This window comes from Plecotus auritus (assembly GCF_963455305.1).
Source record: "Plecotus auritus genome assembly, chromosome: 1".
In the NCBI taxonomy this organism is placed as follows: domain Eukaryota; kingdom Metazoa; phylum Chordata; class Mammalia; order Chiroptera; family Vespertilionidae; genus Plecotus; species Plecotus auritus.
Window position 1 is genome coordinate 113,900,944 of NC_137770.1, and position 126,413 is coordinate 114,027,356.

At 47.3% G+C, this 126,413-nt stretch overlaps 1 protein-coding gene and 1 pseudogene across 2 annotated transcripts; one reads left to right on the forward strand and one right to left on the reverse strand.

Annotated features, from left to right (window-relative positions):
- Positions 1–9,766: 9,766 nt before the first annotated feature.
- Positions 9,767–10,246, reverse strand: LOC308247203 (small ribosomal subunit protein uS8-like; annotated as a pseudogene). The gene has a single exon. The product of its transcript is annotated as a small ribosomal subunit protein uS8-like (transcript).
- Positions 10,247–58,730: 48,484 nt separating this feature from the next.
- PSTPIP1 (proline-serine-threonine phosphatase interacting protein 1) lies at positions 58,731–112,953 on the forward strand. Its single transcript, XM_080665989.1, has 15 exons — positions 58,731–58,981; positions 80,032–80,132; positions 81,068–81,142; positions 97,106–97,140; positions 97,369–97,475; positions 99,905–99,967; positions 100,600–100,698; positions 101,642–101,687; positions 102,796–102,875; positions 103,453–103,551; positions 104,658–104,754; positions 105,860–105,950; positions 111,167–111,222; positions 111,426–111,559; positions 112,647–112,953. The coding sequence occupies exons 1-15, from the start codon at positions 58,946–58,948 to the stop codon at positions 112,776–112,778; spliced, it is 1,251 nt and encodes a 416-aa protein (XP_080522115.1). The 5' UTR covers positions 58,731–58,945; the 3' UTR covers positions 112,779–112,953.
- Positions 112,954–126,413: the final 13,460 nt, after the last annotated feature.

Consider the following 126,413-nt stretch of genomic DNA (forward strand, 5'->3'; position numbering starts at 1 on the left):
CATAACTACCCACCATAACTGCTTTTAGTTAAAGTTTAATTTCAGACCATCCTTTGTGATACTTTAGGTCTCTGAGTTTGCAAGACCACCATGCAGGCCTGCCCTGAGCTTGTCAGGTAAGCATGTGACCCCTTTCATCCACACTAGTCATAACCCTAAACTTAACTTTTGCCCTAACCTTAACCCTAATCCTAGCCCTAAGACTAAACTTAACCATAATCTTAGCCCTAATCCTATCCCTAACCAAAAACCTAACCCTAGCCCTAGCCCTAGCCCTAACCATAACTCTAGTCCTAACCCAAACCCTATCCCTAGGAATAACTCTAAGAATAATTCTGATCATAGCCCTAACTCTAACCTTAACCCAAGCCCTAAGCCTAAGCCTAAGCCTAACCCTAATCCTAACACCAGCCCTAAACTTAACAATAACCCAAGCGCTAACCCTAACCCTATCTCTAGTCTAACACTATCCCTAACACTAGACCTAACCCAAATCCTAACCCTAGCCATAATACTAACACTAACCCTAATGCTACCTAAACACTAGCCATAACCCTAAACCTAACCTTAGCCCTAACATTACCCCTAATCCTAGCCCTAACACTAACCCTAACTCTAACTTTAACCCTAATCCTAGCCCTAACCATAACCCTAAACCAAACCCTAGGCCTAACCCTAACTGTAAATCTAACCCTATACCTAACCCTAAACATAGCCCTAAGCCTAACACAAGCCCTAACCTTAACCCTAATCCTAACCCTAGCCTTAACACTAACCCTAATTCTAGCTCTAAACCTAAACCTAATCCTAAGTATAGACCTAAAGCTAAGCTATCCCTAAACTTTACCCTAAACCAAACCATAGCACTAGACCTAACCTCAAACCTAACCCAAGTCCTAACCCTAACCCTATACCAAGCCTAACCCTAACTCTAGCCCTAAACCTAAGCCTAACCTAGTCCTAATCCTAGCCCTAACCCTAATCCTAACCATAGCCCTAGCCATAACCCTAACCTTAACACTCACCCTAAACCTAGTCCTAACCCTAAACCAAGGCCTACCCCTAAACCTAAACCTAAACTCCAGCTCTAACCTTAACACTAACCATAGCCCTAACACTAACCCTGGCCTTAATCCTAACACTAATCCTAGCCCTACCCCTAACCCTAGGCTTAACCCTAGCACTAAATCTAACCCTAGCTCTAACTCTAACCATAACCATTGTCCTTGTCCTAACACTAACCAGAATGCTAAACCTAATCATAGCCCTAAACAAAACCTTAACACTAGCCCTAACCTCAGTCCTAAACCAAACCCTATCCCTAGCCAGAACCCTAACAATAACCCTAAACCATAACCCTAAATCTAACATACAACTAGCACTAAGATTAACCATCCTCTAACCCTAAACCTAAGCATAACCATAGCCCTAACCCTAACCATAAGCATAACACTGCCCTAAACCCTAACCCTAATTCTAGCCCTAACCCTAGACCTAACCCTAACCCTACCTTAACACTAGTGTTAATGTAAAAAAACATTCAAACCTATAAAGAATTTTGTGAATTTATTTGAGCCAAACTGTCAACAATTGCTGGGAAGCAATATTAAACCTAAACCTAAACCTTGCCTTAGCTCTAAGCCTAAACCTAGACCTATCCCTAACAATAACCTTAACCATAGCATTAAATATAACCCTACAACTAGCCCTAAGCCTAAGCCTAACCCAAACCCTAGGCTTAACCCTAACCCTAGCCCTAACCGTAACTCTAACCCTAACCCTAAACCAAAATATAGCCCTAGCCTTAACCCTAGACATAATCCTAATGATAACCATAACCATAACCCTACACTTAGCTCTAAGCCTATCCCTATGCTTAATTCTAATCCTACGCCTGGCTTTAAGGCTAATCTTAGCCCTAACCCTAATCCTAACCCTACCTCTAACAATAGCCTTACCCCTAACCCTAATCCTAAACCTAACCCTAGCCCTAACCCTAACCATACTTTAACACTAGCCATAACCCTAAACTTAAACCTTGCCCTAACCTTAACCCGAATCCTAGCCCTAATCCTAACCCAAACCCTATCCCTAGCCACAACCCTAACAATAACCTTAATCATAAACCCAACTCTAACCCTACCCCAAGCCCTAAGCGTAAACCTAAGCCTAAGCCTAAGCCTAACCCTAACACTAGCCTTAAGCTTAACCCTAGCCCTAACACCAGCTCTAACCCTAGCTCTAACTCTAACACTAAATCTAGTCTAACTCTAGACCTAACCTATCCCTAACCCTAAATCAAACCATACAACTAATCCTAACCCTAACCCTAACCTTAACTCTAAAATTAGCCCTAACCCTAGCCCAAACTGTAGCCATAGCCCTAACTCTAACCATAGCCCTAACCTTAACCTTAGTCCTAGCCCTAACACTAACTATAACCATAACCATAAACCTAGCCCTACCCATAACCCAAACCCCAACCATAACCATATCCCTAGCCCTAATCATAAAAGGTAACCCTAACCATAGTCCTAGCCTTAGCCCTAAACATAACCCTAATGATAACCTTAACCCTCACCATGGACTTAAACCTAACCCTAGTCCTAAACCTAACAATGACACTAACACTACTCATAATCCTAAACTTAAACCTAACCCTAAGACTCCAGGTGATTACAATGTGCATGGAAGGAAACAGACACTATCCCTAAAGCTAACCCTAACCCTAGTGCTAAACCTATCCTTAGCCCTAACCCTAAGCCTAGCCCTAACCTTGATCCTAACCCTGGTCCTAACACTAGTTCTAACTCAAATCCTAGCCCTAACCCTACCTTAACCCTAACCCTAAACCTAGCTCTAACTCTAACCATAATCATAACACTATCCCCAGACCTATCCCTAACCCTAATCCTAACCCTAAGCCTAGCCCTTATCCTAACGCTAACTCTAACCTTAACCCTAAACTTACCTCTAACCATAACATTAACCCTAACCCTACTCCTAACTCTAACCCTAACAAACACATCCCTAACCCTAATCATAACACTAGCCACAGCCCTAGCTCTAACCATAACCCTAACATTACCCTTAACCCTAAACCTAACCCTAATTTTTATCATATTCTGAACCCTAACCCAACCACAACATCTAACACTAATACTAGAGCTAGTTATAGCCCTAACCCTAACGTTAATCTATACCATACTCTAATCCTAGCCTTAGCCTTAACCCTAATCCAAACATTAACCCTATCTGTCCAGATGATTACAATGTCCAGCCAAGGACACAGCGCTCACATGAACCCTAAAACTAACTCTAAGTCTAATCCTAACCCTAACTCTCTAGGTGATTATAATGTGCATGGAAGGACCCAGACACTTTCCCTATGCTAAACCTAGCCCTAATCCTAGCCCTAACTCCAATTCTAGCCATATCCCTAGATCTTGCCCTAACCCTAACACTAACATAACCCTAACCATAATCCTAGCCAGAGCCCTAAATTAACCCTAAACCTAACCGATACCCTAACATGTCAGGTAATTCTAATGTGCAGCGAAATACACAGACACTAGCTCTAATCCAAGTCCTTAACCTACCCCTAAATCTATCCCCAACCCTAACTCAGGTCTTAGCCCTAACCTTAGCCAGAATGCTGACGCTAACCCAATGCTAAAACCTAACCCTAACTCTAGCCCTAGCCCTTGCCTTAATAGTAATCCTAACCTATCCTTAACCCCAAAACCTAACCCTATCCCTAAATCTTTCCCTAACCTTCACCTGAGCCCTCCACCAAACCCTAATCCTAAACCTAACATTAATCATAACCCTAGCTATAACCCTAATTTTAACACTAGCCCTATCACTAAATGTAGCCCACACCTTAACCCAGGGGTGGGCAAACTTTTTGACTCGAGGGCCACAATGGGTTCTTAAACTGGACCAGAGGGCCGGAACAAAAGCATGGATGGAGTGTTTGTGTGAACTAATATAAATTCAAAGTAAAGGAGCGGAGAGGAGAGCAAGAGAACCCTCTGCTCTTTCGGCTCGGCGGGCCAGATAGAACAGCCGAACGGGCCAGATCCGGCCCACGGGCCGTAGTTTGCCCACGGCTGCCTTAACCCTTACCATAGCCCTAAAACTATACCTAACTTTAACCCGAGCCCTAGCTCTAACCCTAACCCTAATCCTAAATATAACCCTAATCATAACCCCAAACCTATACCTATCTTTAATACTAACCCTATCCCTAAACGTAGCCCAAGCCCTAATCCTAACTCTAGCCCTAAACCTAACCCTAGCCCTAGACCTAACCATAACATTAACTCTACCCTGACCCTAACCTTAACCCTAACCCTAAACCTACCTGTACCCTAACTTCTAAACCTAGACCTAGACATAACCACAACCCAAACCCTTAACCTAACACTAGCCCTTGCCCTAATCTTATAACTAACATTTTTCGTAACAGTAGCCCTAGTCATAACTGTAAGCCTAGCCATAACCCTAACTCTAATCCTAGCCCTAAACCCATCCCTAACCCTTACCCAGGCCTGAGCCCTAATGCTAACCCTAATCCTAAAGGTAACCCTAATCATAACCGTAGTTCTAACACTAACTTTAACACTAACCATATTCCTAACAGTAGCCAAGGCCTAACCCTAACCATAGTTCAAACCTACCCCTAAATCTATCCCTAACCCTAACTCAGGTCCTAGCCCTAACCTTAGCCAGAATGCTAACCCTAACCCTAACTGTAACCCAATGCTAACAGCTAACCCTAAACCTAGGCCTAACCCTAGCCCAAACCCTTATACTAACCTAACCCTAACACTAACCCAAGTCCTAATCACAAACCTAATCCTAATTCTAACACTAGCGTTGGCCCTAACTCTAATCCTAATGCTAATACTAAACCTAGACCTAGCCCTAATCATAACACTAGCCCTAACCCTAACCCTAGCCCTAGTCTTATCCATAACACTAACCCAACCTTAAATCATAACCCTAAACCTGGCCCTAGCCCTAGCCCAAACCATAATGTAGGCCTAACCCTAACCCTAGCCCTAGTCTTATCTCTAAACCTAACCCTAAACCAAGCCCTAACACAACCTTGAAACCTAGCCCTACCCTAGCCCTAGACCTAGCCCTAACCCTAACACTAACATAATCCTAACCCTAATCCTACTTGTAACCCTAACCTTAACCCTAAAACTAACCTTTACCTGAACATGCCAGGTGATTCCAATGTGAAGCGAAGGAGGCAGACACTAACTCTAACCCTAGCCTTAAGCCTACCACTAACCCTAACCCTAGCTCTAGCCCTAACCCTAAACATAGCACTATTCCTAACCCTAGACCTACACCTAATCTTAAAATTAACTCTAATCCTAACCTTAACCCTTTCCCTAAACCCAAGCTTAGACCTAACCCTAAACCTAACCGGAACCCTAGCCCTAACATTAACTGTAACCCTAACCTTTACCCAAACCTAAAACCTAACATTTATTTTAGCCCTATCCCTGTCCCTAACCAAAACCTTAACATAACCCTAGCCCTAGCCCTAGTACTAGCCCTATCCTTAAACCTAACCTTAACCCAACCCTAAAACCTAACCCTAACCATAGCCCTAGCTCTAGCCTTAAATGTAACCCTAACCTACGCTTAACCCTAACCCTCGCCCTCGCCCTAATCTTAACACTAACCCTAACCTTAATGGTAGCCCTAGTCATAACCTTAACCCTAGCCCTAACCCTACCTCTAACTCTAGCCATAACCATAACCATAACCCTAACTCCCCAGGTGATCCCAATGTGCATCCAAGAACCCAGATGCTAACCCAAACTCTAACACTAACCTTAACACTTATCTGAGCACTAGTAATAATCCTAACCCTAACACTAATCCTAGCCTTAGCTCTAACCTTAACCCTAAACTTAAACCTAACCCTAGCCTTAGCCCTAAACTTACACTAACCCTAACCCTATTAGTAGCCCTTGCTCTAACCCTTTTGTAGCCATTACCCTAATGCTAGATCTAGCTCTAACCCAAACCCAAACCATAACAATAACCATAATTCTCCTGGTGATTCCAATATGCAGCCAAGGAACCAGATGCTAACCCTATCCCTAATCCTCATGCTAACACTAACAATAACCTGAGCCCTAGCCATCACCCTAACAGTTATCTTAAACCCAACTCTAGCCCTAAATATAAACCTAACTCTAAATATAACCCTGGCCCTAATCTTAACACTAACCCTAACTCTAACCATAGCCATAGCCCTAACCTAAACCCTAGCCCTAAACCCAAACCTAACCTAGCCCAAGCCCTAAACATAACACTAACTCTAACCATAACCCTAACCCAACCCTAAAATCTAACCCTAAAACCTCGGCCTATCCTTAGCCATAAAGCTAAACATAACCTAATTGTAACACTGACCCAAGCCGTAATGATAATGCTAACCATAACACTAACCCTAGCCTTAGCCCTAACCCTACCCTAACAGTAATCCTCATCCTAACCCTAGCCCTAATCTTAACACTAACCCTAACCCTAGCCCTAGCCCTAAATCTAACACTAACCCAACCCTAAATCCTAACCCTAAACCTAGCCCTAACCCTAATGTAAGCTGAACCCTAACCCCAGCTCTAGTCCTAACCCTAACCTTAACCCTAGCCCTAATTCAACCCTGAAAACTAACCCTAACCCTTGCACAAGACCTAGCCCTAACCATAGCTCTAACACAACACTAACCCTAATCCTATCTGTAGCCCTAACCTTAACCCTAAACCTGTTACCCTCACAGGCCAGGTGATTCCAATGTGCAGCGAAGGACACCAATACCAACCCTATCCCTAACCATAACCCTAGCCCTAAAGCTACCCCTAAACTTAGCCCTAGACCAAGCTCTATCCTAACCCTAACCCAAAACCTAACCCTAATCCTAGCCCTAGCCCTAGCCGTAACCATAACTCTAACTCTAATTCTCCAGGTGATTCCAATGTGCATCCAAGGACCCATATGCTAAACCTAACCCTAACACTAGCCATAACCCTAAAACTTACCCAAGCTTTAGCAATAACCCTAACCCTAGGACTAACCATAACCTTAGCCATAAACCTAACACTAACTCTAACCCTAATTCTAACCTTAGCCCTAACCCTAACTTTTTTTTTTTTACTTTAAATTCTTTATTGTTTAAACTAGTGGCCCAGTGCACAAAATTTGTGCACTGGGGGGGGGGGGCAGTTTCTCAGCCCAGCCTGCACACTCTCTAATCGGGGACCTCTCAGGGGAGGTCTGACTGCCGGTTAAACCGGCAGTCAGACATCCCTCTCGCAATCCGGGACTGCTGGCTCCTAACTGCTCACCTGCCTGCCTGTCTGATTGCCCCTAACCACTCTGCCTGCCTGCCTGCTCACCCCAACTGCCCCCCCTGCCAGCCTGCTCACCCCCAACTTCCCCCGCTGCTGGCCTGCTCACCCCCACCTGCCCTCCTCGCCAGCCTGATTTCCCCCAACTGACCCCCACTGATAACCTGCTTGCCCCCATCTGCCCCCCCTGCTGGTCTGCTCACCCCACCTGCCCTCCCCGCCAGCCTGATGGCCCCCAACTGACCCCCAGTGTCAGCCTGCTTGCCCCCAACTGGCTCCCTGCCGGCCTGCTCACCCCCAACTGCCCCTCCACTGGCCTGATTGCCCCAACTGCCCCCCCTGCTGGCCTGCTTGCCCCCACCTGCCCCGTCTGCTGGCCTGCTCACCCCCAACTGCCCCCCCCCTGCCGGACTGATCACCCCCAATGGCCCCCCCCACCAGCCTGATCACCCACAACTACCATCCCATCCTGGCCTGATCACCCACAACTGCCCACCCCTCTTGGCCCCTAACCGCCTCTACCTTGGTCCCGCCACCATGGCTTTGTCCAGAAGAACGTCCGGAAGATCTCCTGGAAGGTCTCCCAGTCTAATTAGCATATTACCCTTTTATTAGTATAGATAGAGGCCTGGTGCACAGGTGAGAGCCGGCTGAAGGGTGTCCCGGATCAAGGTGGCAGTTCCCTTGGGGGCAGGGCGGCCTGGGCAAGAGGCCTGTGGTGGTTTGCAGGCTGGCCACACCTCCATTGGGGTGGGGGTCCCCACTGGGGATGGTGCTGGCCTGAGCAAGGGGCTGGGGCAGTTTGCAGGCCAGCCATGCCCCCATAGGGTGAGGGTCCCTGCTGGGGGTGTGTGGCCAGCCTGGGTGAGGGGCTGAGGGCCATTTTCAGGCTGGCCACATGCTCTTCAGGGTGGGGGTCCCCACTGGGGTGCCTGGCCAGCCTGGGTGAGGGGCTGAGGGCTGTTTGCAGGCTAGCCATGCCCCCAAGCAGGGACCCTCACCCCATGGGGGAGTGGCCAGCCTGGATAAGGGGCTGAGGGCCATTTTCATATTGGCCACGACCCCCAGCGGGGACCCTCATCCCGATGATGGCATGGCCAGCCTGGGTGAGGGGCTGAGGGTCATTTGCAGGCCCCTCCCTTGGCGGCCAGCCCAGACAACCCAAGCCTCCCGCACACTCAGGCTGGCTCTGTGGTCGCCGCCCACAGGTCCTCCTTCAGCAGCCAGTCCAAGCCTCCCGTCCACTCCAGCTAGCTCTGTGGCTGCCGCCATCTTTATCCTGCTAATTTGCATACTCCCTCCTGATTGGCTGTGGGTATCACGAAGTGATGGTCAATTACCATACTATTCTTTTATTAGATAGGATGAGTATTGGCCCTTTTCTACAAATGAGGAAAATGATTCTCAAAGAGCAGTTAACTTGCCAAGAACACACAGCGGGTGAAAGACAGCTGAATTCACACCTAGGTTTATCCCTCTTTCTACTATTCCAGACTAGGGGATGGTGTGGTTCAGCAGGCAGAGCCAACAAGGTGGAGGATGGGGGAGACACAAGCCTACATGGAGCCAGGTGGTTCCTGACTTTGGAACCACAAGAAGCTTGACCACAGCAGCTTAGAATTCAGAGCCCTAAACAGCTCCAGTGTACTGGGGGCAGTGCAGTCCATTATCTAGAGGAAGTAGCATTTATGGGGTCAAGAGGGTGCAGCAGGGTCTAGGGTTAGCACCACAGGCTGTATGCCACTGTGTGCCAGGTACCAAGCTAGGCACTTCTCTGTTACTGTTTTCTTTCCTTTTTTATTACATATTAAAATTTTAACATTCTGAACACAAAATGTTATAAAATGGGAGTGGAGCCCTCATCTATTTCACAGAAGCCAGCCTGCCCTCTTTATAAGCATTTCCCAGGTAAAGTGGTCCAGCAAACTCATTCACTCAACTCCAGGAATACAGTTGTGACAGGTTTACAGTAAAACTAGTTAAAATACCATTTTACGAACACATTGTGCAAATGCTACTGACATGCCATCCAAATTTACTTTGAGATGGGTCTTATTCAGCGAGCTGTGGGCTCTAGATGTCTTCCTGCCTGCTTCCATATTAACCACTTACATAGTTAACCAACCATGTATTTTCAGGGCAGTTAACAACAGTGCCTGAAATGAGCACTACTGTCAAACTAAAAACAGGAAAGGCACCACTCCTTCCAGGGTTGACATAAGACTCCAGAAAGGGACAGCTTCACTGCCTGGACCCCAACCAGATGCAACCATCCAGGGCCAGACACCATCCTCTGCTGAGCATGAGCGTGACGAGTGAGTTATCACAAGACTTTCTTGGTCACTTCAGGGAAACAGCATTCACCAAATAACACAAAGGCTTGCACACCGCCGCAGGAGCTCCTGCCACTCTGCTGTCACGTTCAAAACGACTGAGTGAAGCACCAGAGTCCTTTGAGGCATTTTATTTCCTCATATGTATTACATCCCTTGAAAAAGAATCCCAGGATTTTCCCTCCTGTGTGTTTTCGTCTTGCTTCTTCATGGTTCCTGATGCCTGCTGAGGTTGTCAGTACAATGAAACCAAACTGACGGGACAGAAGCAAGTTGTTCTGCCATTTTTCTAGATCTTTGAGTTGCACATCAAATCTGGGGCTGATTACTCTACACTTGTTCAACCTGCCTGTGAGGTTCACAACAATTTTCCCAGCTCTGTGGTCATCAATAATTTCAAATTCACTTCATCATCACAGTCAGAAACTGGACGAAGACTTTGGAGCACGGCCTAATGAGAACCTGGCATTTGCCTCTCTTTTCAGCATTGTTGATACTCTTCAGAGCATCAGCCAGGACATTCATGCGCACCATTGTGGTGGCACAGACCAATGATGGAAAGAGTCTGTTATTGTTTTTCATCCATTCAGGAAAGTGACCACCAGCCAGAGCTCATGAGAGTTGCTGATAAAAGCCTCCTTATCCTTTTTTGGGTCAGAACTTACCCCCAGGATGGGGTGAGGCTGAAGCTGGCCAGCAGCAAGCCCCAGCTGTTAAGAGAAGAGGAAGGCAGTGTCAAGAGCCAGGCCCAGGAACCCCCACTTGCATTTCAGCCTGGGCCTGGCCCTGGCCCAGATTCCTCATACCTCTGAAGCATCCATCTTCTATAAAAACTGCTGTTTGAAATTTTAACCCTGCTATTTTGGCTTCTGTAAACGCTTTCTTGCTTAAATAATAAGGAAAATAAGACTACTCCCATTCCAGATAAGCCATAAACTATGCCCCAGACAGAGCTGTCAGTGCTGGCATCAGGCCAGGCCTTAAGATATGGTCTCATGGCCCCTTCCCAGCATGCAGGCCTTCTTTCTCAGAAGGCCCGGAAGTTTCATTCCAAATTTGGGAGACAAAGAGCTAGAAAAAGTATAAATAGAAAAAGTTTCCTCCATGTTGGGGAGGGGGGGCAGAATTTGAAAGACACACTTTTCTCTGGGCCTGCACATAATAACTCCCTTTCTCTAAGCGTTGCTTGGTTTTACTCTGGTCTTCTGTAACACCTCAACAGAATCCTCACCTGCCTCTGTGCCTCCAGCTCTACACTTCACACCTATCCACCACAGCTGCCATTGTTTTTCTGATTATTCCCTGTTTTGCTGCCAAATTCAGAAAATGTGTTTTATAATGGCAATTTTGATCTACAAGGGATCTTTTAAACTTCTTGACCTGACATTTAAAGTAGTTCAAAAATGTGGCCCTACTACTAGTAAACTTTTTCAGCTTTATTTCTCCTTTCTTTCAGATGTGTATCCCACAGATGTCAAATTGTGTTTGCTCATTCCTGATGCCACACCTTGGCTCAGACTGTTTCTCTGCTATTCCTGCCTCCCCTCTCCATCTGGTTAATAAAACAACTCAGTCAGTCAACCTTTCATTCATCAGGTATTTCAGGCATCTCACCCTATGCTGGCCATTCCTAGACAGCTTCGCTGACCTGCAGTTCTGACACCTCATCCCTTATACTATTACTAGAGGCCTGGTGCACAAAATTCGTGCACGGTGGGGGGGTGGGGGGGCGGCCTCAGCCCAGCCTGCACCCTCTCCAATCTGGAACCACTTGGATCCTGTGGATCGGGCCTAAACTGGAAGTTGAACATCCCTTTCACAATATGGACCACTGGCTCCTAACCGCTCACCTGCCTCCCTGCCTGATCATCCCTAACTGCCCCCCCATGCTGGCCTGGTCACCCCTAACTGCCCCCCCCCCGCCAGCCTGGTTGCCCCTTACTGCCCCCCTGCTGGCCTGGTCACCCCTAACTGCCCCCTGCTGGCCTAGTCACCCCTTACTGCCCCCCATGTTGGCCTGGTCACCCCCAACTGCCCCCTCTTGTCAGCCTGGTCACCCTTCACTGCCCCCCTTTGCCAACCTAGTCGCCCCTCACTAACCCCCCTGCTGGCCTGGTCGCCCCACACAGCCTGCTGCTTGGTCGTTTGGTCGACCCTCACTAACCCTCCTGCTGGCCTGGTCACCCCATGCAGTCTGTTCGGTAGTTCATTTGGTTGTGATTGTCACTTAGGCTTTTATATATATAGATATCTTCATCCCTCACGTATTAACCTCCTACATGAGACCTTACCCTTCTTCTGCTCCACCCAACTATAAATCCTTTAAGAGCAGAGTCTGTCTTACCATTTCACAACTTCACAGTGCACTTTTTGTGGCAGGAGTTAATATGTGTGAGTCACTTAAATGGGATAAACACAGGCTCTGGTTTAGCTAAGGTGGATGGGAGATTCTGTGCAGGTGTACACTATTATTACCATTGTTTCCCTTGCAGGAAGGGTGTGTGTTGGGGACAGAAGGAGATGATTGTGTATTTTGAAGCCCCTTGGCCATAAGAGCTAAGCTGAGGAAGGGCAGCATGAGCCCCATGCCCCCCCCCACCCCCCCGCAACCTCCTATAACACTCAGATGCCAGCCCAGGGATGTGGGTAAGATGCTCCTATGCTCCTCTCTTTCCGCCAATGTCTAAGGAGAGACTAGTTAAAAGTAGCAGGTTATAAAATCATACATGCTCTGCAATTAAATCTTTAGCCCAAGGCTGCCTGTGAGGAGTCAGCAGACATGACTTCACTTGGCCATTTTACAGCCTGACAGTCCCCAAGACTCCAGGCTGTCTCCAGTGACTGGGGGAGGAGAGTTTTAGGGGGCATTTTATCATCAAGGGTTATCTATGATGGTGGGAAGAAGCAACAGCCTCATTGTCCAGAAAGGAAGTCAGGTTTCACCCAGGAGAAGGGACTTACCTAAGGTCATTTTTACAGTCCTGTAGATTTTGGAGACAGAGGATGTTGAATCCTAGCTCTACCACTTACTAGCTATAAGAGCTGGAGCAAATCACAACCCAAGACTTATTTTTTGTAAATGTTATTGAAGGATTACAATTCTAACATTTTAGAGCTGTGAGAACTAGAGGGAATAATGTATACTTATTCCTGAGTGGCAGCTCAGGCATGTAGTCCATTCCCCCCACCCTGAGTGATGTAGACACTTAATCCTCAGCATCCTGTACTGCTCACAAGAAAGAGTTCCTGTTTCTCAGATGATAAAACTGCCAAAGGCTTTAGGAGAGCATCAGGTCATCTTTGGGCATGGGCAAGAGGTGACAAACCTAAGATCCTGCCTATCAGGAGACTGATCCAAAGAGATGAGTGGCTTGGGGCCTGAGACAACCTTCCCAACCCTTCCTTTCCTTCATTTGTTCATTCATTCCACAGGTCTGGATAGAGAGTCTACTCGGGAACAATAAGACAGGACTAAGATGAGTTGCTCCCCACCTGAAATGCTCATAATCTAGTGGGTAAAGAGACAAAGTAAGGAGACACCATCAGAGTAGAAATTGCTACTGGAGTCATGTGCACAAAGCAGGGTAACACTGTGGAAATGGAGTGCTAAATGCTTTAACTTCCTCATTTTCTTATTTTAATTGCAGAGCATGTATAATTTTATAACCTGCTACTTTTACTTGGAATCCTATCTAATAAAAATGTAATATGCAAATTGACCATCACTCCAACACACAAGATGGCTGCCCCCATGTGGTCAAAGATGCCTGCCCCCCATGTGGACACAAGATGGCCACTACAAGATGGCCAGCAGGGGAAGGAAGTTGGGAGGGACCAGGTCTACAAGGGAGGGCAGTTGTGGGCGATCAGGCCAGCAGGAGAGGGCAGTTGGGAGGGACTAGGCCTGCAAGGGAGGGCAGTTGGGGGTGATCAAGCCTGCAGGGGAGTGCAGTTAGGGGTGACCAGGCCAGCAGAGGAGGGAAGTTGGGGGCGACCGGGCCTGCAGGGAAGGGCAGTTGGGGGGGACCCAGGCCTGCAGGGGAGAGCAGTTGTGGGGACCAGGACTATAGGGGAGGGCAGTTGGGGGGGACCAGGCCTGCAGGGTAGGGCAGTTAGGGGTGACCAGGCCTGCAGGGGAGGGCAGTTAGGGGTGACCAGGCCTGCAGAGGAGGGCAGTTAGGGGCAAACAGGCTGCAGGGGAGCAGTTAGGCATCAATCAGACTGGCAGGGGAGTGGTTAGGGGGTGATCATGCTGGCAGGCAGAAGCAGTTAGGGGCAATCAGGCAGGCAGGCAGGTGAGCGGGAGGGAGCCAGCAGTCCTGGATTGTGAGAGGGATGTCCGACTGCCCATTTAGGCCCAATCCTATCGGATTATTTCAATGGCTGATGCATATTTTCAGTAAAGCAATGCTATAATTTAATTGAGTTTAGACATTAGATTGCTTTCAGGCATGTTTTTTCCTATTCTATATAATAAAAGCCTAATGTGCAAATTGTACAATAAGGAGTTCAACCAGGAGTTTGACCACTCGCTATGATGTGCGCTGACTACCAGGGGGTGGTGTGAAACATGGCAGGTTTCCACAATGCAGTGCTGGCAGTAGGTGGCAGTGTAGATGCTGCTGGCCCCAATCACGGCAGAATGGTGGAGCAGGTGAGCGGGCGGTGCCAGGCCAAGGCAGGTACGAGCAGGAGCCCAATCGCCCCACCAATCGCAGATGGCAACCAGCGTCAGCAGGGGCCAGGGCCACCACCCAGCTCCCAGGCACTGAGGAAGTTGGGTGGGGGGCACAGCCCCAACTGATTGCCCCACAGGTGGGATGATGGAGCAGGTGAAGGGGTGACACCAGGCCCCAGGGGGTGCCAGGTGGGGCTGTGGGGCTGTGAGGCTGGAGCGCGAGCTGGGGCCCAATACCCACAGGCCACCCTGAAGGACTCCACCCATGCACGAATTTGTGCACCAGACCTCTAGTTATAAATAATACTCTTATGAGCATCTTTGTACATAAATTGTTCCTCATAGCTCTTGTTGTTTGCTTGGGATAGATTTCTACTTATGGAATTCCTGGGTACAGTATAGCACCTCACACTAGCTAGGTGGCTCAGTTGGTTAGAGTGTTGTCCCAATACACCAAGGTTGCCAGTTTGATATCTGGTCAAGGCACATACAAGAATCCATAAATGAATGTGTAAATAAGTGAAACAGCAAACTGATGTATGTTTCTTTCTCTCTTTCTCTCTCTCTCTCACTTTCTCATTTCCTCTCTCCCTAAAATCATTAATTTAAAAAAATTCCTCAATTACACATGATACATACTGCCAAATGACTTTCTGAAATTATTTTCTTGCTGTATCCTATAGTAGTGTGGCACTGTTAGTCCAAGTCTGTATAGAGGTATGGGGTTATAGTCAAAAAATGGGGTGGAGATGAGGAATTTGGATCATACAGACTTAGCATTTCAGTCTCATCTCCTTCATTTTTTTTAATCCTCACCCAAGGATATTTTTCCATTGATTTTTAGAGAGAGTGAAAGAGAGAGGGAAAGACAGAAATATCTATGTGAGAGAAACACATAGATTGGTTGCCTTCTGCATGGGCTCTGATCAGGGCCCAGGCCAGGATGGAGCCTGCACCTGAGGTACATGCCCTTGACTGGAATCGAACATGGGACCCTTTGGTCTGCAGTCCAACACTCTAACCACTGAGCCAAGCTGACTAGAGCTCAGCTTCTTCATTTACTAATCACATAGTCCTGGCCACATCCATTCTCACACCTGAGCATAATATGACAAGGGTGACAATACTGTCTTTGAGCAGTTTTATGAGGATTAGAGATGGTGAATATAAACTCAGCTTAGTGCTTGGCTCACAATAGGAGCACAGTAACTGGTTACTGCTACAGTATGATCACTCCCAAGTCAAGACTGGAAGCTACTGCTGCAAGGTTAGGCCTTTACTAATCCAACCACATGTGCCCTAGGAGCTCAACAGACAGCAGGGCAGAGGCAGAGGCTAAGGCCAGAAGTCAGAGAAAGTAAACAAAGGACTTTAGGAGAAGAGCAGATGGAGGAGGTGATTTATAGGCAGCCTGAGAAAAGGAGCTGGGAAGGAGAGGGATGAGATGAGTCCACAGGAAAAGATAAGACCAATGGGGCTAAGATCCAAAAACAAAGATTGGTTTAATGTCAGGATATAAGGTGAATCCAGGTACCAGGTATCCAGAGGCTGGCCCAAGGGCAAGAGTGGGCAGCAAGGGCTCTTACATGCTTCCCCGGACCTGGTTCTACAACTAATTCACTGTATAATCCTGGACAAGAACCTCACTTTTGTCTGGTTTTCTTCTGTCTTGGACATCCTCTTGCCTGGCATTTCCCTAAAGAGATGAATAACTTTTCATTTAGTCCTGAGTACATTTAAATAACTACCAAATAGTTTCTCTGCTGCAGACAGGAGAAAAGAATTGTCTTGGGTCTCTTGGAACAATGGAAGACTTTTCTGGAAGAGTATTGGAAAGGAGCAGGGCAGAAGTCAGAGGGAATGGTCTAGCTAAGGGAGAGAGACCACAGCCAGAGCAGAATGGACAGGGGAGCCCCAAGGCAGACACAAAGATAATCAGAAAATAGTGTCTGCTTTCATACCACTTGGCTGGAGGAGCAATCTCTGTTTTTCAGCCCTCATGCATCCCATTGGCTGAATATCCTTGTGTTGTAGGTGGGTTCTGCAAGAACAACACTGGTAAGAACAAACACTGAGCCAGAGTTTAGAGCGCATGATGTTTAGTAGAGATCCAAGGGGAAGAAAGCAGGATTGGGCAGAAGGAAGTCAACTTGTTCTTCAGGCTCTAACAAGTCTCAGCTAACCCAGCACCAGAGCAAGTAGTGCTCATTAGAGTTGTCCAGCATCAAATCTAAATGGAGGGGACTTTATACTCCTGCTTCCATCATCACCAGATTCAAACTGCCCCAAGAAGCATGTGACCTCAGGTAAGGCAGCTCAGCAGCAGAGGTAGGTCTGAAGGAACTGACAGATGGAGACTGTCTGCTGATCACTCTCCCTGCAACTGGGCAACAGGTTCTTTCTTAAAGCACATCTTCATATCTACCACACTTTGGGCAGTGAACCATCTGCTCCACTGTACATGACAGCCCTGTGGGAGAGAAATTTTATAGGTTACAAACCTGTGTCTTGTCCAGATGCTGTGATAAATGTAGATAAGGAAAATAAAATCAAGTAACAGATAGTTGTGTTTGTACCAAGGGAGTCTCTGTCAGGAGAGTCAGAGCCTATGAGCATGCTAGTTCCTGATTTCCTGGTATGGCAGTTTTGAAATGTCCAGGATGTCATATCTCACCACTTCCGTCCCCTCCCCTGTGCCAACTGCTGAGCTTGGTAATATGCTTTCTGCTGGAAGAGGATGTCAGTTTTGTGTAAGGCAAAGAACAATGTCTATTGTTTTCTCATTTCTGTGTGATTAGGCTATGAGGACTTGACCCTGGGGAATGAGGAGGCAGCCCTAGAAAGAGACATGGCCTGAGCCTTCAAGGGAAGGGGGAATGAGATCCTCTGACTCCAAGGTCTTCAGTGGCTTCCTAGTGCCCTGAGCTTGAAGTCCAAACCCTCAACCTGGCATGTGATACCTGCATAAGCTGATCCTCCTCTTCCCAGACTGGCACATAGTAGGGACTCAGTGTAACTGAATGAATAGAAATGGTTATTATTATAAATAGTGATAATAATAATAATAAAAGAACCATGTCTCTCTAGGCCCCACCAAACCATGGTACCTCTTAGGGGATCATTATTAGCAATGACCTAAAACTTCTTGGCTTACCTTGACTCTCTCCTCAAAGTCTACTTCAACCATTTCTGGGAGACAAGAGGTAAAAAGCAATGAGTTAAGAGCAAAAGCCTTGCACTCACCCCTGAAGGAACCAGGGATCCTTGAAGAAAGGTTTATTCTAGTGGTGGGGGCATGTAACATACAAGATCAGCTTGAAACATCTTGTTCCAGAAAGTCAGGAAGTACTCAAACTATAATGGGGAATATATAAAAAGAAGCAGAGACCACTCTAAAGGGACTCACACTGGCCAAATCTGGGACAATTTGAGCATCAAATTATATAATAGTAACAGATTATAATCCATTGAATGAAATAGCAATTCCTATGTTCTCCTTAATATACTAAATGAATAAATAAATAGGGAGAAGGGAATAATCTTCCTTTCAATAGGATGCCAGCTAATATATGTAGATGGAATGATAGAGATTTTAAAAAATCATCAGTGGATGCCAAAACTAGTGGGTGAAGGTGAGATGAGGAGCAGGATACCCAGTCTCAAAGAATTTTCCTATAAAATGCTTAACAATCATATAGGGGGAAACAGTAATTTTATGGTGAAGAAAATTGGTGGACACCACTTCAATCGAGTGATCAAAATTAACATCACCAATAATGGGGACACGTTGACATCACATGCCTCCTGATATGATGCACTGAGAAGGACACAAAATCACTTATGTGGTATTTCTTTCTTTTTGCTTTATTTTTTTTTTATTAAATAAATCTTTATTCAGATTATTACAATTATTTCTCCTTTTTTCCCCCATAGCTCCCCTCCACCCGTTTCCCACCCCACCTTCTGCCCTTACCTACCCCCCACTGTCCTCATCCATAGGTGTATGATTTTTGTCCAGTCTCTTTATGAACCCCCCCATACCCCTTTCCCCCTGAGAATTATCAGTCCACTCCCTTTCTATGCCCCTGATTCTATTATATTCACCAGATTATTCTGTTCCTCAGGTTTTTAATTCACTTGATTTTTAGGTTCACTTGTTGATAGATATGTATTTGTTGTTCATAATTTTTCTCTTTACTTTTTTCTTCTTCCTCTTCTTTAAGAATACCTTTCAGCATTTCATATAATACTGGTTTGGTGGTGATGAACTCCTTTAGCTTTTTCTTGTCTGTGAAACTCTTTATCTGCCCTTCAATTCTGAATGATAGCTTTGCTGGGTAGAGTAATCTTGGTTGTAGGTTCTTGCTATTCATCACATTGAAAATTTCTTGCCACTCCCGTCTGGCCTGCATAGTTTCTGTTGAAAAGTCAGCTGACAGTCGTATGGGTGCTCCCTTGTAGGTAACTAACTGTTTTTCTCTTGCTGCTTTTAATATTCTCTCTTTGTCTTTTGCTCTTGGCATTTTAATTATGATGTGTCTTGGTGTAGTCCTCTTTGGATTCCTTTTGTTTGGGGTTCTGTGGGCTTCCTGGACTTGTAAGTCTATTTCTTTCACCAGGTGGGGGAAGTTTTCGGTCATTATTTCTTCAAATACGTTTGCAGTATCTTGCTCTCTCTCTTCTTCTGGCACCCCCATAATTCTGATGTTGGTAAGCTTGAAGTTGTCCCAGAGTCTTCTTACATTATCTTCAACTTTTTGGATTTTTTTTTTTGCTTTTTGCTTTTTCGGTTGAGTGTTTTTTGCTTCTTTGTATTTCAATTCTTTGACTTGATTTTTGTGTTCCTCTTGTCTCTGTATAATATTTTTGGGTCTCTGTATAATATTTTTTATTTCAGTCAGTGTATGTTTAATTTCTAGTTGGTCTTTTTTCATCTCTTCGAGGGTCTCGTTATATTTATCGGCCTTTTCTAGGATATTCTTAAAAAGCCTTATAACCGTGGTTTTGAATTCTATATCCAGTCGTTTTTTTTCCTCCATTTCTTTCATTTGTGATCTGATTCTTAGACGCCGCATTTTCACTGCTTCCCTGAGTTGGTAGATTTGTGTGCTAGGTTTCCAATTTGGCCCAGTGGGTCTGCCTCCCCAGTTAACCTGAGGTGGACACTCTTGGTGCACACCTTTGTGGACTGTGTGTACAGCCTTGTTGTAATTAAGTCTTTATTGTTGTTGGTATCACTGGGAAGAATTGACCTCCAGGCCAGTTGGCTGTAAGGATCAGCTGTGTCTATGCTGGGAGAAGTCCGGTGCTGGAGACAGCCTTATAGGATTAGACTTGCCAAATTGCAATAGCCTCTGTGCTCAGCTTGGATGGGGTGGAGTCTCAGTCTTGGCTTCCCGTCAGCCTTGCCCTTGCGCGCACGTGTGTGCCTTCAGTCCTCTGCCTTCCCGGCTCCCGATTCTCCGCCCGAGAGTCCAGACTCCCCCCACAAGAGCGTGGGTCCCCAGGGGCTCGCCTGGAACTGGGGTTCACTGCAGTCAGAACTGGGGCTCACTTCAGTCAGAACTGAGGTTCAGTGCCGTCAGGAGCCTCTCACTCCCTTCCGCTAGGGAAAGCCTGTGGCAGCCTCCGCAGCCTTTGTGCGCACTGGCGCGAGCGGACTTTCAGTCCTCCCCTTCCCCGGCTCCCGAGCCTCCGCCTGAGAGTCCAGACTCCCCCCACAAGAGCGTGGGTCCCCAGGGGCTCGCCCGGAACAGGGGTTCAGTGCAGTCAGAACTGGGGTTCAGTGCGGTCGGGGGCTCCCTTCCCCCTTCCGCCAGAGAAAGTCAGCCAGGCTCTCAGCCGCCCTTCCTCTCTGCGCGCACAAAGACCCTTTGCCGTACCTCCAATTCTCTGGGAGCTTTTCTCTATCCTTCTAGTTGTAGAATTTTCACTCAGTCAGCTTTCCTGCGGTTCTGGATGGTGTCCGTTCTGTCTTTTAGTTGTAGTTTTGAAATTGTTGTGCGAGGCAGCAGTTTAGGTGTTTACCTATGCCGCCATCTTGGTTTCCTCCCACTTATGTGGTATTTCTGACAAAAATGCATGATTGAAATCAAATTATGAGAAAAAGAACAGACACAAACCCAAATGGAGAGACATTCTACAATGACTGGCCTACAATTTTCCAAGGTGTCAGGGTCATGAAAATCAAGGGAAGTCAGAGGAACTGTCACAGATTGAAGGGAACCAGGAGAAAAAAATAGACTTAAAGGACATTACAATAAATGGAATTTAATTTGAATGCGGAGTGCTAATTAGACAAGAACATTGTATCAATTATATTCTTAGTTTTGAAAATTGTGCTGTGGTTATGTTAGAGAATGTTCTTGTTAGGAAAATATACTGCATAATTTAGGGGTGAAGAGATATCATGTCTTCAATTTACTCAAATAATGTAAGAAATTAATATACATATGTGAAAATAGAAACAACAATAAGGCAATTGGGATAAAATTTAAACATCTAATAACCTGGGTAAAGAGGACAAGAAGTGTTTTGTAGCCTTCTTTCTAAATTTAAAATTATATAAAAATAAAAATTTATCAAAAAAATGAGAAAACATGACTCTTACATATGATTCCAAGAGGGCTGGGTTTTGGAGTAAACTGGGAAGATGAACACCTGTACCTCGAGAATGTGGACTCTCATGGTCTGATGAGAGTCTATTGTCAGGCTCCCTGCACTGCTCGGGCTGCCAGTTGCTCCATTGGCTTGGTTCTGCTGTTTGAAGTCCTAAGAGCAAGGGGGCTGTCAGCAGAAACAATGCCAGGTCTAAGGGTGCATCATCACCATGGGTTAAAAGCTTGCTGTGTGTGGGATCTAGGCTAGGTGCCTTTTCATGTTCTCAAACACTAAGCTAGGCATGTTAGAAACATCTTTAAACTTTAGAGCAACCCTGTTAAGTACTTAGGCTCATCATCCCTCTTTCCCTGATGAGGAACCCAAGTCCTGTGTAGGTAAAACTGGAACTGGGTTCTAATCCTGCTTTTAGAACTCCAAGTCTAATCCTCACAACCCCTACCCTCACCCAGATTTGCCCAGGACTTTCCTGCTTCCATGCCTTGGCACACATCGTTCCTTTGTCTGCATCTCTGGTCCCCTCCTCATATCTTAACTTAGTGATTTTCTGGCCCAGCAAAGACTGGATGACGTCAGGGGCTCCTGCCTCTGAATCCCAGGTGCATTGTGATAATTAAACACTAACTGGGCTGAAATCAAGCTTTGCCTAACCATGAACAAATCATTTTCTGACTAAATTAAAACCAATCCCACTGGGATAGTATGCTGAAAATTGTTTTGAAACTCCTTTAAAAAACAGCTGTGTAAACCATGAGGGGGAATAAAAAAAGACACCTAAGAAGGGCTCCCAGTGGCAAACTGGTTTTAAATTTAAAAAGCAGAGCATAGCAGCCATTTCTGCAGAGGGGCCTCTCACCAACTTGCACTTCACAGAGAAGCCTTTGTACTAAATTGCCTGTACTGCACTTCTATCATCTGAGCCAGCCCTTATGTTACCAGCAAGACGACGAGACTCTGGTTCTTGTTTTTTGAAGTAATGATTTCAAACAAGAGACCAAGTGTAGTAAAGTAAGTAAGAACTTATTGGCTGCAGCAAAAATATATTTAGGATAGAGAAATAAGGAAGGACATAGAAGAAGTAACAGGAGAGCTGAGGCTGGACTTTTCTGGTTCACTAAGTCAGAGAAAAGGAGGCCTTGGAGACAGGTTCAGGGAGTTAGCCTGGGATAGGCTGGAACTGCCCATTGTTCCCCTGGTTGCAAGTCTCACAGGGTCCCTTAGAGGGGAGAAGAAGGAAAGAGAATGGCACAGGCATGCTCCCCTGGGAGAGAGTGCTTGCTGGGTTCTTCGCCCTGAGATTATTTATCTCTCTCTTGCAGGTGAAAATCTTAGGAGAGTTCTAAGGGAGGGTCTCAATAGAACATTGGTCAGCTTTCCAGGTGTGTTCTTTCAGGGCCATGGTCTCCATTGATTGGTGGGCACCAGGGCAGAGCGTTATTAGTCAATGTAGCTGGTCCTGAGGCAGCCACAGTGTCACTTATCTGGGTTTGCTGATTTTCTGAGCCTGGAGCTGAAATACAGCTGAGGCCTTTATCTTTAGGGAGGAAAAGTTCGGGGTCTAAACCACATGACCAGCGATATGAAAGATCAGGGGTCCAAACTGAATGACCAGTGATATGCCAGGGGAGGATAGGTTACCCTGGGGTTGAAGTTCTTGTTTTCCCAGTTTTGCCCCTTGCTAGGCATCTGGGGCTTTCTGCCCTGGTGAGTTTCAGTACCTGGCCCATGATCCTTGCTCTGCTCATGTCTGATAACTGACTATAACACTTATAAAGGAGTTCCTGGATTTCTATTTCAACCCAAAATACTGAGATTTTCCCCCATCCAATCAGAGCTGTATAGCTCTGACCAATCAGAGAGCCTCTATTCTGACCAATCAGAACAGTGCCTTTTGGACTAATCAAACTATGAGGATTTGGAATCCTCATTTTCATGAGGGCAGTTTAATCAGGGACCAGGGGCAGGGACTTTTATTCATATAAACCAGCTCCCCTCTAGATGGGGGAATGCACTTTCCATCAAAGACTGCATTTACCAAACTGCATTTCCGGGTTTAGAGCTGAAACACTGAAGACGCCCTGCTGGAACAGAGCAGAGTGCAGCTGCCTATCTAAAGGCATGCTTTTTCAGCCATGCTGTATCACAATTGAGCTGTTCATGCTGTTTGTACTGCATAAAGTTTCCTTCTTCACTGAACCCCACATTGGAGATTCCTGTAGGCATTTTAGTTAGCACCAATGACCATTGGTTGTAATTCCGTGGTGCCCAATATGGAGCTCTGAAGCAATGGTCTGAAACCAACTCTGACAGCTGAAAATCCCCCTGTGCTCAATCTGTCTTCCTGAGCTCAACTGAGGATCTCAGGTAAGTCCTCTTATATCCAAGACCTCCCATGCTTATGGTGGAGACTTTACTCTGTTTAGATAGGGGACCTTCATCTGGTGATCTTGGTTCAAATGTTTGGATTGAGAGGGTCCTTCTATAGATTCAGGTTTGGTGCCTAGGAGGGGAATATCTCAGTTGTGCTTGGCACCTGGGAGGGTATCCTCCAGGGAGGGCTTTCCTCTGTCAGGTTTGCACCTGGGAGGAGGGGAGGATATGCTCCAGGTTGGGACTAGGCCTTGTCCACAAGGTTTGTGAGGAAGTTCACACTAATGGTCAAATAGGGGGAAGGATGCTACCCATAAGGAGAAGTGAAAAATGGGTAACCCATGCTTTAAATTTTTACATGCTAATCAGACACTGTTTGGAACCTTGACTAATTGCATGTACCAGAATGATGGTCTAGAGAATTGCAATTGGCTGGACCTCTGGACAAAAGTCACATAAGATGGTCCTGGCCAGGTGGCTCAGTTGGTTGGAGCATCGTCCCATACATCAAAGAAAAAAAGGTTGCAGTTTCAATTCCCAGTCAGGGCACATATATAGGTTTTGGGTTTGATCCCTGGTCAGGAAGTGTACAGGAGGCAACTGATTGATGTTTCTCTCTCTCTCTCTCTCTGAAAATCAATGGAAACATCCTGGGTGGGATTTTTTTTAAATTACACAAGATAATTTTAAGCTCTTTTGGTCATGATAAGGTTCCTTTGCAACCCCAAAGTTTATTTATTTGCATGCTGAATTATAACAACAACCAAAAAAAAACTGTACCTCCTAGAAACAATGGGAAGCTTTTAAAAAAAAAAAACAAACAACTGGTACCTTAAAGAACTGTAAGTTTAGGGTTGCCGAAGGAGGAATGCATGAGACCAAAGTGGTAGGTGATTATAAATTTATTAGGTCATGTGGAAACCAGATGGGCTGAGCCCCTAGAGATGGGGAGTGAGAGGTTTTAAAGGACTCTAGGCAGGCTTTTTCTGGGTGGAGAATTCTCTGGGCAGGTCTAGATCTTGGGAAGGTCCCAAGGTGAAAGATAATGATCTAAGAAAATGGAATGTGGTCTTAGCAAGTGGAATGTGGTCTAAGTGAAAGGGAATGTCCATTGTGAAGTGACCTAGAGGTCCGTTTCCAGGGGAAGGATATCCATTCAAGTATTTGATCAAACCTAACAATCCAGCCTTTTTGTTTTATGGAATCATATCTTCTGTAGTTACTTCCTACTGAGTGGGAATGTCAAGATCACAGGGGGATGGACTTTGATTGTAGTCAGCTGAAACACTGTATAGATTACTCCTGGTTGGAGCGAGGGGTTGCAGCAGCATGATTTCCCCAAGAGACTGGTTGGTGAAGGCTTGAAAGTAATCCTGTTGAGTGACTTGGGAGGTAGATGCTATCTTTAGGAAGGAAAAGATCAGGGGCCCAAGTTGCCTGACTAATGATATGAAAGAGGAGGATAGGTTACCCTGGGGTGAGGTTCTTGTTTTCCCAGTTTTGCCCTTTCCTTGGTACTCAGAGCTTTCTTGTAGGTCCTGAAACAGGATTTTAAAGTATGATAGAGCAGTGATTAAGCCTCCTATGCCAATTCCAACCCCTCTGTGATGCTGAGGGTTATGAGGAAAGGGATTATCAGGACTGCCCTTTTCTGCCAGATATGATGGGTTATGGGGACTGGTAAAGACTGATTATTGGGTGCTAGATATACATTGAGTGAGAGATAGATGAGAGTACAGGTTCCTGTCCAGTTGGTGGGGAGGCAAATGTATGTGTTTTCCCCACAGAGGAAGAAGAATCCCTTATCATGCAGATGAGCTGAAAGATGTAGGAAGAAGAAGTAGACTAAAGGGTATGAGGTTTCTTTTTCCCGGTTCCACAATCCAAACCAAGAGGGTAGTCACCATGGTGCTACCAAGAAGGGGTGACAGATGAGTGGTTGAAATTCTATTGCAGTGAAAGTAGGCAGCAACGCTAGAATGGGCCGTTATCCAAAGGAAAAGAGAAAGGGAAGGAAAGGAGCAATTGAAGCCTTGGGTCTGGATGGTTGGTTAAGAAATAACCATTGGCTTTCATGGGACCAATGGCCATTCAGTAGTTCTAGGTTAATTGTGATATTGCAAGCTTATGATGGGAGATGACCTATTGATATATTGCCCTGTGACCTTGTAAAGCATAAAGGGGCTTGGGCAATTAGTGGAGTGTGTAGAGTAAGCATGTCAAACTCAAAGGTTAACATGCACCAAATAAACAAGGTTTAAGTTTATGTGGGCTGCAAAAAAACAAAACCTTCAATTTTAATAGAAACATAGGTTTATTTCGATAGAGACATGCTGAATACAAAGGGCTGAAATAAATGAGTCATCATTAACATAAAATAATAGAACATTTTAATAAAAATTAATATTTTTTCTTGAACATTAACTTACCAGACACTGAATAACTGCACAAATTAATAAGCGTAATGCAAATAAACCTATTTTTCTTGTTCTCCGAAAGCGAAATATTTCCTGTTGCGCACACCAAACAAGTCAGTATAAGGCTAATGATGTAGTAATCAGCTGCTGAAATATTCACTGCTAGTATTAGTGGAGAGAAATGGTGCACCTATGCATAAGGCACATAAGGGAAATGAATGCAACACGATTATACTAATCAGTCATTAGTGAATGTTGTAGTTCGTTATTAATAATTATGTACGACAGGATGTTGTAAAAATTAAGTTATGAAATTTTTATTAAAACACTTCTTACATACAGTTATATTGGCTGGGCTGCAAAAATATTCATTGTGGGCCGCATGCAGCCCATGGGCCACGAGTTTGACATGCTTGGTGTAGACTGCAGTGGTCAGCAAACTCATTAGTCAACAGAGCTAAGTATCAACAGTACAATGATTGAAATTTCTTTTGAGAGCCAAAAACCGACTTCTGCACATGGGCCATGAAGTTTCAATCGCACTGTACGTGCGCGACCGCACGTGGTATTTTGTGGAAGAGCCACACTCAAGAGGCCAAAGAGCCGCATGTGGCTCGCGAGCCGCGGTTTGCTGACCACTGGTGTAGAGTGATAGGACCTGTGACCGGGATGGAGAAAGGAGTTACCTTAGCAAGAGATTGAATATAAGTACAGAAAAGAAGGGAGGCTTGATTTGCCTGGGCTGTAGGATAATTACCTAGAGGGTGTCTGCCTTTTTGAGAAATATAGTTCCCTTTTCCTTTTTATAAGTGAGAGTGATTTTTGGCTGATCCCATTTCTTGATTTGTATAGGGATGGTGGTATACACTGAAGAGGAGAGGGAAAGGCAGAGCCAGCAATCCCTGGCTAAGGCTGGATAGGTCTGGTTTAGGAGAGAATGGGTAAGGTTAAGTGTTCGTTCTAGATGAGTGGAGGTGAGAAAGTTCTTTATGGGTGTAGGAGAGGAAGGCTGGGATAGGATGAGAAGGAGAGCTAATCCCCACTTCCAGGGTCAGGATTGTTTTAAGGTGGGGAAATGGTATGTTTGGGATCTAGAAAGAAGGAAACCTCATCCCATGGGTAATTGAAGGCCCCTTGTAGAAGGGAGTCCCATAGATAGGTGAGAGTCCTGATGCAAAGGGAGAGGGGCAGTATGTAGGACCTGGAGGGTTTGCACCGGGAGAGGAGGTGGGCTTTCAGGGAAGTCAGGGTTATTAGGGTCAGTGCATAGGGGGCACATGCAGGGTTGCTCACTCATTTGTCCTCTTCTTCTGGGATGTAGGTAAGGTGGAGTCTGGTGGACCTGATCTGGTGGCTGTGAGACTTAGGGGACTCCAGCTAATGTGATGGTGGTATTCCTGGGATGGGTTTTAATCTGGAAAGGTGGAACCATGGGGTATGCCCGATAGTTTAGCTGCAGTTGGGGTAGTTAGGAGTATGTGATTAGGGCCTTGCCATGTAAATTATTTGACAAATGGATTTCCTTTAGGAGGACCCCAGTCCCTGGCTATAGAGGAGTAAGGGAGGATGTCTCCAGTAAAAGGTTGAGGGAGGACCTGATCAGCATGTTCTCTCAGTAACTGTCGGATGAGATTTAAAATGGGGACATAGTCTCCTAGAGGGATCTCTGTGGAAGGGAAGTTTTCTAATAAGAAGGGTCTTCCATAGATGAGTTCAAAGGGACTAAGAAAGGAGGATGCATGGAGCATTGCCCTGATGCACATAAGGGCTAGAGGTAGGAGAGTAGTTTAAGGTTCTTTAGTTTCAAGAGTTCATTTAGTTAGGTGAGACTTAATTAAGGGTTTCACTTTTTCTATCTTGCCTGAAGGTTGTGGCTGGTAGGGTTACATAAGATCCACTGGATGTTCAGAGTGGAGGAGATATAACCTGTTGAGTTATTTGAGATATGAAAGCAGGTCCATTATCTGATTGTAATGAGGTGAGGCTGAATCTGGGAATGATATGCTGAATGAGAGTTTGAGTATAGTAAGGACTTTTCAGATATAGTGGGGGAAGTTTCTACCCAGCCCGAGAAGGTATCTACTAGGGTTAAGAGATTTTTGGTTCTTATAATAGGGGGCATGTGAGTGAAGTCAATTTGTCAGTCTTGTACAGGGATTTGGCCCCTTGCCTGATGAGTAGTAAGAAAGTGGTCTAACCTAATCTTGGGGAGATAGAACAGGTTTTTGTAATACCTTGCAGTAGAGGGGCTAGGACTGGTGATGAGGGGTTTAGGAACTGTAAAAGTGGTCTGTATTCTATATGTATGGAATTGTGCATGGCCTGTAAGATATTACAGGCCTGTCCCTGGGGAAGGATTGTTTTCCCTGAAATTTTAACTGTGCATCTTCCTGAGTGACTCCAAGAGCTAATAACAACTGAAGTTCATCTGGGTGTTTTTTGAGGTATAGCTAAGAATTCCCTAGATGGAGGCTTCCTCTGAGCTGCTGCCTTGGCCTCCTGGTCTGTTTTGTTATTTCCCTATATTATGGGATCATTCCTGACCTGGTGTCCTTTGCAGTGTATGACTTTTAAGAAGGCTAGAAAAGGGGAGAGAAGTTCCTAAATACTAAGCAGGAAGACCTGTTAAGGCTTTCAATTATAGTGTCAATGACTATGAATGAGCAGTAAAACTAAAGAATGTCTAGGTTCCAATTTAAGGACATAAGTAACAGGAGAGAGCCTGAGCAGGGTTGCTTTAGCTTTCTAGGAGAGAAGGGGTCCCTTTGGAAGGCAGGGCCATCAGGTCATGACGCACTGGAGAAACTTTTCTGCAACTTTGACAAACCTTCTATCCATTCACAAATAGCCAAATAATAAAAAACCAGTATTTACATTTATGAACACACATTAAACACATTCTTATTTTCAGGAAAATATACCTTCAACAAAGTTTTCAAACTTGTCTAGCAATGAATGTTACAGTATTTTATGTTATTTTAAAATATTTAGATGTTTATCATTCAATTCAGCAATGCTCCAAAGCCTTAAATTACCAAGACTTTGGAAAAGTCTGACCTGGAGGGGCCAGACTACAGTCTGATTTCCAGTGGTCTTCCCTTCCACAATTGGGCAGGGCCCAGGTGGGGGTCTCAGGTTTGGGTAAGACTTGGCCTAGTGTCCTTCCTTGTTGCATTTGAAGCATGGGCCTGGAGGAGGCTTAGCCCCTGACTTACCCTTGGTTGGAAGACAGGTACTTTGTTTGGGGTTCATGAGAGCGGTGGCTAGGAGCTGGAAGGCCTCCTTCTGGGCCTCAGTCTTGGCCTGATCTTGCCTTTGTTTTTTGGATTTGGGTCTCCTCATCTCTATTATTAAAGACCTTAAAGGCCAGGTCAAAAAGGTCTTTTTGAGGGGTTTGTGGACCTGTATCTATTTTTCAAAGTTTGTGGTGTATGTCGGGGGCTGATTGGGATATATAAAGGGTGTTCAGAAGGCATTCCCTCTGGGGAAGTGGGGGGTCTAAGGTGGTAAATTTCTGTAAGGCCTCCCTGAGGAGAGAGCTGGGTTTTCATCAGAACCCTAAGTGATTTATTAAGTTTGTCATAGCTGACCACTTTATGGGTAGCCTTTTTGAGTCTGGCAATGAGACAGGTGATTTTATGGCTATGGAGCCAGCCCTCTGGAGAACTGATGTGATAGTCCCATCTCCAGTCAGTTCAGGGAACCGAATCAGTGCCATTCAGGTTTGCCACCACGTCCTGTCTATGGAGGGCATCAGCATGGTCCTGAGCTGCTTGCTAGTCAGATGCACTCCTTCTCTTCTGGGGTTAGAGGGGAGGACAGAATAACATAGATGTCGTGCCAGGTCAGGTCACAGGACTGGGTCAGTTCTCAAATTCCTTGATAAAGGTGGTCAGGTCAGTGGGAAAAGACCTGAGACCTGAGACACCTCTCAATCTGTGTGAAGTTGGACATGGAAAATGGAATGTGTACCCAGACAATACCCTCAGTTCCTGCTATCTCCCTCAGGGGTAGAACCAGTGTGGGAATAGAGTGACTGTTGAGAAAGGCAGTCTTTGGGTGGCCCCACAGCGAGTGTTAGGTGGGGAAAAGTCTGTATTGGAGTTCTCTTGGGATTTGGGCTCTCAAGGGCCAGGTGATGGGGGAGGGGAGGATGGTTGCTGGTTAGGAGGGCCTGGGTTTTGGGAATCTACTGCAGGGGAGGGAGAGGGCCCTTAAGGATGTGGAGGTCAGTGGTCTTCTGGGTCAAAAGTAGATTCAGAATCAGAACTGTTAGGGGTATGCTATTTGTGTGAAGGAGAAGGATCTGATGGTTAGAGCAAGACTGACAGAGAGAGGTTTGAGACTGGAGGGTGAAAAGGCCCAGACATAGGAAATCTCTAAACATTTTCCATTGCAGTGACAGCAATTATCTAAATCATGCAATGTGTTAAAATTGAAAGTGCCATTTTCAGGCCATTGAGACTTATTATCCTATCTAATAAAGAGGGAATATGCAAATTGACCATCACGCCATAACAAAATGGCTGCACCCACAGTGGAGGCAGGAATTCTGTAACACAAGATGGCTGCGTCCACAGCAGAGGCCAAGTTCCCATAATGAGCCTTAAAAAGGAATCAGCAGGTACCTGAGGTTGGTGCTGGGCTGGGGCAGGGGACCTGAGGCTGTGCCCCCTGCATGGTGGGGTTTGACAGGGGACCTCAGGCTGCGCCCCTGCCCCAGCACTCAGCCAGGGGACCTGAGGCTGCATCCCCCGCCATGCAGGGCTTGCCAGGGAACCAGAGGCCGCACCCCCTACCTGGCAGGGGACCTCAAAGCATGCCCCCTGCCCTAGCCTGGGCCAGGCTGTGCACCCTACCCCAGCACCAGGCCGAGGGACCTGAGGCTGTGCCCCCCCACCTGGTGGGGCTTGATGAGGGTCCTCAGGCCGTGCCCCCTGGCCCGGGCCAGGGTATCTCAAGGTGCGCCCCTGGCCTGGGCTGAGGGATTTCAGGCCGCACCCCCCCCATCCCAGCACTGGGCCAGGTGACCTGAGGCCGTGCCCCCCCACCTTTGGAGGGCTTGTTGGGGGTGGGGCCTGTGGGGTCTGGATCTAGCCCAATGGGGGTGGGGCTGACCAGGTCTGGGTCTTGCGCAATTTCAAGGCACACATGGGTAGGCAGGGACTTGACTCTGGTTCCCGTGGCATGCCCCAGACTCTGAGAGGAGGAAGATTTTAATATACATTTTACTAATTTTCTTTCATCTCTGACACTTCTATTATAGAGAAAGGGCAAATAGCAATATTAAAATATTTCCTCTAATTAATTCCCTTTTAATGTGCACGAATTTCGTGCACTGGTCACTAGTTTAGTTTATATTGTGGCCAAACAGTGTTACAAAAGTAAATGAGGTGCTTGGGCATGATCTCCTCCATGAGTGTACAGAGGGAGCGTAGCGTGGTTCATGAGAGAGGAAGGGTGAGTGACAGACCACAAATCCAAAGCTAACTATTTAGAGCAGGCGTCCCCACTGTTAAACAAATCACCTGGGTGTCCCTAATCCAGAAGGACCCAAAGTTGAATGGCTGAAGTCTTCTGGCCTCTCACTAGAACTTTTGAGATGAGGGACTTTTTAGAGTGAGAGTAAGTGGGCAGAAGACTTGAGGCAAAGGAATTTGTGGAACTTCACTCACCTAGAGAATACTGGCCGTTGTGGGATGGAGGGTCAGCAATGGAGAAGGCATCCTCCTTGGCTGGTTCAGAAGGGCCCATAAGAGAGGGAGGACTAATTGAAGCCTAAGTAGTCCAGTCACTCGAGTAGGATTTGGAGGTAAGCCCAGGTTGAGCTGATGCTGCTTACTGCTCTCCAAGTAGCAAACTCAAAGTGACCAAAGCCAGGGTGATGGCTCCCCATCCCCATGGAACCCCTTTGGGTTTTGGTACCAAATGTTAGGGTCACCAAAGGAGGAACGCACGAGGCCAAAGTGGTAGGTATTATGAATTTAATGGTAGGTGACGTGAAAACCAGGTGGATCCGGCCTGTTCAGCTGTTCTATTTGGCCCGCGGAGCCGGAAGAGCGGAGGGTTCTCTTGCTCTCCCCTCCGTTCCTTCACCAGCAGCAGTGTTAACATGGCAACGTCGGGACGCAGCTCCTTCTTCTGAGTGGGCGGATTTATATCCGCCCATTCAGTAGAAGGAACAACCTTTCAATCTTCCAGAGGCTCCTTGTAATGCCTGCGGACGTGTCTCCCGACGTCACCCTGGGAATGCGTAGACACGTTATCGTGGTGATGTAGGGAGACACGCCCCTGGAGAGCACAGTATCAGAGCCTTTCTGAGGTAAGATTAAGAGCTCTACTCAAACACAATTTTTTCCTGTTCCCACATTCTGTATATAACAATGACTTGTTAATAAAACAACAAAGACTTTCAGCTTTTAGGGCTTGTATCCACTGCAGTTTTTTTTTTCCCACTGCGGACGCACGCAGCAGGGAAAAAGACACACAGAGGACATGTCACACTAGCCATGCTGCGGCTGCATTTTTTTGCTGATACGGATGCGGTATCAGTAACGCTACCGTGGCCACAAACCGCATGTGTTAGCAGCAAAACAAATGCATTTTGCGCTGCGTTTGCTTCTCCCCCTTGCGCCTGTAAAAATGCGTGCTACAGGGCATTTGTGTTAACATGCACCACTGCACATTAGCATCAACGTTGGTGTTAAAATGTTTGAAATGAATAAAACTATTGAAATAAAAAAAAAAGACCGTACCCTTTTATGTAATGATGTTTACTTTGAATTTATATTAGTTCACACAAACACTCCATCCATGCTTTTGTTCTGGCCCTCCGGTCCAGTTTAAGAACCCATTGTGGCCCTCGAGTCAAAAAGTTTGCCCACCCCTGTACTAACCTGACTAGCTCAGGAAAGGCCTGTGTGGTGGCCTTGTGGGGGGAGGGTAGGGAGGGAGAAGATTTATGTAATACTTTAAACAATAAAGAATTTAAATTAAATAAATAAATAAAAATAAAGTAACCACAAAGGATGGTCTGAAATGGAAACTTTTTAATTAATTAGCAGTCTATGGTGGGTAGTCATGTCGTAGGCCAGTATTCTTCCTTACAAAGACCAACTTTGATATTAACTGATTCTATTGTCTTATGCATTTAGATAGCATACCTTGGAATGTCAGGGTAACTTGTAACTTACCTTTTTCCAGACCTCTTGTAAGAAAAGGTTAGACGTCTTGCCTCTGATTCATCTTCATAGAAAAGAAACAGCATGTGGCCAGGTGGTTAATGAATTTCCCCAGAGCAAAAAGGATGTGAGGGGTGGGAAGAGGGTATGAGAGCTGTGCTCCTGGCTGATAGCACATTTTCCAGGAAGATTCCCCTAAACAAAGGGAGGTGGAGACAGCTAGAAAGATCTCATCCAATGTTTTAAATGGCCCAGTGGGAGACAGCAAGACCTAGGAGATGTGTTAGGAAACAGGTGACCAAATAGTACTCAGCCAATGAGGAACTGAAGGAGGGACTAAATAAATAGGCTATGTTTCCTGTCCCATGTGTGTTTCTGTACAATGGGTGCCTGCTCTCAAGAGTGTTATAAAAGTCTCAATTTCGCAATCCTTCTGTTTCCCACTTCATCATTTGAAATTCAGACAGGTGAGCCATTTCTCACAATTTGGGGGCAAGTCTGGTATTTCTGTGCCCCGTCTAGGGAGGGACCCCATTGAAGAGTAGGCGTGTCCCACCCAATTTTGGCCTGGGCCTCATCTCTTTGTGGGGGCCATAGATAATCCTGAGAGTGTGTGTGTGTGTGTGTGTGTGTGTGTGTGTGTGTATGTTTCATAAGATGGTGAAAATGATACAAGGGAATACAACCAGGGAAACCTCATACATGGGCCAAGGTGGAAATGCCATCTTAGTGGTTGGGTATCCTCAGAGGTCAGGTATATGTGACCTGGAAAGGTCTGGAACATAAAGCAAGTGCGGAGTTCTTATCTGTGGGTTCCGTTCTGCTGCAAGGGAAATGGCTGGAGAGGGGCAAAGCAGATCTTGGGGAGTGTGAGACATCCCCAGTATGGGAGCTTGAGCACAAACAGTCACAAAGAAATTTGTGAGAATGGGCAACAAAAATTCTAGGCCTAGAGAACACATTTCCCCAAATCGTCTATTGGGGAAAATACTGAGGTTCTGGGGAGGAGCAGTCCCCAAACCAGGGACAGGAGGCATTGCTCTGCTTCAGAGGTTTTTTATGCAGAGAATTCTGTGTAAACTTTTAGTATAAACTTTTAGTGCATGTGCATGCCTGTATAAGAATGTTTTTGTTGATGTTTTGTGTCTCTTTGTTGTTTGGTTTAATTTGTTTAAAGATGGGGCATGCCCCGCTTTGGGGAAGCAGTTTCTCTGTTAAAAAGATAAAAGTTTTTTTTCTCTTCTCTATACTATCGGTATGCCCTTTAATAGGAAATTAAAAGTGAAATTGTTACAGGATAGTGAAAAGCTAGGAAAATTCCAGGGCAGGAGAAATAGGGAAACTAAGACAAGAAAATTAAACAAGGCCAAACAGTTTGAGCAGTTTACAGATGGCTTGTAAATTGCAAGTCCTTTATTTTCCCCAACCAAGGACATCTGCAAACAAAGGGTTAAAACATCTCCTCACTAACTAAAGAATGCTAAAAAGAAGGGGAAGGGACATGAGAGAGGAGTTTTAATACCTCTTCTTCCCAACCTGAGAATATATAAATCACCCTGGAACTGCTGAGGGGAAGGGAAAAGGGAAAAAGTGCAGTTTTCATCCCAGTGTTTAAATAGTGAAGCCAGCAGTCTTAGGGCTTATCAAGATAAAATCACTAGGTACTCCTCATAAATTCTAGGAAAGCCATAACAAAGTAAAAGGGGAGACCATAAGAGTTAATGTGTACCAAGATATTTGGCAGAGGAATTTTAAAACCTATAGTCAGAAGGATATACCACACTCACTTCTCAGGCTACCTGAGACGTTTATCTGTGCTTTCATAAGCTGGATGTATTAGAGAGATTTGCTTGCTCTGCTTTTTTTATTTAATAAATTAACTTGTTTTACTTTTTTAATAAATTTGCTTTACCACAATGCAATCATCCAGGGTCACTCATTTGAATTCCTTCCTAAGAGACTGACAAGAATTGAGGAGGGGACAGTCCTTTCCCTTTAACTCTGGGAGCTGTCTGATACACATTTTCTGGTGTTTCTTGGGTGCCTATAACAAAAATAAAGATGTACTCTGCATCATCAGGTCTTTGATTGTTTAGGTAAACCCAACCTTAATATTTAAAGAGCTAAATTTTATTTCTAACCATTTAACTTTCTACAAATGCTTTTTTTTTTTAAGTGAATGATTAAATGCATTACTAAAATGAGATTTCTCTTTACTAAAGGGAGAAATGAGACTGATGAGGCCTATCTAATATTTGGAAGGTGGGTTTCAATCCAGGTGCCCTCCCTCAAGGATAAAAATGTACTAATGGTGAACCATATGCACTTTCATTTGGTAGAAGCATCCCCATATGAAAGGAGTACAGCCATGGCAGTACTTCTAAATTACTTCTAGAAAGTATTTTTCCTGCTTGGAAAATCCCCACAGAGTCCCACAGAAAAAAAGGGAACACATTTTATTAGACCAATTATATACCAATTATGCAAACAGTTGCTGACCATACCGGGTATTGTTAACTAATCCCTGAGTTGCAAAGTTTAAAGGATATTGGTTATGCTTTTCATTTTAAAAGGCTCCCAAATTTGCACCTCATTCACCTGACTAGACACCCCCAGACTATGGGGGACATCAGTTTAAAGCTATCCAGAGCAGAGAACCACTCAGACAAAAAGCATATGGCAATAAAAGCAAATGGCTTTCTCCAAGATCCAGGACTAGACCAGTAAAGTCAACTCTTTCCATGTTTAACTATCCCTTGACTATACAGTAGTTTCTGATTTTTGCTGTTTTAACCCAAGCTTGGGAATAGACATATTATTATACAATAGAGGCCCGGTGCACAAAATTCGTGCAGGAGGGGGGGTTCCCTCAGCCCAGCCTGCACCCATTCCAATCGGGGATCCCTTGGGGGATGTCCAACCGCCTGTGGGATTGGGCTTAAACCAGTGGTAGGACACCCGTCTCACAATCTGGAACTGTTAGCTCCTAACCACTCACCTGCCTGCTTGCCTGATTGCCCCCAACCCTTCTGCCTGCCTGCCTGCCTGCCTGATCCCCCCTAATGGCCTCTGCCTGTCTGCCTGATCGCCCCTAACTGCCCTCCCCGCTGGCCTGATCAAGCCTCCAACTGCTCTCCCCTGCTGGCCTAATCTCACCCCCAACTGCCTCTGCCTGCCTGATCACCCCTAACTGCCTTCCCTTACTGACCTGATATCGCCCCCAACTGCCCTCCCTTGCCGTCCTGATCTTGCCCCCAACTGCCCTCCCCTGCCAACATGGTTGTCCCCAGCTGCCCTTCCCTGCTGGCCTGATCTCGCCCCCAATGGCCTTCCCCTGCCGGCCTGATCTTGCCCCTAACTACTCTCCCCTGCCAGCCTGATCGCCCCTAACTTCCCTCCACTGCTGGCCAATTTGGTTCTGATTGGTCATTTTCTATGCCAGTCAGCATCAAAAGCTCCACCTCGTAGGCAGCCATTGGCTCCTCACAGTTGACCCAGATTTGGTTCTGTTTGGTCAGTTTCTATGCCAGTCAGTGTCAAAAGCTCCACCTCCTAGGCAGCCATTGGCTCCTCATAGTTGACCCAGATTTGGTTCTGATTGGTCAGTTTCTATGCCAGTCAGTGTCTCTGGGCCTATCAATGGGACCTGATCAGAAAGGAGGGGCTGATCAGCAGCCCCGGTGGAGGCCTGGAGAGAAATGGAGGCATGGCTGTTGGCCAGGCTGGGAGAGAAAGAAAGGCAAGTTCTGATCAATGGCTGCCACAGAGACTATGAATCAGACCCTGCCTCTCTCTCGGCAGGCCTCTCTCCGGGCCTGATATGCAACCCCCTAGGCAGTCAGTGCTGGGTCAGGGTGCTAGCAGCAGCCCCAGTCAGTGCTGGGTCGCCACAGCAACCCAGCACTGACTTCTCGTCTGGTCGCCTTCGGTTGTAATGGTCGTTAAGACCCTGGCTCTTTATTATATAGACTAGAGACTCAGTGCATGAAATTTGTGCATGGGAGGAGTCCTTCAGCCTGGCCTGCACCCTCTCCAATTCAGGACCCCTCTTGCAATCTGGGACTGCTGGCTCCTAACCACTCATGTGCCTGCCTGCCTGATAGCCCCTAACCACTCTGCCTGCCTGCCTGATGCCCCTAACTGCTTCCCTGCCTGCCTGATTGCCCCAAAACCACCTCTGCCTGCCTACCTGATTGCCCCTAACCTCTCTGCCTGCCTGCCTGATTGCCCCTAACCACCTCTACCTGCCTGCCTGATCACCCCTAAGCACCTCTGTCTGCCAGCCTGATCGCCCCTAATTGCCCTCCCCTGCCAGCCTAGTTGCCCCTAACTGGCCTCCCCTGCCACCCTGGTTGCCCCTAAATGCACCCCCCCCCCCGCTGGCCTGATCACCCTTAACAGCCTCTGCCTCAGCCCCTGCCACCGTGGCTTTGTCCGGAAGGACGTCCGGATGGATGTCCGAAAGGTGTCTGGTCTAATTAGCATAATACCCTTTTATTAGTATAGATAACATATATGCCCCTAAAAAGTTATATTATTTTACACGCTTTAAATTATACAGTACACATTCTACCTCTTTTACCCTGTTTTTTTTTCTAAATATATCTTATTGATTTTTTTCACAGAGAGGGAGAGGGATAGAGAGTTAGAAACATCAATGAGAGAGAAACATCAATCAGCTGCCTCCTGCACACCCCCAACTGTGGATGTGCCCACAACCAAGGTACATGCCCTTGACTGGAATCGAACCTGGGACCTTCAGTCCACAGGCCAATGCTCTATCCACTGAGCCAAACTGTTAGGGCCCCCACTTTTTTTTTTTTTTTTAGATTATCCACATTTGTAGATATGGCATTAGTTCATTTTTCCATTGATTTTTTTAGAGAGAGTGGAAGGGAGAGGGATAGAGAGAAACATCAATGTAAGAAATATGCCTTCAGTTGCCTTCCTTAGGAGCCCCGACCAGGGATCCAACTTGAAACCCAGGTATGTGCCCTGACCTGGAATTGAACCTTCAACCTTTCCATGCACAGGACCACACTCATGCTCAACCAATCTATCCATTTCAGCCTGGCCATTATACAATTTCTGGAATTTTATTTCAATTAATTTTCTCAAAGTCTGTGGGTTAGGTAATATTCACATTTTGCTGATGAGAAAAACAAAACCAACCTCTTCATTTTGAGACATTATTCTTCACTCATTGCTGCATTTTCCTGCCGGCCCTAGAAAGGCTCTTGATGGTGGTTTCACTGGGTATCCAGAGTCAAAAGCATTCTCCTCACCACCACCCTCTCCAAAGCCTCCTCTGCACTGGCACTGAGGCTGCCCTGGAGGGCGCCAAGGCTAGGTAATGCGAGATAATGACAGGATTTGGACCACTGGAGCTACCTCCTCTCTCAGCCTTTCTCCACCATGCTGGAGAAGGCAGGGCCAGCGATTTCCAGCAGCACAGAGCTTCTGGATAGGCCAAGGTTTGCTGCGCTAGCAATTCGGACACTGAAAGTGCTGCAGTCTCTCCCTCTCCAGAGCCGCTGTCACCACCAAGGTTATAGGGCTGCCCCAAAAGTCCTTTGAGCGCCTCCTGTCCACGGCAAACATGGCAGTGGACTCGACGATGGAACTGCTATTTTTAGATATTTTTAAACACCCCAGTGCTGAGGTAAGACTTTGCTTCTTGATTCTGACTCTGTTTCTCGACTGTGGGACATGTACAAAAAATCCTTAGGCATGTTTCAACTTTCCCTCCTGCTGGTAGCCTTAAATTCTGCACATACACACCCCCTCCTCCCAGCTGGGCACCACATCTGCGGGAGAGCATGGGTGGCCAGGGCATTTCTCTGTGTTATCTTAGGCTCCTGCGTCTTTGGTTGAGTTGGCTGTCCCACTTGCTTTGCTCCCCTCCCTCCTTACCCCCATCAACTTTGGGCCTTGAAAATATCTTGGTTCCCAGGTTTAATATCTTGGTTCATCAGGTGGTGTTTGGGAGGGTCTCAGACTGCCTGTGTTTGACAGCAGTTCTGGAGACTGAGCAGGTCACGATGGCTTCATAATTCCTAAATCTCTCCTCCTGTGTCCTTTTTCTAATGGGAGTTAGGTTGCCCAGGTGTGACACTCATGCGATTTAGGATTCACCCATTAGGACATGACATATTTGCATGGAACGGCTTTTGCATGGAGGATACCTGCGAGGAGGGGAATCAGCAGTGAAAGGAACCAACGGCGGATTTGGAACCCCCAAACAGGGAACCTCGCTCATTCCCTGCATGTATCCCCACTGCACTCCCCACATGTCTCCCTCGGCAGCCGGCCTGGGTGTGCAGGAGGCTTGGTTTCCTTTGTTGCCTGGGGCCTCCCACCTGCTCCACTGGCTTCAGCCAGCACCGCCATCTTTGTGGCTCTGGGCACCACCATCTTTGTGGCTGTGGGCACTTCCATCTTTGTTGTGGAGTGACAGTTAATTTGCATATTACCCTGTTATTAGTGTAGATGCTTTCAAACCTTAGCCTATTGCCAGCCAATGCCCATTTCTCTCAACTCTCCATATATAACCCAAACTTTCCCTTCTGAAACTTATTAGGTTAAATTACAAAAGGAAATTTCACATTTTTCCTGTCTACTTAAACATACACTATGCACTGGCCACACTTTCCCCAGGTGGGACCCAACTAATATCCCACAGTTGAGTTAGTCTCTAGCTACCCCTTATCACATTGCTACCCGTATCTTCAATGCCTTTAAATATGGTTGCACCTATTTCAACCCTGACTGCTGTGAACTCACCTTTATAAAGCCATTGTGAGTGGAAACAGCCCACACTGCCAAGAACCTAAATTTCACACCAAGATGCTTAACATACTGGGAAGAACTTCCAGAGGAATGTTCAAACTAGACTGAGTCCTGGTTGGAAAATCTTCTTACCTGCCTTATTTATTACAGCCATGAATAAGTAGATTCTAGCAGGCACTCTTTGTGCCCCCACAGGTCATATTTTTGTCTGTACATATGTAAATAAACCTTGACCAATTGATTGTCTAGGTAACTAGAGGCTGAGTGGTCAATGCCTTTTGAGTCACTTAGCATCCTCTTTTACTATCCTCAAAATGATAATGGCCATCCCTCCAAGTTCTCAATCAGAAGAAAAGAGGGCTTTATCAAAAGTAGATTACTAGTACTACCCTGATGAGGATCCCTCTTTTTATGAAGATAACTCTTGTAGCCTTTCTGTGGGATGTGATCTGCTAACAGGTTTATCAGGAGATCAGAGTAATCACTTTCTCAGAATTATATTTTCAGGAGGTGGCCTTGGTACTGATCCGTTAGATATAATGATGTGAAACCTAACTAGAACCAACAATTGAATTTCTGACTCAACTGCCAGAGCCATTCAGGCCCAGAAAACATCTTAAGGTGCCTTAGCATGAGTAGCCCTCCACAAAGTTGCCTATTATTATGTGCTCCCAGCTCAAGGAGTAACTTATGCCATAACCAATACCTTCTACTATACCTGGGTAATACTTCTTCCCAGGTAGAATTAGAAACAACCAAAATCCTTAACCTTGCCAGATCTCTTAAGGGACATTCCAGGTTTGCTTCTAGTGTTAATAGCTGGTTAGGTTTTAAATATTCTGACATTTTCAGTTGACTTCCAACTGAACTTAGAGCTGAATTTTAAGGTCTTGGCTGCAAATTGTTTTGCTTATTATTATAATTTGTTCAACATATTTCATTGTCAACCTATTTATGTTCTGTATAACCAAATGTTTAAAACTTCCTACAGGACCTGAGTGCAGAGTGAAGAGCAGTTATGAAGAAGGCATAGTGAGGCTAGTCACGGCAGTGCACAGTGGATCCTGGTGTCCCAGGCCCTGTGGCCGCAGGGCTAGATGGTGGCTGCTGGCTACTGGTGTAGTGGAACCTGGAAAAGTCTATTAAATGTTAAGGAAGAGTTGGGAGCTCCCTCTTGTGTTAAAAAATATAATGACTGCCCACCAGCGTGGCTCAGTGGTTGAGTGTTGACCTATAAACCAGAAGGTGATGGTTGGATTCCTGGTCAGAGCACATGCCTGGGTCATGGGCTTGATCCCCAGTGTGGGGCATACAAGAGGCAATTTATCAATGATTCTTTCTCATCATTGATGTTTCTATCTCTCTATCCTCCCTTCTTCTCTGAAATCAATAAAAATATATTAAATAAAAGCCTATATAATAAAAGCCCAATATGCAAATTGTCCCCTTGACTGGGAGTTCCACTGGGAGTTCGACTGCTCACTTTGATATGCGCTGACCACCAGGGGGCAGTGTAGAACATGGCGGGTATCAGCAACTCTGTGCTGGCAGTGGGTGGCAATGGAGGTGCTGCCGCTCCAATGGGCCCTGATGAGAGATGGGCCAAGGCAGGTGTGAGCAGGGCCCAAATGCCCTGCCGATCATCCCTTAGATGGCAACCAGCGGTGCAGCAGGGGGTGGGGCCACCACCTGGCTCCCAGGTGCTGAGGAAGCCTGGCAGGGGCCTGATGACTCAGGCACAGAGGGGTGCATGAGGGTCTGGGGGCCCAGGTGCTTCCCAGGGCCCAGAGGACAGCTGGGACCTGCCCTTCCATGCCAGATGCTCGCACTTTGATCGCCGGCCAGGCCTAGGGACCACACCCGTGCAAGAATTTTGTGCACTGGGCCTCCAGTATATCCTATATAATAAAGAGGTAATATACAAATTGACCATCATGCCCTCACACAAGATGGCCACCCCCATGTGGTCACAAGATGGCTACCACAAGATGGCCAGCAGGGGAGGGCAGTTGTGAGTGATCAAGCCAGCAGGGGAGGGCAGTTAGGGGAGACCAGGCCAGCAGGGGAGGGCAGTTAGAGGCAACCAGGCCTGCAGGGGAGGGCAGTTGGGAGTGACCGGGCCGGCAGGGGAAGGCAGTTGGGAGCAATTGGGGCAGCAAGGGAGGGCAGTTGGGGGCAATCAGGCTGGCAGGGGAGTGGTTAGTGGGTGATCAGGCTGGCAGGCAGAAGCGATTAGAGGCAATCAGGCAGGAAGGCAGGTGAGCAGTTAGGAGCCAGCAGTCCCAGATTGTGAGAGGGATGTCTGACTGCCGGTTTAGGCACGATCCCGGGCCTAAACCAGCAATTGGACATCCCCCAAGGGATCCCAGATTGGAGAGGGTGTAGGCTGGACTGAGGGAACCCCCCCCCCGCAGTGTACGAATTTTGTGCACTGGGCCTCTAGTTTATACTAATAAAAGGGTAATATGCTAATTAGGCTGGGAGACCGGACATCTTCCTACCGTCCAACTTCCTTTTGGACAAAGCCATGGTGGTGGGGGCTGAGGCAGAGGCAGTTAGGGGCGATCACACCAGCAGGAGAGGGCAGTTGGGGTCCATGAGGCTGGTAGGGGAGCAGTTAGGTGTCGATCAGGCTGGCAGGGGAGTGGTTAGGGGGTGATCAGGCTGGCAGGCAGAAGCGATTAGGGGCAATCAGGCAGGAAGGCAGGTGAGCAGTTAGGAGCCAGCAGTCCCAGATTGTGAGAGGGATGTCTTATTGCCGGTTTAGGTGCAATCACGGGCCTAAACCAGCAGTTGGACATCCCCCGAGGAGTCCCAGATTGGAGAGGGTGTAGGCTGGGCTGAGGGAAACCCCTCCCCAGTGCATGAATTTCGTGCACCGGGCCTCTAGTCTATACTAATAAAAGGGTAATATGCTAATTAGACTGGGAGACTGGACATCTTCCTACCATCCAACTTCCTTTCAGACAAAGCCATGGTGGTGGGGGCTGAGGCAGCAGTGGTTAGGGGCGATCACACCAGCAGGAGAGGGCAGGTGGGGGCCATGAGACCAGTAGGGGAGGGCAGTTGGGGGCCATGAGGATGGCAGGGGAGGGCAGTTGGGGCCCATGATGCTGGCAGGGGAGGGCAGTGGGGGTCCTGACACCAGCAGGGGAGGAAAGTTGGGGGCCATGACGCCAGAAGGGGAGGGCAGTTGGGGGCCATCAGGCTGGCAGGGGAGCAGTTAGGCAGCAATCAAGCCAGTAGGCAGGCAAGTGATTAGGAGCCAGTAGTCCCAGATTGCAAGAGGCATGTCCAACTGCCCACAGGGATGGGGCCCAAACCAGCAGTCAGACATCCCCCGAGTGGTACCGGATTGGAGAAGGTGCAGGCCAGGCTAAGGGATGCCCCCCTGCCCCGTGCACGAAGTTTGTGCACCGGGCCTCTAGTATATATATAATGACTGAGTCTTCCTGTCAAGGTGTTGGCATAGGTAGATGCAGTACTTGCATCCTCCCACAACTATATCAAAACTACAACTAATATTCAGGACAACTGACATTTAGAACTGCCTGAAATCTAGCTAAATGGAAGTCCTACAACTAGGGAATTAAAGAAGAAGCCACATCAAGACTGGTAGGAGGAGCAGAGGCATGGAATGGGCTGGTCCCACACCCATGTGTGGCATTTTTTTAATTGGGAGGGATATCTTTGCTGCATAGGTCTCCAGTGAGAAGTGAGGGGTCCTAGCCCCACACCAAACCCCCAGCCCAGGGTTACAGTGCCAGAAAGAGAAGTCCCCATAACTTTAGGCTATACTAGTAAAAACCAGTGGGGATTGTAGCTAAGTGACATAGAGGCTGCTGGAGTCTCCGGCAGTTTCTCTTAAAAGGCCCACACACAGACTTACTTGGATTAACTCCTCTGAGCTCCAGTGCAAGGGCAGCAGCTTGAAAGGAACTGGGGACATATAGGGAGGAATCAATTTATCCAGCATCAGCACAAGAGTTGTGGGGTGGGGGCAGCTTTCTCCCAGACAGAAGTGCTGGCAGAAGCCATTGTTCCTTGCTGAGCCCTCCCCACCACAGCAGCAACAGGAAGGCTCCATATCTGGGCTTCTATCAACCTGTCCCATACTGTTCCCCACTTCTGGTGATTCCCTTAGACCCTGTCTCACCCAACTTTCAGGCTCACCCAAGCCATTTCTGGTGGCTTTTCCATACAATAGGCCTGTCTTGCCTCATGTTTCAGACCTTCCTAAAATCTCTCAAACAAGCAGTAGCTGGCCTCAGCATTCTCTATACTTCTTACTAAGTGGTTCCAGGACCAGAACTAGCAGCAGGCCACCTTGGGTCACATCTTAGCCTTTCTTGGGCACCTCCTAACCCATCACAGGTATCAGCCATCTGCATATTACTCAGTAGCTCATGCTCATTGGCTCAGGGAGGGCACCAGCAGTGGCTGACTTTGCACCTCCAGGGAGGCCCCAGAACTAGTGCACCCAGTGGACAGCTTCAGATAATGCCAAATTGTTACCCTACCACCTCCACAAAAGACACACTCAAGGGGTGGACTTGGTGAACACTAAAGTCCCACTGAAGCAAGTCCTGCTCTGTAGGGTCAACACCTGTATAGCTGCTCTTTTGATGTAGTCATAGCTGATCCTCAGAGCCAGTTGGTCTGGGGATCAATTCTTCCCAGTGATGCCAATAGCAATCAAGGCTCAACTACAATAAGACAATGCACACAGCTCACACAGGGGCCCACATGGAGTGCCCAGCTCAGGTGACTGGGCCCTATAAGACATCTACTACACCAGGTCACTCTACCAAATCCAGGAGACATAGAAGATCTACCTAATAAGCCACTGTAATCAAGACAGCCTGGTACTGGCACAAAAATAGAAATATAGATCAATGGAACAGAACAGAGAACCCAAATCATCCCAAGCTATTACGCTCAATTAATATTTGACAAAGGAAGAAAGAGCATATAGTGGAGTAAAGACAGTCTCTTCAACAAGTGGTGTTGGGAAAATTGGACAGGTACATACAAAAAAAAATGAAACTAGACCACCAACTTACACCATATACAAGAATAAACTCAAAATGGATAAAATACTTGAATGTAAAAAAAAAAAATACACCTACTAAGAAGGTCTCCTTATGACTAAGTAGACTCAAATTTTTAAAGACAGAGCCCAGAAGCCATTTCTGCACAGGAGCCTCTCACACAAACAGCATTTTACAGAGAAGCCTGCACTAGTCTGCCTGCACTGTGTTTCTGCTATCTGAGCCAACGCTTATAAAGGAGTTCCTAGAATTCTATTTCAACCAATATGACTGAGACTTTCCCCATCCAATCAGAGTGGCTCTATTTTGATCAATCAGAACAGTGCTTTTGGAGCAATCAAACTGTGAGAATTTGGAGTTCTCATTTACATTAGGGTGGACCAATCAGGGACAAGGGGTGAGGACTGCTGCCATCTAAGCCAGCTTCCCTCTGGCTTAGGGAGTGCACTTTCCCTTTCCACTGAAGACTGAGTTTCCCTAGCTGAGCTGAAACTCCAAATATGTCTCACCAGAGCAGAGCAGAGCTGCCTCGCTGAAGAGAGGCCTGGCTCTGGGGCAGTCTCACAGCTGTGCTGTTTTCATAGCCACACTGCCTCAAATTGAGCTGTTCCATGGTCATGCTGTTTTCAAAGCTGTGCTACAGAACTATTAAGCTATTCCACAGTAGTGCTGTTTTTACAGCTATGATGTACTACTGATGAGCTATTTGTACTGAATACTTTCTATCTTCACAAAGACCTGCCAGGCTGTGATAACTGATATTGTGACAACTGATCTTGCATTTTATATTCAATCCTTGGACCTACTGCTTCTCGAATTCTTCAAATACCCTGCAAAACAGTATGGGGCTCTGCATGTGTATGGGGGTGCTCCCCTTTAAATGAGGAGCCATAGACTGGCCTGAGGCACATTGTGTTTTGAAGCAGCTAGGACAGTCATTAAAAAGCTGTAATTTGGGGGACTGTATTCTCAACCCGCGGGAGATGACATAGGGAGGCCTAAGAACAGTTCCCTTTTCTGAGGGGTGCTCTTCTACCTCTTTGATGTCCCACCAATCCACCCCCCTACCCCCAACACACACACCCAGGCTGCCCCATCCAGGCCTCATCTATCTCTTAGGGACATTACAACCTCTTCTGATCTCATCCCCTTTGAACCACTTCCCATCTGGAGAGATCTTTCTAGAACCTTTCTGTGAGCCCCTTAAGGCAGATATCAGGTTTGCCTCCTCTCTGGTTCTCAGCCCCAGCAGGGTCTGGCAGGAGTTGGTGCCCACAGTGTTTGTGGTACTGTTGTGGTCATAGTGGTTGGCTCCCAACATCCAGAAACCCCAATCAATGATGGTGATGTATGAGCATGTGACTCATTTCTGGCCAATGAGACACTAGGGGAGGTCTCCTGGGAGGCTGGGTTGGGGAAGGAGAAGAGGGACTTTCGGGAAAATGGGACACAAGGAGAGGTACCCTAAATGGTGGCTGACATTATTGTTTTTGTTGTTTATTTGGCTTAAAAGGATGGATGAAGTGCTAGCCACCATTAAGGATGGTGTACTAATAGTTTCAGGACCTGCACAAATTTTATATACTTGCTCTCCACCATGACTGGGATCAATGCAAAATGAAAATGTGGGGCCTCAATTAGTGACACCAGCTACGTCCTTTGCAGCTCTCTAATGAAAGCCTGAAGGGGGACCGAAGATGGCGACCAGCAAGAAGTCAGGGAGGGAGAGTGTGTGGGAGAGTGAGGGAGTGATAGAGGAGTGTGTGGACATGTGTGGTGTGTGTGAGTGAGAGCTAGGGACAGTTAGATCCTTCAGGTCTTCCAAGGGGCTGCCAAACTGGGCAGTCTTAGATGGCAAAAACCCGCTGCCACAAACACTCCAGGGGCGACCAGCGTGGGCACAGAGACCATGCCATCTTGAAGAACAGAACTACTTGAGACTAGGATCCTCACCACTACCCAACCTGGTCTCAGACACAATCCAGGACGCTACAGCCACTTGGGTAAAAAACCTGTGACCACAGCTGTAGAACCATGGACACCAAGAAGCCAGGCACCCCAGCCACAGATTTCTGTGAGTCACAGAGCCAATCCACCTCTCTGCTGGCCCCGTGGCAGTGGCATAAGAACTGCCAGACCATCTCTGCTAAAACAGGCCTCCTGCCCACACACAGCAGCAGCAGCTCTACTCAATTTGAGCCTGGGTGTGTGAACACGGGAAGTTTGTTTCCCATGGCCAGACCCCAGGCCCATGCAGGGAGGCTGTGCTGAATCTGAGCCTGCATGTGCGGACATAGGAAGTTTGTTTACCGCAACCAGACCCCATGCCCATGCAGGGAGACTGTGCTGAATTTGAGCCTGAGAGCACGAACTTAGGGAGTTAGATTTCCATGATCAGACCCCGCGCCCACCCAGGGAAGCTGCACTGAATTTAAGCCTGGGTGTGTGGACACGGGGAGTTTGTTTCCCACAGTGCATACCTGCGGGACTAGACCCCATGCCGACACAGGACGGCAGAGCCACCTCACCTTGATTCAGGGCAAGCACACATGGAAGACTGTTTTCTGCAGGGCAGGAGTGGACCTCCTGCCAACACAATGTGACTATGCAACCCAGTCCCCCAAGCAGACCAGGGACCCTGATTCCCTGAGTGAGAGTCAGCACTGTGCACCAGTGACTTGACTGAGTTTCTCATCTTGTGCACCTGGGATCCCTGATTCCCAGTGCATTCACACTAAGAGCCAATGAATCCAATTCTTAGCACATGGGCACACAGGGACCCGGATTCTCGGTGTGAGGCTGCCCCAAGCAACAGAGACTCTGATACTCAATTCTTGACATGGGCATAGGGGGTCTCTGACTCCTGACATGCACTAGGAGACTCTGATTTTCAGCACACACCAGCAGGGTCTCTGTTTCAGTGTGGTACAGGAAGGGTCCCTGATTCTAGGTGTGCATATGAGGCCACACTAAGCACCTGTGACTGTGATCCTGGGCGAGCGTGGCTCCCACCAACCCACGGCAGCTACACATGTTGGGCTCAGAGCTCTTCAGTGACAATCAGGGCTTGCAAAGCTCCCACTGCACACAGCCCAGGCCGCAGCAACTTGACATTTGAACCTTCTTCTGATAGTTAGAATGGGGTGACAACGAAACAATCCTCAGAAGAAAGAATATGAGGAATCTCCAAGAAATGAAATAAATGAAACAGAAGCATGCAACATGATAGAAAATGAATTCAGAGTAATGGTCATACAGTTCATACACTGGATGGACGAGAAAATCAACAACCTATGCAAAAATCAGGAAGAAATAAAAAGTGATATAGCTACAATCAAAAACACCATGGAATGTTTCAACAGTAGACTAGAAGAAGCAGAGGACCGAATTAGTGAGTTAGAAGATCAGGTACAGAAACAAGCCCAATGTGAACAGCAACTGGAGAAAAAAATTAAAAAGCAGGAGGAGAGCCTAAGGAAACTTTGGGATAATGCAAAATGAAGTAACATATGTATAATAGGGCTGCCATAAGGACAAGAAGAGCAGCAAGGATTCGAAAATCTATTTGAAGAAACAATGACAGAAAACTTCCCTGATATAGAGAAGAAAAAAGTTACACAAGTACAGAGAGTCCCAAGCAAGATGAATCCCAAAAGACCCACACCAAGACATGTCATAAGTACAATGGCAAATGTTAATGACAAAGAAAGAATCTTAAGGCTGCCAGAGAGAGACAGAAAGTTACCTACAAAGGATCCCCCATCAGATTATCAAGTGATTTCTCAACAGAAACACATCAAGCTAGAAGGGAATGGAAGGAGGTACTCAAAGTGATGCAAAGTAAAGGAATGAATCCAAGAATACTCTATCCAGTAAGACTATCAATCAAAATTTAAGGAGAAATCAGGAGCTTCACAGACAAAAAAAGGCTAAGGGAGTTTATCACTACCAAGCCAGCAATGCAAAAAATGCTAAATGGAATGTGGTAAAAAGAAGAAATAGAAAGGGAAGAAGGAACACAGGCATAAAATACAGAAATGGCTACAAACAAGTACCTATCAATAATAACATTAAATGTTAATGGATTAAATGCTCCAATCAAAAGACATTGAGTGAATGAATGGATAAGAAAACATGACCCATATATATGCTGTGTACAGGAGACCCACCTCAGAACAAGGGACTCACACAGACTGAAAGTGAAGGGATGGAAAAATATCTATCAGGCAAATGGAAATTTAAAAAAAAAGCTGGGGTAGCAATAATTATAATCTGACAAAAAAGACCTCAAAGTGAAGACCATAACAAGAGACAAGCATATGTAACACCTTAATCAATAAAAAAATTTTTGAAAAAAAGAAAAGAAAAGAAGAAATAGAAATGGTAAATAAATAAAGAACTGCAAACTCCAAAAAAAAAAAAAAAGGCCACTTCATAATTCTAAATGGATCAATATAAAAAGAGGATATAACTCTGGTAAACATTTATGTACCCAATGCAGGAGCACCAAAATACATTAAAAAAAAAAAAAACTTCTGGAAGAAATCAGGGGTGAGATTGACAGCAAAACAATCGTAGTAGGAGACATTAATACCCCATTAACATCACTGGATAAATCCCCTAGACAAAAATTAGCAAAGAAACTACAATACTAAACAAATCATTAGATCAGATGGACTTAATCGAAATCTTTAGAACATTCCACCCCAAAACTACAGAATATACATTCTTCTCAAGCGCACATGGGACATTTTCAAAGATAGACCACATATTGGGACACAGGCAAAGTCTCTATAAATTCAAGTGGATTGAAATGATATCAAGCATCTTCTCAGATCACAATGGCATAAAATTAGAAATCAACTACAGTAAAAACAATCACAAAAATTCAAACACTTGGAGGCTGAATAGCAGACTATTAAACAATGAGTGGGTTACCAAAGAGATCAAAGAAGAAATAAAACACTCCCTGGAAACAAACGACAATAAAAACACAACAATCCAGGAGAAACCAAGATGGCGGCAAAGGTAAACACCTAAACTGCTGCCTCGCACAACAATATCAAAACTACAACTAAAAGACAAAATGGAAACCATCCAGAACCACAGGAAAGCTGGCTGAGTGGAAATTCTACAACTAGAAGAAAAGAGGAAAGCACATTGAGACTCAGAGGAGCTACAAAAGGCTGAGGTATGGAGGCTCGCATGCGTAGGGGAGGAGTGGCTGTGTGCATGGGCGGCTGGCTGGCTTTCTAAAGCAGGAGGGAAAAGGAAACTCCCAAATGCACTGAACTCCAGTCCCGGGCGAGATGCTGGGAAACCAGTCTCATTCAGGGGGAATCTGGACTGTTAGGAAAAAGAAAGCACACTGAGACTTGGGAGCTGCAGAAGGCAGAGGTCTGGAGAGGCGCGCATGCGCGCAGAGAGGACTGACTGCTGAATGCATGGGAGGCTGAGTGCGCAGCTGGCTTTCTAAAGCAGGAGGGAGACAGAAGCTTCCAACTGTGTTGAACTCCAGTTCCAGGCAAGTTTCTGGGAACCCTGACTCATTCGGGGAGAAACTGAACTGTCTGGCAGCAGGTGAAACTCAAGGGCGGCTTTCTCTCAGAGGTGCTTGCAGCAATTACCAAGGGACACTGAGACCCAGGGGCCTCATAGGGCAGGGCTGATGGGAAAGCAAGGCTGTCTACTCCACCCTGAAACTCCGCCCCACCCAAGCTGAGCACAGATGCTTTTGCAATTTTGCAAGTCTTGTCTCATAAGAGTATCTCCAGCACAGAAGTTCTCCCAGCATAGACACAGCTGATCCTCACAGCTAATTGGCCTGGAGGTCAATTCCTCCCAGTGATACCAACAACAATCAAGGCTTAACTACAACAAGACTGTGCACACAGCCCACAAAGGGGTGCACCAAGAGTGTCCACCTCAGGTAACTGGGGAGGCTGAGCCACTGTGCCCTAGAGGACACCTACCACAAAAAGCTGCTCTACCAACTCAAGGAAGCAGCAAAAATGTGTAGACGAAGAAACAGATGACAAATGAAAGAAATGAAGGAAAACAAATGACTGGATATAGAGTTCAAAACCACAGTTATAAGTTTTTTCAAGAATTTCCTAGAAAAGGCTGATAAATTTAACGAGACCCTAAAGGATATGAAAAAGGACCAACTAGAAATTAAACAGAGACCTAACAGCAGATTAGAGGACCGCAAGAATCAAGTCAAAGAGTTGAAATACAAAGAAGCAAAAAACACTCAGCTGGAAAAGCAAAATGAAAAAAGAATCCAAAAATTTGAAGATAGTGTAAGGAGCCTCTGGGACAACCTCAAGCATACCAACATCAGAATTATGGGGGTGCCAGAAGAAGAGAGAGAGCAAGATACTGAAAACCGATTTGAAGAAATAATGACAGAAAACTTCCCCCACATGCTGAAAGAAATAGACTTACAAGTCCAGGAAGTGCACAGAACCCCAAACAAAAGGAATCCAAAGAGGACCACACCAAGAAACATCATAATTAAAATGCCAAGAGCAAAAGACAAAGAGAGAATATTAAAAGCAGCAATAGAAAAACAGTTAATTACCTACAAGGGAGCACCCATACGACTGTCAGCCGATTTCTCAACAGAAACTATGCAGGCCAGATGGGAGTGGCAAGAAATATTCAAAGTGATGAATAGCAAAAACCTACAACCCAGATTACTCTACCCAGCAAAGCTATCAGTCAGAATTGAAGGTCAGATAAAGAGCTTCACAGATAAGAACAAACTAACTCTCTATCCCTCTCCCTTCCTCTCTGTATAAAATCGATAAAATATCTTTAAAATGCCAAGAGCAAAAGACAAAGAGAGAATATTAAGGAGCAAGAGAAAAACAGTTAGATACTTACAAGGGAGTACCCATACAACTGTCAGCTGATTTCTCAACAGAAACTATGGAGGCCATACAAAGTGGTGAATAGCAAGCACCTACAACCAAGATTACTCTACCCAGCAAAGCTATCATTTAGAGTTGAAGGTCATATAAAGAGCTTCACAAACAAGAAAAAGCTAAAGGAGTTCATCACCACCAAACCAGTATTATATGAAATGCTGAAGGGTATTCTCTAAGAAGAAGAAAAAGGTAAAGATAAAAATTATGAACAACAAAGTGACAACAAATACAGATCTATCAACAAGTGAATCTAAAAATCAAGTGAATAAAAAATCTGATGAACAGAATAAACTGGTGAATATAATAGAATCAGGGGCATAGAAAGGGAATGGACTGACAATTCTCGGGGGGAAGAGGGTATGGGGGTGCGGGAAGAGACTGGACAAAAATCTTACACCTATGGATGAGGACAGTGGTGGGGGGAGGTAGGGCATGTGGTGGGGTGGGAACCGGGTGGAGGGGAGCTATGGGGGGAAAAAGAGGAACAACTATAATAATCTGAACAATAAAGATTTATTTTTTTTAAAAAAGCAATCCCATTTACCACTGCAACAACAACAACAACAAAAAATAAGATACCTAGAAATAAACTTAACCATGGAGATAAAGGACCTGTACTCAGAAAATTTCGGAACACTGAAAAAAAGAGATAGAGGAAGACATAAACAAATGGAAGAATATACCATGTTCATGGATTGGTTGAATCAACATCATTAAAATGTCCATACTACCCAAAGCAACCTATAAATTTAATGCAATCCCCATTAAAATACCAACAGCATACTTCAAAGACCTAGAAAAAATTCTCCAAAAATTCATGTGAAATAAAAAAAGACCCTGAATAGCTGCAGCAATCTTGAGAAAGAAGAACAATGTTGGAGGTATTACAACTGTAATGATCTGAACAGATACAAAGGCAGAGAAGCCATACTACAAAACCATTATTCTCAAAACTTCCTGGTACTGGCACAAGAACAGACATACAGACCAGTGGAACAGAACAGAGAACTCAGAAATCAACACAAGCCATTATGCACAATTAATATTTGACAAAGGAGGCAAGACCATACAATGGAGTCAAGACAATCTCTTCTATAAATGGTGTTGGGAAAATTGGACAGATACTTGCAAAAAAATGAAACTAAACCACCAACTTACACCATACACAAAAATAAACTCAAAATGGTTAAAGGACTTAAACATAAGATGGGAAACCATAAAAATCTTGGAAGAAGCCATAGGCAGCAAAATAGCAGACCTTTGTCATAGCAGTATATTTAACGATACAGCTCCTAGGGCAATGGAAACTAATGAGAAAATAAACAAATGGGACTACATCAAAATAAAAAGCTTCTGCACAGCAAAAGAAACCATCAACAAAACAATAAGAAAGCCCACTGCATGGGAGGACATACTTGCCAATGTTATCTCCAATAAGGGTTTAATCTCCAACATTTACAGGGAACTCATACAACTTAACAAAAGGAAGATAAACAACCCAATCAAAAAAGGGGCAAATGACCTAAATAGATACTTTTTGAAAGAGGATATTCAGAAAGCCAAGAGACATATGAAAACATGCTCAAAGTCACTAATCATCTAAGAGATGCAAATGAAAACAACAATGAGGTACCACCTCACACCTGTCAGAATGGCTATCACCAACAAATCAACAAACGACAAGTGCTGGTGAGGATGCGGAGAAAAAGGAACCCTTCTTCACTGCTGGTGGGAATGCAGACTGGTGCAGCCACTGTGGAAAACAGTATGGCTTTTCCTCAAAAAATTAAAAATGTAACTGCCGTTTTACCCAGTAATACCACTTCTAGGAATATATCCCAAGAAATCAGAAACACCAATCAGAAAGGATATATGCACCCCTATGTTCATAGCAGCACAATTTACAATAGCTAAGATTTGGAAACAGCCTAAATGCCCATCAGCAGATGAGTGGATTAGAAAACTGTGGTACATCTACACAATGGAATACTACTCTGCTATAAAAAAGAAGGAATTCTTACCAGGATGGAACTAGAGAGCATTATGCTAAGTGAAATAAGCCAGGCAGTGAAAGTAAAATACCACATGATCTCACTCATTTATGGATAATAAAGAACATTATAACCTGATGAACAAAAAGATAGATATAGAGGCAGAGAAGCATCGAACAGACTGTCAAATGACAGTGGGAAGGCTGGGGAGGGTTGGGGGGTGGGGGGGCGGTAAGAGATCAACCGAAGGACTTGTATGCATGTATATAAGCATAACCAATGGACACAAGACACTGGGAGGGGGGTGAGGACATGTGCAGGGGGGTAGGGGAGGCTGGGGGAAGGTCAATTGGGGAAAAAAAGTAGTCATGTGTACTACTAGTTGTAATACTTTAAACAATAAAAAAAGAAAAAAGAAATATAAAGAAAGAAAAAAGAAAAAAAGAAAATGTGGGGCCTCTTATTTTTAAAAAAATGTCCTATTTAAAGTACTGAAATATAAATATTTTCCTTTCCCATGTTCTCTCAACCTGGCATGGTGCTTTATTTGCTGTTAAAGTTACACTCCCTCGGGCATGGGAATACTTGTGGGACAAAGGCCCCTCAGTTGTTTCTGCATCAAACCTACTAGCTGCTGAATTTCCCTTCCTACCAGCCACCAAACTGTGGGCAGGGAAGTGAAGCCAAGCATCTCTCTTTCCCATGGTGTATTGCAATCCCCATGGATATTGCATCCCTGCTGGGGGCCGAGAGTAGCAGTGGTTGTTAGGCAGGAACTTGGAGGGGAAAGCTGAGAACCCATCCAGGGGTGATAGGTAGGAGGCAGGACCATACTTGAGCCAAGACTCCAAGTTTTTGATGCATACTTCATTGTCCCATTAGTCTTCACTTTTAAAACAAATTTAAAGATAGTATTAAGAATTTCAAGACTACAATTGCCAAAGCATTAAGTCCTACATGCAAGGCCCTTCTGAGCAATAGGACCCTGTGTAGTTGCACTCGTTGTTCATCCCTGAAGCCAAGCCTGTTCACTGCAGTCTGTTTTCCACACAGCAGATGACATTTTCAAACCCAGATTTGATAATGTACCTTCCCATTGTCACCTTGCTATGATTTCCCATTATTTTCAGGACAATGGTCCTGTCCTTACTCTGCCTCACTGGCAGTATAAACTCTGAATGATCTGGCCCAAGCCTATCCTTTAACCTCATTTTGTGTTAGAAGAATCTGAAGCAGTATCTTGGAGCCTTCTAGAGAGGGCACAAGGCTGCAGAAAAGGAGTGTCTCAAAGCTCCTTGGTGACATCAGGAAACCAGGAGGCCCTTATCATGAATCTCATTTAGAAACAGCATTGCTACCGGTTCAAGGGGCATTTGTTTTGTCCCTTTCATTGCTAACATGTTGTCTTAATATCTGCCATTCGCTAGGCAGACCATTCGACACCTGTATCTCCTTCCTGAAGAAGCAGAGTACACTGCCATGATGCTGGCCATAGCTCTCAGGTACCCACCCACCACATAACTGAAGTGGAATGTTCCTGTACCTGACCATTGTGGGTCACTGTTCCTGAGTGGCCAGAAGCATATGTTTACTGGGCTGGGGCTCCCACTCTCACCCCCACCTTCCCTTGCCCCAGAAGAGAACAAGCCCCACTGTAATGTAGCCATCATTACATTTACTGAGCCTTCCTGTCTAGGGACATAGACATGAACAAGGAAAACTTTCTGCCAATCTGCGGCGGGGGGGTGTTACCCAGGAGGAGAAATGTGCTGAGTAGCAGGAGAGCAGTGTGTGCAAGGAGAGAGGCTCTGCTGAGGAACCTAGGCTGGGAAGACCTCCCATAGGAGGGGAACTGGGGCCTTATTAATAAGAAGAAACTCACTGGCGAGACCAGGTAGGAAAGAAGTTCCAGCATAATAATAGGCTGCTGAGTTTTACTGCAACAGGCCATATGCTAAGCATTTCACATGTCTTGAGTCTCACCTAATTTAGCAGATAAGGAAACTGAGACTCAGAGAGAGCAATTAATTGTCAGAGTCCTATCCTAAGTGGGGTCTTCATTTCTAGAGTGTGGAGCTGAAGGTGAAGGGCCAGGCCAGGGTCTGGGACAGAAACTTGAAGAATAGGGAGTGTAAAGAAGGGAAGTCCCCAGCTGAGAAGTGCAGAGACCAGGGGCCATGTGGGGTGGGGGTGGGCCTACCACATGGTAAATCTGACACCAGGAGACATCCTAGCCTCAGGCCTTGGTTGATATCCAGGGCGTGGCACTCAGTGCTCAGGATGTGATATAGATTGTTTTTCAGTTTGCCCTGGAAAAAGGGTTGAAAAAAATAAAGAACACAACTCTTCTGAGTTGACAGGGAGCTTTCAGATTTACTAACTTTCAACCACAAGAGTGTGATTCTGAGTTTCCAAGCACAGTCAGTCTTTAGAAGCTAGGGTAGACACCAAAGAGGTGTAACATGGTGAATAGGCAGTCAGCAGAGTAACTGAAACATAGGCCCAGTAGATGTGGGGGAAGGGTTCCTTCAGCGAGGACCAAGAATTACCTTACCACCAGCTCACCGGTCAAAGGGAGGTGGCTTGCACTGATGAAAGGGTCTTCAGAGACCATCTACATGAGCCTATCAGAAACTGTAGAAAAACATAAGGTCAGGCCCCAACTTAGACCTACAAACTGGATGGGAGTCAGGCAAGCTGCATAGTTTTTAGGTTTCATAAGTGAATCAGACACACACTGCTGCAGTTGCCTTACTGCTTCACTTTTTAGATGGGGAAACTGAGGCCCAGTGGGACACAATGACTGACCTGACTCTAATAGGGAAGGTAGCGTGTAACTACCTCCCAACCACAACACCCTTTCTCCCCCACTGCCATCCTTTCAAGCTGTTGTTTTCTTTTTTCTATTATGGCAGCTGTTAACCAATGGCCTCACCAATTCAAACACCAACAGAATTCCCCAATTTGGGGTGTGGTGAAGAAAGAAACTTTATTCAGTACAAACAGCTCAACAGTGATACAGCACAGCTGTGAAAACAGCACTGCATTGGAACAGCTCAATTTGAGGCAGTGTGGCTATGAAAACAGCACAGCTGAGAGACTGCCCCAGAGCCAGGCCTCTCTTCAGCGAGGCAGCTCTGCTCTGCTCTGGTGAGACATATTTGGAGTTTCAGCTCAGCTAGGGAAACTCCGTCTTCAGTGGAAAAGGAAAGTGCACTCCCTGAGCCAGAGGGGAAGCTGGCTTATATGGCAGGAGTCCCCACCCCTAGTTCCTGATTGGTTCATTTTCATGTAAATGAGGACTCCAAATCCTCACAGTTTGATTGCTCCAAAAGCACTGTCCTGATTGGTCAGAATAGAGCCACTCTGTTTGGTCAGAGTTGCACAGCTCTGATTGGATGGAGAAAGCCTCAGTCATATTGTTTGAAATAGGATTCCAGGAACTCCTTTATATAGCTGGCTTAAATGGTAGAAACACAGTGTAGGCAGGCAGACTAGTGCAAGCTTCTTTGTGAAGTGCAGTTTGTGTGAGAGGCCCCTGTGCAGAAATGGCTGCTGGGCTCTGTTTTCTAAAATTTGAGTCCAGTTATTCATAAGGGGCCCTTCTTAGTAGGTGTCTAACCCCCCTGGGTTCACAGCTGTCTTCAGTTGCAAGCAACTGGGGTACCTTCAATGGTAAAGGTGTTTATTAGCTCAAACTGGAGGATTCTGGAGGTGGGGGCTATCAGGGTCAAACTTACTGCTCTGCAATTCTCCCTGATGTACTCTCTCTTGGTGGCTATTTCAGAAGCTTGGGTGTCCCCCATCTCTAACCTAGCCCATGAGGGTGTTGATTTGTGAAGAAGCTGACTCATCCCTTCTTGCCAGCTGGCTCTGGGCTTAGGCCCCACACCAGCATCTTCTGCTTAGTGGGCAAGCCATAGCTCCACAGGCTGTGTCTGGGGTTCCAGCCCAGGGCTCTTCTCAAGGTGGTACCTGACAGTGCCCCAGCACATGCCCAGCTAAATCAGAAACTCCAGTAATGGTCTCAACACTTTCTTTCTTTCAAAGATTGAGGGTGGCAGATGGGGGAAACTGCGGCTTATTGTGTTAGAGGGTCAATTAAGTTTCCTCAGCTATTGAAGGGTAAAGCCCAGACAAAACAGAAAGTGAGCCTCAACCTGGGTTTTTGAACTCCAACATCTATACCTTTATAATGCTGTCTCTCTAGGTTCAATTACATTCTTCTGGCCTGAAGACACCTTTAGAGGGGCTTCCTGCCCCAGAAAGTGTCTAATATGGAGACTTGGAGGGCAGAAGGTTGGTGTCCATAAAGCCTCAAGCTGTTCTCCACTCATTCCCCCTCAGTGTTCCTACAGCCAGCTCCGTAGAATGCAGTTGCATTTGCCCCCAGACTCCTTGAGGGTAAGATATGGATTGGGACACCATGTAGCCAGGATTTGATGAATGATAGTGAGTGCTATTCCTAGGGAAACCCCCCACCCCCAAATGGTTTGCTGGTGAGGGATGGAGAGTCTAGCATTTATGTACCTGGTCTGGAGTGAGGCTGGGGTGGTGGGCAACAGCACCCCTGATTCCTGACCCCTCCTCTCCCTCACCTTCTGTGACTTCAGTCTCCCTAAGTTTATGGCCTCTGAGAATGGCTCAACTAGGACATCAGAAGGAGGCAAGTGGAGAAGAGGAGGAAGGCAGGCTGCAGGCGGAGCTGCACACAGGAGCACAGCAGCTCTACTTCCTGTGGGTGAGGGGCCTGATGCCTGCACCCAGGGGGAGACTGCACAAACCTTTCGGCACAGGCTGCCTGCCTACCTAGCCTCTGTACCTACCTGCCTCTCTCTCTGGCCACTGCCTCCCATCTGGGGCTGGCATTCCTGCTAAGTCCTACAGCCTGGACTGTGTCCTACATCACCATGGGACTGGCAAGGGGTTGGGCCGGAAACTAGAACCCGCCCTCCCATCACTGGGCACTGCTCCTTCCTCATTTTGCTGCTGATTCTAGCCCCAAACAAAACAGATTGAGCTCTTTTGCTCCTTCTGGCAGCTCATCTCTAGCTTGTGGGTGTCTTCTGAGGTACTGCAGACAGCATCAGCCAAGTCGTGGACGACTGGGCCAACACTGTCAGTACTGGGACAGTGTGCCTGGTTCCTGGACCTCGTTCAGTCCTGTCTGTGGGAGGAGAGAAAGCTTTGTCGTGGCAGCCTGAGGATGATGCCCCAGCTTCAATTCAGAGATGCCTTTTGGGTGAGTGAAGACTGTCAAGGAGTTAAACAAGTAGAATGGGAAGACTGGCTGAAATTTCCCCAGGGTAGTTGATTGGGATGTGGTCAAAGGAAGAGAAAGATTTACTCATAAAAATAGTGGTTGTATTTTGTATTTGTGGAGGTAACCTGGGCCACCGTCCCTTCTAAGTTGGAAGATAAAGGGGGTCCTCAGCCTGGGGTATGATTGCTCTGCAAGCTTCAAGACAGTGGGTGAGAGATATCCCCTGTACCCCAGGACTGGTTTCTCCTCCAGGTGACCCTCTCCCCATAGCAGAATTTTTTGAGAGGAGAGTCCAATATGTGGGTGGGAATTTGAGGAGGCCAAATGAAGAAAAGAAGGGAATGGGTCACAGGTTTGGGGAGCAAACAAACCAATTGGGATATTGACTCTGCTATTTAAGGGCTAGATAAGTTATTTTACTTCTCTGAGCCTCATTTTCCCTACTTACGTAGTGGAGGTAAATATTAATAAATATACCAGTCTATTAGGAGGATTAAACATGGTGATCAAATGTAACAAAGTCCCTAGTACCTTGTTGGCATTCAAATAGTAATTCTCTTCCCTCACCCAAACCCCCTTCCTTGCAGTCCTTAGAGACCCTTTGAAGAGGCAGGAGGGCTGGTTAATTCCTTGCTCATTTTCTTAAATTCAATGCAGAGGTAAATCAAATCCTTTCTTCCATGAGAGAATGGCACCCAATTGGTGGCTTGGGCCCAGCCTGCAAGCCCAGTTTGGGCCTCAAATCCCCTCTGATTTTTCCGACGGTTTTTCAGCCTTCTTCTCTGCTCCTGGACTTCTAGCTGTCCCCGGTGCTCAAGAGGGAAAGCTGAGACCTCTCTGATTAGAGCTGAGGAATGTGATTGTCCCAAGAGCCCCCCTATCAACCCCATGGCCCTTTGCCTCAGTCAACAGTTTCCCCTCCCTGGATCCTTTTCTGGGACCTGTGACCAGCATGTGAGTGACCTGTTTTGTGCCTACTCTGGCCACACAGTGGAGAGAGGGCTGCCTGGGTAGGGCACTCTGTGCCTCTCTGGACCTCTGTTTCCCCATATCTACAAAGAGGGAGTGGGACCAGCCCAGAGGAGTCAATGGAGACAGACCTGGCTCAGCCAATCCCACCACCAGGTTGGCAGCTGGGGATTACAAAAGGGGGTGGATAGGTGGCTACAGTGGGGGAGGCAGGGAGTGGTGAGTCACCACATCATTGCTCTGACTTAGAGTATAAGGTTGGGGGAAGGGGGAAGGCCTGAAAATCCAGGTTGCTCTGTAGCCCAGGAGACCCTGATTGTTTTCCCTCCAGGACATCTATCCCACACCAGAGTGCCTGGGCCCACCTTCCCTAGGGCAGAGCTGGGGGCAAGGAGATCTGGGCAGTAGGAGATAGTGTATGAGGAAGCAGGGTGTGGCAGTAGCAGCAGCAACAGAAGCAGCAGCAAGAAAGCAGCTTCCTGAGCCATATCCTGCCACACTCTGCACTTGCCCCACCTCTGAGCCACTGTGGGATTCATGGCCTCCAGGTGCCTCCTGTCCTCTACTGCTGGCTCCCTGGGCCTGATGTGGGGGTACAGCTTCCCTGGGGAAGGTCAGATCTGGGAGGGGGAGAGAAGTGATCAGTGGGAGCCTGACATACTGACCTGGCAAATGCCTCAAAAGTTCACTGTCATCCTCATTGTTCCCAGGGCTTTGAATTCTAGCCCCACTCCCTGACCCTCAGCCCATGAGGACATCTAACACTCACAGAAACATGTGTCAATTCACTCTTTTAAACCAATGAAGTAGTTTTTTGTTTTCCACATTACTTGGGGGAAAATTAAGAGAGCTTAAGTAACTTGCCCAAGATCACAAAGCTTGGATTGAACCCAACAGGCTGGCTCCAGGGCCTGGGTTCTCACCCAAGGTGCTTCATTCTTTTCTATCAACATGGCAGATTACTAAATTTTGGAGCCACATTGGTGAAATGGACAAAAAAAAAATCTGTCCTTCCTACCTCTCAGAGAAGTAGGGAGATCAGGCAAGGTTTATAGAAGTACTTTGAAGCTCAATTTACACATAAATTTGTAAAACACAAAAGGCATACTGATCTAACTGCCAGGAATGTTAGGGATAGAGCACAGCCTTCCCCCTCTACTATTTCTCCCCTCTCCCAGTCCAAGGCAATACCATTAAACCCTGCAGCTTGGCAGTACACTAAAAATGACTAGTCTTTAATAGTGATAGGAAACCCTACAAAAATGATGTCCAATACCACAGCACTTTAATTATCTGGCAATCTCAACTTTCTAGACACAGGTGTCACCAGCCCTGTTTCTGGCACTAGCTAATGGTAAGGAGAGAAACGAAAATCATTTTTAAGGAGCTAAGAGCTTACACTAAAGCCCATATACTTTACTTATACTAGACTAGAGGCCTGGTGCATGAAATTCATGCATGGGGGGGTCCCCTCAGCCAAGCCTGCACACTCTCCAATACAGGACCCCTCAGGGGATGTCCAACTGCTGGTCTACACTGACAGTTGGACATCCCTCTCACAATCCTGGACCGCTGGCTCCTAATTGCTCACCTGCCTGCCTGCCTGGTTGCCCCTAACTGCCCCCCCTCTCTGCTGGCCTGATAGTCCCTCACTGCCTCTGTGTGCCGGCCTGATTGGCCCTAACTGCCACCCCCCCCGCCCCCGCTGGCCTAATCATCCCTCACTGCCCCCCCACCAGCCTAATTGTCCCCAACTGCCCCCCCTGCCAGCCTGGTTGCCCCCAACTGCACCATACCCCCACTGGCCTGGTCACCCCAAACTTCCCCCCCTGCCAGTCTGGTTGCCTCTTACTGCCCCCCCACCCCCTGCCAGACTGGTTCCCCCTCATGACCCCACTGCCAGCCTGGTCATCCCACGCAGCTTGCTGTTCAGTCATTTGGTCATCCCTCACTAACCCCCCTACTGGCCTGGTCACCCCATGCAGCCTGCTTTTCAGTCATTTGGTCCTCCTTCACTAACCCCCCTGCCAGCCTGGTTGCCCCATGCAGCCTGCTTGTTCAGTCATTTGGTAGTCCCTAGGGCTGGCTCTGGCGGCTGGGCAGCTGACATCTGAGGTTTGCCTGCACCTTGAGCCGGCCCTGGGTGGCTGGGGGGCTGAGGGGACTGGGGGACTCCGGAGGCAAATGCGCGGAGCGGTCGGACCTGCCTGGGGGCGGGCCCAGCTGTACCACATGCCTGCTGCCCCAGCAGGGTTGAGGAGACTGGGCACCACCATCTTGTGGCTGTGGGTGCCACCAACTTTGAGGACGTGGCAGTCAATTAGCATATTCCCTCCTTATTGGCTGTGGGTGCTGCCATCTTTGTGAGGGCATGATGATCAATTAGCATATTCCATCTTTATTAGATAGGATGGCCCATAGCTTTTAGGTAGGGCCTATGAACTCTGGTTTTACCCACAATTTTTACAAAATCAGTCATGTAGCAACTAGTAGGGTTCTGCATGGAACCTGATATATATTGGTGATTGATAAATATTGGTGGGCCTGAACTTTTAGAGATAATTTCACAGATATCTGGTAGCCTGATAGCAAGAGAGGAACAAAAAAAAAATTATGAAAAGCAAACAGAATGGCTCATAAGTGGTGGAAACATTCAGCATAGGAGTAGAAAAGTTCTGTCCCTAAGTGGGCCTGTATTTGCAAAGTTATCAGTATTGCCACAGAGTATTTATAGCCTGCTTTTATCTGTGGCAGAGCATTCAGATGCAGGCTGCTGTGGGAATGAGGTGAAGAGTAAGGCTAGCCACATAGGGAGGGAAGGGATAATTTGATTTATATTAAACACACACCAGGATAAAGAGCATCATGGCTTTGCACGAAGTTTGTGGCTGAGCCTCAGAGCAGGGCCTGTCAGTGAAATAAAGCTGAGGCTGAGAATACAGAGAAGGCCTTAGATCTCCAATAACCTGACTCAGCACCAAGTCAGAGGCGCAAAGAAGCCTAGAGAAGGCAGGATGCTTCCCCTCACCCCTCCCATACACACAGCTCTCCTCTCCAGTGGCTGTGCTCCCAGTAGACAACCAAACTGCATTGCAAGAAACATCTGTCTGCATCCTCAGCACAGGGCTGGCAAGTGGAGTATATACTCAGTCAATGTTTGTAGAATAAGTGAATGAACAGTGAATATCTACATGGTCCCACCTGCCTTCCTGAACCTATTTTCTCCTCCATTTCACTTTAGTTATATTTATAAATATTTGTTAAGCAGCGTTCTTGACTAGGTGGTTTAAACACTACTGCTCAGCCTCACCCCTACATCCAATCAGATGAATGAGACCATCTTGCCCTCAAGGAAGTCACCATCCAGTGCTGGAAACTCAGGTTCCCTGATAACTGGGCTAGGCCTTCTGTACCAAGTGGAGCAGGGCTCTGAGGCGTGCTTATCCCTCCCACTGTCTCACTCTCTCCCAGACCTATATATCTAATGGCCTTTGCAAAAAAGTCACTGGGTATTGTTTTAAGAGGAAAGCTCTAGTCCTGGACCAGGTTTTATTGATATCTACATCCTACCCCTTTTGGGGTTATTAAAAGGAAAAGTAAGAGCCTGAGGAGGCTAGGCCAGAGTTACTACAGTGGCCTCTCACCACCACTGTGACCCACCTTTAGGCAGAAGCCACCAAGGGGGACTGAGAATAGGCCTGAAATTTTCCTTCTTCTTTGTGGTCACATCTCCCTTTTAAGCTGGTGTCCAGCTTCATCTGGAAAGCTCTATGCCAAGCATGGAGAGTCTGATGACCCCAAGAGACAGAGGACAGAGGAAAGTACTACTCCCTGGGTGGGAGCATGAATTACCAGGGAGGCACATGGGACTGAGGCTGGGCCCACCCCTCCCCCATGTGTCCACTCAGCTGCTGTAGCTTCTTCCCCTTCCCAGTTTTGAGATTCTGAGGTTCCTCATTTAGGAGACTACAGAGAAGGGCCCCGCTTTTAACCTGTCCTAAAGCTGCCTGTCCACTATCTCAGGACCTGCCAACAGTGGCCCCAGGACTTCATGGAAAATCAGGAGAGGTTGATGTTCACTGGGTACCTGTTTTGTTCTGGACACTTAAAGCTATGAAAATACCTTAAAAGCAAAAAATATAAGATCCTAAAAGGAAAGTGGAAAAATAGAAGAAAAAAAACAGGAATAAAACAGCCTTAGTTGTCTCATCACACAGAGATTGCTGGTAATATTTTGCCATGTTTCTCTAAGATTCTTAACATAGGTACAAGCTAATTTTCTTGCATTTTAAAATTTATTTTTAATCATGGAAAAATACATCTAACATAAAATTTACCATCTTGACCATGTTAAATGTACAGTCCAGATCCGTAATTACATTCACATTGTTATTAAGACCTGCCCCCCACCCTTTCAACATAATTCCATTTTGAACATGTGGTTGTGGATGTGGTTTCCTTGTCTTCAAAACAACATTGTTAATGCTGTACAGTCCTCCAGCTTATGGACTTGGTGGACATGCTATGATTTATTTATTCAGTCCTCTATTGTTGCACATTTAGGTTATTGCCAATTATTTTCTATTCTAGACAGTGATGCAATGGGTAGATCTTTGTGTATCAAAGTTTGCATTTGAAGATTACTTCCTTGGGTAGATTCCCAGAAGAGGAGATATTCCTGAGTAAGAAAGTGAGGGTTCTCTAGCATTTGGCACTAGCAGACCCTTTGGAAACCTTCTACCCCCCTGGCTGGATAGGAGCTGGAGGACCAAACTGAGAGGGGCTCTGCTGAGAACCAAAGTCTGCTCAGACACTGCATGAGGACTTGCAGTAGGACAGGCCCTATGGCCTTGAAGGCTGAGGAGGCCAGTGGCTAAGGAGCAGGTCCTCCTGGAGCAATAGGGACTTAGAGGCGAGAGAGGGAGGCCTGGCTGTTCCACCTTTCCAACTGCCTTGTCAGTGTCTCCACGGTCATGGCTGTCAGAAAGAATGACAGAAGTTCTCTCTGTACTACTTAGGAGAGTTCTTCAAGACATAGTGTTTTGTGTAAAAAGCACAGAGCCAAGCTGTGTGTGTCTGGTATTCAACCTGCTGTGAAAACTGGGGGAAATAAGCATTTATATTAGCTTAGGCTTGTTTTAACAACGAGAATCTCTGGAATGATACCCAGAGAACTGATTAAAGTGATGACCTTTTGGGGAAGTGAAAGAAAAGAAATTGGTGGGGGACAGGGCTGGTGGCAGTGAGTGCTTTCACTTTTTTATACTGTTTAATTTTTAGACTATGTAAATGCATTACTTATTGAAATTTTTAAATTAAAATAAAAATGAAAAAGGAGACATTTATTTCAAGTTCCATGAATATATTTTTATCCAAGTCCCAGCTACTTAAATCAACCCAGAGGAGTGGTAACAGTGCCTGTTTGCTGAGTACCTAATAAAAGCCAGGTACTGTGACAGTCACTCCTGCATGGGAGGCTTGTCAATGCCATCCCATTTCCTACACAGAGCCATGGGCAGGTCAAAGGCTATTCTATGATCACATGTCTAGGGCAAAGCAAGGGCTCTCATGAAGGTCTGTCGGATGCCATCATGCTCTGCAACAGAATTCAAGGCAATTGGCTAGTTTGTTCTTGGTTCAATTATAACTCCTGTAGGATAACTGGATGGCATTGGTTTCTATAGTCTTGGAAGCAGGGTGTTTTTTTTTTTTTTCTCCACTTCTCTAATTTAATGCAAGTGATCACAGATTACATGTGTTATTAAAAGAAAAATATCTGAAAACAAAACTAAGAAATTCCTGTTTGCAAGGCCAAGATGGTAATTTTAGGCAAAAATTGTGGTTCAATAGTATTCCTCTTTCACATACTCTGTGCACACTCTGTAGTATATGAACCCCTCCCCACCCCTCATTCTCCCCCTACCCTCCCCAGAAGACTGAGAACTTGGCTCATCTGTTCTCATTCCACAGGACGTGGCCAACTGTCTGATGGTAATAGTAGATTGCAGAGGTGTGTGGTCGTGCTTGCTCCGCTTTTGCAATGCCTGCAGACAGTCACCTATAGGATTTACTGGCTGTAGTGTCCTGGGTCAAGAGTGTAACCCATGCCTTTTTTTTTTTTTTTTATCTTTGGTGGAAAACAAGATCTGCTTCTCAATGACCCTCTTTGCACTGCAATTCCCAGGAACCTGGGGGCTTTTTCTTGCTGCTCCTAATACCTGTCCACAACTGAGGTAGCCCCTGAGAAGGAAAGGAAGGGTCTTGCTTGGGCTTTCAAAGAGTGGGTGAGGATTTGGGAAATGTCAGGAAGACAAGTGACACTCCAGGTGGAAGGATGACATGGGCAAAGGTGTGGAGGGGGAGTGGGCACAGTGGGTTTGGGAGACAGTTTTCTGGCCTAGAGGATTGTTCAGGGTAGGAAGGGAAGATCCCAGCTGGATTGTGAAAAGTCCTGACAAGACTTAGATGGTGACAGAGATACTGTTTTCTGCCTTTTTGCAACCTCTCCAGTGGTGGATGTTTCCTCTCATGCAAAGGGGGCTGAAGGCTACAAGTTGTGAGCAAGATGCCCTTCCTCCTCACCCAAAGCCTAACTAACACTATGAACTGCACAATAAAAGGAACTTGGTGTAGAAACTAAAACTGCTTTTGGCTTCCAGCAAGAGACAATGGTGCCCTGTGCCTTGAAGGCTGCTCACACCAGGGGTCCCCACTGGATAGCTCCAGAAGTTCCCTTCCTTACAAGCTCAGTAATTCCCCTTCTTGAGGCTCAGAAGGGTACAGGTTTCTTTGAAGCCTCACCTGGCCCTCACCCTCACTTGCTGGGGGCCTTGGAGAATCATTTCCCCTGTCTGAACTTCAGTTTTCATATCTTTAGGATGTCAGAGAGATGTTCACCTAAGATGAAGGCTTTGAAGATGGGGAGGCTCAGGGCAGTGCTAAAGGGACTACCTTCTGCTGCCCTTCATAGAACAGGTCCCAAGGGACCCAGACTTATAATTGGATATTCACTGTAGGGTGCGTCTCATATGTGGATTCTCCTATTCCCAGAATGCCTTTCCAACTCTGTTCACCATTGCATATTAAATTTCACCATTAGAGACCCTTCCCATGTATTCAAGTGACAAGATGCATTTAATTCCAACAATAGCCCTTTGAGTTTGGTATTCTTATTCCCATTTTACAGAGAGAAAACCAAGGGGATGTGTACCTGGGGGTGCCACCCAGATGGATTTGGGGGCTACTGGGCCAGGCCTGGCTGCTATCTTCTCAGGCTTGGGTCAGAGAGCCCTTTGGGGTTAATGGGAGGGTGTGGTGGTTTGCTGAGACCTAGAACCCTGAGCAATTGGTGACCATACAGGCAGGTAAGTGGCAGCCACTTTTGCTGGTGCTGACAGGCCACCTACTATTGGGTAACAGGAAGTGCCAGCTGGAGCTCAAGTAGCAGTCAGGGTGGAGATGGAGTGGCCAGATGATACTCAGGGCTTCCCAGCTATGAAATGGAAAAACAGAAGCTGAGCCATAGTGGAGATGAGAAGAGGAGGTGATGAACTGAGGCAGGAGAGTGCTTTAAGGAACAACAAAGAGACCTGTGTGACTGGGGCAGAGAGATGAGGTGAAGAGTAGTTGGAGATCAGATCAGAAATGTAACAGGGAGCCAGATCTTGTAGGACTATGGTTCTTAAAAACATCCCAATGTCCAGGCCATACCACAAGTCAATTACCTCTGAATTTGGAGGTGGGGACTGGGCATCAATATTTTTCAAAGTTCTCCAGTGTTTCCAAAGTGAGACCGAGTTGAGAATCATTGGTGTAAATAACAGTGGTGATCCTGGATGCACTGCCATTGCTAAGGAGCAGACATCTGACTTTCACCATTTACATGTTTTTTTAACCTTATAATCTTATACAATTACTTTTTTATTTTAGTAAACTAGAGGCCCGGTGCACGACATTCATGCACTCCAGGGGGGAGGATCCCTCAGCCCAGCCTGCACCCTCTCGCAATCCTGGATCCCTCTCACAATCCGGGACCACTGGCTCCTAACCGCTTGCCTGCTGCCTGATCACCCCTAACCACTCTGCCTGCCTAATTGCCCCTAACCACTCTGCCTGCCTGCCTGATTCCCCAACCACTCTGCCTGCCTGCCTGATGCCCCTAACTGCTCACCTGCCTGACTGCCTGAATGCCCCTAACTGCTCGCCTGGCTGCCTCATCGCCCCTAACTACTCTGCCTGCCTGCCTCATCACCCCTAACCACTCTACCTGCCTTCCTGATCACCCCTAACCACTCGCCTGCCTGTCTGATTTCCACTAACCACCTCTGCCTGCCTGCCTGATGCCCCTAACTGCTCGCCTGCCTGCCTGATCTCCCCTAACTGCTCTCCTGCCTGCCTGATCACCCCTAACCACTCTGCCTCCTGCCTGATTGCCCCTAACCACTCACTTGCCTGCCTGATCACCCCTAACCATCTCTGCCTCAGTCCCTGCTGCTGTGGCTTCGTCCGGAAGGACATCCAGAATGATGTCCAGAAGGTTGTTTGGCTATCTGGTCTAATTAGCATATTATGCTTTTATTATTATAGATATACATAACATAAAATTTACTATTTTAACCATTGTAAGTGTGCAATTCAGTAGCATGAAGTACATTCACAAAGTTATACAAGCATCACCACTATTTCTGGACCATTTCATCATCCCAAACAGAAACTCTGTACCCATCCTATCTAATAAAAGAGTAATATGCAAATTTACCATCACTCCAACACACAAGATGGCTGCCCCCATGTGCTCAAAGATGGCTGCCCCCATGTGGACACAAGATGGCCACCACAAGATGGCCAGCAGGGGAGGGCAGTTGGGAGGGACCAGGTCTACAAGGGAGGGCAGTTGTGGGCGATCAGGCCAGCAGGAGAGGGCAGTTGGGGGGGGGACCGGGCCTGCAGGGGAGAGCAGTTGGGGGGGACCAGGACTGCAAGGGAGGGCAGTTAGGGGTGACCAGGCCTGCAGGGTGGGGCAGTTAGGGGTGACCAGGCCTTCAGGGGAGGGTAGTTAGGGGCAAACAGGCTGGCAGGGGAGCAGTTAGGCATCAATCAGGCTGGCAGGGGAGTGGTTAGGGGGTGATCAGGCTGTCAGGCAGAAGTAGTTAGGGGCAATTGGGAAGGCAGGCAGGTGAGCAGTTGGGAGCCAGCAGTCCTGGATTGTGAGAGGGATGTCTGACTGCCTGTTTAGGCCCAATGCTATCGGGATTGGGCCTAACTGGGCAGTTGGACATCCCTCTAGGGGTCCCAGATTGGAGAGGGTGCAGGCTGGGCTGAGGGACACACACCCCCATGCACGAATTTCATGCACCGGGCCTCTAGTCTATACATATAAAAGGCTAATGACCAAAGTGTCCCCATGGGAGTTCGACCGAGACACCAGAGGTTCAATCACTCTCTATGATGTGCACTGACCAGCAGGAGGCGGCAAAGAATGAAAGGAAGCCCTGGCCGGCAGGTGGACAGCCTCGATCGGCCCTGATCACTAGCCAGGCCTAGGGACCCTACCCATGCATGAATTTTGTGCACTTGGCCTCTAGTTAAACAATAATTCTCCATCTCCATTCCCTTTTCTTCTACTTCTTTCTACTTTCTGTCTCTATAAATTTGCCTAAGTAGGAACCTCATATAATAATTGTCCTTTTGTATCTGGTTTACTTCACTTAGCATAATGTCTTTCAGGTTCATTCATGTTTTAGCATGTGTCAGAATTCCTTTTTATGGCTGAACACTATTCACTCACTTTGCTGAACCTCAGTTGCTCATCTGTAACATGGAACAATAACAGCACAGTGGACATTACAGGGTTCTCTGAGAATTAGAGGTGATAAGATATCAAGAACACTGCCCTCTCTGTACACATTCTACCCAGTTCCCTTCTCTGAACTTGGAACCTGGCCCTGGCTCCTATTAAGCTCTTAAGAACGTCCCACACCTTTCTCTGCCTGACTCAGGACTCTTGTTCAGCTATCCTCAAGCCACATCTTCAGACACCTGTCCAGCCCCCTCAGATCTCTCATTGCTGCCTTTCACTGAGGCTTACAGCTCTGAGCATCATCACACTTCCAGGCTCTTAAACATGAGGGGCTCATTTTCTCTGCCTGGACTTGTGCTCACCCCCAACCCCAACCCCTCCTTGTTCTAAGTTTTCAATACATTTTGGTTTCATAAAGCAAAAGGAAGAAGTAGGATATTTAGCTGGGCCTTTAAGATTTGAGATGGTGGAGGGGAAGTGGGCAGTCATCACAGACTTGGGAGAGGGGACTGTGATAGTGGAGACTTTTCCTTCCTGATAATGAAGGAGGCCTATTCAAAAGAACAAAGCTTTAAAGCCAGGCAGACTTTGGTCTAAAGTCTGGCACACCCATAAAATTGCTGTTTGGTCCTGGAAAAATTATAAAACTTCTCTCATCCTCAGTGTCCTCAAATAATAACACCCTTCAGTCACTATTACCGAGATAAGAGGCACCAGATGCACACAGAAGGTCCTCTTCTGGTGCTTGTGTTGCCCACTCCAACCTCACCTTGGTATGTGGGGTTCCTGAGAGGCCCTGAAAGTTCACAGAGTCTGACAGGGCCTCCATAAGGTTCCAAGGTGACTGTCAGACACAGACCTGCAGGCTTCCCAGCATGTTGGGACCAAGCAAGGACCCAAGCCAAGGGGGCCCAGATGTGTTAGGGAACCATCCAGCTGGGCTGCTACTCTGGTGAGGAGCCCTGGGAGGCCCTGCAGGGCCATCCATCAGACAGGGAAGGGAGGGCGGTCAATAAAAATACATTTCTAATCTCAAGCTCCTGTCAGCCCTGCTAAAACAAGAATAGCTCATCTAACCACATCACATTTGGTTCTTAAAAATAAATGTCTGTCTATGCCTTCTCAGCTCTCTCCCTGTGACAACTATCCTGAACTATCTTAGAAAAGCTGCAAATCATCTCACAATTATCTGCTTATTCATGGTTCCTTCCAATCCTTGGGTCAGGGCACATCTAGACCCAAAACACCTAGTACAAGGACAGGTCTCTGTGGAACCTCCAACCTGCTCATAGACCACTAGTGAAGAGGTGCTTGCCACCTATTGAGGCAGCTTGCCCTGCATTCCATAACTGGGGTCACTTAAGCTCTTGGAAAACCCTTCATTGTATTGAACTGGAGTTGGCTTCCCTGTCTTACTGCCTGAGTCTTGCCTAGGGCTCTGAGGACATCATCCACAGATGTCTCCCTAGAAAAGCTCTAACACATGCTGAGCAGTGTGGAAGAGAGATATAATAATGGCTTTGGAAGGTAGAAGAAAGGAAAATTGTTTCCTGCTTTCACCCTGTCATTCTTGTACAAAACCTTTCTAATGTCTGACATGCTCTTGGGTTGATAAGCTCTTTGTTTAAAAAAAATTTTTTTTTAAAGAACAAACACCACCTCTGTTTCTAATGGCCCCACAAAGACCTACAGATGACATTATTCCTCAAGCGTTCCTCAAGGGCTTTGGCTTGGGATCCTCTCTTCATCCAACCCTTCTCCTGGGATACTCTGGGTAAGGAACCAGCTTACCTACTCTACTGAAGTCTTAAGTCATCATCCATCCATCCATCCATCCAGGGCAGTGTTTGGTCCTTCGGCTTCCTCAGTTTGCTGAATAAAAACAGCGAAGGCGAGACCAACTGTGGAGTAATGGGTGAGGGGCAGGGGAAAGAGCCTGGTTACTACTCACTGACTTGCTCTCTTAGAGCCTCAGTTTCCATATTTCTACAACGGTTATAAGAAGTAGAGGGAATGAGTCTGTCTGGTTTATTTAAAGGTGCTGGGTAATGAGTTTTTGAATCTGCAAGCAAATGGTCTGGTTTCCTCCATGGGCACCTCAGAAGCCAACAGTCATGAAGCCACATTGTCTCAAGAGTCTCACTGAGGCATGTGTTAGAGATTTTCTAGTTCTTTTCAGATATAACTTATTCCAGTTCAACAAACTAAGATCAGAATTTCACTCTAATTCAGTTTAAAGTTTCCCAGGCTTCCATCTGTATGTTTGAAGCCTATGATGGGAAACGAGAACAGGGTCCATTTCTTCACTTGCTATATTCTACACATCCCCACTGGAGGCTAATTCCAGCACCCACTGCCAGCTGCTCCTGGCATCTCCATGGACAGGGATGGCATGGGTCAGGACTCTAAAAGAGTGAAAGATGTATTTCCCTGGTGCTGTTGTAGCTGGTGAAACTATAGTAGGTGGTAGGTGTCCACAGATCAGCTCTTCCTCTTCTGGATACCTTGGCTGGTTCTTTGCCAACCCGCCCCCCTGGAGTAGTACCCTCTGCAGTATCCTCCCATTTTCTGCTGCTGTCTGCCTCTGACCCCTCATAATTATATCCAACAGTTCACTCCACACAGTTTCTTTTGGTGCCTCCTCTCTTCCTGCCAGGCTGTTCTCAAGGGTAGAGTTACAAGGATGCTCTTCCGAGTTACCTTCTGTGGCCCCAACTTAGTTCCAAAGTAAAATATCAGTGCCAATCCCTGGACAGGCCAGCTACTCCCACCCCAGCCTCACTCTTCCCTCAGCCCTCGGCAGCTCCAGTCCATCTCCTGACTTCAGATTTCTCTAGGTAAGACACCGCCACTGGTTACCATGGCTTCCAAAAGCCAGCATACACATATCAAACTCCCTACTAGAAGGTCAATTGAAGGACACTTCTTCCCCTTATAGCCATTTCATAGTCAGAAAGGCCCAGAGAGGGCAAGGGACTTTACCAAGGCTATGCAGCTTAGTCCTGGCAGATGGGAACCAAATTCCAGGCTTCTCCCTCCAAGGTTAGAGGTTTAGCTGTTCTCTGATGTGCTTTATGTTCTGAAATTCCATGTAAAGGAGCACTTGAAAAAGAGTATGCAGCCTTTTAAATGGATCTTCTGGTAGGGGAGAGTGTGTGGGCTGTGGTAGGTAGATGGTGTTGGCCACACTGGGGGAAGGCTCTGTCTGGTGGGGGTGGTGGAACAGGCAGAGATGGGGCAGGGCATGGGGACCTACCATTTGCAGAACAGTCACTGAGCTTGAGGCTTTGAATAGAGGTGAAGGAATGGGAGGTTAAGAGCCAAGATTTTGGTCTAGGAGAGCTGGGTTCAAATCTCAGCTGTGCCCTGCAGGTTAGGTAACCTCTCTGGGTTCCCTTGTCCTCAGCTATTACATGGGGGTAATCATCCTTAGCCAAGTATCTGCCTCAGAGCAAGTTCTGATCACTATTCTCACCTGATTTCATTGTCTTCTCAGATTAACCCTAGGTGGTAGGAACTATTAGGACCATTTTTCCGGGATTGGAGATGGGAGGAGAGAGTAGAAGTTGAGAACAACCAGGGTCACCAGATGGGATGTGAATCCATATCTAGTCTGCTGAACTCTGTCCAGTCTCTCAGACAAGGCCTGGGCACCCTCCCTGACTTGGCAGCCAGTCTGTCCTGATGGGTTTGTGCTATACAGGGGTGACTGTCAGGGTCAGGAGAGAGATTGGCCTCCACCCCCACTTCCTCAATGTGGAAACCAGGTTCCAAGAAGGGAAGTGACTTGCTCAGGGCCCGAGTCTCTGTAGCTACCAAGAGTGATATGGACAGGAAAAGAAGGAAGTGATGGTGGGTACAGAAAATGTTTCTCTACCCAATAGGGGCATGGCAGGGTCATGGCCATCCTACAGGCCTAGACAATGGTTCATTCCCAGATCCACCTAGAGTGGGAAGCAGGTGGGCTGTCCCTGAGCAGAACAGGGTAATATAGGCCTTCCCTATACTGTCTTAAGGCTGAGGCAGGAATATGCTTTCTCCTACCCAGAGCTTTCCTGAGTACCTCCTCCTGAAGCCTTGAGAGATAGCCTGTAGCCCTGATCTGATCCCTTCATGGGGAATGTGAGGCCCAGAGTGGTCACCTACAGAGCATAGATAGCTAGGCCTGTGATCCGCATCTGGCTTGAGCAAGCCTCTCAAAGGAGGGAACTGCATCTGTTGGCCATTTGGCACCCTATTGCAGGGTGGGTTACCCTAGATGCCACATTGTGGAGCTTCTGGCTGCTTGCTGGTTGTCAGTGCTTTGTCTACAGAGCCAGCACAGCCCTTCTCCAAGGCAGCATTCCTCAACTGAATAATAACCTGAAGTACAGCTTTGATTTGAAGTGGAATTTGAATGATCATTTTCAAAAATAATTTTAAATCATTTTTTCTGATGTTTCAAATTTTTAAAAAACAGTTCATGGGATTGAATGACTGGTGTAGGTATGCAGCTTTGGGAATAGGCCAACCTGAGTTTGTATCCCAGATTCTGACCTTTACCAGGTGAGTGACCTTGGCAGTCACCTCCCCTCTTTGGGCCTCCTCGTCACCATCCTTACCTCCTTGAGTGTGTGATTTCAATTAGATAATGGCTGTGTTGTCCTTGGTGCAGTGTGTGGCAGGTGGACTCCACAAATAGCACTTTCACAAAGGGCAAAGCATGGGCAGATTTCAGGTGACAGAGGCAGTGGGTGGAAAGAAAGAAGTGAGAGACCTTCCTTCTGGTAGCATTGGCATTGTGGAAATGTCAGCCTGAGCCCATAAGTGAGGGGGACCAGTAGGGAGCTCTTGGTATTTAGAGGGTGAAGTTGGGTGGGTACAGGAAGAGAAAGTCAGGGTAGACTCTGGAGGGAGTGATCTGGTGCTGGGTCTTATACTGTGGACCTGGAGAACCAACTGATTAACTGATTGAATGATTGGTACATTTCTTTCCTCAATAGCATACTTCCCAGCTCTGAACAATGAATCAGAACTCACCCCCTTGAGGAGGTGGCTGAGGGTGCAGTCTCGGGGAGGTTGCAGCTCCTGGGGAGTCAGGCACTCCCTTAGAACGGGCTAGTCATTTGTGATGGTAGTACCACCTGCTAGTACCACATGCTAGTGCCTCGCCTCTGGCTCCGAGCAGACGATGAACAAGATTCTGGAGCCTGTGGCACTTTGGGGACATGAGCTCCTGGGTACTCAGCCTGCAAGACCCCTCACTGCCTTCTGCTTCCACCAGAACAGTCAATGTAGGTTTGGTTTTGCTTCTCTTTCTACTCTGAGAATAAGGACAGGGATTCCTATGGAGAGTCAAGTTGAGCATGGACTGGCAAGAAAGGGGAGAGTGTCTTATTGCAGGGCTGAAATCCTGTCAGAGTTCACTGTTCAACTCCTTGCCATCTCTCCCAGACACATCGTGGAGTAATAATAGGTCCCTTGTCCTACTTCTGTCTGTGTGATCTCAGCTAGGCCCTTCACTTCTTTGGACCTCAGTTTCCCCAAGAATTGGGGAGAGTGCACTGGACAAGATGCCTCCCTCATGGTGATCTGTGGAGTTCAGACCTGAATGCTGATGTCAGCTTAGAGTGACCTCCTCATGGAGAAAGGGCAGGAGTCCTCCAGATTCATTTTCCTTCTGCCCTGTGGGTCCAGAGGGAGGACAGAGACTGGGGGGCAAGAAGCCACAGTCTTCTGGCTGGTTAGTGGGCAAATGGCTGTCCATGAAAGCCACAGAAATGGAAGTCTGGCCCAGCTTAGCCCAGAAACATCAGCCTGGACACTTAAGCTGTCCCTGACCCCAGAATAGGACTGCAGAGGGCTTGGGAGTACAACTTCTTTCTGCTGGTGCCCTGAATGGCCAATCAAGGTCCAGACACCCTGCTTGTCAACCTGTGGGTAGTGGAGCCTAGGCCTAAGGAATTTCTGGGAATGTGGAAGAAAGAATAAGCTTGGGGTCCTAATTACTACAGGCCTAAAGATACCACTATTTTGAGTTTGTTGAGTGTGAGCTGGGTTTGACACAGGGCCAGTTAGCATAACTAGGGCCACCTCTCCCATTTCCTACTACATCTGACCTTCCCCAGCTTTGACTTTAAAACAGTAAACTTCCACCTCCAAGTGTGTGTGGAAGCTTCCTTGATTCTCTGAGCTCTGAGAGATGGGAATATGGTCTGTGAGATCAGAGAAATGGAGCTCTTTTTCCCAGTTTCTGAGGCTATCTTGGGGTCTTTGAAGAAAGAAAAAAAGACACTAGGTGCTAAATCTTGACCTGATTTGCAATTACCTGGCTGAGTGCCCTCAAGGGTTTGGGACCTTTCCTCAAGAATTGATGTGTAGACAAGAAACCAAGGTAAATGCTGGTATTTACTGCCTCCCCAAACCACATCAAAACTATAAATAAAATATAGAACAACTTTCATTCATAACCACCTCAAATCTGGCTGAATGGAAGCCCTACAGCTGAAGAACTAAAGACGAAACCACACCGAGTCTGGTAGGATGGGGTGGAGGTGTGGAACAGGCTGGTCCAACACCCACATGTGGCATGTTTTTAATTGGGAGGGATATTTTAGCCACAGAGGCCCCCCATGAGGAGCAAGGGGTCCCAGCCCCACGCCAGATCCCCAGCCCAGGGTTCCAGTGTTGGGAAGAGAAATCCCCATAACTTCAGGCTGTAAAAACCAGTGGAGATTGTGGCTGAGTGACATGGAGACTGCTGGACTCCCAGGCAATTCCTCTTAAAGGGCTAGTGCACAGACGTACTCAAACTCTAAGGTCCAGCACTAGGGTAGCAGCTTGAAAGGATCCAGGGACATACAGGGAGGAACTAACTTGTGTGGCATGAGGGCAAGAACTTGGGGGCAGCTTTCTCCCAGACAAAAGTGTTGGTACCTCCCCCCAACAGAGCTGACTGGCAGACCATATCTGAGTCTCTATCAATCTGATCCATACTGTTCAACCCACCTTGATGATTCCCTGAGATCCCACCCCACCCAATTTGCAGCCCCACCCAAACTGTTTATAGTGGCTTTTCCATACAAATGGCCTATTCTTGCTCAGGCTTCAGACTTTCCTAAAATCTCTCAAACAAGCATCAGCTGGACTCAGTGTGTCTCATACCTCTCAATAAGTGGCCCCAGGCCCAGTACTAGCAACAGCTTGCTAAGGTGCACAGCTTGGTCTCTGGGCACCTGCAAACCCAAGACAAATAGCAGCCATCTGCAGGTTGGCTCCAGGCAGGGCATAGGCAGTGACTGACTTTGCACCTCCTGGAAAGCCCCAGAGCCAAGGCACCCAGTGGACAGCTTCAGACCACACCAGATTACAACTCTACCACATTTATGAGTGACATACTCAAAGGATGGACTTAGTAAGTGCCAAAGCCCCACTGAAGCCAGTCCTGCTCCATAGGGGTATCTCTTGCACTGCTGCTCTCCCACTGTAGACATGCTGGTCCTCATAGCCAATTGGCCTGGGGGTCAATTCCTCCCCATGATGCCAACAGCAATCAAGGCTCAACTACAACAGGACAATGCATACCTAGAGTGCCCAGCTCAGGTGGGACTGGGAAGGCTGAGCCACCGGGCCCTATAGGACACCTACCACAAAGTCCATAGTACCAGTTCCAGGACACATACCAGTTCTACTTAATACATAGAAGCAAACACAGGGAAGCAGCCAAAATGCAGAGACAAAGAAATATGTCACAAATGAAAGAACAAAAGAAATCTCTGGAAAAAAAGACCTAAATGAAGTGGAGGCAAGCAAATTACTAGATACAGAGCTCAAAACAATGATTATAAGGTTGCTCAAGGAAAGTAATGGGAGCTTCAAGGGACTTAGTGAGAATGTCAAGGAACTTAGTGAGAATTTCAAGGAAATAGTGAGAACATCAAAGACATGAAAAAGGACCAGTCAGAAATGAAGGATACACTAACTGAGATGAAGAATAATTTACAGGATATCAAAAGTAGAGTAGAGGATGCCAAGAATCAAATCAGTGATTTGGAATATGAGGAAGCAAAAAACACCCAATCAGAAGAGCAAAAAGAAAAAGAATCCAAGAACATAAAAATAGTGTAAGGAGCCTCTGGGACAACTTCAAGCATACCAACATTCACATCATGGGGGTACCAGAAGGAGAAGAGTGGAAGGAAGAAATTGAAAACCTATTTAAAGAAATAATGATAAAAAACTTCCCCTACCTGGTGAAAGAAAGACATACAAGTCCAAGAAGCACAGATAGTCCCAAACAAGATGAACCCAACGAAGCCCACATTAAGACACATCATAATTAAAATGCCAAAGACAAAGAGAGAATCTTAAAAGCAGCAAGAGAAAAGCAGTCAGTTACCTACAAGGGAGCACCCATACAACTGTCAGCTGATTTCTCAACAAAAACTATGCAGGCCAGAAGGGACTGGGAAGAAATATTCAAAGTGATGCAAAGTAAGGACCTACAACCAAGATTACTCTACCCAGCAAACCTATCATTTAGAATTGAAAGTCAAATAAAGAACTTCACAGACAACAAAAAGCTAAATGCGTTCATCACCACTAAACCAGTATTACATGAAATGTTGAAGGGTCTTCAAGAAGGAGGAGGAGGAGGAAGAGGAAACTAAAAATATGAACAATAAAATGGCAATAAATACATATCTATCAACAATTGAATCTAAAATCAAAATAAATGAACAAAGAATCTAATGGATAAAATAAACTGGTGAATAAAATAGAATCAGAGGCATGGAAACAAGGAATAGAGTAATGAATCTCTGAGGGAAAGGGGCAGGGTAGTGTGAAGAGATTAACCAAAGACTTATATGCAAATATGTATTATCCAAGGACACAGACAATAAGGTAGTCAAGGCCTGGGGTAGCATGGGATCTGGGTGGAGGAGGGCAACAGGGAGGGGAATAAAGGGTAGGACATCTGTAATACTCTCAACAATAAAACATATATATAATATGAATGGATGTTGGGGCCAGAGACATAAAAGCCTCTGTTTTCAGTATGACATTTCACCACCTCCTCCTGAATGGAGCTCCTTCCCTTGGCAGTCAGGTGCCCAGTGAGCTTTGAGGGGGCAGCCTGACCCCAGACCCACTCCCTAGACCTAAAGATGTCTTAGGAGAACTTCTGTCCCTTCCTAGTCCTTGAGTACGACCTCCCTCCCCAACTTCCTACACCAGAAGTTCAGAGTCCACTCCAGGGATGAGAACAAAGAATTAGATGACTCAGAAACAGACAGCAAGTGCTGGGTGGGAGGTAAAATAGGAGCTGTGTCTTGAATTCTCCAAGACGTGCTTCCCCAACTGCCCTGGTTAAGAGGTGGACCTGGGGTGAACCAGGTGTCCTAGTTTTGTGCCAAATATGCTAGGCGTGCTAGATGTGCCCTAAGTCTCCTTGTCCTACCTGTGTTCTAAATGTGTGTCGATGTGCCCAGCCCTGACTTAAGTCACCTTCAGAGCCTACCTTACTTGTTGGGCATGAGAGGATTACCTGAGCCCACACAGACAGCCCATATAGTGCAGAGGCCATATGCAGGGGTCCTCAAACTACAGCCCGCGGGCCACATGCGGCCCGCTGAGGACATTTATCCGGCCTGCCAGGTGCCGCTGCCTGTCCTGCTTAGCAGCTAACTCGTCCCGGGCCCGCAGTGCGCATAGGAATTTGTTCATAGTTTTTTTTTAAAACTATAGTCCGGCCCTCCAATGGTCTGAGGGACAGTGAACTGGCCCCCTGTTAAAAAGTTTGAGGACCCCTGTGAGGTTAAGAGCATGGACTTGACCCAGATGACTTTCAAGCTGTGTCACCCTGGGCATACTTCACCCAACTGTGACTCAGTTTTCATACTTACACAGCTGAGATAATAGGGTTAATGAAACTGACAGGAGCAAGCAGTTCAGGGGACCCTGTAAAGGCTGTCATCATGGGGCCTTGGTAGTGGCTCTTCCCATGGCTGTCCTATATTAGGGAGGTGTTGTCTCCTGGACTATAAGCTCTGATTCCAGGTAGGTCTCATTTACGTACCTGGTATCTTTACATGTGGAGCAGTGGGGAGAGGGGGGTGCCTCCTGTGTACCTGTGTGAAGCCAGGTCCTGAATCTTAAGAGCTTTTGATTGAGGGAGATAGAGGCAGAAGGGGAGGTGGTCAGAGAGGAACTTGCCAGGCTGTGCTCCCCACTCAGCACTATCTAATATGGCCCTCTCACACACCTATGTTCTGTGTGACAGTGCAGGGACTTCACAGCCCACACAGGCTACGAGATGCTGCTGCAGCGGCTGCTGGATGGCAGGAAGATGTGCAAGGACATGGAAGAGCTGCTGAGGCAGAGGTGAGCACCGACAGGGTTGGCGAGGGTAGGTGTAGGAGGGAGGCTACCCAATACCTAGTTCTGGAAAATGACTGGGGCTGCCCATCCCAGCCAAGCTGCTGTCAGGAAGAGAATGGTGGGGATAAAGAAGGTGAAGAGATTAGCCAAAGAACATATAAGTATAGCTCATGGACACAGACAACAGTGTGGTGAAGGCCAAGGTGGGTGAAGGTGGACAAAGGATGGGGAAAATGGGGGACATCTGTAATAGTGTCAACAATAAAAATAAAAAAGTAAAAAAATAACAACCATTTTTTTTCTGATATTGAAAATATGAGTACATAAAAAATATTCAGAAACGTGGACCATTTTTCTTAAAACGTATTGCCTTTTCCTATATTACGTTATAGCACATTTCATACATTAAAGTTATTTTCCTTTTTTTTAAAAAAAAAAAGTCATGACTGTGGCTTTCCTGTGTTTCCCCCAATGTGGGCCTTCCCCAAGTGAGCAAATAATATGAAGACTCTTCAGATGTACCTGTATTTGGCCGACATTTATTTAGAATGGGTGTGGGGAACCTTTTTTCTGCCAAGGGCCATTTGGATATTTATAACATTATTCGTGGGCCATACAAAATCATCAACTTAAAAATTATATTGCTATGAAAAAAACTCCTAGATTTATTGAATTCTGAGTCCTTTCTGCGGTTGCCTTGGCAGGGCCAGACCAAATTGATAGGGCCTACAGGCTGGACGTTCCCCACCCCTGATTTGGAGAAAGTGCTGGGGGCTTAAATTTCTGAAGGAGGAGTCTGGAAAACCAACCTGCTCCCAGATGCTAAGAGGGTGGCTTCCCTGGTCCTGTCACAGACTTTTGAGGGATCTGCAGACATTTAAGGGAGCCATGGCCAGCAGAACTGGAGGAGATGCAGTGACCATGTTTTGTTCTTGCAGGGCCCAAGCAGAGGAGCGGTACGGGAAGGAGCTGGTACAGATTGCCCGGAAAGCAGGTGGCCAGACAGAGATCAAGTAAGAGGTCCCAGGCCCTGGGCTTCCTTCTCCATTGCCAGGCACTTTCTAGGCATTTAGATAGGGATTAGGGTGGACTGGGGATGGCCAGGGAGGGTCTGGGTGGCTCGCAGGGCAGGGGTGCCTGGAGGACAACTCTCTTGGGTATTGAGAGGTCAGATTCTGTGTATGGGAGAAAATCCAGTGGTCTGGGTGGTGGGAAGGTCCTGGGCAGGAGGGCAGGGGCCAACTGTCCTCAGGCACTTGCAGCATAGCCATACAACCTCCCCCAAAGTCCTGAGAGCCCTGAGGGGCAGGTGACAGGACTTCCATGCGCTGCTGAGCCCCCAACAGTGTTGGCTCAGCCTAGGCTGCAAGGTGAGGACACACATGCATTCTACTACCAGCTCCTCACCCACCAGTTGTGTAATCGTGGTCTAGTCACTGACATTCTCTGTGCCTGTTTTCTTGTCAGTGAGTCAGGATAATAATGCAACCTTCCTCAAAAGATTAAAGGAGTCCAGGGGCTCAGCTTAGGCCTGGCTAGGAAGAGAGGCAATAAAGGCAGCTGCTGTGGTGAAGTAGCCAGACTTTTTGAGCCTTGGAAACTGGGTCTCAGTGTGCAAACTGCTGGGCAAAGGAACAAATGGGGAGAGAGTGATAATTTGAGAGTGGCTGAAGGAGAACTTTCTAATAGTGGAGGGGCTACCTTGGGAAAATGTGAACTCTTCTTCAGGGTGAGAACTGAGACAGCCTGAAAGACCAAACACTGGACTCTAAGTTCTAAAAGGGCTCTGATGAGTCCTTCTCCTACCCAGGAGCCCCAAGACCTGACCTTAGCCTGCAGCTGCCATAGCAACCCCTGCTCCCTGGAAATCAAGCCTGTGAGTGTCTGACTCTGATCAAGAAAAGTGACCCCAGAGGAGAAACCAAGATGGTGGCATAGGTAAGCACCTAAACTGCTGCCTCGCACAACAATTTCCAAACTACAACTAAAAGACAGAATGGACACCATCCAGAACCACAGGAAAGCTGGCTGAGTGGAAATTCTATAACTAGAAGGAAAGAGAAAGGCTCACAGAGAATTGGAGGTATGGCAAAGGGTCTTTGTGTGCGCAGAGAGGAAGGGCAGCTGAGACCCTGGCTGACTTTCTCTGGCGGGAGGGGGAAGGAAGCCCCCGACGGCACTGAACCCCAGTTCCGACTGCACTGAACCCCAGTTCTGGGCGAAACCCCGTGGACCCAGGCTCATACAGGGGGAGTCTGGACTGTCAGTTAGAGAGAAAGGCACCCGGAGACTCAGAGACCCAGTGGAGACCCAGGGGAACCCCGGCGGGCAGGGGTCTGGAGGTGCACGCGCCAGTGCGCACAAAGGTTGCGGAAGTTGCCACAGGCTTTCCCTAGCAGAAGGGAGTTGGAAGGTCCTGACTGCACTGAACCCCAGTTCTGACTGCACTGAACCCCAGTTCCAGGAAAGCCCCTGGGGACCCATGCTCTTACAGGGGGGAATCTGGACTCTCGGGCGGAGGCTCGGGAACCGGGAAGGCAGAGGTCTGGAGGCATGCACACCAGTGCGCACAAAGATTGCGGAGCTTGCCACAGGCTTTCCCTAGTGGAAGGGAGTCAGAAGCTCCTGACTGCACTGAGCCCCAGTTCTGACTGCACTGAGCCCCAGTTCCAGGCGAGCCCCTGGGGACCCACGCTCTTGCGGGGGGGAATCTGGACTCTCAGTGGAGACTCGGGAGCCGGGGAAGGCAGAGGTCTGGAGACTCGTGTGCAAGGGCAAGGCTGACGGGAAGCCAAGACTGTCTGCTCCGCCCTGAGACTCCACCCCATCTAAGCTGAGCACAGAGGCTTTTGCAATTTGGCAAGTCTAATCCTATAAGGTTGTCTCCAGCACCGAACTTCTCCCAGCGTAGCCACAGCTGATCCTCACAGCCAACTGGCCAGGAGGTCAATTCCTCCCAGTGATACCAACAACAATCAAGACTTAACTACAACAAGGCTGTACACACAGTCCACAAAGGGGTGTACCAAGAGTATCCACCTCAGGTTAACTGGGGAGGCTGACCCACTGGGCCATATAGGACACCTAGCACACAAATCTACCCTACCAACTCAGGGAAGCAGTGAAAATGTGGCAACAAAGAAACAGATCACAAACAAAAGAAATGGAGGAAAACAAACGACTGGATATAGAATGCAAAACCACAGTTATAAGGCTTTTCAAGAATATCCTAGAAAAGGCCGACAAATATAACGAGACCCTTGAAGATATGAAAAAGGACCAGCTGGAAATTAAACATATACTGACTGAAATAAAAAATATTATACAGAGACCCAACAACAGACTAGAGGAACACAAGAATCAAGTCAAAGAATTGAAATACAAAGAAGCAAAATCACTCAACTGAAAAAGCAAAAAGGAAAAAAAAATCCAAAAAGTTGAAGCCTCTGGGACAACTTCAAGCGTACCAACATCAGAATTATGGGGGTGCCAGAAGAAGAGAGAGAGCAAGATACTGAAAACCTATTTGAAGAAATAGTGACTGAAAACTTCCCCCACATGGTGAAAAACAGTTAATTACCTACAAGGGAGCACCCATACAATTGTCAGCTGATTTCTCAACAGAAACTATGCAGGCCAGACGGGAGTGGCAAGAAATTTTCAAAGTGATGAATAGCAAGAACCTACAACCAAGATTACTCTACCCAGCAAAGCTATCATTCAGAATTGAAGGGCAGATAAAGAGTTTCACAGACAAGAAAAAGCTAAAGGAGTTCATCACCACCAAACCAGTATTATATGAAATGCTGAAAGGTATTCTTAAAGAAGAGGAAGAAGAAAAAGTAAAGATAAAAATTATGAACAACAAATACATATCTATCAACAAGTGAACCTAAAAATCAAGTGAATTAAAAACCTGAGGAACAGAATAATCTGGTGAATATAATAGAATCAGGGGCATAGAAAGGGAGTGGACTGATAATTCTCAGGGGGAAAGGGGTATGGGAGGATTTAGGAAGAGACTGGACAAAAATCGTACACCTATCGATGAGGACAGTGTGGGGGAAGTAAGGGCAAAGGGTGGGGTGGAAACCTGGTGGAGGGGAGCTATGGGGGGAAAAAGGAGAAACAATTGTAATAATCTGAATAAAGATTTATTAAAAAAATTAAAAATAAAACATATCTAATGTGCCCATTAAAGTTTCAATGTAAAATAACTAAAAAAAAAGAAAAGAAAAGTGACCCCCAAACCTGTCAGCACCAAAGCCATTTCAGTGCCCTGAACACTCTCTAGTCTAGGTCTTCTAAAGATCGAAGGGACCTGGCTGGTTCCTGTTTCCCACCTGGATCCAGAAAAATCATGGGAAAACCTAAAGAAAGATTTTAAAATGTTATGAACCAGAGGAGATAAATGCTCAGTTTGTGCATTGGACCAAAAAACATGAATGCAAAGTAAGAATTCATGAGCTCTAGTCCTCACTCAGCTTTTGTGAATTGTGTGACTATGCACAAGTTGCTTAACCTCTCTGAGTTTGGTTCTCATCTGCCCTATCCAGTGGACTATTGTGAAGATCAACAGGAACATGGGCTGAGGATCTTCCAGGGGCAGGGCCGAGGTTGGATACAGGCTGGGCACAGAGGAGGGCCCAGGACATGGTGAGGAATGAATGGAATCTCTTGGGGCCCTTTTTGGTCTGTCCCAGTTAGGGGAGCATGACCAGGAAGGAGTCCCTGCCTGCCTCCTAGCTTCCTAGGCCAGCTGTAAAAGTAAAACTTTCCCAGAAAAAGAGAGTACCTCCTGTTGGAAGGGTGCTCTAGGCAGGGTCATGATGTGAGCCCAGGCTAAGGAGCTGTGAATCACAGGGGATTTAAAACAGGAAGAAGAAGCCACTAAGGAAGAGCATAAAAGGAAAGTGGAGCCAGCGGGGGCAGTGGGAAGGATGGGGAGTTACACAATATCTTGTAAGGGGTTTAGAACTATGAAGTGGCCAGGGCCATGTTCTGGGCAGCCCTGATCTCCTGAGTGGTCATAGGAGGCTGAGTAGGGCAAGGTCTGTCCTGCCCTATTTAATGTGTGACCCTGGGATGGTCACTCCTCCTCTGAGTCCTGGGTTCTAGACTATGAAAGGGGTCAGTCACTTTCAAGATTTGCTCTGGGCAGTCACAATGTTGAGCAGAGAGCAGCAACCCACGGGAATGTCTAATAAATATGGGGTCCTTACAATTTCACAGGCTGTTCAGTAAGTCAGGTAACTGGGGTCACCGTGCTTAGTTTGGGGCTGAGAGGCCTGACTGGGCAGCCTTGACCATTTCTTTGGGGCCCAGCTTTCTCTGGCCCAGAATGCTGGAAACTGTGAGCCCCTGGAGGGGGAGCCTTCATCCAACATGGGAGCCCCAGGCTGGAACAGGGAATAGAGTCTGGGTTTGCCTTGTTGCCCACCAGGAGGAGCTGGAGCCTGGGCTGGGTATGCCTAACCTGCAGCAGGAGAGAAAGAAACAAAACCTGCAGGGGCCTCTACAGCCCAGCCATGGAGGGTCCAGAGCAGGCCGGGAGTGGTGTGTGCAAACCAGCACTACCTCCAACTCCCTATCAACCTGGGGCGACCAGAGGAGCAGGGCATAGCAGGGTGACTAGGTAGGAAACCTCCTGGGAGATGTAGAAATGGAGGGGAGGCACCTTTCTGCCAAAGGACTGACATGGACAAAAGCTGGAGGTGGGAAAGTGCAAGGCACAGTCAGAGGCAGGAATGGAATAATCTCAGCTCACTGGCTGCCTCCCTTAGAGCCATGCCCCATGCAGCTCCCAGCACACAATAGGTTCTTAATAAGTATTGCTTTGAATCACATGGCATGAACCAGGGTTAGTGAGACTGTTCAGTTATTCCTTTCTCTAACTATGGACCAAGTACCCATACCCATCCATTTATTCAGCAAGCATGTATGGAGCACCTACTATGTGCCATGCCCCACACTAAGTCAGGGGGATTCAAAATTTTAAAAATAAATAAAATAAAGGGCCCCACCATCCTGAAGCCAGAGTCTAGTACACTGAGGGTGATTTCATCTTCCCTTCCTTTAGAACCCTCTAATGCCTATCACCTCCAGGAAATTCTCCCACACACTCTAGCTTTACCTAACTATCAGGGTCTTGGCTTTGATCAGATCACCCCATTCCCACACCAACCTGGAGGGCTTTTTATGGAAAGAGTGAATGACAGCCTGGGTAACGTCTGTGTTGTGGACATTTGTGGAGGTATATTTGGGGTTGGCCCCTCTGGGAAAGGTGGCCTGACTGTTTAGCTTGGGGGCTGGCACCTCCTCCTATAGAGAGAGCCCCTAACCTCCCCATGGCCAAGATCCCCAGGTCCCACAAGATGCTCATTCTCAGCCCCTTGGAGGGCAGGCAGAGGGCTGGGGGTGCACAGGTTTAGTGGAGGCAAACAGAGACAACAAAGCCAGGAAGTTAAGTGACCCCAGAAATAGCTCAGCGAGAGCCAAAAGGGCAGAGCTGATTGGCCTCTCTCACCTCTGCTGCCTGAAGATGAAGCATTTCTGCATCAGTCCTGCCCTCGGACTGGCCAGAAACCTCACTGGGGTCTGGAGGATCAACCACATACATTAAAGGGAGGTTCTTCCTGTCTTCAACAAATGATTTTTCTCATTCACCTCCTTCGCGTATTAAATCAGCAAACATCCACTGGGTAATGGAGAATGCACAAATAAGACCTGGTCCCCACACTCAAGAGATACCCATAAGCCCTTTCAATGCATTTTAAAGACAACATTAGGAAGGCAGAGGAGTGTATCAATATTGCTTCTAGCCCTGCAGAAAGCTCACCTTGACTCTCCCTTCCAACTCCCAGGCCTTTGCTCTGACTGTTGCCTATCTCTTCCCTGTTCAGTCCTACCTGCACTTTGAGCTCTGGCTGCAATATCACTTCCCCCCAAAAGCTGCACCTCCTCCCCCACTTGCTCATCCTGTGTGCTGGGCATGTGCTCCCAGAAGCTGCACAGGGTAGGGGTTTAGGAAATGAAGAGGAATCAAGGTGGACAGGGTTGGGGCCAATTTCCTGTAAGCCCCTCTGTGGTTACCTCAAGTAAGGACAGCTCCTGAAGGAGGATCGACTTATACCATTACATTCCCACATCACCCCCACTTGTCATAGCCTAAAATGTTGTGGTTTTCCTATCAGGAGAGGGTTTTGTTGTTGCTGTCGTTGTTTCCATAATTTCTCTTCCTCCGAACTCAGAGAATGAAGACATCACTAAAGATGTTGGAGGGAGACAGGCGGGCCCTGTTACCAGAAGGGGTCCTTTGACATCAACTCACTTCAGGCCCAGCTTCCAGCAAAGGGAGGTGAGAGGAGCCACTCTTATCAGCTGAGAGGCAGTAGCCTCCTGGTGAGCTGGTAGGCAGTGGGTAGGGAGGCCAAAGCAGGGGCCTGAGGTGGGTCATGCCACATGATGGGAAGGTTACAAAAGAAAATATTTATATTGGAAATGTATGCTGTGTTTAAGCATAGAATCTCAGGCTGAGCATCCTGAGAGCCAAGTCAAAAGGGGCATCTGAATGAGATATACACAAGGATAGCAGTGACTAATAGGAGAGCGTAGCGGTCTGCACGGGGTTCCTGCCCTTGACATGCAATGAAGATACAATAGAGGAGAGTTCAAGATCTTGGAAACAATTTTTCTGAATGGCAAAGGGGAAGAACCTGGGGATGATAGAAAAGCTAAGAGAAACCATCTTTGATGGGTCTCATGGGGCAGAGAAAAACTTCAAATGGTCCCCAAATCCTCTATAAGATCAGAGTTTAAGGCCATTCCCCTGAGGAGAGTTGTGAGGATTGAATAATTTAGGCCAGCAGCTCTCATATTTGAATGGACATCAGCAGTACCTGAGGCTTAACACAATATGCTAGGCCCCACCATGAGTTTCTACTTCAGGACTGGGGTGGAGCTTGAGAATCTGCATTTCCAACAAACCCCCAGATAATGTTGATGCTGCTGATGTGCAAACCACACTTTGAAACTCACTTAGTTTAGAACTAGGGGTCTGGCATTGAGTAGACCCTCGCAGTTCTCTAAGCCTGGATCCCTGTGGGTCCTGCCAGGGTGCTACATCTGCTTGGCCTCAGTTTCCCTGACTGTCCAATGGGACGAAGGAGTCCCCTGGAAGCCTGCCTTGCATGGATTGCTAGGAGATGCAGGCAAGAGGGCAGGAGCCCTGGAGTGTCCTGGGCAGACACTGTGTGGCCATATGGGCACCAGGGGACCTGCAAAAGGCTTGGCCAAGGGCATCTGCCAGATGCATCCAGGACAGAACACGTCCCTGTTGCCTCTGCGTTACCCCAATAAGCCTGGCCATGCTCTGGCCTCAGTTTCCCTAAGGGTGAGCAAATTCTAACATGGAACACTGGAGATATAGCTCAGGTTAGGTTCAGGGGCCTGGGAGACCCCCAGGACTGGTGGGGTGTGCAGTTGTGGACTCAGGAAAGGGCTGCACAACAATATCTGGATCCCAACAGAGGTGCTTTGTACACATAAATTCATTTAATCCTCACAGCCATCCTGTTTGTGTTATTATTATTGCCAGTTTACAAAAAAAGGAACTGAGACACAGAGTATAATTAACTTGTCCAAGGTTACACAGAGCCTGGACTGAACCCAGGTTGCCTGGCTCTAGCGTCTACATGTGGGAATCCAGAACAGAAGCCCCTATTCAGGGCCTGCTGGATTCCTATACTGGGATTCCAAATCACCTCTCTCCTGCACAGAACAGGGAGCTCGCCCCTCTGAAAGCTGATGGGCACTCTGCCCACCCACGCTGTTTCTGACCCAAAGAGCACTCTGTCTCATGGTGCCCCATTATCTATCAGCAGAAAGAACTGGGTCCTGGCTGGGCTCCAACATCTTTGCTTAGGCCTCACCTTGGTTCATGGTTCTGTGTAAGAGCCCCCTCAGCAGAGCTGCCATATAAAATACAGTACTCCCATTCAAGTTTGGATTTCAGATAAATAACAAGAGCTTTTTAAATGTAAGTATGTTCAAATATTAATGGGGAATACATACTAAAAATGTATTAGTTGTTTAATCTAAGTTCAAATTTAATTGCAGTCCTGTATTTTTATTTTTTTATTTTCTTTTCAAATTTTTATTAAGGTATTATATGTGTACATATCTTACCATTGCCCCCCTACCCCACTCCCATACATGCCCTCACCCCCCAATGTTTTGCATCCATTGGTTACTCTTATATGCATGCATACAAGTCCTTCAGTTGATCTATTATTTCCCCCACCTCTCCCTAACCTTACCGCTGTAATTAGACAGTCTGTTTGATGCTTTACTGCCTCTGTAACTATCTTTTGGTTCATCAGTTTATAATGTTTTTCATTATCCCCAAATGAGTGAGATCATGTGGGATTTTTCTTTCATTGACTGGCTTATTTCACTTAGCATAATGTTCTCTAATTCCATCCAGGTGCCTACAAATGGTAGTAATTCCTTCTTTTTTATGGCAGCATAGTATTCCATTGTGTAGATGTACCATAGTTTTCTGATCCAGTCATCTGCTGACGGGCACCTAGGCTGTTTCCAAATCTTAGCTATTGTAAATTGTGCTGCTATGAACATAGGGGTGCATATATCCTTTCTGATTGGTGTTTCTGGTTTCTTAGGATATATTCCTAGGAGTGGGATTACTGGGTCAAATGGAAGTTCCATTTTCAGTTTTATGAGGAAACTCCATACTGTTCTCCACAGTGGCTGCACCAGTCTGCATTCCCACCAGCAGTGCACGAGCGTTCCTTTTTCTCCGCCTCCTCACCAACACTTGTCGTTTGTTGATTTGTTGATGATAGCCATTCTGACAGGTGTGAGATGGTATCGCATTATCGTTTTGATTTGCATCTCTCGGATAATTAGTGACTTTGAGCATGTTTTCATGTGTCTCTTGGCCTTCCTTCTGTCTTCTTTCGAAAAGATTCTATTTAGGTCCGTTGCCCATTTTTTTATTGGATCATTTATCTTCCTTTTATTAAGTTGTATAAGTTGCCTGTAGATGTTGGAGATTAAACCTTTATCAGTGATAACATTTGCAAATATGTTCTCCCATACAGTGGGGTTTCTTGTTGTTTTGTTGATGGTTTCTTTTGCTGTGCAAAAGCTTTTTATTTTGATGTAGTCCCATTTGTTTATTTTCTCTTTGGCTTCCATTGCCCTAGGGGCAGTATCACTGAAAAAGTTCTTTTGGCATATGTCTGAGATTTTGCCTGTGGATTCCTCTAGTATTTTTATGGTTTCCCATCTTATATTTAAGTCCTGTATCCATTTTGAGTTTATTTTTGTGTATGGTGTAAGTTGGTGATCTATTTTCATTTTTTTGCATGTATCTGTCCAATTTTCCCAACACCATTTATTGAAGAGACTGTCTTGACTCCATTGTATGCTCATGCCTCCTTTGTCAAATATTAATTGTGCATATTAGTTTGGGTCGATATCTGGATTCTCTATTCTATTCCATTGATCTATATGTCTGTTCTTGTGCCAGTACCAGGCTGTTTTGAGGACAGTGGCTTTGTAATACAGCTTGAAATCTGGTATTGAGATCCCTCCGACTTTATTCTTCTTTCTCAGGATTGCTGTGGATATTCGGGGTCTTTTTTTATTCGAGATTAATTTTTGGAGAGTTCTTTCTAGGTCTGTGAAATATGCTGTTGGTATTTTAATGTGGAGTGCATTGAATCTATAGATTGCTTTGGGTAGTATGGACATTTTGATGATGTTGATTCTACCAATCCATGAACATGGTATGTTCTTCCATCTGTTTACATCTTCCTCTATCTCTTTTTTCAGTGTCCTGTAGTTTTCCCCGTATAGGTCTTTTACCTCCTTGGTTAGGTTTATTCCTAAGTATCTTAATTTTTTCGGTGCGATGGAAAATGGGATTGCTTTTTTAGTCTCTATTTCTGTAAGTTCACTGTTGCTGTATAGAAATGCCATAGATTTCTTGGCATTAATTTTGTATCCTGCTACATTGCCGAATTCATTTATTAAGTCTGTTAGTTTTTTGATGGAGTCTTTCGGGTTTTTTATGTACAATATCATGTCATCTGCAAATAAGGACAGCTTTACTTCTTCTTTTCCAATTTGGATGCCTTTTATTTCTTCTTCTTGTCTAATTGCAGTGGCTAATACTTCCAGTACTATGTCAAACAGGAGTGGTGAGAGTGGGCATCCCTGTCTTGTTCCTGTTCTTAGGGGAAATGGTTTTAGTTTTTGCCCATTGAGTATGATGTTAGCTGTGGGTTTATCATATATAGCTTTTATTATGTTGAGGTATGATCCTTCTATTCCCACCTTGTTGAGAGTTTTTATCAAGAAAGGGTGTTGGATTTTGTCAAATGCTTTTTCTGCATCAATTGATATGATTATGTGATTTTTATCTTTCAATTTGTTTATGTGATGTATCACATTTATTGATTTGCGGATATTGTACCATCCTTGCATTCCTGGGATAAACCCTACTTGGTCATGGTGTATGATTTTTCTGATGTACTGCTGGATCCGATTTGCTAGAATTTTGTTGAGGATTTTGGCATCTACATTCATGAGGGATATTGGCCTGTAATTCTCCTTCATTGTGTTGTCTTTATCTGGTTTTGGTATTAGGGTGATGCTGGCTTAATAGAAGGAGCTTGGAAGTGTTCCTTCCTCTTGAATTTTTTGGAATAGTCTGAGGAGGATAGGTTTTAGTTCTTCCTTGAATGTTTGGTAAAACTCTCCTGTGAAACCATCTGTCCCTCGGCTTTTGTTTGCCGGAAGCTCTTTGAAGACTGCTTCAATTCCTTCCATAGTTACTGGCATATTAAGCTGTTTAGATTCTTCTTGATTGAGTTTTGGAAGGTTATATTTTTCTAGGAATATGTCCATTTCCTCCAGGTTGTCCAGTTTGTTGGAATAGAGTTGTTCGTGGTATTTTTAAACAATCCTTTGTATTTCGGCGGGATCTGTTGTTATTTCACCTCTTTTATTTCTGATTTTGTTTATTTGGGTCCTCTCTCTTTGCTTCTTGGTGATCCTGGCTAGAGGTTTATCAATCTTGTTTATCCTTTCAAAGAACCAGCTCTTGGTTTTGTTGATCTTTTGTATTGTTTCTTTGGTCTCTATGTCATTTATCTCTGCTCTGATCTTTATTATTTCCTTCCTTCTGCTTACACTGGGCTTTTCTTGTTGCTCTTTTTCTAACTCTTTGAGTTGTTGGGTTAGGTAATTTATTACCATTGTTTCTTGTTTTTTGCAGTAGGCTTGTAGAGCTATGAACTTCCCTCTCAAGATGCTTTCTCTGTGTCCCATAGATTTTGGATTGTAGTGTTTTCATTGTCATTTGTTGCCATGATGTTTTTTATTTCTTCTTTTATCTCTCTGGTAACCCAGTCATGGTTTAATAGCATGCTGTTTAGCCTCCATGTGTTTGATTTCTTTGGGTTGTTTTTATTGTAGTTGATTTCCAGTTTTATGCCACTGTAGTCTGAGAAGATGCTTGATATGATTTCTATCTTCTTGAATTTGAAGAGACTTTGCCTATGTCCCAACATATGGTCTATCTTTGAAAATGACCCATGTGCACTTGAGAAGAATGTATATTCTGTGGCTTTGGGGTGAAATGTTCTGAAGATGTCAATTAATTCCATCTGGTCTAGTGAGTCATTTAGGATTGATGTTTCTTTGCTGATTTTTTGTTTAGAGGATTTGTCCAATGGTGATAGTGGGGTATTAAAGTCTCCTACTATGATTGTATTGCTGTCAATCTCTCCCTTGATATCATCCAGGAGTTTTTTTATGTATTTGGGTGCTCCTGTATTGGGTGCATATATGTTTACCAGAGTTATTTCTTCTTGTTGGATTGTTCCCTTTAGTATTATGAAGTGGCCTTCCTTATCTCTTGTTATGTCCTTCAGTTTGAGACCTAATTTGTCAGATATAAGTATTGCTACCCCAGCTTTTTTTTCAGTTCCATTTGCCTGGAAAACCTTTTTCCATCCCCTCACCCTCAGTCTGTGTGCGTCTTTTTTTCTGAGGTGGGTTTCTTGTAGATAGCAGATATATGGGTCATGTTTTCTTATCCAATCCATTACCCTATGTCTTTTGATTGGGGCATTTAATCCGTTTACATTTAAAGTTATTATTGATAGGTACTTATTTGTCGCCATTCCTATTCTTTACACCTGTGTTCCTTCTTCGCTTCCTATTTCTTTTTTTTTTTTTTTTTTACAGCAGACCCTTTAGCATTTCTTGCATTGCTGGTTTGGTGGTAATAAATTCCCTTAGTCCTTTTTTGTCTGTGAAGCTCCTGATTTCACCTTCAATTTTGATTGATAGTCTTCTGGGTACAGTATTCTTGGATTCAGACCCTTCCTTTGCATGACTTTGTATATTTCATTCCATTCCCTTCTGGCCTGATGAGTTTCTGTTGAGAAATCAGTTGCTAGGCTGATGGGGGTTCCTTTGTATGTAACTTTCTGTCTCTCTCTGGCTGCTTTTAAGATTCTTACTTTGTCGTTGGTGTTTGCCAATTTAATTATAATGTGCCTTGGCGTCGGTCTTTTGGGGTTCATTTTGCTTGGGACTCTGTGAGCTTCTTGGATTTGTGTGGGTTTTTTCTTCCCTATATCAGGGAAGTTTTCTGTCATTATTTCTTCAAAGAGGTTTTCTATTCCTTGCTCAGCTTCCTTTCCTTCTGGAACCCCTATTATGTGGATGTTGTTTTGTTTCATGCTGTCCCAAAGTTCCCTTAGGCTCTCCTCCTGCCTTTTAATTTTTTTTCTAGAACTTGCTCTACTTGGGTATTTTTTCCCATCTTGTCTTCTAGCTCACTGATGCAGTCCTCTGCTTCTTCTAGTCTACTCTTAATGCTTTCTTTTTGTTCTTTACAGCAGTGATGTCATTTTTCATTTCTTCTTGGTTCTTCTTCATTTCCTCTTGGTTCTTGCTCATATTGTCGAATTTGTCTTCCATTCTTTTCAGCCTCCTTATGACCATTTCTCTGAATTCTTTTTCTGGAAGGTTGCTTGCCTCCATTTTGTTTACTTCCTTTTCTGGTGATGCCTGCTTTTTTTTTCATATGCGGGCTGTGTCTTTGTCTCTCCATGGTCTCTCTTCTCTGGGTGTCTGGTTATGTACTTCTCTCTCTCCTGCGTTGATTTAAAGGCACAAAACACAGCACTACCAGGTACAACACACAAGGCACTGAACAGAAATGTATTCACGATATTAATAACCTCCAATAAAGGTGACCACCAGAGAAAGGCAAATTAGGGGATAGGAGAGAAAGAAGAAGAGGAAAAAGAAAGAAAGAAGGAAAAAAAAGGAGTGTCAAAATGAAATTGGGAAAAGGGAAAAAAAGAAGAAAAAAAAAGTAAGAGAGACAAGAAAGAGACTAAGAGAGAAAGGGGAACAGACTATATATATTGGGGATAAAACTCCAATAGAACAATCACTTATCCCAGCAAATGCCAGCAACAAGTACCTGGGGATTAATACAAACTACAACACCAACTAATATTGAGTGAGGCAAGGGAAAACAGAAGCACTAAACAAACAAAAAATAAACAAAAGAAGAATAAGCAAAACAATCTCACAAAAAAACATAAAAATTCGATATAATCTACATTCAAGCGAACAACAACAAAAGGACAGAGAGAAAAACAATTTTTGGGTAGTTAAGACAGCGAAGAGAGAGGTGTGTATGGACTTGGAGCAGGGGATTGGCGATTGGATATATAAGTAGGGTAAAATTTTAACGGGGGTAAACAGAAAGAATAGGGAAACTCTAAAGCAGGAAAGGGGTAAGATAAACAGGACACCGAAAAGGGAAAAATGAGGAAGAGAGTGATGGCATAAAGGTAGAGTTGAGATAGAGTAAAGTGATGCTAAAGGAAAGATAAAAATAGAATGTAGAACATTAATCCCAAAACAAAATGAAGAGAAAATAAAATGACACTTAAAAAAAAAAAAGATAAAATAGCAGTAGTAATAATACGGATTGAAAATAAAAATGTAATAATTAAAAAGGTAAAATCAAGTGAGGAAAAAAGAAAAAAATTAGTTTCTTGAGTAAAAGATGCAAAAAATGAAAATAAAAAAATTAAAAATAAAAAGAAAATGTGGAGTAGTGAAGGTCATTCACTTTCTCTGTTGTTCTGTTTGGCATGCCTGTTTCTCAGTCCGGACAGTATTGCAGTTCCCTGTGTTCCACTGCTCTTCAGTGATGTAAGCCAGTCCTGATTTTAAGCAGGCGGTGTGTCTTACTTAATTCGTATTCCTTTATTTTTGATTACACAAGAGTCAATTTGTGATTCAGCCGCTGGGTGGCAGTGTTTCTGGATTGACTTCCGGGTTTATCTATGGCCTCTCTAGTCCGTGTTAGAGCCTTCTTTCCCTGTGGCACTCACTACCAGTTTGTGGGAGTGGGCTGCCTCAGAGCTGGCTCTCCGATGGTCACTCCCCGCTCCAATCCCCAGGTTCCAGAAAAACAACTTTCCCCTGCAGTCTCCCAGGGTGTCCCCAACTGGGTGATCTTATGTATTGGGCTTAGTAATCAGAAGCAAGGATTTGAAGAGGAAAAAGCCCAAGTGTGCGAACTCCGGGGCTGCGCGTAAGTCTAGGCAGCCGGCACACCCCTGAAATTCTTAGGGTATCCCTGCACATCAGATCAAAATGGGTTGCTTTTTAGAGAGCTTTTCTGTTAGCAGCTCTGAAGACCCCCTTCCACATTCACAGATCACGCCAGCCCCAACAGCCACCGATTTTTCTAGGCACAGACTTCCCTGGTCCTCCAGCTCCCGCAAAACGCGCATTTCTCTCTCGCGCTGGGACCAGAGACCTCACCTTATCCCAGGCGAAATCTGACCTTTCCATGGTGGAGTGTACAGCTCCTCTGAACCCGTTCGTTTGCTCCAATTGGGGAGCGTTGTTCTGGGGCTCGCAGCTGTTCCGTGGGTGCTGCAGTTGTGGATTCTCAGGCTTCCGATAAGCTCCACTTTCCGGTTCCAGATGGCGCAGACTCCGCGTCCAAGCCCGCAGCTCCGGGAGGGGACCCAGCCGCAGTGGGAGCTGCCAGGTCAGGGGAACCCCGTCTAGCAGTCTCCCACCTTCTTCTGGAGTTCAGCTGTCCCCCAACTTGCCAACAAACACTCCTAGTGCGACCCTCAGCTGTTCTTTCTTTCTGCTCCGGGACAAGGCTCGGAACACGTCTGTCTATTCCGCCGCCATTTTTCTCTCCCTCTGCAGTCCTGTATTTTTATTTGCTCCATCTGGCAACCCCTACCCTCTGGTGTCTTCCCCTACCTTCCATGCCCGATGCCAGCCTCTTCTCTTCCTGCTCTCCCTGCTGCCCACCCTGATGCCTCAGGACTCCTTCTTCTGGTTTCTCTCAGGCACCTCAGGTTCAGCACTCCATAAAGTAAACTCCTTATCTTACCTCCTAGGTCCCCCTCAAAGGTGTCACCAGTGTTCACTGAGCCACCGCAGCCAGGGGCCAGAAATAGCCTCCCACTGTCCTCATCTGAACATCCTGTTCTCCCTGTTGCCCTCCCCCCATTTCTCTCCTCCTTCACCCCTTCCCTGCTTGCCCCCTCCCATCCAGCTTCCCCCAAAATATCCTCCAGGCCACCTGCCTAAATCCAGGTCTAAACCCTGCCTTCTCCTACCTCAGCCAGGAGAGGGGCTCCAAGGAGGGAAGAAAGGGGCCCTGAGGACATGCAGAAGCCAGGAGCATTCTGCCCCAGTGGGGAGATTTGATTGCTTTATAATTTCCAAAGAAAGAGATTTGCCTTCTAGAAATCCCAGCTCCCTTGGGTCTAGATCAGTGTATGTGAATGAGTGACCTAGGGCCTTCCCACCAAAATAAAGTCCCTGGACTTCAGGTTCCACTGCATTATCCTCCTGCTGACCCTGGCCTCTCTGTTTTGCAGCTCCCTGAGGGCCTCCTTTGACTCCCTGAAGCAGCGTAAGTCCCAACTATCTTCTGCCCAGGCTGTAGGGTAACAGGACCTTCTGGGAACATAAACAGAGGTGGATGGATTCTGGCCAGGAGAGGAGTCTAAGCTGCACACAGGTCTGTGGGACTAACAGAGGATTTGGGACGACAGAAGCTAGCTTAGGTGGGGTGAATGTGTATATGGCTGACACCCATCTGGTCTGATGTGAGAGACCAACGTCTATACTCTGCCCTCAGAAATGGAAGACATTGGAAACTCCCACATACAGCTGGCCCTTGCCCTGCGTGAGGAGCTCCGCAGCCTTGAGGACTTCCGAGAGAGGCAGAAGGAGCAGAGGAAAAAGGTAAAGCAGGTGCTGGGGTGTTCCTCCATCACCAAGACCCCAAGTGGGAGGTAGCGATCCTCACTCTGAAGGTGGTGGGAGATGGACCCTAGGTCAGTGTATGTGAGTGAGTGACCTAAGGCCTTCCCACCAAAATAAAGTCCCTGGGGCCAGAGAGCCCGAAGAGTAGGGGGGCAGTACCCCAGGTTTGTGGGTGAGTGTGATTTGAAGAAAAAAGGGAAGAGCTCAGCTCATAGGCCTAGGAGCCCCCCTGGGGGTCCTTCCCTGAGCCATCAGAAAGAGGAGAAGATATTGGTCTTGTTGACCATCCTACCACAGCAGACTATAGAGGGACAGTGACAGCTTGGAGTTATCCAAAGAAAGCAAACTAAATTGGGGAGTCACCCAAAGACTGGTCCTGAGCCCAAGGATCCAAGCTGTTTTTCTGGAAGAAAAGCAGACCTAGAGCCAGTCACTGGCCACTCTACAGGGCTGCCCAAGGCTGAGAGGGCAAACAGAGCCTGCTGGGAGTAGGGGGTGTCATGCTTACTTTAGCACCCACAATACTTCTCACCCAGGTGTAGGGCATGGCTGTTCCTAGATGGAGGAACTGCATGGAAAGGAAGTGAGGCTCTCATCACGGGAGGTATGCAAGCAGAGGTTGAAGGCTATGTGTCAGGAAAGCTGCAGTGGTGGGGTGGGAGGTGAGCTTGGTGATCTCTGTGTCCCAGAGTCCCCTCCCAAACTTGAGACTGATTGGCTGAGCATACTGCTGGGAGGACAAGTGAGGACACATGCTCAGGTTCTAGGGTCTTAGTGATAAGGGTGGTGCTCTGGACAGGGAAGGAGACATCAGCACACACAAACATTTCTTACTTGGAGAGAAAGGATTCTTGTGAAATATCAAAAAAAAATGAAAATGGAAAAGTCCATACAACTGAACTGTAAAGGAGAAAAAGGTGTCAGCTTATTGTTGGGGCTAGGCTGGGCTTGGGTGTCGTTATCCAGCTACTTCCCCTCTCTGTGCCTCAGTTTTCTTCTTATAAGATGGGACACTTATGCCCACTGCCTAAGCTTTGGGGATCCAGACCAGGCCCCCATTAGTCTTCACAGATAGGGCACCAGCTCCAATTAGTGGCTCTGGCCACAGAAATTCAGTGTGGCTGCACTCTCTGTCTGCCCATCTGGCCAGGCAGGGTCTCAGGCTTTTGGGATTCTAAATTTGGGTTCCTGAGCAGACAGTGGGTCCCCAAAGCTAGCTTCAGAAGCCTGTCCTACCTTGAGATGCTGGAACAGGTGACCTCTTGGAGAGGGGACTTGCCTGTAGAGCATGCAGAGCACTTGCTGTGACAGTGAGGCCCCAGGCTGGCTATTTTAAGCTCTCCTGTGGCCAGAAAGTCTATATGTTTGCAAAAGCTGTTTTGGACAGACCAACACCTTCCCCAGATCGGCCTGAACCTCCACAAGTTGAGAGCTGTGATATAGTGTTAGGGGAAGCCTGCGTGGGCATGTGTGTGCAAATGCCTGGGCATGTGTGTATGTGGGTCTGTATGTGTGTGTGGGGGGGGTGTAGGCACACATGTGTGCACACCTATGAGCATATTCATGTGTCTCAGTGTGTTTGTATGTGACCAGGTGACTTGCCTGAGGTCTCTCCACTGGCACAGGCCCTACTGTGACCTCAGACACAAAATGGCTCCAGCCCCAACATGAGGGTCATTTCATTTCCGATTCTTCTCATAGCGTATACCAATTCTCTGTCTAGGCTGAGTTTTGTCTTCTCTATTTGAACAAGCTGCCTGGGAGGAGAGTTGAGGGTGCAATGGCCTGTGTACCTGAGTGGGGCCATGACTAAGTGTGAATAGATCTGTATAAGGGGAACATGGGAGTTTGTTTGTGTATACTTGTGCATGGTGTCTATGGGCATTCTGTGAGTGTGTATGTGAAGGCCTGTGTGTGCAAGTAGGAGCAGTGGGAGCAATGGGAGCAGTGGGAGCAGTAGGAGCATGGGGGCCTGTTAGTGTGTACTTCTGCATGGGTGCCATGTAGAACTAAAGCGTGTACACAGTGTATGACAGCTGTGAGTGGGTGCAGAGGCTTGTGAGTGAGGAGTGTGTGTGTGTGTGTGTGTGTGTGTGTGTGTGTGTGTGTGTGTATACACATGTAAGTTGGATATTCTCCAGCTAGAGACCAAGTCCTGGCTCGAGTCTGCAGCCAATGAGAGGACACGGTGGGCATACACATGTCCTGGGGTTCTCTAGCTTTCTGTGCTGAGCAGCAATTGTGAAAGAACAGGCAATGGGAGAGGGAGGACATCCTGTCATTATGCCTTTCAGAGCTGGGGAAGGGGGAAAGATGGTACACCTGATCCCAGGGAAGCCCAATTCTTTTGGCTTAGGGGACTGTCCAGAGGCCACAGCCCCCCACTAAGAGCTTCATGTCCCCTGCAGTACGAGGCTGTCATGGACCGTGTCCAGAAGAGCAAGCTGTCACTCTACAAGAAGGTCATGGAGGTGGGTGCAAGGCTCTTGGGCCGTGAAGGATGCAGAGCCCAAGGTGTAGACCCCAGGAGACCTGGGATGGGCACCTGGGAGAGGGCTTGCCTCAGATCTTTATCCAGGAACATCCACGTGCTCGGGGCTGCGCTGGGTACCAAAGCCCCACATGCATCAGCCCCGGCACTGCTCATGGGAGACTCTTGATGGATGGGCAGGTGGTCAGTCCCAGACAGTGGCCCACAGTGTGATCCATCCTGTCAGCTGCAGACTCCAAGGGTGGAGGGAGAAGGGACTCCTGAGCTGTGTCTCTTAGGATACTGGGTGAGGAGAAAAAGGCTCCACGAGAGGGGATAGCATGTGCAGAGACTACTAGTATCATGAGGATGCATGGTATTTTCAGGGACTTATTGGTGGTTTAATGTGGCCTCCCCTTTGAAAAGGCTGGGGCCTTGGGCAGGGCTACAATGTCCCCAGTGGGTAGGGGTCTGGGAACAAGATTCCCTCTCTCTTTTATTCTGGACCTCCAGATCCCTGTCCCTGGGGAGGAGGCCCCCTCTCCATCCATAGCCCCCAACAAGAAGAAGGGAGACTGGGCTCAGGGAGCCTCACTCTGGGCCCCCACAAGTCACACCCTTGCATACCTCCAGTCCAAGAAGACATATGAGCAGAAGTGCCGGGACGCAGATGACGCCGAGCAGGCCTTCGAGCGTATTAGCATCAATGGCCAACAGAAACAGGTGGAAAAGGTGTGTGAGGCCACTGAGGCCATATACTGTCACCCAGAGCTGGGGCGGGGTAGGTAAGGCAGGGAAGGTGTGGCTGTAGACACCCCTCCACCCCCCGCAGGCAAGGTCTGCATATGGAACATGCTAGCTGCCCAACCCTCTGAACCTCACATTCCCATCCTAGAATCTCGGGGCATGAACTGACAGGGTCAGCTTGATCCCCCTTTGCCATCTCCAGGCTACACCCAAGGACCAATTCCTCAAAGCAAGCCCTCTGCAGCCCAGGCCCAGAGATCACAGGGCAATGAGAGCAGATGCTTACTCTCACATAACCCTTGGAGAGGGGTGCAGTGGGCCCATGCCACAGAAAGGAAACTAAGGCCCAGTGATGGTGAGTGGCTTGTCCAAGGTCTCAGGGCCAGGAAGCAACAGAGAAAGGATCCAAACCTAGGTCATCCAGAGCCCAAGCTCATGACTACTCTAGTCTCTGGGCCAGAGTGGGGATAGCAGAGCTACCAGAGCCCAAGAACATCTTTTGCCCATTGCATATACAGGAAAACTGAGGCCAGGGAGGACAGGGGCTTGAGGGTGAATTTGGGGGCAGCAAGTTGGGGGCCAGAGCCCAAGTCCCAACCAGTAGATTCAGCACTGGCCACATGGAACCTCAGGTCCTGGCTCCTGATCTATATTTCTCTTTCTAGGTCCTGACATCTAGTTTTCATGGGCTGCAAGTTTCTGTTTTTACTTCTTTTTTATTAAAACCTTTTTTATTGTGGTCCTTTGTGGGGTGAAGCTGGAGTAAATGATGGAACTTGCTCACAAGTTGGCTCCTGTTTGTCCCCTGGGTGGTCAGGGAGGCGGGTGAGAGAGGCACTTCAGTCACCCAGGAGGCTGGGAGTCCTAAGCTGGGGTTGGGTGGTCTCCAGAACAGAGGCTCAGCACTGCTTTTTCTTTGCCTCCTCAGAGCCAGAACAAAGCCAAGCAGTGCAAGGACTCAGCCATGGAGGCAGGTAGGTGGCCCACCTGCCTCCTTAGACCTAAGTGGTGGATTGTACAGACCCTCCCAACACTGCATGCTTTCCTACCCTGGGGAGACACACACTCACAGGTGCCTACAGTGTCACAAGCTCATCACTCTCACTTCCATACTTATGCAAGTAAAATAAAAACATTCATGTTCTCTCATTTGACAAGACTATTCTTGGTGCTTTGCATGTTTTAACTAATTTGCACAACAATCCTATGAGGTGACTGATATTATTATTATTATCCCTTTTTTTTAACAGATGAGGCACAGAGAGGTTAAGTAACTTGCCCAAGGTCACAGAGTTAATGGTGGTGTTGACTACATTCCAACCCAAGTCTTCGGGCTCTAGAGCACAGGACTTTCACATCATGGCAGACAGACCCACTCAAATCTCTCCTCTCTCTCTCTCTCTCTCTCACACACACACACACACACACACACACACACACACACACACTGCCTTCTCTGGGTCTGTCTCCTCTGTCCTTCACCTGATGCCAAAACCCCAAAGCCACTTGTGTCTACCAGCATACCTCTTAGGTCAGAAAACTCACCCTGTTTCCTTCTCCTGGAAAGGGTCTCCCTTCCGCTCTGCCTCTCCCAGGACCCTGCTACTCCCATGGCTAGGGGATGTGTGAACCCCAGAGTTCTTGGGACTGAGGTCATGGCCAAGCCTGCTGGGTCCCCAGCCAACAGCTACCATACTCCTCTCTACTCTCCTTCAGTGCTGCCCTTAATTTCTCATCTGGAAAGTGAGAGGGTGGGACCCAGGGATGGCAAAACACCTGGACTCTGACTTTGGATATATGTGCTCTACTCCAGACTTGGGCAACTCAGAGCACAGCTAAGAGCTAAGAGTCACCCCAAAAGGAGCAGTACCATAGTGGGTACTGCAGAACAAAGCCAAGCAGTGCAAGGACTCAGCCATAGTGGGTGGCCCTGACAAGTGTCCAGATGAGGTACCAGCAGCCAGGGCAGGTCTGTCTGGGGAAGAGGGCACTCTGAGCAGGAACACTGCATGAGCAAAGGGGTGAGCAGTGGAAGCGGGTGTCTAGGCTGCTGGCCTCCCTGAAGGCTACTTGTGTTTCTAGAGCGGGTGTACAGGCAGAACATTGAGCATCTGGAGAAAGTGCGGGGCGAGTGGGAGCAGGAGCACCAAACCACCTGTGAGGTGAGTGACCCTGGGCCTTAGTTTCCCCAGCTACAAAATAGGAAAAACATTCATCCTTGCTCCAGCAACTTTATGGGGGGAAATAAGGCAGTGGGGTGGGGGAAAGGCCTCATTTCTTCATTCATTCACTCATGCACTCACTGTCCAGTCCCCTGCTGGGTCCTTAACCCAGGGAGCTCACTGCCTGGCTTTATGCCCTGGCTCCCTTTGTTTCAGGCAGGCATCCTTCACCCCTTTTTGTTGAAGCCAAAACTGAGGCTCAGACAAAACCCATAGCTTCCCTGGGCCCCTCAGAACCGCCCCTCTCACGACGTCTTCCTGGGGCCTTTCCAGTGTGTGGTAGGGCGTGGAGAGAGGGTGGAAGCAGGAACCCCACAAGGAACCTCCCTACCAAAAGCCTGAGGTGCTGGCACGGATGTGGGGGTGGAGACCCCCAGCAAGGGTCTTTTGGTTAAACCTGGCTTTCAGCAGAGGGAGTCTGGCTTGTCAACCCCAGCTGAGCTGTTGAGTGGGGCCCAGCCTGGCCTGGCTCTGCAGCTCCCTTCTCACTTCTCATCTCCCTCCCTCCCATAACCAGGCCTTCCAGCTTCAAGAGTTTGACAGGCTGACCATCCTCCGAAATGCCCTATGGGTGCACTGCAACCAGCTCTCCATGCAGTGCGTCAAGGATGATGAGGTCAGGGGGCCAAGGACAGGGAGGGTACAGAGTGACTTGGGAGGGGAGGGGCATAAAGAGAGGGCAACTTCTGGGCAACATTATGCCCAGGTCCCTCTGAATCTGTCAGCAAACACCTTAGGCTTCAACCTCTGCCCCCAGGACCCCAAGGACAGGAAAGTCAGTATTGCACAGGGTTATGGCCTCGCTGCTGGAAGACTGTGCTTTTGTGATTACCCTGGTATCTGCCTTCTTTCTTCACCCTTAGTCCAAGGTCTTGACTCCACTCTGAGTTTGTGCTCTTTCTGCCCTTGCTGGGAAGAGAGGTGGAAAGTGGTCTGCAGAAAGGCTGGAGGATGCTGGGCTGCTCTGCTCCAGGCCTCCCTTTGTAGGAACTGAGGTCCAGTCCCTTTTCTGTCCCCAGACATCTGTTGGGTGTCCTGGTTCCCTTACTTAGCTAGCTGAAGATGCTGGGTGATAGGGGTAGGTCCTACCCAGCAGAAAGGGGCCAATACCACTCTACCAGGGTCTCTGACCACTGTTAATGTAGCTCCAGAGCCATGAGCTCTCTTGAGGCAGCTCTGACTTCCTGGTGCTCACTGCTGTTCTTTACCTGATCTCTCCTCCATGGGCTGTGGGGTTTTGGATCCCTCCACCCAAATGACTCAAACCCACCTGGGTGGCCTCCTGTGGCAGAGGAAGGAAGGTGGGCTTTGGAACCTGCCATACTTGAATAAAGCCCAGCTGCATTGAATTCTTGCTCTGTGACATTGGGCAAGTCACTTTCCTTCTCTGAGTTTCTTCATCTCTAAAATGGAGGGAATAATATCTACCATAGAGGGCAGTAGTGAGTTAAGTCCCTTGCATAGAATCTTGTGCATAGGAGGTGTTCAGGAACCAGGAGATGCTATCAGCCAGGGCTCTGACCCCTCAGGAAGGCCTGGGACAGATACACCCCAAGACCCCTCTGAATACAGGCACTGAGCTGTGCATAGAAGGCCTATGAGGAGGCTGGTGTGGTGGAAGCCCCTGGCCATAGTTCAGAGTCATAGAGAAAGAGGGCTTTGATGAGGATGAACGTTGAGGTGAGGCCTGGCCCCTCAGCCTCTGTTCTTTCCCACCTCCAGCTCTATGAGGAGGTTCGGGTGACGCTGGAAGGCTGCAGTGTGGAAGCCGACATCAATAGCTTCATCCAGGCCAAGAGTACAGGCACTGAGCCCCCAGGTAAGGCCCAGCCCCACAGGCAGCATGGCCTCTGGGTCCAGGCCTGCCTGTCCCTAGGAAGCCTTGCCCAAGTTCTCTGAGGCTCAACTGCCAAGACAGGATTGGGGTGGTTCACAGATACCTTCTGGGTGGAGGAGATGTGGCCAGATCTCAGGGAGGAGCCAAGGATAGTATGGTCCCCTGAGGCAGAGGATGAGCAGAGCTCAATCCTACATAATAAAGAGGCAATATTCAAATTAACCCTCATGCCTTCACAAGATGGCTGCCTACCACTAGGCCAGCAGGGGGGTTAGTGAGGGATGACCAAATGACTGAACAAGCAGGCTGCATGGGGCAACCAGGCCAGCGGGAGGGCCGTGAGGGGTGACAAGGCTGATGGGGTGGGGGAGGGGCAGTTGGGGGCCACCAGGCTGGTGGAGGGGCAGTAAGAGGTGACCAGGCCAGTGGGGGCGGGGGGCAGTTGGGGGCAACCAGGCCAGCAGAGGGGGTCAGTTGGGGGTGACCAGGCTGGCGGGGGGGGGCAGTTAGGGGCAGTCAGGCTGGCATGCAGAGGCAGTGAGGGTCAATCAGGCTGGCAGGGGGGGGGCAGTTAGGGGCGACCAGGCAGGCAGGCAGGTGAGCAATTAGGAGCCAGCAGTCCAGGATTGTGAGAGGGATGTCCAACTGCCAGTTTAGGCCCGATTTCTGGGATTAGGCCTAAACCAGCAGTCGGACATCCCCCAAGGGGTCCCGGATTGGAGAGGGTGCAGGCTGGGCTGAGGTGACCTCCCCCCATGCACAAATTTCATGTACCAGGCCTCTAGTAACACTATAATACTCAGAAAGGGAGTGGATGTGGAGAGCCTCTTCAGAGCCCCTACCCCAGCCAGTTTGGTTCCACTAAATTATGAGTCCAGAATATTCATTCTTGGTGGTGCCCACAGTGGGGTCTCTCACAGAAGTGATAGATGCCTGTTCCTCAAATACAAGGGCAGGCCAGGGCCAGGATGGGAAAGTGGGGCCCCATTCTGGTTTTCTGGATGGGGACAGGTTGGGGTATCAGGTGGCAGAGGTTCTTCCTGTGCTGCCCTTGGCCACCCTGGACCTCACAACTTGCTACCTATAGCTCCAGTACCCTACCAGAACTACTATGATCGGGAAGTCACCATATCATCTGGCAGTCCTGGCATACAACCTTCCTGTGGCATGATAAAAAGGTGAGACACCCACTTTGATGCAGAGGTGGGGAGGAGGAGGGAAGGAGGGAGATGCAGGTCCAGACTCTCCTCCTGCACCTGGCTGTTTCACATGTATTTATTAACCATCTACTATGTGCCTGATGCAGTGTTCAGGTGTTGAGTACTCTCTGGGGACAAGACAGGTTCAACCTGGCTTCATGACACCCTTACCCCAAGAGGGCCCAGGCATTAAACAAATAATCACATCCAATTTATTCATTAGTGAATGCTGAGAGCTCCAGGGAGTCCCAGCAAACTCCTTAGGCTTCAACATCTGGGATAACTTCATTTTCTCTTGAACCCTGCTGCTAGCTTGGGTTGGTGCCCTGGACTATCAGGCTGCAATGGCGACACTCTCCCACTGGTGCAGGATCAGGGCATAGGAGCAGGCCTTACAGCCAGTACTCTTGGAAAATTCTCCAAACTCTTCAGGAGCCCTTCCCTGACCCAGCTGTGGTAGGATCCTACCTAGTGCCATGTCTCAGTGTATCATTTGCACAAGTCACTCCCCTTCTTTAGGTCTAGGGCCCATGAGTGTTGGGATCAGACTCAGAACCAAAGGACCCTCTTGCTTTAGGCCTTGGGTAATGATGGAGCACCTTAGCCTGCTCCGGGAGCACCCCCACCATCCAGGTTCTGGGCATCGAGGAGCATCTGTGGATTTCACATGGTACCTGTACCCAACCCCCCAGCCTGAAGCTCCCATGGCCTCCTCTCTCCAGCCAACCTTGTGCAAAGAAGGCTCTGCCTTTGGGAAGTAGACAAGGGAAATGGGGTGGAGCTGGAGGGGTTGTTGTCGATGGCACTCTCAGCCCTTTGAGGACTGCTCATTTCCAAGACCTCAGGAGCCCCATGCAGGAAGCCTCCAGGAAGCAGACGCTCATTAGAACCACTGCAGCTCAGAGCAGGGAGCACAGCACACTCCTCTGAGAACTTCAACAAGGCAGGGACCCCAGAAAAAGGACATTCACAACCTCACAATGTTACCCAAAATCTTGGGTTATTCAGATCTCCTTGCACCCCCAATGAAGACCTGCATCCCATCATAGGTGGTCATTTAAAAAAAATGGATGAAAAAGCTTACATGAGACAGTGTCAAGAAAGGACAGAAATGAAACATGACAAAGATACCCACTCAGACTATTACTGAATATAGTGTTGGAAGTCTTAGCCACAGCAATCAGACAAGAAATATAAATAAAAGACATTCCAAATTGGAAAATAAGAAATAAAACTATCATTATTTGCAGATGACATGATATTATATAGAGAGAAACCCAAAGATTCCACCCAAAAATCTATTAGATCTAATAAATGAATTCTGTTAAATAGCAGGATACAAAATTAATATTCAGAATTTGGCGGCATTTTTGTATACCAATAATGAAAGAGAAATTAAGAAAACAAATCCATACATAATTGCATAAAAAAAGAATAAAATACCTAGGAATAAATTTAAGCAAGGAGGTAAAAAAAATCTATATTCAGAAAACTATAAGACATTGAAGAAGACACAAATAAATGGAAACATATACCATGCTCATGAAGAATTAATATAATTAAAATGCCAATACTACCCAAAACAATCTATAGATTCAATGCAATCCCTATCAAAAGATCAAGGGCATTTTTTACAGAACTAGAACAAATAATCCAGAAATTTATATGGAACCATATAGCGCCCAAATAGCCATAGCAATCTTAAGAAAGAAAAACAGAGTTGGAGGTATCACATTACCTGATAGCACTCTATACTGTAAGGCTATAGTAAACAAAACAGCATGGTAGTGGCATAAAAACAGACACATAGGTCAATGAAACAGAATAGAGAGCCTAGAAATAAACTCATGCCTGTATGGTTAATTAATCTATGACAAAAGAGGCAAGAAAGATTAAAGATAAAGGGGTAAAGACAGTTTATTCAATAAACGGTGTTGGGGAAAACTGGACAGATACATGCAAAAAAAAATGAATTTAGACAACTTTCTTATACCATATACAAGAATAAACTCAAAATAGATTAAAGACTTAACTGTAAGACCTGAAACCATAAAACTCCCAAAAGAAAACATAGTCAATAAACTCTTTGACATTGGTCTTAGCAATATTTTTTTTTAATATGTCTCCTCGAGCAAGGGAAACAAAAGCAAAAATAGACAAATGTAACTATGTCAAACTTAAAAGTTTTTGTACTATAAAGGACATCATCAACAAAAGGAAAAGACAACCTATTGAATGGGAGAAGATATTAGTAAATGATACATCTAATAAGGGGTTAATATCTAAAGTATATAAAGAACTCAGAGTTCAACAACAAAAACACAATCAATCTGATTTAAAAATGGCAGTGGACATTTCTCCAAAGAGGACATACAGATGGCCAATATTCATATGAAAAGATGCTCAATGTCACTAATCATCAGGGAAATGCACATTAAAACCACATGAGCTACCACCTCACACCTGTCAGAATGGCTATCATTAATAATCAACAAGTGTTGGTGAGGATGTGAAGAAAAGGGAACCCTCATGCACTGTTGGTGGGAATGCAGGTCAATGCAGCCACTGTAGAAAATAGTATGGAGTGTTTTCAAAAAACTAAAAATAGAACTACCATATGACCCAGGAATTCCACTTCTGTGTTATTTATCTGAAGAAATCCAAAACACTAATCAAAAGATATCTGCACCCCTATGTTCACTGCAGCATTATTTACAACAGCCAAGATATGGAAGCAACCTAAGTGCCCAACAATAGATGACTGGCTAAAGAAGATGCAGTATATAGATACAACGGAATATTACTTGGCCATAAAAAAAGAATGAAATCTTGCTATGTGTGACAACATGGATGGACTTAGAGGGCATATGTGAAGTGAAATAAGTCAGTCAGAGAAAGACAAATACCATACAGTTTCACTTATATGTGGACTCTGAAGAACAAAATAAAGGAACAAACAAAGCAGGAACAAACTCATACAATACAGAGAATAAACTGATCAATGTCTGATGGGAGGAGAGTTGGGACAGTGAGTGAAAAAGGTGAAGGGAATAAGAAGCACAGATTGTCAGTTATAAAAATAGTCACCAGAGATGTGAAGTATAGCACAAGGAATACAGGCAATAGTCCTATATAATAAAAGCCTAGTGATTGAACGGCGGAACGACCAGAACGATGGGTCGACCAGTTGCTATGACATGCACTGACCACCAGGGGGCAGATGCTCAACGCAGGAGCTGCCCCCTGGTGGTCAGTGCACTGCCACAGTGGGAGTGCCACTTGGCTGACCGGAATGAGTGGCACTCTCACAGCGGGCCAATTCACACAGGCCACACCCCCCACCAGTGCACGAATCCATGCACAGGGCCTCTAGTATTGTAATAAGTATGTATGGTGCCAGATGGGTACTAGACTTATCAGGGTGATCACTTCATAAGGTATATAAATGTCTAATCACTATTTGTACACCTGAAATTAGTATTGTATGTCAACTATAATTTAAAAATTAAAAAAGAAAGGACAAAAAGGAGTGCCCTATTAAGATAAAAGAGAGAGAGGGGTCCCACTGGGTGGAGGAGAGGTAGGAGATGGGAGGGGCTGCTGTCTGGGGAGCCAGAAATTAGTCAGGGTGGGGAGGAGCAGGGGACAGTGGCTGGGAAGTGAGTGAAGGGAGGAATTGGAATTGCAAGTGTAGACAACTCTGGGGAAGCAGGGCAGTGAGGCAGGGCACACACCAGCCTCAACGAGCTCTGCTCCCTCCAGCCACTACCCTGCTGTATTTAACCTCCCTCCCCTCCCCCAGTGTCTTCACCCCCACCCAAAGAACAGTAGTGTGCCATAGTTGCTATGCCTGCATAGCCTGTGTTAGCAAAAGGCCTTATAATGTGTGCCAGGTGGGCCTGCATGTCTACTCCCAAGCCATTACTCCACAAACCCTGCATGTTTGTGTGTGGGGCGAGGAGAAGATTGAGGAGGGCAGGAGCAGGGGGTGGTGGCGGGGGGGGACAGGGCTGCACTGGATTCTCCAGCCTCCACTCCCCAAACTCCTCCCCCTGTCAAGTCCCTGCTCTGCACCTTTGCATCCCCTCTCCTGTTCACTGGCAATGCCTTGCACCCCAGTCTCTGCCTATTAAAGCCAAGTCTTTCAAAATTTGACTCCACCAGGCAGCCTTTCCTGAGGCAGGTATGCAGCATTAGCCTCTACTTATTTATCCTTTAGCACTGTTGGCTTCATTGGGTAACCCCAGTATCTGCCTCTTGCTTGTTCCATTTCTTTTTTGAACCTTCATAACTCCAGCTCAGTCCAGGGCTGAGCCAGGCACAGGGGAAGGGTGAATTAGCCCAACACTGCCTACTGCAGGGATGGGGATTGTCCAGCCTGTGGGCTATATAAAAGGCCCTCAAAATCATTTGGTCTGGCCCTGCCAAGGCATTAGGGATGAGTTAATTAAATGTTTGACCAAATATAGAAGGCTAGTTTTTAAGTTGATAATTTTGTATGGCCCTTGAGTGATACTATAAATATCCAAATGGCCCTTGGCAGAAAAAAAAAAGGCCCAATCAGTGTGGCTCAGTGGTTGAGCGTAATCTATGAACCAGGAGGTCACAGCTCAATTCCCAGTCAGGGCACATGCCCAGGTTGCAGGCTTGCTACCCAAGTGGGGCATTCAGGAGGCAGCTGATCAATTAATCTCTCTCTTCATTGATGTTTCTATCTCTCTCTCTTTGCCTCGCCCTTCCTCTCTGAAATCAATTAAGAAAAGAAAAGGTCCCCCCCCACCCCCGTACTGGAACTCACATGTACAGTGGGTACCACTTTGCATGGGGAGTGGCTGGGTGGGCTGGATCAGGATGGGGCCTCAGGGAGGCAGGCTGGCTAGACCCATGCAGATGATGATCACAGTGGGTGTGAGTGTGCCAGCCTCTGAGGGATGGCTTATTGCCCATCAGAGGAGGCTGGAGCAAGGACCTCCTGGGGCCAGGTGCTGAGAGGAGGTTACAGTGTGAGGTTCTGAGAGGGTGCTGCTGGGAAAAGGCCACTGGGACCACCCTTTGGGGAACCCTCATGCTTGAGGAGCACCCCATAAATCACATCAGAGTCTGGAGGCTGGGGGTGGCCCCACCACTAGAGCTCTGAGGGCTCCCTGCTTCATTCCCTCCCTGAAGGACCTACCTGCTTTCTTCCCTGTCCTCAGATTCTCTGGGTTGCTGCATGGAAGTCCCAAGACTGCACAGTCGGCAGCCTCTGCAGGTAACTGTCTGGGTGTGATGTGGGGGCCTCCAAACAACTGTGATCCGGGGGTGAAGGAGGGGACTTTTACATGCCCAGATGGGCCCTCCAGCTACTATGGGGAGAAAAAGGCTAAGCCACTCTGGGGACGCTCCATGCAGGGGGGCCTCCAGGGACCAATGTCCTATGAAAGGGGTGGACTCCAGGCCTCACTCTGCTCTCAGCCTCCACAGACACCCTGACTCCCACCCCCAATCAGAATGAGGGTGTCTACGCCGCTGTCGCAGTGCAGGAGGCACCAGGACCCCCCACCCTGCCAGCCCGGGACTACAGGGTGATCTATGACTACAAAGCCCAGGTGAGGCCCTTGCCCTCCTCTCCTTCTCAGCAGGGCACAGGGATACCCAAGGGTGAGTTCATATGTAGGCATATGAACTGTAAGTATGCTCTGGGTATTTGCCCTTAAAGTAGCACCCAGCACTTAGGAGGGGCTCTGTTAGTATCTGTTGAGTGAATGTTGATGAATAGGGTACCAGGGCCTGTGTCTCCCTGAATATATTCACATGCACACATGTGGTGCCCAGATACTGACATTGTATGTGTCCTTGTGTGCATCCATGTACACATGTATGGTCAGATTGACAGAACTTCGGCTACCTGCAGAAAATGGTCAATGTTCAAGCTCTGCACCCTCAGGTTAGGGCTCTGTTCTCCATGGCATTGGGTGCCAAAAACATGGCCAGAATAAGTCCCACAACTGAGCTGGGTTTGGTTTTGTGAGGTCTGTGTGGAAAGGATGGGTCAAGGAGTCACAGGGCAGCTCTGCCGAGTTCCCCATAGAGTCTGAACTGTTCCCTGCTTTGGGGTGAAGGATATAGAGACAGACCTCATATTAATCTGGACTGAGGCCAGACACCCACTCAGGGCTGAGTGTGCTGCATGGTAGATTGCACTGATTCCCAAAACCTTGTCCCTGGCAGGGGAGACAGGCCCGGAGAAGGATTGTGCATTTGTGATAGGGGCAAGCAGAACTGAGGAAGCTCAAGGGAGCTCACCAGCAGAGGGGAGGCTGTATATGGTACCCCTTAGGCAAGGTCATGACTAGTACACCTGGCCCCTGACTTGCTAAGGTCACTGTGTGCCTAAAGCAGAGTGAGAGAAGGGACAGCAGGGAAGAAGCCGGGTTTGTGGGAGGCCTACAATGACAAACCAGGAAGCTGGGGTGGACAGGAGGCTGAGTCCCATGCCCCACACTCCATGTCTCCAGGGGCTGCCCCAGCCCAGAGAGAGGCCTTGTTCTATAGCCCCAGGAAGATGGCCATGTCTCAGCTAACTCAGCCCACATAGGAAACAAGCTCAAATTTATGGCTTGGGGTGGGGGTTTGCCCGACCAGACCCTCTCAACAGGCCCATCCAGCTTGATGCACTTTCATTCTGTTGCCTAGAATTCTGATGAGCTGGACATCTCTGCTGGGGACATCCTGGAGGTCATCCTAGAAGGGGAGGATGGCTGGTGGACAGTGGAACAGAATGGGCAGCGTGGCTTTGTACCTGGTTCCTATCTGGAGAAGCTCTGAGGAAAGGGCAATAGCCCCCACCTGGACCTTCCCTATCTGTGGAGCCAGCAGTATCTTCGTCACTGCAAGGCTGAGTCCCCAAGACCAAACCAGCCCCCCAACCCCATGAGTGCTGGCTGCTCTGATAGCAGTCTCTCATACAGGGAATAAAGGAGTACATTCTTTCTCCTTGGTCTATGGAGGTCCATGTCTCTCTTAATCCTGCCCCGTGTCCAAGTGCTCAATTCAGAGGAGACAAAGGAGTGAGGGGAGAAGTTTGGGAGAGCAGAGTTGCCCACTTCTAGTGAGGCTCTGCCAGGATTGGCTGGGGATGAAAAGGAGCCCTGGTCACAGTCCCTGGAAACTCCCAAGACTGCCAGAGAGATACATTCACACTCACACAAATGGGAGAAGACCATGGGGATCAGGGATGAGGGAGGAGGAGCAAAAAGGGGCTCAGGAGAGCTGGGATGGGGGAACCAGGCTTCCTGGGAGCAGAGGGACTGGAGCGGGGCCTCTGATGGGCAGTAGCAGACAGGACACAAGGAAGAGAAAATCATCAGGGTCAGGCAGATATGTGAGCACAAGGAGGAGGCAGGAATGCCTGAAACATTCTAGGGACAAGCCATGCTTGGTTTGGGGCAGGAAACAGTAGATGGGATCACTGGAGGTGGAAGGGCCTTGGTGGGAAATTGGGAAAGCAGGCTTAGAGGCTTAAAGTTCACGGGATCCTCACTGTCTCCCTGACCCAGCTGGGGCCCAGGGAAGCCAGTGCTGCCTGTGTTGCTTCCTCTCAAACATGGCAATCCTGCCCAGGCAGGGCCTCAGAGCCTGTGCAGGCTGACCCAGGGTACAGAGGTGGCCATGCTCCTCTTTGGTTCTTGATGCTCTCAGGCCTTTCTTCCTTTGGATCCAGGTCCCCAAAACATAACTTCTACTGCTGGCCAAGACCTGCCAAAGTCATGCTCCAGTTATGGAGGGCTTCATCCATGCCAAAGGCTTCAGGAATGGGTGTGCGGATAGAGCTGTGGGAACTGGTAGCTCCGCAGTCCTGGGCCTCCCCTGCACTAACCTGTGGGAGCCCCAACACTCTACCAGCACAACAGTCCAGCAGCCCACCCCAACTCAGAGCCAGAGAGACTTTAGGGAGTGGGGTGGGACACATGTGGTTCTCTCCACTGGACACACCTTAAAAGACACTATTGAGGGTGTTATTGTCCCCCATAGACCATCTTCTCTGGAACTGGAAGTTACTTTGCTTGTTTATTCATAAACCTTTGTGGCCTGCCCCCTACAAAAGCAAGATGAATAAAGCCTCCGTCTCTTGTTTTACTCGAGGAGCTCTTGACCCGGTGGAGGGGACCAAACAGCCCAGAAAGTTAGTGATGATACAGGATGTGTAGAGCAGACATAAGGCTCCTGGAACAAGTGACCTGAGGTAAACCAAGGAAACAGGGAAGCTGTTTCCAGAGAGGAAAGGAAGGTTCCTTTCCATTCCTGCCTGCTTCTGGTAACCCCACAAAGGGCAGGGAGAAGGTTCATGTATGTAACAGAGAAGGGAGTTTCATCAATGGAACTCCTCAGGATTTAGAATTAGTAGAAACTCATAAAGGACTAATCTGACCTACTGCATGATGCCCTCCCTGTCACTCCTGAAGACTGGGCTCTGGGCACCCCAGTTGGCTTCAGCATCTCTGATGACAGGGTGCTCATGACAACCATGGAAGTCTGCAGTGGACCTGTGGCTTCCCACTAGCCCTGGCTTTGCCTGGACGGCCATCCACCTGGCAGCCTTATGGAGGATCATCCCAGATGCCCAGGCAAGTTTCAGATGCCACAGGGGCAAGCTCTGCCCTAGGAAGAAGGCAAGGAGGGAGCTGATAAAGGAAGCTGCTCTTATGCTTACAGCAGATGTCTATCTTTGTGCCCTCATCTTCATGACTTGAGCAAAAAAGTGGGTGTGATTAAGCAAACATGATACCTGGTACAGGAGAGGGTAGGCTTTCTTCTTTCAGGAGAAAATGTGCCTTTGGATTATATCCTCTCACCTCAGTCTCAGCTGTGTGGGCACCTCAGAAGTCTACAAAGCATTCAGACTGGGGCAAGGTAGAAGTGAAAAGGCACAGGCTGCCCCATGGTAGGATCCTAGAAGCAGGACCAGGCTAGTCCTCCGCTAGTGTCACTTACCACTGCTTCCACTAGAGGGTGTGTGGGAAAAGGCTTTGAGTCTCTGAAACAAAAATCATAATGAAGCTTACATCCTTCCTGAAATGTCATTTCTTTCATAAAGCACATCCTGAGAGAACTGACCAAATGTCCACACCTCTCCCTGACCCCTATGAGGTTTATACAAAGGGATATTTGGAGAGAAAAAAAAATGTAATCTAATGCTTGGTTTTATAACTCCCTGGAGAGAGAGAAAGAAGTCAGTGAATAAAGTCCTGGCTATGAAAATGCTTGCTTTGACCACAAATGTTGCCCATGTACAAGACTTTGGCCTAGATATTTATCATATCTGACAGGTGCCAGCAGTGTTTATGAGCTCCAGAGGTGATGGGCAATGAGTGTTTCATAATACAGTCTGCAATTCATTCAGGCAATCAAAGAATTTATACCAGGGAAAATACACACACACACACATGAATCTAAGTCAGATTCACTGCTTCTACAACTTCCTCCATTCTCTCTGTGCATCAGGTCACAACGTCAGCTGCTGGGAACCAATCGCATGGACAGTGTTTCCAACAGAGAAGACAGTGCCAGATAAAGGGAAAGCTGGCCTCTATAACTGGGTGCATAAATAATCGCAGCCCTCTTCCTGATAGAGAGCTGCTCAAAGACAGAATGGAGCAGGGGAAAGCATGGCCTCTGAAGTCAGAACATTAGGATCTGAATCCATGCTCATGCTTCTTTGCATAACCTCAGGAAAGTCACAATTTCTCTGGACCTAAGTTTCATCATCAGTAAAATGAGGGCAATAAGCCGATGTGCAAATTGAACCTAGATAGGGGAGGTAGTTGCACAACACTGTGAATGTACTAAATGACACTGAATTGTTCACTTTAACATGGTTAATTTATGCTATGTGAATGCACCTCAATAAAAAAGTCATTAAAATTTTATCTGTTTTTCAGCTTCCTTTATTTTTTTATTTTTTTTATTTTATTAAGGTATTATATGTGTACATATCTTACCATTGCCCCCCTACCCCACTCCCATAAATGCCCTCACCCCCCAATGTTTTGCATCCTTTGGTTACTCTTATATGCATGCATATAAGTCCTTCATTCGATCTCTTATTTCCCCCACCTCTCCCTAACCCTACCACTGTAATTTGACAGTCTGTTTGATGCTTTACTGTCTCTGTATCTATCTTTTTGTTCCATCAGTTTATAATGTTTTTCATTATCCCCAAATGAGTGAGATCATGTGGTATTTTTCTTTCATTGACTGGCTTATTTCACTTAGCATAATGTTCTCTAATTCCATCCAGGTGCCTACAAATGGTAGTAATTCCTTCTTTTTTATGGCAGCATAGTATTCCATTGTGTAGATGTACCATAGTTTTCTGATCCAGTCATCTGCTGACGGGCACCTAGGATGTTTCCAAATCTTAGCTATTGTAAATTGTGCTGCTATGAACATAGGGGTGCATATATCCTTTCTGATTGGTGTTTCTGGTTTCTTAGGATATATTCCTAGGAGTGGGATTACTGGGTCAAATGGAAGTTCCATTTTCAGTTTTTTGAGGAAACTCCATACTGTTCTCCACAGTGGCTGCACCAGTCTGCATTCCCACCAGCAGTGCACGAGGGTTTCTTTTTCTCCGCCTCCTCGCCAACACTTGTCGTTTGTTGATTTGTTGATGATAGCCATTCTGACAGGTGTGAGATGGTATCGCATTGTCGTTTTGATTTGCATCTCTCGGATAATTAGTGATTTTGAGCATGTTTTCATGTGTCTCTTGGCCTTCCTTCTGTCTTCTTTCGAAAAGATTCTATTTAGGTCCGTTGCCCATTTTTTTATTGGATCATTTATCTTCCTTTTATTAAGTTGTATAAGCTGCCTGTAGATGTTGGAGATTAAACCTTTATCAGTGATAACATTTGCAAATATGTTCTCCCATACAGTGGGGTTTCTTGTTGTTTTGTTGATGGTTTCTTTTGCTGTGCAAAAGCTTTTTATTTTGATGTAGTCCCATTTGTTTATTTTCTCTTTGGCTTCCATTGCCCTAGGGGCAGTGTCAGTGAAAAAGTTCTTTTGGCATATGTCAGAGATTTTGCTGCCTGTGGATTCCTCTAGTATTTTTATGGTTTCCCGTCTTATATTTAAGTCCTGTAACCATTTTGAGTTTATTTTTGTGTATGGTGTAAGTTGGTGGTCTAGTTTCATTTTTTTGCATGTATCTGTCCAATTTTCCCAACACCATTTATTGAAGAGACTGTCTTGACTCCATTGTATGCTCATGCCTCCTTTGTCAAATATTAATTGTGCATATTGGTTTGGGTCGATATCTGGATTCTCTATTCTATTCCATTGATCTATATGTCTGTTCTTGTGCCAGTACCAGGCTGTTTTGAGGACAGTGGCTTTGTAATACAGCTTGAAATCTGGTATTGAGATCCCTCCTACTTTATTCTTCTTTCTCGGGATTGCTGTGGCTATTCAGGGTCTTTTTTTATTCCAGATGAATTTTTGGAGAGTTCTTTCTAGGTCTGTGAAATATGCCATTGGTATTTTAATGGGGAGTGCATTGAATCTATAGATTGCTTTGGGTAGTATGGACATTTTAATGATGTTGATTCTACCAATCCATGAACATGGTATGTTCTTCCATCTATTTACATCTTCCTCTATCTCTTTTTTCAGTGTCCTGTAGTTTTCCCCGTATAGGTCTTTTACCTCCTTGGTTAGGGTTATTCCTAAGTATCTTAATTTTTTTGGTGCGATGGAAAATGCGATTGCTTTTTTAGTCTCTATTTCTGTAAGTTCACTGTTGCTGTATAGAAATGCCATAGATTTCTTGGCATTAATTTTGTATCCTGCTACATTGCCGAATTCATTTATTAAGTCTGTTAGTTTTTTGATGGAGTCTTTCGGATTTTTTATGTACAATATCATGTCATCTGCAAATAAGGACAGCTTTACTTCTTCTTTTCCAATTTGGATGCCTTTTATTTCTTCTTCTTGTCTAATTGCAGTGGCTAATACTCCCAGTACTATGTCAAACAGGAGTGGTGAGATGGGCATCCCTGTCTTGTTCCTGTTCTTAAGGGAAATGGTTTTAGTTTTTGCCCATTGAGTATGATGTTAGCTGTGGGTTTATCATATATAGCTTTTATTATGTTGAGGTATGATCCTTCTATTCCCACCTTGTTGAGAGTTTTTATCAAGAAAGGGTGTTGGATTTTGTCAAATGCTTTTTCTGCATCAATTGATATGACTATGTGATTTTTATCTTTCAATTTGTTTATGTGATGTATCACATTTATTGATTTGCGGATATTGTACCACCCTTGCATTCCTAGGATAAACCCTACTTGGTCATGGTGTATGATCTTTCTGATGTAGTGCTGGATCCGATTTGCTAGAACTTTGTTGAGGATTTTGACATCTACATTCATGAGGGATATTGGCCTGTAATTCTCTTTCATTGTGTTGTCTTTATCTGGTTTTGGTATTAGGGTGATGCTGGCTTCATAGAAGGAGCTTGGAAGTGTTCCTTCCTCTTGAATTGTTTGGAATAGTCTGAGGAGGATAGGTTTTAGTTCTTCCTTGAATGTTTGGTAAAACTCCCCTGTGAAGCCGTCTGGCCCCGGGCTTTTGTTTGCCGGGAGGTCTTTGATGACTGCTTCAATTTCTTCCATAGTTATTGGTGTATTGAGATGTTTAGATTCTTCCTGATTGAGTTTTGGAAGGTTATATTTTTCTAGGAATATGTCCATTTCCTCCAGGTTGTCCAGTTTGTTGGAATAGAGTTGTTCGTGGTATTTTTAAACAATCCTTTGTATTTCGGCGGGATCTGTTGTTATTTCACCTCTTTCATTTCTGATTTTGTTTATTTGGGTCCTCTCTCTTTGCTTCTTGGTGATCCTGGCTAGAGGTTTATCAATCTTGTTTATCCTTTCAAAGAACCAGCTCTTGGTTTTGTTGATCTTTTGTATTGTTTCTTTGGTCTCTATGTCATTTATCTCTGCTCTGATCTTTATTATTTCCTTCCTTCTGCTTACACTGGGATTTTCTTGTTGCTCTTTTTCTAACTCTTTGAGTTGTTGGGTTAGGTAATTTATTACCATTGTTTCTTGTTTTTTGCAGTAGGCTTGTAGAGCTATGAACTTCCCTCTCAAGACTGCTTTCACTGTGTCCCATAGATTTTGGATTGTAGTGTTTTCATTGTCATTTGTTGCCATGATGTTTTTTATTTCTTCTTTGATCTCTCTGGTAACCCAGTCATGATTTAATAGCATGCTGTTTAGTCTCCATGTGTTTGATTTCTTTGGGTTGTTTTTATTGTAGTTGATTTTCAGTTTCATGCCACTGTGATCTGAGAAGATGCTTGATATGATTTCTATCTTCTTGAATTTGAAGAGACTTTGCCTATGTCCCAACATATGGTCTATCTTTGAAAATGACCCATGTGCACTTGAGAAGAATGTATATTCTGTGGCTTTGGGGTGAAATGTTCTGAAGATGTCAATTAATTCCATCTGGTCTAGTGAGTCATTTAGAATTGATGTTTCTTTGCTGATTTTTTGTTTAGAGGATTTGTCCAATGGTGATAGTGGGGTATTAAAGTCTCCTACTATGATTGTATTGCTGTCAATCTCTCCCTTGATATCCTCCAGGAGTTTTTTTGTGTATTTGGGTGCTCCTGTATTGGGTGCATATATGTTTACCAGAGTTATTTCTTCTTGTTGGATTGCTCCCTTTAGTATTATGAAGTGGCCTTCCTTATCTCTTGTTATGTCCTTCACTTTGGTCATTAAAATTTTAAATGCCTGACAGTATGTGTATGAAGGTGTTCACTGCAGCAAAGTTGAAATCAACCTGAATGATTATCCATTGTACATTGGTTAATCATGGTATTAATATACCTGTCCAGTTAACAAAAAGTAATGATGAATCCTACAGTCTGACAGAAATAGTAGCAAAATATGTTGTGAAGAGAAAAAGTTAACCTTGTAAAAGAGGATTTAGGTAATAGTGAAGCAAAACCACAACCACAAGTCTGTTTTTGTATTTGTAAAGAAAATACAGTTCACCCTCAAACAACAGGGGTGTTAACAGGAATGAACCCTAGCCACCCACAGTCAAAAATCCACATATAATTTTTGACTACCACAAAACTTAACTATAGTCCCTTGGTATCTATGGGAGACTGGTTCCAGGAACTCCTGCAATACCAAAATCCATGGCTGCTTAAGTCCCTTATATAAAACTAGTGGCCCAGCGTGTGAAATTGCCCGCAACCCGCTGCCCACCACAGGAGCCCGCAGGAGCCTTGCTGCTTCTGCGGGAGCCAGCAGGAGCCACAGCGCACCCATAGGAGCCACTCTGCCTCCGCAGGAGGGAGGTAGGAGGGAGGTAGGAGGGAGCCACTGCCTGCAGGAAGTGGGAGCGAGACGGGCAGGTGATCAGGGGATGGTGCCAGCCCCCATTACCCAGCCACTGGTCACCACCGCCCCCCTCACCCCATCGCTGTCCCCTTCCTCTGCCCGCTGGCATACACCTTGGCTAGCCTCATGCCACCTGCTCACTGCCCTCCCCCTCCCCGCCGACTGGTTGTTCCACCATTCAGTCAATATGCATACTATGCTTTTATTATATAGGATATATATCTAGAGACCCAGTGCACGAAACTCAGGTACTGGCAGGGTCACTCAGCCTGGCCTGAACCCTCTCACAGTCTGGGACCCCTTGGGGCATGTGCGGCAGTTGGACATCCCTCTCACAGTCTGGGAGCCCTCACTCCTTACCGCCCACCTGCTCACTGCTCCTTACCACTCGGCTTGCCACTGCTTAGCGCTGCTGCAGAGGTGGAAGAGGCTCCCACCACTGCCGCTGCACTTGCCAGCTGTGAGCCCGGCTTCTGGCTGAGCGGTGTTCCCCTTGTGGGAGCACGCTGACCACCAGGGAGAAGCTCCTGCATTGAGCGTCTGCCCCTGGTGGTCAGTGCGCATCATAGTGACCAGTCATTCTGGTCATTCCACCATAATGCTCACTTAGGTTTTTATTATATAGACTAGAGGCCCGGTGCACATGACTCGTGCACTCAGGGGGTCCCTCAGCCCAGCCTGCACCCTCTCACAGTCCAAGAGCTCTGGGGGAATGTCCGACTGACAGCTTAGAGTGCAGGCCTAAGCCACAGTAGGACATCCTTAGAGGCTCCCGTCACTGCCACTGCACTTGCCAGCCATGAGCCTGGCTTCTGGCTGAGTGGCGCTTCCCCTGTGGGAGCACACTGACCACAAGGGGACAGCTCCTGCACTGAGCGTCTGCCCCTGGTGATCTGTGCACGTCATAGCTACCAGTCATTCTGCCTTTTGGTCGATTTGCATATTGCCCTTTTATAATATAGGATAATCTGCATATAAAGGGACTGGTGCAGTTCAGTGTTGTCAGGGATCAATTGTAGTCTGGAAAGACATACACTACGTCTAAACATGCTTACTTGTGGGTATTTTTTTCTTTATAGATATTTGAATAGTTTTCATTTTTAAAGTAGTACTAGAGGCCCAAAGCACAAAATTCATGCAAGGGGCTCAGCTCTCACAGCTCCGGCTGCTTCAGCCATCCCTCGCAGCCTCGGCTGGCCCTCACAGCCCCTCACAGCCTCGGCCAGCCATCAAAGCCCCTCACAGCTTCAGCCGGGCCTTGCAGCCCTGGCTTCATCTGTAAGGTCATCCAGATGGGTCATTCTGCTGTTCGGTCTAATTAGCCTATTAGCTCTTTATCATATAGGATTATTCTTGTTAAAAAATTAGAAAAAATTAAAAAGGTAATAAGACAATTTCTGATAGATGAGAAGCAAAGACACCACAGTAGCAATAAGCACAGCTAGTACTAGGGACCAGGGCTCCTAGGAGAGACACTAATTCCAGGACTGGGGCACAGTAGATATAAGATGAGCCTGAAACATTTTGTTATGACAAAAATTAGAGAAATGTTTTAAAAAATGGTTGGAACACAAGAGGTAACTTGAAGAGACTCCCACGGGCCAAATCTGAAACTATCTGAGAACCAAAAACAAAACAAAACAAGAGAAGACAATATTGAATTATAAACCACTGAAAAAAAAATAGGAATCCATCAGTCCATAATGAATATCCTATGTAATAAATAGGTGATATGCAAATTAACCCTCACGCCCTCACAATATGGCTGCCTACAGCCAGGCCGGCAGGGGAGTTAATGAGGGACAACTAAACAACTGAACAGCAGGCTGCATGGGGCAACCAGGCCAGCAGACAGGGCAGTTGGGGGCAACCAGGCCAGCAGGGGGGGCCAATAAGGGGTGACCAGGCTGGCAGGGGGCAGTTAGGGGTGACCAGGCCAGCAGGGGGCACTAAGGGGTGACCAGGCTGGCAGGGGGTGCAGTTGGGAGCAATTAGGCTGGCAGGGGGGGGCAGTGAGGGGCAACTAGGCTGGTGGGAGCAGCAGTCAGGGGTGACCAGGCCAGCAGGGTGGGGCAGTTAGGGGCAACCAGACCAGCAGAGGGGGGCAGTTGGGGGCGACCAGGCCGGCAGGGTGGCAATAAACGGTGAACAGACCAGCGGGGGGGGGGGGAGTTTAGGGGAAACCAGACTGGTGAGGGGGGTGCAGTTGGGGGCGATTAGGCTGGCAGAGGGGGGCAGTGAGCGGCAAACATGCCAGCAGAGAAGGGCAGTTGGAGGTGACCAGGATGGCAGGGGGGGCAGTAAGGCATGACCAGACCAGCAGGGGGTGCAGTTGGGGGTGATTAGGCTGGCAGAGGGGGCAGTGAGGGGTGACTAGGCCAGCAGGGGGCAGTTGGGGGTGACCAGGCCGGCAGGGGGGCAGTTGGGGGTGACCAGGCCAGCAGGAGGGCACTAAGGGGTGACCAGGTTGGCCGGGGATGCAGTTGGGAGTGAACAGGCTGGCATGGGGGGCAGTTGGGGGTGATTAGGCTGGCAAGGGGGGCAGTGAGGGTAACTAGGACAGTGGGGGCAGCAGTTGGTGGTGACCAGGCTGGTAGGGGGGGCAGTGAGGGGCAACCAGGCCAGCAGGGGGGACAGTTAGGGGCAACCAGGCTGGCAGGGGTGCAGTTGGGGCAATCAGGCCAGCAGAGGGAGCAGTTGAGAGCGATTAGGCTGGCAGGAGGGGCAGTGAGGGAAGACTGGGCTGGCGGGGGCAGCAGTTGGGGGTGATCAGACTGGCAGGTGGGGGCAGTTGGGGGCAACCAAGCTGGCAGAGGGGGCAGTTGGGGTGACTAGAATGTCAGGGGGGCCAGTAAGGGGGACCAGGTTGGCAGGAGGGGGCAGTTAGCGGTGACCAGGCCAGCAGGGGGCACTAAGGGGTAACGAGGCTGGCAGGGGGTGCAGTTGGGAGCAAACAGGCCAGTAGGGGGGGAAGTTGGGGGCAATTAGGCTGCTGAGGTGGGGGCAGTGAGGGGCGACTAGGCTGGTGGGGGCAGCAGTTGGGGGTGACCAGGTGGCCGGCAGGGGGGCAGTAAAGGGTGACCAGACCAGCAGGGGGCGCAGTTAGGAGCAACCAGGCTGGTGGGGGGTGCAGTTGAGGGCGATTAGGCTGGCAGAGGGGGCAGTGAGGGGCGACCAGGTCAGCAGAGAAGGGCAGTTGGGGGCAACCAGGATGGCGATGGGGGGGAAGTAAGGGGTGACCAGACCAGCAGGGAGTGCAGTTGGGGGCGATTAGGCTGGCAGAGGGGGCAGTGAGGGGTGACTAGGCTGGCAGGGGCAGCAGTTGGGGGTGACCAGGCTGGCAGAGTGGGGCAGTTAGGGGCAACCAGGCCAGCAGAGGGGGGGCAGTTTGGAGCAACCAGGCCGGCAGGGGGGCAGTAAAGGGTGACCAGACAGGCAGGGGGGCAGTTAGGGGCAAGAAGGCTGGCGGGGGGTACAGTTGGGAGCAACCAGGCCAGCAGGGGGCAGTAAAGGGTGACCAGGCCAGCAGGGGGGGCAGTTAGGGGCAACCAGGCCAGCAGAGGGGAACAGTTGGGGGCGACCAAGCCAGCAGGGGGGCACTAAGGGGTGACTAGGCTGGCAGGGGGTACAGTTGGGAGCAAACAGGCCAGCAGTGGGGGGGGCTGTGGGGGCGATTAGGCTGGCAGGGGTGAAGTGAGGGGTGACTAGGCTGGCAGGGGCAGCAGTTGGGGGTGACCAGGCCGGCAGGGCGAGGCAGTTAGGGCCAACCAGGCCGGCAAAGGGGGGCAGTTGGGGGCGACCAGGATGGCAGGCAGGGCAGTAAGGGGTAACCAGGCCGGCAGGGGGGGCAATTAGGGGCAACCAGGCCAGCAGAGGGGGGCAGTTGGGGGTGAACAGGCCGGCAGGGGAGCACTAAGGGTGACCAGACTGGCGGGGGGTGCAGTTGAGAGAAAACAGGCTGGCGGGGGGGGGGCAATGGGGGTGATTAGGCTGGTGGGGGGGGGCAGTGAGGGGCAACTAGGCCAGCCAGGGCAGCAGTTGTGGGTGACCAGGCCGGCAAGGCGGGGCAGTTAGGGCCAACCAGGCCGGCAGAGGGGGCAATTGGGGGCAACCAGGATGGCAGGGGGGCAGTAAGGGGTTACCAGACCAGCAGGGGGGGCAGTTAAGGGCAACCAGGCTGGCGTGGGGGGTGCAGTTGGGGGTGACCAGGTCAGCAGAGGGTGCAGTTGGGGGCGATTAGGCTGGCAAGGGGGGTGGGCAGTGAGGGGCAACCAGGCTGGCAGAAGGGGGCAGTTGGGGGTGACCAGGATGGCAGGGGAGGCAGTAAGGGATAACCAGGCCAGCAGGGGGGGCAGTTGGGGGCAACAGGGCTTGCAGGGGGGCCCTAAGGGGTGACCAAGCTGGTGGTTGGTGCAGTTGGGAGTGAACAGGCCAGCAGGGGCGGCAGTTGTGGGCAACCAGGCCAGCAGAGGGGGGCTGTTGGGTGCGACCAGGCCGGCAGGGGGGCACTAAGGGGTGACCAGGCTGGCGGGGGGTGCAGTTGGGAGCAAACAGGCCAGCAGGAGGGGCAGTGAGGGGCGACTAGGCCAGTGGGGGCAGCCATTGGGGGTGACCAGGCTGGCAGGGGGGGCAGTTGGGGGCAACCAGGCTGGCAGGGGGGCACTAAGGGGTGACCAGGCTGGCCGGGGCAGCAGTTGTGGGTGACCAGCCCGACGGGGGTGGACACTTAGGGGCAACCAGGCTGGCATGGGGGGGCAGTTGGGGGTGACCAGGTTGGTTTGGGGTGCAGTTGGGAGTGAACAGGCTGGCATGGGGGGCAGTTGGGGGTGATTAGGCTGGTGGGGGGCAGTGAGGGATGACTAAGCCAGTGGGGGCAGCAGTTGGGGGTGACCAGGCCAGTAGTGGGGGCAGTGAGGGGCAACCAGGCCAGCAAGGGGGGGCAATTAGGGGCAACCAGGCTGGGGGGGTGCAGTTGGGGCAATCAGGCCAGCACAGGGGACAGTTGGGGGCGATTAGGCTGGCAGGAGGGGAAGTGAGGGGCAACTAGGCCAGCGAGGGCAGCAGTTGGAAGTGACCAGGCTGGCAGGGGGGGGCAGTTGGGGCAACCAGGCTGGCAGAAGGGGGCAGTTGGGGGCAACCAGGCTGGCAGGCGGGGCAGTTGGGGCAACCAGGCTGGCAGAGGGGGGCAGTTGGGGGCAACCAGGCTGGCAGGCGGGGCAGTAAGGGATGACCAGACTGGCGGGGGTGGAGGGGCAGTTAGGGGTGACCAGGTTGGCAGGGGGTGGCAATTATGGGCAACCAGGCCGGCAGAGGGGGGAAGTTGGGGGCGACCAGGCCAGCAGTGGGGAAGTAAGGGGTGACCAGGCTGGCAGGGGGGGCTGTTAGTGGCAACCAGGTCTGCAGGGGGGTGCAGTTGGGGGTGACCAGGCGGCAGGGGGTACATTTCAGGGTTATTAGGCTGGCAGAGGGGGCAGTGAGGGGTGACTAGGCTTGCGGGGGGGGGGGGGCAGTTGGGGGCAACCAGGCAGGCAGGCAGAGATGGTTAGGGGTGATCAGGCTGGCAGGCAGAAGCGGTTAGGGACGATCAGGCAGTCAGGCAGGTGAGCAGTTAGGAGCCAGTGGTCCCAGATTTTGAGAGGGATGTCTGACTGCCGGTTTAGGCCCAATACCCAAGATCGGGCCTAAACCGGCAGTCGGACATCTCCCAAGGGTCCCGGATTGGAGAGGGTGCAGGCTGGGCTTAGGGGACCCCCTCCACTCCCCCCCCCATGCACGAATTTCATGCACCGGGCCTCTAGTAGATACATAAAAATAGATCACTGTGTGAGAAGAGAGGGAGGACAGACTGATAAAAGAGGAAAACAGTGTTTTGCAATCATCATACTAAAGATGGAATCTAAAACAGCAATTATCTTGGTAAAGATTGAATGAGGCCAGTAATATCTGCTAAATATCAGATGTTTGGTGAGGAACAGGATATTTATATGATCTTAAAGTATGTCGCCAGAGATTGCTTATGAGCTGGGAGAAAATAGTAACT

Excerpts from the sequence above, each read along its gene's own strand:
- PSTPIP1 (XM_080665989.1), top strand. The coding sequence starts at position 58,946 with ATGATGCCCCAGCTTCAATTCAGAGATGCCTTTTGG. Across the intron at positions 101,688-102,795 it reads GGACTCAGCCATGGAGGCAG|AGCGGGTGTACAGGCAGAAC; the intron begins GTAGGTGGCCCA and ends TTGTGTTTCTAG. Across the intron at positions 104,755-105,859 it reads TACAGGCACTGAGCCCCCAG|CTCCAGTACCCTACCAGAAC; the intron begins GTAAGGCCCAGC and ends TGCTACCTATAG.